This window comes from Emys orbicularis, chromosome 3, assembly GCF_028017835.1.
Source record: "Emys orbicularis isolate rEmyOrb1 chromosome 3, rEmyOrb1.hap1, whole genome shotgun sequence".
NCBI lineage: Eukaryota > Metazoa > Chordata > Testudines > Emydidae > Emys > Emys orbicularis.
Window position 1 is genome coordinate 160,527,752 of NC_088685.1, and position 144,179 is coordinate 160,671,930.

Consider the following 144,179-nt stretch of genomic DNA (forward strand, 5'->3'; position numbering starts at 1 on the left):
ATACAGAGTTCCAGCAGCCCTGTCTTGACTTTGGTGAGTGTGGCGGTGGTCCGAAAAGTGGCTGTGTGAAAATAGCACCTTCCTTGTGTATACTCAGACTCACAGCTGATTAGGGAGTTGGCTCATGCATCAAGAGAACTGTCCAGTAGACCCCGCTTATAACATCTCTGATCCTGAGAAGGACTCATTTACTGGTGATGGTGCAGGAGGCAGAAATAACCCAGTTTGACTCTCAGATTCCAGCAGGAGTTTACAGAGATTACAGTGTGTGTGTGTGTGGGGGGGGGGGGAGACAATCTCTTTACTCTTACACTAAGAACATTGGATCTGAAGATGAACAGAATGCCACAATGCCATTTTAACAGCATGACTTTGAGAGCAGACCAGCACCTTATGTAGAACTATGGTGCCACTCAGTCCTATCTACCATTTGGACCAATTTGGTAGAGAGAGAGGCAGAGCTCTGGACAAAGAGTCGCTCATTTAAAAAACAGCCTCCTTTTGCCCCCCTTTAATGCACATGGTAACCACACTGAAATGTAACTGCAGGAAGAGGATAACTGTGGTTATATTTTGTCCATTCACCCAGGAATGAGCTTTGCAATAGCCCAGCCCTGATCTCATGACATTTCCAGCAGGGATAACAAACAGTTCTGAAAAAAGTAAATGATTGTGCTGGAGAGGTGGTGATGAGGGGCTGACATTTTAAAAATTATTTCTAAAATATGAGAGGAAGGATGGTCTTGTGTTTAAAGCACTGAACTGGGACACAGGAGACCTAGGTTCAATTCTGGCTCTACCATAGGCTTCCTATGTGACCTTGTGTAAAATTACCTGATCACTCTGTGCCTCAATTTCCCCATCCATTCTTGTGTTAGGTACTCACACACTCTGGCTACAGGTAAGTAAGCACAATAGAAATGCCTACAAGTAAAATAAATACTATTCTAAAGACTTAGGGGGCCAAATTCAGCTTTCAGCTACCCCAGCTATCTCAAGATAATTATACTGTCATAGTTCCACTGATGTAGCGGAGAGCAGAATCTGACTATAGACCACTACTACAGGGGCAGTTATACCTCATCCACACCAATGGCACCACTGTGTTGTAAGAGACAACTTAATAAGCACAACCTGTTTAGGACAACCCAAGATGTATGGACTAGAACTAGATGACCTCCTGAGGTCCCTTCCAACCCTGATATTCTATGTAGTTTAGACAGGATCACAGCGTGTCCGGTCACATTCTAAGTCTCCTTGTTTAGCATATAATAATTTCTCTCTTTGCCTAACTGCCCCGTCACCTCTGGCTGCTTTAGTATTTGTCACCTGACCATTTCCTCTCAAATCCTGTGAGCATTCCACCACTTCAAACCATGTCAAAGGACTTTACATGCTGCTTAGACATTGGCAGCACCATTTTCCAGCCATGCTCCAAAGGCCCTATCTACACCACAAAAAAACAAAACCAACCTGGACACAACACCATTGTGCTTCGACACGGCTCTGTCTTGCAGGTTGTCCATGGCTTTAGCATGGTTCGGTCTGTTCTCATTCTGCACTGCAAGGTGAGAGAGCGAGTGCTTTATCTAATTCACACTGGTGCTTAGATAGCAAGTTGATTGGGGCCTTAGGAATGCTTAATATAGACAAACACATGCCTGATTGGAGATGGACTCCTTCTTTTCAACTGCTACAGCATGTTTCTTTGAATCTTGCTTATGGCTGGGGGAGATGGTGTAAGACTATAGCAGGCTGGGTTGCAGCTCCATCCCCCAAAGGCAAACTAGCTCTGAAGTAGGTCAATCATCTGGCAATGATCTGGCCAAGTTTGCTGTGCTTCCTAGTAAAATGTGGAGCACAGCATCAGTCACTCCCCTCCCCCAGGATATTCTCCTGTAAATTACCTGATCTTTTTAAGATTCCATACCCTCCCTCCCATAGAGCCATAACACACATAGTAGAGCATGGGAGTGTGTGCACTGGGCATTGGATGGGTTTGCATTTCATGTTACAAATGAAACTTGTGGGTTTATCAATATGAACTCATGGGTTTCTCGATCATCTTATTCCTTGCTAATGAGTCACAGTTTGGAGCCTTTAATCTGGCCAGTAAGCAACTGATAGAAGGCATTTCCCAATGGGCTAATTGGAAGCATTTCATCTTAGTTCTCATGCTATTTCTATTGAAAACACTTTCCTGCATCCTCCAAAGAAGCAATAGCTTTACAAAAATATTTGCACATTGTTTGGGCCCCACCATTTGATTATGAACTAATAAAATTCCATCATCAAGCAGTTACAGGACACCAGGCAGTGATGTCCAGTGGCTAGAACAAGAGGCTAGGAGTCAGGGCACACACGGCTTCTAGTCCTAGCTCTGCCATTGACTTTTTTGTGCAACTTTGGGCAAGTCACTTAAACCCTCTGTGCTTCAATTTCCCTATATGCAAAATGAGGATAATAATACACAGCCAGCTTTGGAAAATGCTTTGAGATCCTCAACTGAAAGCTGCCAAATAAGTGAAAGAATTGTTAAGGGACCATCTTAAATCCTGGGGACTAACACCTACCCTAGCCAAATGTTTGTTCAGATTTATAAAAGAATGAGCTTTACCACAGCATAGAGAGAACTGGGTCTTCTCCAGCTTCATTAGTTAAAGATCAGCCACCTACTCCAGACAAGAATTTGTTTCTGTGTGTAGTATTCACAGCTAGCAGAATTCCAAATGCATGGAACTAGTATGCTAACTGTAAATCAGTAAATTCTATTTCAGAAATGAACAAGTTCTTCTAAGATCCTGCTACTAGGGGAAGCCTAGGGTTAACCATGATCAGCTAACGTTTTTAAACACAACTGTTCTTGTCTACTTTATGGGCAAAATCCTGTTGAACGTGTTTGTTAACATGTTTTCTAACATAATGGATTTTCTCCAGTGTAAACAAGGCCTAAATGAGTTTATACTTGTCCAGTATTAACAGTTAGCAAAGCTACAGAAATTATACATTTGCCGGCCTCTCCGTTACTACACAGGGATTGCTTACACCATGCACCCAGATCACAGGTAAAATCGGAGGATTTATACAAATCTAGAAGAAATTACTTTTGATACAACCTTGGATTCCTGCTTGTCAAAGAGGCGTCTGTGTTCTGAATTCCTTGAGTTATACAATAAGATGATTGCTATAACATTTTCTGTAGGTTGTGTTCACATGAAGTAGGCCTGACTGATAATGCTCCAGAGTGTGTGTGGAGCAGCAGCTGTTATGCTTTCAAAGAGCATTACTGATCTTTTTCAAGCCTGGCTGCAGATTGACATCACTGATAAATAGATTCAAGTCCTCAAATAAATTCTATCCACTACATACAACTTTCATGCATTGCTAGCAGGAAGGAGGTTCATAGAAAGCCTCTGTATGGTGACATAGACTAGTAAAACTTGTGTATTTGTTCCTTTCTCTTCCCTGCACTCAGGGTCTGCTGCATCTATTATGATTAGCACTGTGAAAGACTTATCCAGGGAGACTGGTTGCCTCAGGGAATTAGCAATAGGAGTAAAGTCTTTCATCTCTAGAGCTGTGGTTCAAAGGCAGCCTCTGTCAGCAGTGACCAAAAGCTGTTACCATTTGGTAAGCTAATGACTAGGAGGTTTTGTTAGTTCCCAGTATATGGCTGGTCCAGATGATAATAGGCTGGAAACACATTAGACCCTTTACACTGTCAACACTGATGTCTGTGCCCTGAATTCCTGGCTATGCTGGAAGGCTCGTAAAAAAAATGGTGTACAGCAGTCAAAGCCATTGACAGGGAAGCTTGAACTGCTGCTGCCCAGGCTGTACCTGCCTTGTGGATATGCTCAGTCCATCAGTTTCCAGGATGATTGGGCTGGTATTGTTTACTAACAGGATATTCACAGTTTAAAAAATAATGACGCTGGGTTTGGGGAAATGCATGTGGGGCCCAGAGGCAGTTGGGGTAACGGAATAATTTTCATAGATGGTGAATTCACCACTTTGCAGAGCTTCTGCACAAGGCCTGTGCACTACTTAAGCCCATAGGGCTTGATTTAGTATTGCCTTGGGGCCCCTTTACACTAGCTTGGCTGGCACAAAGGGGCCACAGACAAGCGCGATACCCCTAATGCCATTCAGATGCAGAATGGCCTCTGCCAGCTCTTCACCACCCCTTCTAAGCACATTGGGGAAGGAGGAGTTGGGGCCAGGGCAGCAGACCTGTCCTCCTACAAAGCCCAATAGAGCTCATTGAAGCAGGAGTGTAAGTTAGGGCAGCCTCCTGGATAGAGGAGGCACAAGCTGCTTCCTCCTTGTTCCCGCATCAGGGTGGGGATCAGCAACAGCTCTAGGCTTGGCAGTTCATAGCCCTGGCACCTCTGGGCTTGCCGTGTCAATTATGAAAGTAAAAAAAATTGCTTGAGCCTCAGCACCTCTTTCATTAACAATTAAGCACTGGTGGGAATGTGGTCCACAGGGTTGAAATGGTGCACAGTAATCAAATAGGGTGTGTGTGTGTGGGGGGGGGGGGGGTTGGGGCAATTATAAAAAAGAAACTGTTGCTAACATTTCTTCAAAATCTCATTATAAGAATATAAGAATAGCCATACTGGGTCAGACCGTAGGTCCATCTAGCCCAGTGCCTGTCTTCCAACAGTGGCCAATGCCAGGTGCCCCAGCGGGAATGAACAGAACAGGCAATCACCACTTGATCCATCCCCTGTTGCCCATTTCAGTTTCTATCATTTCATTTGTTCACTGAGAACAGAGACTTCAGAACAAACTTCCCCCTTTTTAAAGTGATTCTCTTCTGAGAGAAAATTCAAGACACTCTCTATTTAGTTCATTTTATCCCGTTTGTGTTATTTTCTGAACAGCACATGTAATAACTGGAGCAACAATGCAATTGCATCAAAATATCATAGACTGAAATGTTGCTGAATAAGACATAGAGCAATGATTTGGACATGCTGGCATTATGTGATTTAGCCTTAACAATATCCAGGCAGAGTGGGGACACCCACACATTCCACAACAGAGGCGAGCTGGTGGGAGGTGGGGGTGAATGTGTCAAACCTTAGGGGGGCTATAAACATCTGATTAGCTGGCCACTTCATCAAAAAAATAAAAAAAAATGGTGGCCAAGGTGTATACATGCCAGACGGTGATGAGCTGGGAAAGTGAGAATATTGCAAAGACCTAACAATACATTGTTGCATAAATCTTGTATAAATGTCCTGGGCTTGCTGAGGTACTTCCCAAGGTGGAAACACGTATCACTCTTCCCCTTTTGAGTTTCTAATCAAAGACTGATCTGTTTTCAGCTACAGTCTACTTTGAAGTTCTAACAGACATCACAGCAGGGAAAATGCTCAGGTGACACCAGGCTCCAGACCTGCTCTATTTCACACTCCAGTTTTAAGGCAATGAGGGAGAGCTCTATAACAGTTACCGTATATACTGAAGGACTATGAAGTGTACCCACGCACTGGTGCAGCAGCACCACTGAAAAGTAGCTTTCTGTGTGAACTTGTGCTGCAGTATGGGGAGGAGGAGTTTTGTTTTGGCCCCAACCACTTCTACAAAACGTGCTGCCAATGTCCAAAGACCCTTGAGTTTTAAGATACCATTTCACCGACCTAACCGGTAAACTGCGTTGAACACAGGGCTTGTCTATGTTGACAAATGCTTCGTGTTCAAAAAGCTAAACCAACACACAAGTAGCATTATGATAAACACGATTTTGCCCTTAGTTTTGGCAGAGAGCACTGTTTAAAAACATGTTAGATGGTTCTGGTTAACACTGCATGAAACAGGGCAGGCTCAACTGGTTAGTCATTGACTGCTGGAATTGGGGAAAATTCTCACTGTAGACAAGGCCTTTATTCCTGACTAACCATCAGCTTGTTGTGGTTTCCTCTCACTTAATTAGTCAGTTTTTTAAAAGTGAATTTCTTGCAGGTGGGACTGATAGGTCTGGAGAGAGAAGTCCTCTTTGCAAGAGCCACAGTAGTGCCGGCATCAGCCAACCCTGCCAATGAATGTCATTGGTGGTGGTGGTGGGGTATGATATGCAGACACTTCTCCACTGGGAACTGGACTGAGACCAATCCACTTTCTATACAGACCACTGAACCCCCAGAAAACACTGACAAGGTTTGGTCACTGACTCTCTTGTGTGGGTTTCGCCCAGTGAAAAACTCTGCATCTCATTTCTAAACCCCTAAGCTATTCTTTCTAGTTGATTTTTCCATTGGAAAATGTATGTGACTCTTTCGATAAGAACAATTTTTCAGCTTGTGTGTTTAAGTGAGTGATATTTGAACATCTTCCTGCACTTTTTCCAGGCTCTAAATGAAGAAATCTGGACCTTTATATTACTAGATCAGAGTGGGCTAATAGACCACTATAGTTAAGGGTGAAACTAGTTCACTACTTAACAGCTGTTTTTCCTACATGCTCTAAAATCCACATAATTTATTGTCTTGAATATTGCTGTGCCTCATGGGAATCAGGGGGAGGTATATCGGAGGTTGTTTGAGCAGGGGTTCTTGCAATACATCCGTACCCTTCCTTAAAAATCATATGATGTCAACATTTTATAGTTATTATAACTTTTTTTTTTGTACATACCTGGGGCTGAGACTAAGACTCTGATCCTCCCAAACTTGATATCACCTGCTCAGGACTGATCTCAGCTAGTGTCCAGCATCCACTGCCCCTTTTGAAAGACAATATTTAAAAGGTTATTCAGAATAAAATTTGGATGTGCTCTGAGGCTTCAGTGAAGAGGCTGTGCTGGAGAAAGTCATCTGTGCACAGTGTAGCAGGACTGGGGCCCTATTACAAGCCAGAGTGTTTGCAGGTAACCTGAAGTCAGAATAAGTGGGTCACTCAAGGTGAAATGCTCTGGTCACTGAACACAAGCAGGTCCATGTACCATGATTCTGAGTCCTACCCTTGGCAGCTTTCTGAGTGTGTGTGTTGTGCACATTAATTGCATTCTGCAAGGGCCCCTTCTGTAATTTTTGCCATGAGACCAAAGTTTCAGGTTTAAGAGCTGGTATTTCAAGGTCCCTAAAGTCCACATACACACTTCGGGTATGCCTACACAGCAGCTAGACACCCACGGCTGGCCCATGCCAGCCGACTCGGCTGGCGCCCGAGCTCTGGGTCCTAGAGCCCAGGCTCCAGCTCGAGCGCAGATTTCAACTTTAGCAGTATTGTCAAAGAAAACAGCATTAATTACATGGAGGGAAGATGAAAGACTCAAGTAAGTATTGCATTTGGGTAATATAATGTAATCAAGACTGATCGTCTTCATTAAAGCATTTAGGAGGCACAGCTCCATCAATCCAGCTGCTCCAATGCAGTATTTAAAGTGTAGATCTGCCCTTAAGTTCCCCTCCACTCCCCCTTGCTGCTGGTAGATATGCACCACATAGCCATATGCACCATAGCTGGTAGATGCACACCTCATAGCCCAGCGATTACCCCATTCCTTCCTCCTTATGGCCCCTTCAGCCCTACTGGGGCAAGAAGGGGCCAGGAGGTGGGCAGACCTGGTAGTTGAGTGGCAGGGAGGTGTTCCCAGGAATCCTCCTGGTGCCACCTGAGATGTTCCTCTCACTACTGCTACTTCCTCAGAAAATAAGGGAAATTCACTGCCCATAAACCCAACACATGACATAAAATGACACCATTCCTTATGTCTGCTTATTGGAAGGCAGTCCTGGTTGACACTTACAGCTTATCCCGAGTGACTCTAGCCAGCTCCAGGGGGCAGAGCTAAGGTCAGAGTTAGCATGTACCTTAACTCTTTATTTCCTGCTTTTTCAGCAGTTTAAGTATAGGTACATCCAACGTTTTGGAACATTACTAGGCACTGTCAGTCAACCTTAACTCTGCATTAACAAAGCCCGTGGGCAACGTTCCTAAGACAACAGTCTCAGAAACAGATTGCCCCCTTGTAGAAAAATTAAACTTTCAGCAGACATACATTTTCCAGGAAAGTAGAAAAGAGTTTGTGGGGGACTTGGAGAAATTTTCAAATATGTTTGCATTTAAATCTATTTACCTTTCACAGTGACCCCTTTGCTTATTAAATAAATTTAATTATTAAATACATTGTTAAATAGATTTAATTTAAAAAGCTCATGCCTAAAATTCTAGGAATTTGGGCTACTTTTATGCTATTAAAGTCACATGCGAGTTACATTGCATCAGTTACACAAAAGATATACCAAAAATAAGTCTCCCTTTCAACACTCTCTGACTCCTCCCACCCCTCAGGGCCCATATGGTATATTTATGTTATAGCAATACCCACAGTGAGGGACAGGCATAGCTAGTAATAGAACTCCCAGTCCACTGTTCTCTTAGCCTTTGCTGTAGTGAGCCCTAAGAGACATCTACAGGCAGCTACATTCTGTATATCTTAGCTCCTCCCTTCACACTTTTAAGACCAATGACCAGGGCTGACGAGAGGGGGGGAAAGCCAGTACAAATTACTGGGGTCCGGTGGTCCGGAAGGGGGCCCAGGGCCCGGCTTCCCCCCCACTCTCGTCGTCCCTGTTTAGCTGGTCCGCCCTTGCTGGGGGGCCCGAAAGTTTTTTTTCACTGGGGCCCGAACCTGCTCTCGGCGGCCCTGCCAATGACAGTTATTTTGCAGGTGTTTTCAGGCAATTCTTAGGGCCTGGGAAATTTCCCAAATGCTTGAGTCTCAGACAAAATTATGAGGGTAGGTGAGTATGTTCCCTATGTGCTTTCTCTGAACACACTGGCAGCAGTACTGAAAAAATATTTTCCCTTGGACTTCTCTGTGTGATTTGGTTGCATTAGAGTGTGTAGATAGAACAACTAATTTTGCAGGACTTTTAATCGTGTGTGTGTGTGTGTATATATATATATATATATATATTATGAAAAAAAGTTTGCATAATGTGGAGAATTAAAATAAAGGCAATGCAGATCTACAGAAGTGAAAGAAAATCTATGCAAGAATCTCCGTTGTAGGGAGAAAAAATCATTTACTCATATATAGTTTGCTCAGAGGGTTCTGCATCTGCTGAATAACATTGACAACCGTTTAAGCATTAAATCTGTTAAATGTGGTATAGGTTAGAAAAAGCACCTCAGAACTACCACCACTGAGTTTCCATTAGCTATGTGTGTCTGCAGTTTTTGCATAGTCCTAAATCAAAGCCAGATCTGAAAATAGCTTTCCCAGCTTGTTTATTTAACCAAAGGGAAGCCCCATCACGTCAGTCATTTCTATCTAGACTGGATAAAGCACTAAAGAACAGGCTGAAGGGAACTATCTTGCATTGGAACAAACTAGACATGACCAAATGTGGATCTTCCAGGGTGCTATGAACTCCTTGTACAGTTGTAATACTAGCACATGAAGATTACTTTGGTAATTGATGCCTCTAGTTGGCCAGCAATGAAATGGTTATCATTATTAATACGGAAGCCCAGTTGTGGAAAGTTTAAGTGCGCCATTAAAATGAATATGGTTAGAGTTCACACCTACCTTGGGTCTATTGTTAATATGAGAAGTGAACAAGACCACAGTGCATTGAATTATATTGTATATGTCCTTCTTACAACCGGAGAGCTAGAAACTCTCTTCGAGCTTGAGCCTGCTCCATTGAAGTCAATGGGAGTTTCACCATTAACTTGAATGGGAGCATGATCAAGCCCTTAAACATGGAAGTTGAATTCTGCAAGTAAATCCTGGAATTACTCTCATTTCCCTGCTGCCTCCCCCTGAATTTCTGTTCTTTCATCCAATGGGGAAGGCCTAAATGTGAAGATATCTCAGCCAAGGAACAAACACCAGTGGGAAATTCCTCATCTTCTTACCTTCTCCCTTTGAAGAGCATGTGTTTTTCCATCCTTCTAATGCAGCAGGGAAGACAGCCTTCTGAAATGCTGTAAAATGAACACCTTGAATGACATTATTTTGGCCCTGAATAGGTCACGTGTTACAAAACAGCCAGGTAATATTGCAGCCAACTCATCTACTATTCAGTTCTGTAGATTCCTGCTACTTAACTAGTGACAAGCCCTCTCACATGGGCACTTTAGCCACTAATGGTGTAATCATGGGACAGCCCAGGTGCTAGCAATAGTGGATGTGTTAATGTAGACAGAGCAGTGAGGTTTTTATATCTAACTCTAGCAAACCCCCTGTACTCTGTTTTATCCCACAGCCCTCCCAAAACTCTGCATTTGGCAGTACTATCACAAAACTATGTTCAATAGGGAGAAAGAGCATTTCTAAGCTAGCTGTAGAAAACAGTTCTTGGGTCTGTATCGGCTCAAGATTTGGGATTGTTATTTTTCTGATTTAGAATAATAAATGCATTTGATGATAATTTGGGCATGTGTCAAGTGGCAGATGAAAACTTGGCAAAAGGAGGAGAAAACTCAGGATTCTTGGTTTCCCCATGAGGCACACAAAAGGTGGGTGGAAGATGGGTTAGCCTTGGTCACACACAGAAGCCACTGGAAAGAATCAGGGGGCTGGAGCACTAGAGGGGAATGAGATTATAAATAGTAAATAGAGGGAGAGGGAGATGGAAAACTTTAGACAACAAAGGAGTGGATTAGACTAAAGAGGTGATAATGGTGTTCCTTTGACAAGTCAGGGCTAAAACAGATGACAATAAGCACAACAGAAATAAAAAGAGAAGAGAATAGAATGAATAATGGGGAATCATTTCAAATGGGAGGGGGGAATAAAGAGAGGCACTTCAAAGGAATGATCAGAGTTGAAGCATTTTTGTTGTAATTAGCTCCTAATGCTTCCAGGTGGAGAAAACATGACATCTGGATGGGGCACCTGATTCAGTAGGTTGTGTACGGTGGGGAGGTAGGGGGTAGATGCTACAGACTGGGTGTTTGTGGAGGGGAAGGATATATTGCTTGTCTGGAGAGACGGAGGTAGGGTGGGAGGATGGGGCTGCTTTCCTATACAAATGTGCATGGAACAGATGGAGATATTGCCAGACTTGTACAAAAATCATGAGTCAGGCTGCAAAAATCATGACACTGGCTTAAAATTGTGTGATATTGAACAAAAAAACAAAAAAAAACATGGTGGGTTTTGTCTGATTTCTGAACCTTCAGGGTGCACTCACTCCACATGATCAAGCTTTCTCCACAACCAGGATGGCTGCTTTTTATTTATTTATTTTTTTTAAGTGATAGTTGAGCTGCTCATGCAATCCATTAATTCCAGCAGCTGTGGCTTTAAGATGGACACCAAATATTGTGAGGCTTGTGCTAAAACCACATTGTTTGTCAGATGATGGGAATAGCAGGAAAATGGAATGGAAGATCAGTATCAGATACAGCTGGTTGGGATGGGGGGAGAATGGTTCTCAACCTGTGGTCCCCAGACACCTGGGGGTTCATAGAGTATGTCTAAGGCAGGGGTCCCCAACGGAGTACGTCTAAGTGCGCCCGTGTACTGGCCGGCGGACGAGCATCCACCGGAATGCCGCTGAGAAGCAGCAGCATCCAGATGCGTCTCTGCCGAAATGCTGCCGATTTTCGGTGGCATTTCGGTGGCAACGCCTCTGGATGACACTGCTTGTCGGCGGCATTTCGGCGGCGATGCCTATTGACGTTGCCGCTTGTTGGCGGCATTTTGGCAGATGCTCGTCCGCCGCCACAGTCCTCCGTGGCTTGTCGTCTGGTGCCCGCCAGACGAAAAAGGTTGGGGACCACTGGTCTAAGGGGTTCGTGAAAGGTTAGAAAAGTGGTTTTCAACCTGTTATCTGCAGACCCCTGGGGGTCCTTGGACTATGTCTAAGATTTCCAACGGGGTCCACACCCCCATTTGAAATTTTTTAGGTGTTTGCAAATGAAAAAAGGTTGAGGACCACAGGTTAGGGTGCAGCTGGGAGGGATTATTAGATCGACTGCATATGTATGAGGGCTACATACACAGGGATATAATTATTTTCTATAGTAACTCAGAGTTTATCTAAAGTAGGGAAATTTGTACTGGTATAACCATAACAGTGCAAATTCCTACCCCCTAAAAAACAATATAAACCAAGACTCGGTGGAGCTCACTAAAAGGCTTTGACTAAGAACATAAGAATGGCCCATACTAGGTCAGACCAATGGTCTATCTAGTCCAGTATCCTGTGTTCCAACCATGGATGGTGCCAGCTACTTGAAAGAGAATGAACAGAACAGGACCATTATTGAGTGATTCATCCCGTCGTCCAGTGCCAGCATCTGGCAGTCAAAGGTTTATGGACACCCAGAGCATGGGCTTGCATCCCATACCATCTTAACTAATAGCCACTGATGGGCCTATCCTCCATGAATTTATCTAATTTTTTTTTTTAACCCAGTTTTACTCTTGGCCTTCACTACATGCCCTGGCAACGAGTTCCACAGGTAGACTCTGTTGTGTGAAGAAGTACTTCCTTATATTTGTTTTAAACATGCTGACTATTAATTTCTTAGGGTGACCCCTGGTTCTTGTGTTATGTGAAGGGGTAAATAACACTTCCCCATTCACTTTCTCCTCACCGTTCTTGATTCTAGGACAGACCGTGAATGAATCAGTAGGATTGTGACTTTTCATTCTGATATTTAATTAAAACTGTATTTGGTATCTACGCAAGTTTCAGCAGAAATACAGGGTCTGAGAACTGCCTTAGCCCCCTCAAACTTCCAGATGTGGTCTGAATATTTATTATCTAGTATTTATATTGTGGTGGCCTCTGCACAAAAACATAGGAAGACGAGATCCTTGTCCCTTTCCTTAGTTCTTCTGTTTTTACTTCCCTTGTAATTCATTTACTGGGACCCAGTTACTTCCCTACCTCACAGGGATATTTGGAGGCTAAACCCATTAAGGACTGTGAGGTGCTTAGGTACTATTGTCATGGGGGCCTTATACGTATCTTAGATTGATAGTTATTACAATAGCCCATTTTAAAGAAAACACCCATAAAATACATTATTGGCAAGATCCTGTATTCCATCTACAAACCATGGTAATGAGCTAAGCAATGTAGTTTATCCATTTTAAGTGGTGGGAGCTGGTTCTCTCAGTTTTGTGTCCTATAAAATTAGAGAGCTGGATACAGGACTAATAGTTAAAAATCACTGTCTCAGGATGGGCTGTGGGTAAACGCACTTTAAGTGCCCAAAGGCCCAAGCCTGCTCACACTGAAGTCAGTGGGATTCTGGCCATAGACTTCAGTAGGAATAAGATGGGCCCCAAGTGACTGTCAGTTATGTACATTCTGTCTTTCCCAAAGCATCTCAAACTTCAAAGCCAGAATAAGGTTTAATAGAGCCCAGATTCACCAAAAATCCCCTTCACTCTAGATAGACTCTTCCCCTTAACCTAACCTCAAGACAGCTTCCTACTAGTTCTCCCCCCACCATATGCTCTGATCTTCCTCCTACTCCTGAGTCATTCATCTTCCTCGCAAGTGAAGCAGGGAGCCAGCTGCCAGCAATCAGACGTGTACTTTGCTCCTGCCTTCTTGCTCTGTTTGGGTCCCCTCCAAACCTGGGATCTCAAATCTGTCCCTGTTGAGGTTTAGAAAATGCTGCTCCTTGATCTTTTCATATGCATCGCTTGGATTCTTATGCCTCCCCCACTGCTGTTTTTTTTTGGTTTTTTTTGAAGGTCTTCCTTATGTCTGAAGCTCTTATCAACTCTTTGGAACAGAATACACTATTGGGACCGTGGGAGACTGATGTCATGTCTCACACCTCCTGGGTCCCAAGTCACATCTGCTTTCTAAGCAGAAGGCTCAAGTCACAAGATTCTACTTGTTCCTTACTGCTAAGGCCAAAGAACAAAATTAATAAGATTTAGGCATTTATTTTTTTAAAGAGTTTTGAATTATGGATGGAAGCAAGATATAATCAAGCTCTAACCAATGGAGATCAAGTCTCCACCTTTTGGAAAAGGCATGAATACTTGATGTACCATATTTATTTTAATCTGCATATGCACAGCCCAGTCCTGGCAGCCCTGGACATCAGTGGCTGGCAGAATTGTGCCTGTGCTTTGTGAGCTGTAAAGGTGCTTGACACTGCAACAACTGTGCAAGGTTACAGGAGAAGACAGTCTCTTGTATTGGTATCTGTAGATTGTGGGATTGTTGTCATCGGGTGCTGATGGCATAGTTTTAGCTCCAAGAAACAACAATTCTTGGCTTTTCTGGAGTGCTCTTTGTCTGTAGCTCTCAAAGCACTTTATAAAGGGGGGGGGGTAAACATAATTATTTCCATTTTGCAGCTGGGGTATATGGAGAAGTGACTTGTCCAAGAACATAAAACAGGTCAGAGTCAGAGCTGTGCTTTTCATCCAAATAAAGCACCTTATTTATCACAGATGACCAAGTAGCAGCGTTGCCAACCTCAAATGCTCAAAAATCATGAGTCAGGATCACCAAAAGACATGAGGTTGGCTTTAAAATCATGCAATTATGTAAAAATAATAGACTTGGTGTTCTTTTTATTTGCCTTCCGCTTTTTGAGCCTTTAGGGTGCACTGGGGTCACATTCTAACCCACAAGGTTTAGAAACTTACTTACTTACTTTTTCTTTAAGAATGAAGGCTGGTGACCCACCCAGGGCCGGCTCCAGGGTTTTGGCCGCCCCAAGCAGCCAAACAAAAAAACAAAACAAAACAAAAAAGCTGCGATCGCGATCTGCGGCGGCAATTCGGTGGGAGGTCCTTTGCTCCGAGCAGGAGTGAGGGACCGTCCGCCGAATTGCCGCCGAACAGCTGGACGTGCCGCCCCTCTCCGAAGTGGCCACCCCAAGCACCTGCTTGGTAAGCTGGTGCCTGGAGCCGGCGCTGGACCCACCCCCAAGCAGTCAATTACAGTTAACAGTCCATCAAGATGGACAGAACTGTTCACACCTCTCAGAACTATCGTTTCAGGATGTTTGCAAATTCAGGCAAGTGTCACCCTCTCTGTTATATTTAAGTCACATTTTCAAGCTTTTCTTCTTCACAAGGATGAGGTTCAAAACATAAATATTTTTAAATGAAAGCTTACAGTTAGAAGCAGGACATCATGAGATTCCAGGAGCCAGGACCCTATCTATAAGCCTATTGTACCTATGCCTCAATTTATAGTCCTACCTATGCGTGTCTCTGTTAGGGGAATCTGATAACCAACTGCAAGTATTTGAAGGTAGTAAGAAGCATTGTTTAGGGTGTTATATAGTAACTAGGAGTCATGGGATAGAAATTAAGAGGAGGAAGTCCTTAGCGTCCAACTGAATCCTTAGGTAGAAGAAGAAAACTAAGGCCAGTTCTACACTAGAAACTTTTTCTGATATAACAATGTTGGTTAGGGGCGTGATTTTTTTATGCCATTTTTATGCTGGCGAAAGTCCTACTATAGGTGCAGTTATACTGGCAAAAGAGATTTTGCTGGTATTGCTTATTTCATTTGGGGAATTGGTATAAACTATACTGGCAAACGCTCTTTTGGCAGTATAAGCTGCAGCACCTGCGCTAGGAGGGTTTGCCAGTGTTGGGAAATGGCATTGTTGTATATATTACACAGAGTAATAAACACCCTCTAGTTCTCATGTAGCACTTTTTGTCATTAGATCTCAACATGCTTTATAAAGGAGGTATCATAATCCCCATTTTATAGAAGGAGAAACTGAGGCACAGAGAAGGGGAGTGACCCATCCAAGGTCCACATCAAATATGTGGTACCACTCAGTGCACATAAGGGCTGCTTAGAATTGTATCAGCTGATCACGGTTAAACTGCCTCAACTAGGCTGGAAAGCTCAATCATTTGTAAATGAATTCATCAATGGCTTTATGCTAACTGAAGCACAAATGATTAAGTCATCCACACTCGTCATGCTGTTATCATGATAAGGACACTTGCAGTTTTGCCCTGTGCTTGCACTAGAAGTCAGCTAGACCAATTCAGTTGCAATGATTTCTGGCAACTTGTACCACTGTTCCCAGCACAGTGCATTTTGAGAGATATTGACAGACATTGTGGGCTCTCTCTGTGGGCCCTGCGAGACTGTGAGGAGTCATACACTCACCATTCCCTTGGGTAGCACAGAACTCACCTGGTGCTGGCACTTGTTTATGGTACAGTCTTTAGTTACAGGTTCACATGCTATTGCCTTATCCCACAGTTGTTTCTACATCCAATAATGTGTGTAGCATTTTGTAGCAATGTACTGTACTCTGGATGCCAGACGGTCCATGAAAGTAATATCTATGAAAATTACACGGTAAACTTTACATGTTAGAATAATATAGGATAAGAGTGAAAAGCTTTCGGCATAAGCCAAAGTTCACTAGTTAGTTAACTTCATTGATATTTGCCTTACTCCTTGAATCACACCTAATTATATAGCACACAGGTGGCGGCAAAAAATAAATAAATTAAAATACATACCTTTAAGAGAAAAGCACTTACATAAAGAAGGCTGTCAATAAATTCACATTGGACTATTACCGGGGTAGGTAACCTATGGCACACGTGCCAAAGGTGGCATGCGAGCTGATTTTCAGTGACACTCACACTGCCTGGATCCTGGCCACCAATCCGGGGGGCTCTGCATTTTAATTTAATTTTAAATGAAGCTTCTTAAACATTTAAAAAACCTTATATACTTTACACACAACAATAGTTTAGTTATATATTATAGACTTATAGAAAGAGAACTCCTAAAACTGTTAAAATGTATTACCGGCATGCGAAACCTTAAATTAGAGTGAATAAATGAAGACTTGGCTCACCACTTCTGAAAGGTTGCCGACCCCTGGACTATTAGGACAATAAAATTAATGTAAGCATAAGAGAATGAAAAAATATTGCAAGATTACATTACAGATTTTACATGTGCATCTAGAGTTGTAGAAAACGGTGGTATTAAGAGAGCTCCCTCTCCTCAGATCTATTCAGGATTGCAAAGAAAGCTTCATCAGTTTTTGTTGATGTTCTGCTTGCTTATGGAACATCTTTGTAATAAATTGGATACTGCCCCCAAAACAGAAGGAAAAAAATACACTACACTCTTCCAGTGCAATAATGTTACCATAAAAGCTAACCCCCTTAGCATTTTCCTGCCCTTCCTGTTTTCTCCCTAGCAAGAGCTGCTGCATTGAGACCACAGTGAAGAATGATTTTACTGGAAAGCAGCACTGGCTGGAGCAGGGGAAGCTAGGTTTACAGAACTGGGATCTAGTAATTAGACAGCACTAGAGGGAAGCATCAGAAACCAGATTTAAATGTGCCTTTCTCCCCTTCCAACTAGATCAATTATGGGCACCACAGCAAAGAAGTGTCTCTGGTGGGAACAGGGTTCAAAATCATGAAAGATGAGCAGTGGTGGGTGGCAGGAGAGATGAGTTTTAATGGCCATATTTGTAGTCAGGAAGGAATTTCCCCCCAGCTCTGATTGGCAGAGACCCTGTAGACAAAGCTCATTACAGGATCAGGGCCCAAGTTACTGAGTTGTATGTTATAGGATGTTATTAAGATGTGAAAACTGCACTTTATAAAGGAAATCCCGAGTTATTCTTAACTACAGCAGAGATAGCAGCCAAGTAGAATCCAGACTACAAAATGTGCCACACCTAGAATATAATGTATTCTGTTCCATCTTTCTTCTATTTGCCTTCCCCTCTTTTTATAGTCTATATAAATATCATCTATCTATGTCTCCTAATTAAAGTTTTGAAGTCTGTGAAGGGTCCCTCATAATTTCATTTTTTAGGAAAAGTATATTAATCATTACAAGCTAGTTATTGGAGCTCCTCCCTCCCCCTTTCAATATCAAGATACAGGAAAGTGCAAGAGAACCCATGGAATCTCTGTTGCCCTAAGGATGTCACATAAGTGATAGTTTACAAGGGAAGTGCTGAAAGATCAAAGAACTGAGCCCATTTCCAAATCTACAGGTTGGGAATAGGTCCATTATCTCCCAATACTAGCTCTTTCCTGGGTTTGTTTTCAATATACATTGATATAATGTCTGTCTTCATGGGAAGTCTGACCTGGAAAATGAAGCATGTAGGTCCAAGGTCTGCCTTCAGTTACAGCAGGGCTGGATTGAGGCAAATGGGGATTTAGGCACACCCCCGTGTGGGTCCCCCACAGCTCTCCCCCCCCCACACCCGTGTGGCCCTGCCCCTGCTTGCACAATGGCACTCTGGTCCATGACTGGGATTAACAGTGACAAGGGTAAAACTCATAAATCTGCTGGCTGGTGGAGAAGCTGGGCCTCCCACATCTCGAAACTATCACTCCCAGTTACCAGGCAAATTAATGTCCATCCCAGAGGAAGACTCAGCCCCACCCCTTTACAAGAGCATGATGAGATGGTGGTAACAAGACTCTTTCCATTTCTCCCAGTCATCTCCCCTTGAGTAGCAGGGTTCGAAGTTAACAACCCATTTAGATGAATGGGGCAGTTAACACCTCTCTGAACAATTGTTTCATGTTCTTTGCAGGTTCAGGCAGAATGTCTTTTAATCAGTTAGGGTCTGTCTAAACAGGAAAATTATTCCAGAATAAGGTAGGATGTGAATTTAAAGTACTCTGGTTATTCCAGAACAACACATTGTGGGGGCACTCTTATTCTGGAATAAATGGGCCTGCATGAGTATATGGGGGAGGTACAATTTGTATATTAAAGATGTAAACAGAATTTAGTCCCTCCTTTATTTTGTATCATTGGTAAAAGGAATCTTTACATAACTGCATTGAGGAAACTGAAGTACTGTTTTTAAATTATGTCTTGGTGTCATCATAAATTCAGAGATGCTAAGGCCAAAAGGGACCATTGTGATCATCTAGTCTGACCTCCGGTATAGGAGAGCCCATAGAACATCTCCAAAATAATTCCTAGAGTATATCTTTTAGAAAAAATATCCAATCTTGATTTAAAAATTGTCAGTGATGGAGATTTCAAACTGGAACATATGCCGAGAAGGTCTACTAGGATGATCAGAGAAATGGAAAACCTACTTTACGAAAGGAGACTTAAGGATCTTGGCTTGTTCAGCCTAACAAAACAAAGGTTGAGGGGAGATATGATTGGTCTCTATAAATACATCAGAGGGATAAACAGCAGGAAGAGAGAGGAGTTATTTAAATTAAGACCCAATGTTAGCACAAGAACAAATGGATATAAACTGGCCATCATAAGTTTAGGCTTGAAATTAGACAAAGGTTACTAACAGTCAGAGGAATGAAGTGGTGGAACAGCTGTCTAAGGGGAGCAGTGGGGGGAAAAAACCTAACTTGTTTCAGGACTGAGCTTGATAAGTTTATGGAGGGGATGGTATGATGAGATTTCCTACAATGGCATATGGCCCACCTGTGACTGCTGTCCCTAACAGCCTGAGATGGGGCACTAGATGGGGAGGGCTCTGAGTTACCACAGATGATTCTTTCCCAGGTGTCTGGCTGGTGGATCTTGCCAACATGTTTGGTGGGTCTAACTGATCACCATATTTGGTAGTCAGGAAGGAATTTCCCCCCAGGTCCGACTGGCAGAGACCCAGGCTGTTGGGTTTTTTGCCTTCCGCTGCAGCATGAGGTATGGGTCAGGTGCTGGTTTGAACTACAGTAAATGGTGGATTCTCTGTAACATTAAGTCTTTAAATCAGTATTTAAGGACTTCAGTAACTCAGCCAGAGCTTACTACAGGAATGAGTGAATGAGATTCTGTGGCCTGTGATGTGCAGGGCAGACGAGATGATCATGATGGTACCTTCTGGCATGGGTGGAGATTGGGAGGAGCATGTAGGGGTGTCACCCTCCCAACTGTATACTATAGATTTTCACACTGTGGGACATATCCCCCTAAAGGATGTGCAGAGGAATGTTCAGAGGGGTGAGCCCTGTTGTGCATGGCTGGCCCATGCTGCCAGGCACTGCTGCTCACCCCCCTAAATGTTCCTCCAGGCCCCCATAGGGAAGCACACCCCACAGTGTGAAAACCTCTGGTATACGTTCAGGGGGGCAAGTGGCAAAGCCAGGCGGCTTGGGCCAGCCCCATAGGGGAAGAGGGAGGAGAGGCTTGGGCCAGCCCCACACAGAGGGGCGTGGGGAAGGAGCACCACCTTCACCCCCGACTCACTCATTAAGTACACTGTAATTTAAGTACCACTAACAATCAGTAAATCCGAAAGTTAGACTTATACCTATTATTAATAGTATTAAGCCCCCTGCCCCAAATATAGAAGTCAAACTATGCCTTGTGGCCTTTACAGTCTGTGAGTCCATGAGAATCCACCACAATGCTTGGTAAATTGTTTCAGTGGTTAATTTCCCTCACAATTAAAAATTCATGCCTTATCTCCAGTCTGAATTTGTCTAGCTTCAACTTCCAGCCATTGTTATATCTTTCTCTGCTAGACTGAAGAGCCCATTATTAAATATTTGTTCCCCATGTAGGTACTTACAGGCTGTAATCAAGTTGCCCCTTAACCTTCTCTTTATTAAGCTAAATAGATTGAGCTAGAGTCTATCACTATAAGGCATTTTTCTAATCCTTTAATCATTCTTGTGGTTCTTCTCTGAACCCTCTCCACTTTATCAACATCTGTCTTAAATTGTGGGCACCAGAACTAGACACAGTATTCCAGCAGCGGTCCCACTAGTGCAGATTACTGAGGTGAAATGACCTCTTTGAGATTCCCCTATTTATGCATCTCAGGATTGCATTCACTTTTCTGGACATAGCATCTCAGTGGGAGCTTACGTTCAACTGATTATCCACCACAACCCTCAAATAATTTCCAGAGTCACAGCTTCCCAGGATAAAGTCCCTCATCCTGTAAATATGGCCTACATTCTTTGTTCCCAGACAACTGAGTAAGCAGTATACACCTGAAGCAACTTTCAATATTTTTGGCATTAAGTCTACATAAATCCTCTTCATCTGGGAAGCATTTATCACAGACCTCCCTGCCCCTTGTACTCAACTGTGAGGAATTACACCCATTAGTTGTGAGTGGGTGGGAGAAGAGATGTAGTGACACAGGCCTCTGCTTAATATTTACCTACAGGAATTTCCAGATGTGTGTAACCTATATCTTAAAAACAGAGAACAAATCTTTGCTGCAGCAGGTATGTTATAAACCAACAAGCACAATTTACTGTGAGATACTCCCCAAACAAAACAGGAGAGAAGATCAATAGGAGATAAACTTTATTTACCATTTCTCAGTCTGTAAAGGTCCTTCCACGCCACTAAATCGTACCTTCAGTGTATATACTCAAGCGCTAAAGACTGGTAGGAAAAGAAAAGCTACATCCTTTAAGAATTCTAGGAGAATGTTTTGAGAGGGATAAGTGCTGAGGTGTCTGGCCTAACAAACTTGACAGGGACTCATTAAAGGCCCAGGCCTGCGAGAACACTGCATAAGATGCAACAGAGGGTCCTGTGGCACCTTTAAGACTAACAGAAGTATTGGGAGCATAAGCTTTCGTGGGTAAGAACCTCACTTCTTCAGATGCAAGAAGAAAATGTTTCGATTGGTTTAACAAGCAACTGTTTGGGGGGCTTTTTAGAGGAAACAAAACCCTTCAGCTGGTGACTGAACTGAAGAAGTGAGGTTCTTACCCACGAAAGCTTATGCTCCCAATACTTCTGTTAGTCTTAAAGGTGCCACAGGACCCTCTGTTGCTTTTTACAGATTCAGACTAACACGGCTACCCCTCTGATACTTGACTGCATAAGATGCTTGTTTGCATTTGCAGGACTGAGCCCATAATGCGTGCCCAAATTGTGGTCCATAGAGCTTTAAAATGAAGCCCCTGCTCTGCCCTCCTCTCTGTAATAACTGCAAAGCAAGAACAGAGCTGATCACCAGCAATGAAACTGAAGTTGAACACACACCTATTACAATGATGCATGGCTCTTTGGCAATTTATCAATGAGGACCTGGGGTTGGGGACACCTGTGCATTAAATCAAATGACTGAATAGATTAACTGATTGCAAAGAAATGCCTGTGATCAATAAGCAAGGAAAGGAAAGCTAGGTCAAAAGACACAGAATATAAACACACCATGCCTGTTGGGAATAGTGTTTACAATCATTTGAAACAAGGCACACAGTTTTGCTGGTAAATGTACATAGAGACAAACAATGCTATAAATGGTTATTGATGCCTATCTAGCTGGAGCTGTGGTTTAAATAGTTAAAAGCCCGGTACAGACATGCCAAAACTGCAAGATTCAAGGAGGAATGCACATCCAGAGCGGCCCACCAGCTTCACAATCAAGAAGGGTCACTGTGTACTTTAATGGGTAAAGTACATTGCTCAACAATAGTGCAGTAACAATCCCTTTACAAGCTTCCAAGACCTAAGAACTATTTTATTCAGGGAGTACCCTTCCAAAGGAAGGCAGAGGCATGTCATGTGAACCAAAGGGTCTAAGGAGAATCGTTAACTATTGCTAATTACAACAAACAACAACAAAACAAACAAAATACACCGCCACCACAACACAAGTCAAGTGTTCTGGTGGTTTTTGTGATGACTGCCTTCCCCCGCACTCCACCAAACAACCATCAGGTGACTACACTTTCGGGTTACCACTTTTATTTATGATGGATTAAAGCCAGTTCCTTTCAAATGCATGTCATTGTAGAAAGGAAAAATTCCAGCACATCATGATATGAAGGAAGGGACTCCATAAAATAATGATTTGCATCTTCCACCTGAGGACTGTCCAGATTTCTAATGTTTTGTATAGGGCCAGCCCACATGTACAATTCCTTACCCGGAAATCAGAGTTTCCCCTCTGAATTTCCGCCCCAGAGAGCTTGGTTTCCAATCGCTTCTTTTATTAAGAGTGACTCTGTTTTCGGCACGTATCAACGTACGGATCGTTCAGTCACCAGCTGAAGGGTTTTGTTTCCTCTAAAAAAAACCCCAAACAGTTGCTTGTTAAACCAATTGAAACATTTTCTTCTACAACCCTTCCCGAGCGTCCCATTTGGCCGGAGTGCAGAATACAGGACAGCCTGGTTACCCTATGTATCTCAACCTATTTCTCTTGGCTTATCCATGTCCAGGCGCCCCATCCCTCCTGCCCACACGCCAGTGTTAGTGTTCGCAGCTTGGATTGCTGAGAAGACCCCTAGGAATAAAGCTCGCTGGGGATGGGCGCACCATAGGTTCGCACTTTTGTCCTCTTGAGTCAATCTCCGTCCTAAGGAAACGACTATCATCTGTCTCTCTCTCCCGCCGCCGCCCTCCCCCCCCCGCATCCTAAAGAGACCGGCTGGCTCGGGAAGCCTTTGATCACCGGAGACCAACCTCCATCCACCCCCGGGGCGTCTGGCCTCTGCGCTCCCAGTATAAAGAGGAGCGTGGTGAGGCGGCCTCGTGGAAGGGGAACCCAAACACGCTGGTCTCTCCAGCCCTCTCAGCTACAGCAGCGCTGCGCACGTTGGGCGGAGCCCCATGGATCTCTATCCCACCCAAAACGCAGCCCACAGGGGGGGCCTTGCCCCGCCGGAGGGCCGCTTCCCCGGCGCCTTCTGCACAGGTAGGTCCCAGCTCTGTACGCATCGGATCCCCGCTGCGCCCCAACTCTAGCTCGGCATAGGCACGCGTGGCTAACTTGCATTGTGTCTCTGCAGACAGGAGTGAAGTGGCCGGAGGTGGCTGCCCTTCCCTATCCCAGGATCTCAGCCCGCCCGCCTCGGCCACTGTGGCCGCTGCCTTGCCTGCCCCGTTCCCCCCGGACGCGGCTGAGCTGGTGCCTTCCATCTCCCAGCGCAGGAAAAGGACCAACTTCACCACGGCTCAGCTGGAGACGCTGGAGCTGGTCTTCAACGACACCATGTACCCCGATATCTACCTGCGGGAGAAGCTGGCCGACATGACCCAGATCCCGGAGTCCAGGATCCAGGTGAGTGGGAGACTAGGGCTCTCGTGTCATTTGTAAGGGTGAGGCCAGGATCCCCCAAACTGTCTGTCTCCAAACTCCCCAGCCACTTCGTGTGCGCACTTCCTTGCCTAGCCTTACCACACAGGACGCGCTCTTGGCCTCGGTCCTCCGCCTTGAGCCCTGGGACGCTGCTCCCTTTTAAGAATGGAACAAAATCGCTCGATCATTGGACATCAGGCCAAACCCTGGTGGTTTAACTTCTCTGCCTAACCCCTCCGATAACCAGCTCTTTGCAGCGGCGAACAGGTTTATTTTATGGGCCTGATCCTGCCAGCTCTCAATCACAGCTCACTAGGGTTCATAACACAGCATGGTGACGCGTGTCCACATCGCTACGGCTAATATCTGATCTCTTCCCAGGTCTGGTTCCAGAACAGACGTGCCAAATCCCGGCGGCAGCGAGGGAAACCTTACAGCAGTCCAGCAGCTGCAGAGCCTTTCCCTAGCCACAAGGCTCCTGCCAAAAATGCATATCCACCGGTGGGCATTCAGCAGCACACATCAAACACGGAGCAGCACAACTACTTCCAGGCCCCCGTGGGTCCTTCAGGGGTTGCCTACGCTACCCAGCCTCATTTTCCCAGCAACCATTCAAGCACTAGCGTAAAGGCTCCGGAGGATCATCAACCTCATTACGCGCTGTCGGGAGTAGCCCAGATCATTCAAATAAAAGAGGAAAACGCGGGACCGTACGAGTGGCCCTCCAAAATGCCCTTCCAGCCTGGGCTTGGGGTGGATTTTGAGAGTGTCCCTCCGAATAGGGCTATCGGACCTGAAATGAATTTTCTAGTGCCCTCCCTCCCCCTTTCAGCCGGTGCGAGTAGACATGGAGGTATGGGGAAGCTGTGTGGTCCTCACGCCCAAACGCCCCAGACCATGTGTGGACAATATTCGCCCGTCTCTGATGCAGAAGACACCAGCGGCTATTCCGAGTCCGGTTCCGAGTGGGAGGAGAGCACCTTAAGTGCCTTCAGAGGAATCTGAAGAAACCATTCAAGCTCCGCGCGGGGGGTGGGGGAAGGCAAAAGGAAATACGGGTAAAAGTTAATTTTTAAGCAACTTTTTGTCATCATGGAGTTTTACAAATTCGCCGTTTTTATCTTTTAGAGTGAAAAAATAAGTCTTGTAAGTCACAGGTCCCTTATGAAAAGGGTATTTATTTGTGAGCTCAGGTGTCTGGCAAACAAAACTGCTAACCAATCATCTACCTGGTGTAATTTTAATCAGCCAGACAACCTCCACCAAATCAAAACTATTTTACCCAGGAAAGGGAGACATGGCAAGAATTAAGTCCGTGCTAGTGACTGTGAAACAAGTAGAAAGCAATTTCTTAGTTTCCTTATTTTTAAATAACTTACAGATAAACAACACTCGTTTGGTTTTTTGACTTGTAGCCTAATAGGCAAAGGGGAGTAACTCGCACAACTCCGTATCTTGTTTACACAAAGCCACTGAGAACGCCCCTGGTGAAACTAGCCAAGAGGGAAGCTGGAGGTTACCGTAATCCTAGAACTGGTACAATTCCCTCTCACCTCTTTTCCTAAAAGTTTCCTAGCAGCACCCGTTGAATAACATGTTGCAGAATGCCTGTCTTTCACTGAACCCTAAGAGGTTCCTAAAACTCCTTGCTCCCAGACGGGAGGGAGGGAGCCACACCCAGGATCACTGGTTTGTGTAATAGATACATGGATGTACTGAGCCACTGAAAGCTTCTAAGCGTCTTCGTAGATCGCTGCACTGTAATTTAATCACAAGGTTTTAGAATTGCACTATTGAGAGCCATATAAGAATATGACTGCCTCGTTTTGTGTAAATATGACTACAGGCAGCTGTGTGTGGGGTAGGGTTAGAAAGGCATAAACAGTGTTGGAGAGAGAGTACCCTCAGTGTAATTAAATGAAGCTTAGTCTTCTTAAATGTGTAAGATTTTAGATTTCATAGTTAATATTACATCCAATATAAAATAATTAAGGAGTGTATAGAAGACCCAATGTTTCTGGGCGGTTCCCCCCTCTTCCCCCCCTTAAGATACATACAAGTGTCATTTGACTACAGTGAAAGTGTGTAACAGAAATTACCATGATGAATACAAAACTGTTCTCTCGCTTGAGGATGAAATTAAGTGCAATAGTAAAACTTTATTTTACCTATTTATTTTAAGTAAGGTACATGGGGCTTGTAAAACTACCATTGGATGAAAATACAGCTCGGCTTTTAAAATAAGAACAGACTGATACTCAGTTGACCTAGCAATGAAGATTAAAACAAACAAACACAAAAAAACCCACCCCACACTAGCCAGTTTAACTCCTAGTTTATTTATTTTTGCATCTTTATTTAACCTTCTGTAGAAGGATTAGGAAACGCCTGGAACTATGTTTTGGAAAAGCTGTGACATTTTTTGAGAAGAAAAATAAATAATTTGTTATACTTGCTTTGCCTTATGTGCCATTTTCTAAATTCCTGAAGGCAGGGATCAACTCCTTCACTATGTTGCATTTCTAGTGTAGAGCAGACTCAGACAAAGGGGAGAGGTACTGGAGTATCCAATCTGCTGCTTCTGTTGCTAAATCAGGTCAAGAAACCTGTTTTGATAAATTGCAGCTCAAGATTGAATTAGAGAGCAGGTTTGAACAATAGTCAACAAAATGTGTTAATTTACCTCTGAGTCATAATTTGATTAGCACAGATGTTGCTGGGGGTCAGGGGTGGGGAGGGAGAATGTAAATCCTAACTGCCCTTCTAGCAGTGCGCAAAAAAAAAAAAGTTTGAAACTTTGACTGAGCCAGCAAACTATGTAAATCTAACGTGCCATACCACCCCATGAATTAGGTTAGATGTTAACCAAAACCACATAAAAATACATCAATCTTTCTTCAGTTAGTGTCCTCTTAACGGGGTGGATCGTAAACTTTCTTTGAAAGGCTCTATAAAATTCTTCAGAAGGCTCCAACCTCTTGCGAATACTTAAACACAGATTTAGCTAAATTTTAAGCATCTGAATAGTCCCATTTACTCCAATAGTGCTATTCGCCTGCTTTCATGTGACTATATAATTTTCAGATTTAGTGTCTTGGAACCTAAACTGGGGGTTCAACTAATATTGGGAAAATTCCCACAGGTGAAAAGCCAGTGTAAACTGAACCTATGCTTAAAGCAAATTCTAAATTTAAAATGTTAAACATTAGAATATCTCCAATAATTAATGAAGATTTCCCGCAACAGATCTGTAATAGCAACTAGCTAGGTCAACCAACTGTTCCTGTTACCTCAGATGAGGTGACTGGGAATTTTGTCACCTGTCTTTCCTCCAAACTGGCCTGGGGAAGCTTTTCAAAAGTGAAAGAAAACTCCAGGATCACATAACATTACTTCTGCTACATTCCCCACCCAAATCATTTCTTGGTCTACGGCAGGGGTGGCCAAACTTACTGGCCCTCTGAGCTGCATACACCAATCTTCAGAAGTTTGAGAGCCGGGGCTTGGGACTTCAGCCCTGCAGGAGATGCCTGATGGGGCTTGGGGTTTCAGCCCTGCTGCTGTTGAAGCCCCACACCCTGGCAGGTGCACCCTGTTGGGCTGAAGCCCTGAAACAACGCGTGCCCCCCCCCCCCACCACTGGGCAGAAGCCCCTACCCCACCACCCTGCTGCAAGGCAGAGGTACCAAGCTCCCCCTTCAGTCTAATAGGTGGAGAATTGCAGGGGGGGGGGGCCTCCGCTAGCTGCATTCTAATGATAAAAGAGCTGCATGTGGCTCATGAGCCACAGTTTGGCCACCCCTGGCCTAGGGTGACTGTGCACAAGGTTCATTTTCGGCTGGAGTGAGGAATAAAGGAAGGGCTAGATTCTCTCTTGCACTCTGTCCCCTTTGCTTTGCCACCACTCTTTTGGCACAAAGAGGCCTTGATGACCCTCTTGTGGAGGAACCCCTAATGACTCTGTTGCCAGTGTAGATAGCTCCTATGGCAATCCCATTCTTGGACCAAGGGGAGGCAGTATTTCTGTAGCATGCTACATTAAAAAAAACCCTGGAGGGCTGATAACCCTTTGGGAACTATTGCTAGGTGGCATAGTTTAGAGGCCCCTGGGTTGCTCTAAACTACACTGAGGTTGGGGCTAGCATAGAACTAGATAGGGAATTGAAGTCACAACTGTCTCTGATGACTCCCTTGCTCCTCTGCTGTGACATGTGGTAGTCTTGCTAAACAGAGAACCTGGGTCTACATTTTTAAGTGACTTGCCAAAGGCTACACATGCAGGTGGTGGCAGAGTTAGTAACACCTCCTGAGAAATCAGTTCTAAGATCCATAATTATCAACTAGACCATGGTGCTGCTTGTGCAACAACTTCAAATCTCTGTACCTAGTTAGGCCAAATTAAATTATTAATGCTTACCTTTCTAATGTACTCTGAAATCTACAGCCGGAAAAGCCGTGTGTAAATACAGAGCATTATTAGAGATATTTGTTGAGGGGGTTACTAAGGAATTGTTTACATAGGTAATTTGTCCTGGCTGTAGCCATTGATGGCCAGCCGCCAGTGTAGCTGTGCTATGTAAATGTTTACAGATTCCTTGGCCAAAGGGACATCTGCGATCATCTGCTCTTTCTGTATAACAGCCCATAGAACTTCCCTGGAATATACTCTGGTTCAAACAGGAATTAGCTTTTAGAAAAACATTCAATCTTGATTTAAAAAAAAATTGCCAGTTGAGGCTACACAGGTAAAGCTACTATAAACAGCAATTTAAATGGTACAACTTACCCCAGTTTCAAACAGGGGTAAACCACCTGGGTAAAAATTGTGGCTTATAGCATCTACACTAACAGAGATTTTTACTGGCTGTTCATGGCTGGAAACCAGTATGGACCAAGGCCTGAGTTCCATAGTAACATGCTTGTACAGTGTACACTGAATGAGGCAGGTCTCTTTAGGAGCCATTAGTAGTTTGGGCAACAGAGCTAATTCAAGTTAGTAACCTTATAACATATGCATTCCATCTATTTGAAATGGTCTTCATTTACTTACCTAGCAGGAGAAAATGAAGGATGTCAAAAAAATCTGCGGAAATTCCAAAATCAATGAACTTTGTTTAAAATACCAGTAACAATTGCTTAGTGACAATATAATAGTAATATATCACATCATTTAGAAACTCCAGGCACTTAAAAGTAATTAAATGAGTAGGTAAGGACATCATTAAACTTATACTTCCCACATGATAAGACTGGTGTGTGTTGTATTAAGTACACCTCTACCTTGATATAACGCTGTCCTCGGGAGCCAAAAAAATCTTGCCGCATTATAGGTGAAACTGTGTTATATTGAACTTGCTTTGATCCACCAGAGTGAGCAGCCCCGCCTCTCCGGAGCACTGCTTTACTGTGTTATATCCAAATTCGTGTTATATCGGGTCGCGTTATATTGGGGTAGAGGTGTATAAAGAAATGGAAGATTTCTTACCCAATCATTTCTTTCTAGTAGTAGTATCCCCTAGAATCCGTAATGAATGGACTAAGCCTTTTTCCTGCAGAATTCTGAGCTTTTGTTGTCAGAGGCTCCAGGAATAAAATCTGTCCCTCCCTTCCTGCCACCAGAAGAGTTCTTCCAAAGCTGCAGAGATACTCAAGATAGTTAAGCACAATATGAACATCATCACGAATGCACTTACCTTTACACAATTTCATCACAGCCTGGAAACCTAAAACATATTCTGGCAATCAATACAACTGCTAGGATAGATCAGATTGAGATGGAATTACTAGAAAGGAAATTGCTCGGTTAGAAATTTTCCATTCTACTATATAGCACATCCCATAGCAAGTGGAATATAACAGTGTATCATGTAAGTGAGGAGGGAAGGAGTAAAGCAGAATTATTAATTTTGTTTACATTAAGGTAGAATAAAAGATATAAATTCCTTCATAAAACACTTTTTAAAGTTAAGCAATTATTTGTTAACCAAATGGATGCCCCCGCAAAAGAAGAGAAACCTCCTTTGTAGAGTTCAATACATGTATGAATGAATACCATGATCCATGCCCTCCACATTTCCTGTTCATTGTCCCCTAGGAGCCTTGTAGAGTGAGTCTTGATTCCCCTCAGGGAATGACTTCCCAGAAGCACAGTCATATAGTTTAAGGTCAGAAGGGACCACCAGATCATCCAGAGTATTCCAAGTGAAGCAGGATTTAATTGTCTTGGGAAGGGCCATTTTGAGGCTATGAGGCCCTGGTGTTTTGGATGGAATGAGAAAAACATGACCAATACGTATACGAAGAGGAGTTGTCAAGCATTTGAACCTGGAACCTCTTGTACATAAAGTGAGAATCAGACTTGTAGACCAAGCAAGCTACTTGGAAGCAACCAAGCTATTTGGTTTCCACCAAGCAGATCATCTTTACCAATAACTGGTCTAATTCTTGGTCTTTAGATTGTCACTCCATGGTATAGTTCTTCTTGAAAGATATGAGGCTTTTAATCAGGCCTTGAATTAGGGGCTTGCAGAGGCTTGGTGACCCAGTAAATTTTTGATGTGGCTATTTTGTGCTCCCGAATCTAGGCTTTCTTGAAAAAGACTCTAGCCCTCATAATTGAAGAGATATTTTTCCAAATGTGAACTAAATGTAAACTGAAGCAGTAACGCCTACCTGAGTAGGTCAGAAAGCCTGAAACAATAGTTCTAAGAGCTCTTTCACTTCATTTAATTTTAATTTCATTTAGGTGTTAACTCAGATGTCCAAAGATGACAGTTTAAATGGGAACACTGCTATTTCCTTGCTGGTCAAAGCTTGCAAGAAAAAGAGAGAAGTGGTCATATGAAGATCTGGGAAAGACAACTTTTTTGGCATCAGGAGTGGGCTGCACTTGGTAGAGTACCACCACTTAGGGCTGGTCTGAATGCACTTTTTGTACTGATGTAACTATATTGGACTGCAACAATTAAATCAGTACAAAAACTGTGCATAGACTCTTTGATATACTTAAATCAGTTGAACCCCCTATTGTAGATGTAGTTATACCAGTTATACCAATATAAAATATTGAAATTTCAGTACATTTACTGAAATAAGCTATATCAATAAGCACTTTTCTATTGCTATTGCTGTTTCCACATTAAAGGTTGCAACTATTTCAATTTCTAACCAATACAGTTAAATTCTGTAGATAAGCCTTACATTTACCCCACAGTCTGACCTGTGGTTCCAACAAGTCAGAAGGCAAAAGCAGGGGCCCAGGAAATAATCTGAGCATTACCAATGGATAGCCAATCCTGCAGAGCCCAGCAGGGCATCCAAGTCCCACCAAGGAGAAGTCAAGCAAGGGGATCCAGTAAAGCCCTGCAAGGTACTTGGTAAGGGTGAGCTAAGCCCAAAGAGATCAGCAGGTAATCTGAGTCTCTCCGAGAGGAAGATGAGTCCAGCAGTGGCCACCTAATATTTTGAACATCTGCATGATCTAAGTGGTATTTCACTTTGGAGTCTTAAATGGGCAGAACTCAGAAGAATACCACTCCACCTTGGTCAAGTTGATCTCTGTTGCTAATGATGCCTGATTAGCTGCTTACAAAGCTTGGAAAACTGTACAGACTACCCTTAGTCTCGTGGACTATGGGATCTTTTGGGCATAAGTCCCCTTCTAAAAGGGTGACTATGTCTTTCATCTTTGGGGCAACTGCTGTACCACCCTTTGGTACCAGCGATGGTTCCTGTAATTTATGAGATTTCCCTGTAGTTTAACTTAACATTTGAGTGTTATTTGCCGTTCCAATACACATCGCATGAGGTCCACTAAGTAAGAGAGTAGGAGAAGCCCAGCTTTTAATTCTGTTTGGAGGACAGATATTTTCCCTTAGTTTTGGGACCTTCTTCCTCTGTTTTGCCTCATCAGCCTTGCAGCTATAGTATAAAAACATGCAAAAGGAAGGAAAGTATGTGTCTCTGTTGGCCTTGACTGAGCCTGGGTGCTTCTCTGCTGCTGTGTACTCTCCTCTTTAGTGGAGGGCAGAGAGAGCCTAGCAGAGGTACTGAACTGGAGGACCTAGCGGGTTGAAGCCTCAATGCACAGGCAACCCCACAATGGAGAAGAGGGAAAGAGGAAGACGAAGTTGAAACGGGATCATTACTGCCTGAAAATTGAATGGTTGATTTCTTCCAAACTACTAACTTGTTCCACTGCTGCAGGGAGAACAAAGTGGTGGAAAGTGTGGTGGGTCTTAGGGCCAGAGCTCCCAACAACACATGACCACCTCAAAACTCTACAGGGAAAAGGCATTATCATTTCTTAATGATTGTGCGGGAATTCTAGGATGCATATTTCATCACAACACAACAATCCGATCCTACATAAATATTATTCTTACATTAGTGATCTCAAGATTTAAACATGACATCCTTTTGGAAGAGCAATGTACAAAATTCATTTAAGTTCACATTAAATACACATATTGTTCAACCCCCAAATACAAGTGCACATGCATAGTTTTACTATAAAAATTGATATTATACAGTTTTTCCTATTACAATAAATATATTATGCCATCCCACAGCAATTATAGGTAATTCAACAAAAAACCTCAACAACTTTCAATTGGTATTTTCTGTTTAAGAGTATTCTTTGAAAGAACATATTTAGACATCAAAATCAAGATAATATATAAAAACACTGCTGTCACCACTCACAGATAAGATTGTGGTATTGTGATGAAAATATGTCTCTCTTTATATTTGATAAGAGCATCTATATTATGTAGACATTGGCCTATTTGGCAGCCTGATATTTAGTACACTAAAGTCCTGATCCAAGCAGTCCCACTGACATCAGTCAGTACCTAAGTACCTTGATGAAATGGGAAAGACTGAGCACATTGTGGTTAACCCTACTGTCAATTCAAAGAATATGGCTGATTGGTTCTGGCAGAGGACACTTTACCAGATGGAAGTAAAGTAATGGGGAAGTAGGGTGGAAAGGGGAAGCATATAAAAATATTCTAGGGTAAATCCTCACAAAATGTGAAATTTAGTTTTAGATTTGTAGATTTCCATGTGCAACTCATCAGGATTACCACTTAGTAATATTCTGTAATTTCCCTTGTATTTTTTAAAATCTCTCCTAAAACACTCACCTTGCCAAGCAAGCAAAATGCTGCATTTTTATAAATTAATTATGCACATTTTTTCTGTTCAAATGAAATTGGACATACCTTTATGTGCAAGAAGTTTGCATTTTTGTAAAATATATCAACTCTCATAGGTCAATTTATTTAGAATTAGAAATGTCATTGAGAATAAAAGATTTATGGATTTCTTAATTAACAGAACAACTTTAGCTAAATATAAACTCTGCACTAAAGTTTTGCAGTGGCACAATACCATCACAATACAGAAGCATTTTTTTAAACTATACAAAATTCCAAAATTGAAAATAATGTTTACATTTTCTTTATACATTAACATATAAAAGACCTCATTTCATGAGGCATCCAAAAGAATCAAAACATCTCTACAGCTATCTCTGAAAATTCAAATCTGGAAACAATTTATTACACTGAAGCTTTACAAGACTATTAAACAAACAATCCAATAACCACTTTTTACAAGATTAACATTCCAGAATACACTTGGAGGCATTTTTTAAAAACAGTTCACAACACTGGTTATCTCATTTGTTATCAAAATCTTTTTATTTATATATATTGGATATTGTTGAATAACCAGTTATCTAAGTTGAAATTTGTGCAAACAATAAAAAATGGAAAACCAATATGTTATCAGTCATTTTTATAAAATATCAATTACAGGACCTTTTGCCCTGTATGGAGGGAAAAAGCCATAGCACATATGTTCCTGGGAATTTAGCAGTTATGTTTTTCTATTCCTTCATTAGACTCCTTATATAAGTTATGATAAATTAAACATTCCAAAAAGGTATTAACTGATTTATAGAGCAGCCAGTATCCAAGTGTACAATATCTATCTATTCACTCTCATCTATTTTCTGTCCATATTCTGCTGCTGTTTCGTAAGGTCAGGAATACACATACTGCTTCACCACACTGTAGACTAAAGTCTGAGATGGTGACTCACAGGTACTAGAACTGTAGCTTTCAAGAACAAAGGACTGCCATACAGCCACTGATTTGTACCATTTCCTCTTCATTGTCTTCAACACATCAGTAAAGTCATCTGCATGAGTTGGGTAGAATTTACCCAAACTTTAAAAAATAAAGTTGATATATTCTTAGTTGAAATTGTATGAAAGCATATTCGTATACTTTCAGTTTAAAATAAAAAATGTAGTTACTAATAGAAGTTAGCTCTTAGCAAAACTACTGTATGTATATAACAAATGGCAAAATCTAATGTACGCAGGCCAGTAATGCTGGTTTCTTAAGAAGCAGTACAGTTTACCTAAAATGGCCTTTTTAGAGGTTCTCTTTTCCCTTATCTCCCCGAAGTTAGGATATTTGGTGAAGCCTATGTAAAGGAAGAGGATTTCACAGAATTACATGCTGTACACTTGAAATAGACATCCTTTTCAGTCTCTGTTGGTGTTATTGGCTGCAAAGGCATGTAAATTTCCCATCTGGCTCAGGCCACTCTGAATATGTGCAACATGGATCTCAACATTATTCTGAAAACAACTAAAGAAAAGAAAGAATGGTTAAATCTCACATTTTAAGACTCAATTTATTAACTTATCACACCTGAACATGACTATAATGAACACCAACTGTCTTCAAGCCAAGGTATGAAATAGGAAGTAGTAAAAGTTTAGAAGGGCCAACATGCCAGAGAGCAATATATCTTTATCAAATTCTGTTACTGGAAGGGGGGAAGGATAGTTCAGTGGTTTGAGCATTGGCCTGATACAACCCTGGGTTTAAGTTCAATCCTTGAGGGGGCCATTTAGGGATCTGGGGCAAAAATCTGTCTGGGGATTGGTCCTGCTTTGAGCAGGGGGTTGGACTAGATGACCTCTTGAGGTCCCTTCCAACCCTGATAGTCTCTGATTCTATAAAAAGAGCAAAAAACATTATCTGGGCTACAGCCCTATGAAGCCAGTAGGAAGGTTCCTATACCTACATGCCAGTGTATAGGTTTTGCATGATTGAAGTTCATGGAAATATATGACTATAGTGGTCTCCGATGAAGTATAAAAAAGGAAAGCTTCGAATTATTTAAATCCACTGCAATGTGTGATTTGTAATTCTGCTTATAGTGAAGTTTAGTTAAGAGTGGAGTTTTTCCAAAGGAGAAAAAACTACTATAATAAAAAGATGCCACCACTGTACTGTGTTCTATGCTTTAGAGAATTTAGAATACATTTAGTGGGAAAAAAAATGATGATTTTTCTTTTAATATTTAAATTAGGGCTGTCAATTAATTGCAGCTAACTCATGCGATTAAATCAAAAAAATTAACTGCAATTAAAAAAATTAATCGCATTGTTAAACAATAGAATACCAATTTAAATTTATTATTTTTTTTGGATGTTTTTCTACATTTTCAAATATATTGATTTCTATTACAACACAGAATACAAAGTGTATAGTACTCACTTTATATTATCATTTTGATTACAAATATTTGCACTGTAAAAATGATAAAAAGAAGTATTTTTCAATTCACCTCAGACAAGTACTGTAGTGCAATCTCTTTGTCGTGAAAGTGTTACTTACAAATGTAGATTTTTTTTTTGTTACATAACTGCATTCAAAAACAAAACAATGTAAAAAACTTTAGAGCCTACAAGTCCATTCAGTCCTACTTCTTGTTCAGTCAATTGCCAAGACAAACAAGTTTGTTTACATTTATGGGAGATATTGTAAATAAGAAGCAGTCAGCAGTATCACCTGAAAGTGAGAACAGGCGTTCGCATGGCACTTTTGTAGCCGGCGTTGCAAGGTATTTACGTGCCATATATGCTCAACATTCACATGCCCCTTCATGCTTCAGCCACCATTCCAGAGGACATGCTTCCACGCTGATGATGCTCGTTAAAAAAATAGTGTCTTAATTAAATTTATGACTGAACTCCTTGGGGAAAAATTGTATGTCTTCTGTTCAGTTTTAATCTGCATTCTACCATATATTTCATGTTATAGCAGTCTCGGATGATGACCCAGGAGATTTGACAAAATGCAAAGAAGGTACCAATGTGAGATTTCTAAGGATAGATACAGCACTCGACCCAAGGTTTAAGAATCTGAAGTGCCTTCCAAAATCTAAGACGGACGAGGTGTGGAGAATCCTTTCCGATGCGGAAACTACAGAACCCGAACCACCAAAAAAAGAAAATCAACCTTCTGCTGGTGGCATCTGACTCAGATGATGACAATGAACATGCATCAGTCAGCTCTGCTTGGATCGTTATCAAGCAGAACCCATCAGTATGGACGCATATATTCTAGAATGATGGATGAAGCATGAAGGGACATATGAATCTTTAGCGCATCTGGCACGTAAATATCTTGCGATGCTGACTACAACAGTGCCATGTGAACGCCTGTTCTCACTTTCAGGTGACATTGTAAACATGAAGTGGGCAGCATTATCTCCTGCAAATTGTAACCAAACTTGTTTGTCTGAGTGATTGGCTGAAGTAGGACTGAGTGGACTTGTAGATTCTAAAGTTTTACATTGTTTTATTTTTGAATGCAGTTATTTTTTGTACATAATTCGACATTTGTAAGTTGAACTTTCATGATAAAGAGATTGCACTACAGTACTTGTATTAGGTGAATTGAAATATACTATTTCTTTTGTTTTTTACATTGCAAATATTTGTAATCAAAAATAAATGTAAAGTGAGTACTGTACACTTTGTATTCTGTGTTGTAATTGAAATCAATATATCTGAAAATGTAGAAAACATCCAAAATATTTAAATGGTATTCTATTATTAACAGTGTGATTAATCATGTGATTAATCACACGATTAATTTTTTAATCGCTTGACAGCCCTAATTTAAATCTTCTTTAAAAACAATTACATACATCAATAATTACTTGTTCAAATTAAAGATACATTTTGAAAGATTGAATGGCAAAGGAGATTCTAGTTTATATTGGATTAATTTAAATACATTTTTAATATTCTTTTTATATATAGTGAAGTTAGGTAGCCTTTTTCAATAGGACTATTCTTATAAGAACTGCAGAATTACAAATACAGAAACATTTCACCTCTGAAGTGTGTTAAGAATAGCTAATCATGAAAGATGCATGTAGGGGGAAAAAATGTATGTATCATTATTAAAAGTTAATACCTGATATTGGAAGAATCTATTGAATTCTTGATGTCATTTAATGAATCTGTTAGTGATTTAAATTCAAAGGAATTCAGGTCACCTCCTTCTGCTAGACACTAGAAGAAATTAAGAAACAAATTTAGAATTTAATCTACAATTCTACTACATAATTGTAATTTCTATTCAAATACAATTCATGTTTTGACTTAGTTCAAGAGAGAATTTTGACTGATGCCTATGGGTTGCCAAGGCTTTAAATTTTTGTGTATTATGTGAGAGGAAACATTAGAAATTTGTAGTAAACAATTTACCTTAATCTGCAGTAATATTGCTGTAAGTCTAGAGATCAGATCCGTCAGGTTTTCATTTTCCACACAAAGATGTCCTGTTGTTGATGCATTTGCTTGTCTAACTATCTCCTGAGCTTCTTCTTCACAACGGCGCCTCAGATCTGTTGGCTGGTCTGCAGGCTGGAGGCCTTGGTCTGGAGCAAGCTACACAGATATAATTAAAAGTAAAGTTTAAGAGTCTGATTCTACAGCTGTTGTGTGTGAGACCTGGTAATCAACTTTAAAGGGAGTTTTGTAAATGAAGAGCCTGCAAAAATAACCAGGCCCTCATACTTTTAACCAAAACTGTCCATTGAAATCAATGAGAGTTACTGATATTCGGGAAGAGAGAGGTGAAAGCATATATGACCCCAGTTACTTAAAGTTTGGCATTTGTCTCTAAATGGTCTTTTTCTATATATGAAATTTCAGTTGACTTATTAATATGTTAAACACAACACCAAATAAACTAAGAGGTTAGCAACATATTACCTCATAACAGTACTGTTGAACCTTATGCAAAACTTTGTTTAGGTCCTTATTCAGTTGTTCTAGATCTAGAACAATAGTTGCATATCTTCTCTGAAACTCAATACTGATTGGCATAGAATAGGATTTCTGTGGAGAAGACGATAAAGCATATGAAGTTTATAAATCACAAACACTATACATCTGTATTTACTAAAGATGCACTTTACTGTGTAGATGCTTCCCTTAAATGAATAGCATCACCTTTATCTTGTCCTTCTTGTGAAATTTTAAGTAGAAGAATTTATACACCAATCCTTTTCACCCAGATTTGTTCTACTATTTCTCCAAAATACAAATAACTTAGCTCAGTGGTTTTCAACCTTCTTTCATTTGTGGACCCCTAAAAAAGTTTCAAATGGAGGTATGGACCCCTTTGGAGATGTCAGGCACAGCCTGAAGACCCCCAAGGGTCTACAGACAACAGGTTGAAAATTACTGTTCTGTGGTAACAGTAACCTTTCGCGGACCTCTTAGACATAGTCTGCGGACCCCCAGTGGTCCGCGGACCAGAGGATGAAAACCATTACTTAGCTAAATGAATTTAATTGGCTTATGTATTGTTTAGATAACTGTGGCAAATAACTTTTTTTTTTTTTTTTATTACAGTCCTCAAATAGGAATAATATACTGAAGACAAAACCTCTAAAGAACACTAACTGTTCCCTTCAAAAAAATGAAACTAAAAATGTACAATTGTGTGTATTAGTAACCCGTTAAGGAACCCTCTGCATTGTGTTATTTAGAAACTAGTATTATTGCCAGACACTAATGTACTAATTTAGGACCTGCTTTGAGTTTGGTTAAGCAGTTCCACTTACTATATATTAAAACTGGTCACTAACTTATAACATGGTCACAAAAGGATTCCCCTTTAACCAAAACCAACCATGTCATTCTGTTTCACTTTAACCAAAAATTATTATATCAAAATTAGCTAATTGATAAAGTCTTTAAAGAATTCACAAAAGTATTTAAATCTGTATATTATTTTGGTCATGTTCAAGAGTGGCAAGTGTCTGAGAAAAGATTTTTGATTAAATGAAATACATTTTAAAGGCAGAAACTGACTGAAGACAGGCTAAGAACGTAACCCACTGGAAAGGTATCACCTCCTGTAGTTTTATCAGAATAGCCATGAACTTTCACAAAAGTTACTGTATGAGAGGCTTATTTGCAAAGTAATGAATAACAGAGGAGATTCAAAATATCTCGTATCCCTATCTAGGCTAAACAGACCTAAATATACCAAATTGAATATATATCCTTGTTCCCCTTCCCTCCTGCTGCTTCTTTGTTTGTCCCAATATTCTTTATTTTCCTTCCGATGCCTCATTTTTTCTTTCCTCATTAAGTTTAATTTGTGATTTAGTATTTAAGTTATGTTCATATTTTAAGGCAGTCACCTTCTTGTAATGAGAGAAGGCTTTTATAGTTTATTTTTGTATGAGGCCTGGTCTACACTACCCGCCTGAATCGGCGGGTAGAAATCGACCTCTCGGAGATCGATTTATCGCGTCCCGTCAGGACGCAACAATCGATCCCCGAATCGACGCTCTTACTCCACCAGCGAAGGTGGGAGTAAGAGCCGTCGACGGGAAGCCGCGGAGGTCGATTTTGCCGCCGTCCTCACAGCGGGGTAAGTCGGCTGCGATACGTCTAATTCAGCTACGCTATTCGCGTAGCTGAATTTGCGTATCTTAAATCGACCCCCCCCCCGTAGTGTAGATGTAGCCTAAGTGTCATACTTAGACTTTTAGTTAAATTTTTAAAACAAACTTTAAAAAGCGGTATATTTTTCAGCATTAGATTTAAAAATTGTGACAAACTTTATATGCAAAGTATTTTAATCCTTTTTTGCTATAGCTGCATAGATTTTAATGATTAAACTGTACAGCAGAAACAATTTTCTTAATTTTTTTTAAAGAGAAAACACAGTTAATGCACAGGAGAGTGAAATAATGCTGCCAGCATTGAAGGATGGGATGTAGGTATGGGATAGGAGAAGGGGATGGTGGACACGGGAATGGGAAAGCGGAGAATGGAGAGAGAGTGAGCATACTTGTGCCCACAGGTGGCCATGGGCAGGAGGGGGCGCAGAGAGAAGAAATCTTTTATCCATATTAAAAACCTTAAATGCTTTGTGCAAAATTTTAAGCACTTAGGTCTGGGTCCCCAAAGGGACTTAGGCGTTACAATGCTGAGCACTGCAATGCCTAACTTTTAGGCACCTAGCTAATCATAGGTGTCTAGGTTCCCTACACAATGCAACTGGAGTGATAGGTGGCCTAGAATGTGGTTTACAAAAGCCAGCATGCTAGGTGGGGAGCTGCCTAAGCTAGCAAATGAGAGATGCTGATGAGAATGGTGTAACCTCAGCCCCTCTGCGTACCTCATATGCTGGGCCTGATCTGGAAGGCGTGCTCAGAGGCTGCTTAGATTTACACAAAACAGCTGAAGGACGCCCTCCTACAGGGCAACATATAGGGTATTCACCTAGAACGTAAGAGAGCACTAGTTCAAATCCACACACTGCCTCATGAAGAGAAGGGATCTGAACAGGGATCTGCCACTGTTCGGGCAAGGGCCCTAACCACTGGACTATAGAGCCATTCTCACTTGCTCTCTGTCCCAGTCAATATCTAATTATTCAGCTAGAATGAAACAACTTCAACAGGCAAGATTGAGATAGCCCCACATCAGGCTATCCCACAGTCCAGTGGTTAGAACACTCCCCTGAGAGGTTGTAGATAGTTGTTCAAATCTCTTCTCCATCAGGCAATGGGGTGACCTAAGCCAGTGGTCTCTCACATCACATGTGAGTACCCTGACCACTAGGTTAAAGCTTATATGGGAGCTGCTGCTCCTCTTCCAGATCACCATTGTGTGTGGAGTTAGGCAGCCTCTGTAAGCTCAGGAAGTTGTATTTAAAGATAAACACATTTTGAAAATTTGGACTGTAGTGATTTGCATAAAGTCATACCCCAGACCTGTGCTTTAACCACAAGATAATCCATTCCTCACTGATTATTAGTACTACTGTCTGTTTGTATGAAGATTTTTCATTGTAGCAGATACCTATAAAACAGGATATCAAAACCCATTCAAGAACTGAAAAAATAACATGTTTTTACCAGCTTTTCTGCTTCTGTGTTCATCTCCCTTAACTGCTTGATGTGCTCCTTCTTAATCATAAGGATTTTTGATAACCTGGTCTATAGACAAAGAGAGGAAATTTTTTTTTTTTTTAGGACAAATCTTTAAACAGTTTTAAAATGAATGATAAAATGATTGAAAAATATCAGACACCTTTTGCTAAAAGTGTAAAGATATTTCTCAGACTGACTACAAATTAAGATATATAAATTAAATTCCCCCCCCCCCCACGGAAATTATAAACAATACTTTCAGGGAGCCTTACCTGAATGAAGCCAAAGCACAATGGTTGAAATTCCCTACACAAAGACTGAGTAAATAGGATCTGTGGACATATTTTGAGGATGAAGGGAACAGAATCCTCCCCTCCCTACAGCCTGAAGATATAACATAGGACTTTTGCACAGCAAGGCTGTGGATGTAATTATCATGGGCTACAGTAGAGATCAGCTGTTTTGCCATTGCCTTCCCCATAAGGTTTTCACCCTGTTGATGGACTCACTTGTCATGTCCCAGACTGGTCACAAACCCATTGTGTGCACTCCTGCAACAAGAGCTGAAACACAACATGGGTTTGCAGCAAACAAGAGGGCAATTCCTTTAAAACAGAAATGCTCTGTATCTGCTGCATTTGGGGTGTAATGTGCCCACAGAAGGGGCTGCTAGATTTTGTCCAACATGCATCTAACTACTAGAAGTGTGGATGTCAGCTAGGACCCATGGGTGTAATCCTAGTGCCACTGCAGTCAACAGGAATTACGCCATTGATTTCAATAGGGACAGAATTTCCTCCTGTATGATGAAGGTACCTATACTGGAATTCCGTGCAGTTGGGAACAAGGTACACCAGAATTTTCTCAGTGATATATTATAATTGAGGACTAAATGAAAGTTAGTACTAAACAGTTTATTATAGAAACTAGCTACTTTCAGTTCCTAATCTTGTAGTCCTCTTATGCAGGCAGAACTACCACTGAAATTAAGGAAAGGAACACAGGAACAGGCTGAATTAGTGTATGTTTCTTTGAGTTAGCAATTTATACTTGAATTTGAGTTACTACAGAACATTTATAGGGACACCGAAGTACTTTTAGTGTTTAAATATTTTACTCTATATTGTTTGCAATATCTTCTGAGAAGTTTGAAAAACATCCATTTTTTTCCTACCAATTTTGTATTTTCCTATTTGTTTTACACATCCCTCCCCTGACCCCTCCCCCCCCCACATTTAAACTAGAATTTAGATTTGTTTCCTTGTATTTAATTTACACCAGTGAGGAAAACATGCACAGTTCTGAGAAAATACGTTAGTTAACATGCTCCCTCTACTGGACATGCAGGAGCACAGTAAAAAATAAATAAATAAAAGAGAAAAAGAAAAGAAAAGAAAAGTCATTTCTGTCTACATTCTGTTTTTATTAGATCTTAATTTTTAACTCTTCCTCAAAAAAAGAAGTATACTGCTAATCATTTGGAAAACTAGGTTCTAACACTGCTGACAAACTGGGACCCATTGCAAAGGGAATCCCATCTATCAGTTTTGAACTGAAATGTAATATATTTTAAATTGAATCCAGTATCCCCAGAAACATTTAATCTTGTATGCGAGGATAAAATATTTTCATGATTTCTGTCAGTATTCCATTTAGATTGGATGTAAATATTAATGTACAAGAGATGGCCAACTGATATTATAGCAAATTCCTTTTGGAGCTCTCATTTCTCTAATATACATAACTTTGTCCATAATAAAAGAAAAGGTTACTCACCCTGTGCAGTAACTGAGGTTCTTCGAGATGGTTGTCCCTGTGGCTGCTCCACTTTAGGTGTCTTGGCGCCCTGTGCTTATAATCGGAGATTTGTAGCAGCAGTGCCCCAGTTGGCTGCGCATGCGAGGCAGCCATCTCCTGCCAATCTGAGCGGCTACCTCGCATGCGCAGCCAACCGACCCCCAGTTCCTTCTCTAGCCCAGAGGATCAGCGTGAAACTCCAAAGTAGAGGGGAGAAGGGGAGGTAGTGGAGCACCCACAGGGACAACCATCTTGAAGAACCTCAGTTACTGCACAGGGTGAGTAACCTTCTCTTCTTCTTCTTTGAGGAGTGTCCTTGTGGGTGCTCCACTGTAGGCGACTATGGAGCAGTACCCCTTGGTGGAAAGAGGGGCTTCGGAGTATCTTTGTTGACGGTAGATAGCACCGAGAGTCCGAACTGAGTGTCGGCAGAGGAATGTTGTTCCAGGGCATAGTGTTTGGTAAACGTGTGGGCTGAGGCCCAGGTAGCTGCCCTGCAAATGTCTACAATGGGTACATTATTGAGAAACGCTACTGACGTGGATAGCCCTCTGGTGGAGTGCGTATGAATCCCAGCTCGTCTTGGGATGTTACTCTGATGATAGCTGTCATAAACATACAGCTAACGATAGCATAAAATCCCTCCTTTACTTGTAAAGGGTTAAGAAGCTCAAATAACCTGGTTGGCACTTGACCAAAAGGACCAATGAGGGGAGAAGATACTTTCAAATCTGTGGGGGAAGGTTTTTGTTTTGTTCTCTCTGGGTCAGCGAGTAATCAGGGCAGGGAAAATACATCTCCCAAAGCCATATCTGAACTAAGCATCTAAGATTACAAATTGTAAGTAATAGGAAGGAAATGCGTTAGATTATCTTTTGTTGTAGCTTGTGAATTTTCCCTATGCTAAGAGGGAGGTTTATTCCTGTTTTTTTGTAACTTTAAAGTTTTGCCTAGATGGGAATCCTCTGTGTTATAAATCTTATTACCCTGTAAAATTACCTTCCATCCTGATTTTACAGAGGTGCTTCTTTTAGTTTTCTCTTTATAATAAAGTTCTGCTTTTAAGAACCTGATTGGTTTTTAGTGTCCTAAAAACCCAAGGGCTGCTCTGTGCCCACTTTGTTAACCTATTTGGTTGGTATATTATTCTCAAGCCTCCCCAGGAAAGGGGGTGAAGGGGCTTGGGGGGGATTTTGGGGGAACAGGAACTCCAAGTGGGTTCTTTTCCTTGAATCTTTGTCTAACACACTTGGTGGTGGCAGCAGTACTCCTCCAAGGACAAGGAAGGATTTGTGCCTTGGGGAAGGTTTTAACCTAAGCTGGTAGAAATAAGCTTAGGGGGGTCTTTCATGCGGGTCCCCACATCTGTACCCCAGAGTTCAGAGTGGGGAGGGAACCCTGACAATAGCAGAGGTGGATACAGCCAGAAATCCACTTCGATAGTCTTTGTTTGTAGATGACCTCACCCTTCGATCACTCTGTGACTGATAGAAAGAGACATGACGATTTTCTAAATGTCTTTGTTCTTTCTAGGTAGAAGGCCAGAGCTCTATGGACGTTGAGAGTATGAAGGGATGCCTCCCTGGCGTTGGTGTGGGGTTTCGGAAAAAAACACAAGTAAATGGGTTGGTTTAAATGAAATGAGGAGGCTACTTTAGGTATAAATTTAGGGTGGGCTCTTAGGATCACTTTATCTTTACGGAATGTGGTATACAGAGGGTGTGCCATTAGGGCCCCTAGCTCCCCTACTCTTCTTGCTGAAGTGATCGCGATAAGGAAGGAGACCTTCATAGATAAATGTAGCAATGAGCAAGTCGCAAGGGGTTGCCCATGAGGGTGCATAGCACGAGGTTATGGTCCCATATAAGAGTAGGGTGTTTTAGGGGAGGGTAGATGTTGGTCATGCCCTTTAAGAATCGTTTAGTTGTTGGATGAGCAAAGATCGTGGTTCCATCTACCTTATCATGTAGTGAGGTGATCACTGCTAAGTGTACCTTTATGGAGTTATTGGAGAGGCCCGCCTTTTTAAGGCATAATATATAGTCCAGGACTCTGGGTAGAGGGGCAGAATGAGGAAACATATGGTGAGCCTTGCACCAGGTGCAGAAACGTACCCACTTATGAGCATATGTTTTGCGTGTGCTCGGTTTGCGACTTTTCAAGAGAATGTCTTTAACCTCTTCAGAGTAATCCTGATCCAGCCCCGTTAGCCATGGAGTAACCAGGCCTTGAGGCGGAGAACTACTAGGTTGGGGTGAATGACACGGCCGGCATCCTGTGTCAGGAGGTGAGGAAGTTGAGAAGGGTTCGAGAAGGTTTCACTGCCATCTGTATTAGGTATGGGAACCACGTCTGTCTGGGCCATGTGGGTGCAATGGAGTATGACCCTGGCCTTGTCCTGTCTGATTTTGTGTAAAACCCAGCTCAGTAGAGGAATTGGGGGGTTGGAGGGGAGGGACACGTACATTAGAGGTCCTTCCCATTTTGTGAGGAGGGCATCGACCAGTGAGTGGTGCCCGAGCCCTGCTCGGGAGCAATATTGTATTTTGTATTGAGAGTTGTTGCGAATAAATCTACAGTAGGGAACCCCCACTGGTTGAATACGGGGGTTCGGTTGACTACTCAAAGGTCGGGTAGTCCATCTCCCACCCGTGGGTTTGTGAAAAAAGTGTCTGCTCAGATGGTCTGCTGTGGTGTTCTGAAGTCCTGGCAGGTAAGCTGCAGAAATGTCTATCTTGTTGGATATGCACCATTGCCATAGGAGTAGTGCCTCAATGCAGAGAGGGTATGATCGAGCTCCGCCCTGTCCGTTTATATAAAACATGCAAGTTGTGTTGTCCATGAGGACTTTGATGGTATTGTTGTGGATAAGGGGAAGGAAGTGTTTGCATGCTTTTCTAACTGCTCAGAGCTCTAGAATGTTTGAGTGTAGGTTGATTTCTGCTGGGGTCCAGCGTCCTGGATGGTGGTGTTGTCCAGATGGGCTCCCCATCCCACGAGGGAGGCATCTGTGGTGATTGTTATAGTGGGAGCTTTTTGTTGAAATGGGACCCCGAGCAGATGTTTTGCAGTTGCATCCAACACTTGAGGGAATCCTTCACTCTGCGGGGCATAGTGAGCCGTTTGTAGAGGGAATGCTTGTGTGGTATATAGCAGGTGTGGAGCCAGACCTGTAGGCATCTCATATGCAGTCTGGCATGTATGACTGCACAAGTTGTAGCAGCCATATGCCTAAGGAATTATAGGCAGGTCCTGGAGGATGTTTGGGGGCTGTCTGACATTGTTATCATCAGCCTGGTTAGGTTGAGGAATTGCTGTTGGGGTAATCTCGCTTGTGCTGAGAGGCAGTCGAGATAAGCCCCTATAAACTCTAGTTGCTGGACAGGGACCAAGGTGGACTTTTGGATGTTTATTTGAAACCCAAGGTTAGTGAAGAGGGTTATAGTGGTTTGTGTAGCTTGTACTGCCATCTGCTGAGTTGGTGATCTTATGAGGCAGTTGTCCAAGTATGGGAAGATCATTACCCCAACCTGCGGAGGTGAGCTGCGGCGACGGCTAGGACTTTGGAGAATACCCTTGGGGCTGTCGACAAGCTGAAGGGTAGTACCTTGTATTGGTAATATTGATTGCCTAGTGTGAAGCGCAGAAACCGTCTGTGTGCTGGATAAATGGTGACATGAAAGTAGGCGTCTTGTAGGTCGAAGGACAAGAGCCAAACTCCTTTCTCCAATGCCAGAATTATGGTTGCCAGGGTAACCATTTTGAAGTGCTGTGTCCTTATGAACTTGTTGAGTTTGTGTAAATCCAGTCACCGTTTTTTTTCTGTGTGAGAAAATAACAGGAATAAAACTCTCTTCCCCAGTGTTGGAATGGTACTATTTCCACGGCACCTAGTTGCAGGAGATGGTTTATTTCTGGTTCAACAGGGTTTCGTGAGAGGGGTCCCTGAAGAGGGATGGGGAAGGTGGGTGGGTAGGGGGAACAGAAATAAATGGGATAGAGTAAACCTTCTGGACAATTTCCAGCACTCATTTGTCTGTAGTGCTTTGGGTATAAAATCTGCCCTGTTTTTTCTTATGGTGGTTCTCGAGTCCTTTAAGGTATGTAGAGATGCATCTGTGTGTTCCACAAATAGTTTTCGTCCCTCAAAGGGCAGGTCCTCAACTGTGGCTTGTACTTCCCTAGGAAATCCAGATTGTGGAACCATGATGCTCGATGCATGACCACGGATGTGGCGATAGAATGAACTGCCGTGTCAGCGGAATCAAGGGAGGCCTACAGGGCTGTTTTGGCAATTAAGGAGCCCTCCACAATGTTAGCTTTGTATTGCTCCTTTGATTCTTCCGGCATTTGTTCAATAAAAGATGTCATTTCATTAAACGAGTTGTAAGTGCATTTCGCCAACAGAGCAGAGTAGTTTGCTATGCGAAATTGCAGTGAGGCCGAGGAACAGGCTTTGCATCCAAAGAGGTCAAGCTTTTTCCAGTCTTTGTCATAAAGGGTGTTTTTTGACTAGTGCTGTTTTCCCCCTTTGGTTTGCTGCCTCTATGACCAGTGAATTTGGAGCCCGGTGAGTAAATAAGAACTCAGCCCCTTTCGCTGGTACATAATATTTTCTGTCTGAGTGTTTACAGGAGGATGGGACAGTGGCAGGTGTCTGCCATATTGTCTTTGCAGGATCCATTGTGGCAGCATTGATGGGCAGAGCTATCTTTGCTGATGGCGATGCCTGCAAGATGTCAGTAAGTTTGTGCTGGGTCTCTGGCAGCTCTGCTGAAGAGATGTCCAGGGATTCTGCAACTCTTTTGAATAAGTCCTGGAAGGACTTGAAGTCATCTCCTGTGGTGGGAGGCAGTGGCATAATTGTTTTGTCCAGGGACGAGGATGAAATATGGGTGAGTGGCAGTGTGTTGCCTTCAGGAGCCTCTTCTGGCTCTTCTTCCTCTTCATCCTGGACCTCTGATGGTGGTGGGTTCGTGGGTGAAGGAGACCAGGTGGCCCTTGATGCTGGTGGGTTGGGGGGGTTTAAGATTTTGGGCTCTGTAGATTGCCCAGTGTGTCCCAGTATGGCTAATTGGGTAGCATAACAACAGGCAGTGGCATCCATGGCTGTGCCTGCCAGCTTTGCCCTTGCATAGGTGGCTGTTGGTGAGAGGGTCCTGGTTTTGGGGAGGAATGACAAGGGGTATAAAGATTCTCTTCATCCTCATCACTAGATAATGGAAGTGCAGATCCACTAGGAGTGCCTATTCGGCTCGGTCCTGGTCTGACTGGGGTACCGTCATTGCCAAAGAGAGGGGGTTCCTGGTGTGGAGGAGATTGCCAGGTCCGCCTGTCTGGTAAAGGGTTGCGGTACTGGGAAGCTCGGTGCCGTGGATGGCAGCGTAGTATGCTCTGACTGTGCAGCAGTCTTGTTAGGCTGTGTATATGCAGCAGGTGGCGCCATTACACTAGCCGATGCAGAGGCGTTCTTCTGTACTGTCGGTGCTGAGCTAGGGAGCTTAGCTTAGCTTTAGTTCATGCACCTGAGTGAGAGCCTGGCCATGTTGGTGCCTTGGGTCCTCGGGAAGTCTCGGTACTGGACATTCCCAGTGCCTCTCGGTCCAAGGTTCTTGGTGCCGTCGGTACCAGGGCAGATTTCTGGCCAGGAGATGGCTTCTTTTTAGGGGGATCTCTCTGTGGTGATGACTGCGATAGATGTTTGGTCGCCTTCTTAGGTGCAGGGTCCTTAGACACGGTTTGTGTGGAGCCCTTGTCTGGAGGCTGCTGGAGACCATTGGCCAGGAGGAGTCCTGGACTCTGGGTTGGAGGCTGACTTCAGGGATTTCTCCATCATTAATAATTTTAGTTGGAGGTCCCTGGCTTTCAGTGTCCTGGCAGATAATTTCTTGCAGTGTGGACACTTCTGTGGTACATGGGTTTCCCCGAGACTGCGGATGCACTGAGCATGACCATCAGATACAGGAATTGATAGTCTGCAGGTCAGGCACCGTTTAAAGCTGGGGGAACCTGGCATGCCTGAGGAGGTCCAGGTCTATAGAAAATGGTCGTAGTTCAGTCACTGTTGGCAGAGACCCGCCAGTGGCGGGAGTGTGTGTGTTGGGGGAAGCAAAGTAAATATATATTTTTTTTAAGTGGGTAAATGACCGGAAAATGGAAGAAAACCGACAAAAAAGGATAAAGATGGGAATATAAACTATTTACGAAATAGACAGGGGTACTGCTGTTAATCCGACTCAAGCCAAAGGCGGTAGAGAAGGAACTGGGGATTGGTTGGCTGCACATGTGAGGTAGCCGCTCAGAGAGGCGGGAGACGGCTGACATGCACAGTCAACTGGTACACTGCTACTACAAATCTCCGATTAGAAGTGCAGGGCGCCAAGACACCTAAAGTGGAGCACCCACAGGGCAGTCCGTAAAGAAGAACTAGAAAGATCATTGACCGTTCTTCTTTTGGTATTAAAATGAACATATTGATTTTATAAAGTGGGACCTGTCAGTCTTCATTGATAAATTATAGTAAAAATCAGTCTTACAAGGCCTTATTTTGGGCCAAATTTCTTTTACTGAACACTGACTAAATTTTCGCTTGCGATCAATTGAGGGTGCAAAATTACTGGTGCAGGTCACGATGTCCTCACATCTAATCAGCTAGTTGTGACCACAAATCAACTGTTAGACGTCTAAACATTATAATTAGTTCCCACAATTAATTGCAGGCAAAAAATTAGAGGCTGGCTGGAAACCCCTTTGAAGATATATAACCTATTATACTTATTTTTTTTCAAACTGAAATCTTTCAATGAATTTAATAAATTTTACCAAATAACTTGTCTTGAATACTTATATAACTACTATGTAATAAATGCATAACATTAACAGTGATACTTCATTTTTGTAAACACATTCGAATTTCTGATGCGTTAGATTTTGAATCAGTATTTAATCAAAATGATTGATATAACCACTATCAATGTGAAGCATAATTCCATCAAGTTCCATATAGATTTATTGAGGAATCTGGTCTACAAGCCACTTTAAAATATGCTGACCTTCTTTATGTACCCACCCATTGCCCTTTGGATGGAACTTGACAAAATCTGGTGTGTCAGGATCTAGTATGTCTGCATTCTTCCAGACCAGTGCCACAGACTGTATACCTGATTTTCTCTACTAGTTGTGGTTTGCATGAAGGTAAAAGTTTTGGGTCACAGCATAAGATTCTCTAAGGGGGATCTCTAATTATCTGGTACTTTCTTTTGTGTTATCAAATCATGTATTAATCATGACTCTCATCTGACTTTCCATATAAAGTGCAAATTAAACTTTTGATTGTTGTCACGTCTGAGGAAATTTCAGCAGTTTATAAGCCCTAAGCATGTTCTTAAAGCTTCTTTGGGCTTTTCTATGAAGCTAAGAGGACATATTTTTCCTTTGCACATGACTAAAGCATTGTAATTATAGCCTGAAAAAAAAGCAATAAATGCAGGGAGAAGAGCAAAGGGCAAGCTCCATTTTTGCAGCAAGGCTGTAGTAACTTCTCAGTCCAAGATCCAGCCATATAATGGTAATCAACCTTTAACATAACAATATTACAGTACCTAGACTATATGTTTCTGTTACTCTCACAACAGTGCTGGCATCATGTGAAAGAGATGATTCACTTACAATACAACCAGTGTTAGCTTTTTCATAGCAACACCTAAGCTCAGCAACACTGCTTAAAAAATCTTCAAATAAAAATCATTCATACTCTAGGCTTAAATATAATGTGTAGCCTTTAAGCAGAGCTTTTTTTTGCATCCTTTTCTCATTCCTTTATTAGAAACATGAATTGGGTAGTCCTGAAATGATCAGACAAGAGTTCACACTGGAAGTTTTTGCTCTGATTTTGTTCATCTCAGCATTAATGGCACTATTTTTGCTTGTTCAGTGTCCTTGAAAAAATGCACTCAGAAGCATCACAGACAAGGAGCCCATGCTTTCTAAGCTCAGATTACTTAATGTGAGTAGGTGAATATAACCAAATATAAGTTGAAATTTGAAAGTTTTCTGATTTAAAATACAGCATCAACACCACACAAATCAACCATGATTGGGTAACTGAGTTTTATTGGCTCTTCAGTTTCTTGGTCAGTTTGGTCTTATCACAGTTTTGCAGATCATTCTCCCTAGCACACGTTGACGAATCAGACTGAGAGGATAACTCTCAGATCAAGTGTAGCAGTAGAAACAAATCTCATGCCTTGCAATTAATGAATCTTCATATATCAGTGCCTTATTTTTACTGTAATTGTATTTAATGTAACGTTCTTGACCTTACTAAACACTATCTTACCCTACTTCTTACTATTTTTGGCCATTATGTTTCCCTTAATCCAGTGGTTTTTAACTGGGGGTCTGTGGCCCCATGGGGGTCCACGATCTCTTTCAAGGGGGCCGCGGGGCTCCGTGGCTGAAACCTAGAGCCTGAGCCCAGCACACCCACCAAGGCTGAAGTCCGAAGTTGAAGCCCCGATCCCTGGGGCCCCCCACAGGGCTGAAGCCAGGAGGCACGAGGCTAAAGCCCCGATCCCTGGCACCCCCCATAGGGCTGAAGCCGGGAGGCAGGGGGCTGAATCCCGGAGCCCCGAGCCCTGGTGCTCTCTGTGGGGCAGAAGCCCTGAGCCCATGGGCAGAGTTGGGGACATGAAGGGCGTTGCCCCCTCCCCCCACCAAACTGCAGCACAAGAGCAGGATAGTCCCGGGGGCAGCGCCACACCTCCCCACCACATCTCCTTCTTTCCCTGCCCCCTGGCCTTCTTTCAGAGTCAGGAAGCTGGAGCTGGGCAGTGAGTGTGGGGCAGCTGCTGCTCTGGCTGGTGCCATGGAGCAGGGCAGGCAGCTGCAGCATTCCCTTGTCTCCTGTTGGTGCCCCGGGTTCAAGCTGCTCCTCAGCTCCCAACCCCCTTTTCTCACAAAGCTGGTAAGTGCCTCCTGGGCTGGGGGATCCGGCTCCGTGGCTGGCAGAGCCCTCGGGGAACAGGAACTGCAGGGGAGCCCTCCTGGCACACAGCCTCTAGCTACTCCCCTCCCTAAGTTGTTTTCAAACTTTTTGAGCTAAGCCCCCCACCTTTGAGTTATAATTTTTGGTCCCCCTCCTCCCCCCCCTACCCCTCCGACAGGCTGAGGTGAGTTAGGGGGTGGAGGTGGCATTCCCTCCCTGGACCCCGCTGTGCGGAGCTGGCTTGAGCCCCGCTGGCCCCTGCTCTCCCAAAATAGATGTCAAACTACGCCTATGCCCAAGGCCCCATCCCTGCTGGGCCCTGGAGCTTTTAATAGCAGGTGGGGTTGTCTCAGAAAGAAAAAGGTTTAGAACCCCTGCCTTAATTAATCAGTTTTATTAAGCTCTCTGACAAGCAATATTTACTGCAAGTAATATGCACCATAAGTTGAATGGCCAAAACAGAAATATATCTTATATGAATTGAAGATAAAATTCAGTTCTTTAATCAGTTATGTAATCTTTAAGAACGTTGTCAGAACATCCTGCAGTTCTTATTCGAAAATAGCCTGTTTTGATTCTGCTTTATGCTAGTTTTTGCAAAAATTATAATGGAATTTAACTTCTTTCATTATAAAGTTGACCTTACTAATGATATTGTTTTGTTATCTAGAAAAACAACTTGCTTAGATTAGTTTCTGTGCTTCCTGGATCTCCACTTCCCAGTATTACATTTTCACACTTCGCTGAACACATTCTCAGAATAAGCTAAACTATTATCTTCAAACACATAAGAGGAGGATAAAGATAGATTTGGAACACTAGAATTTATATCTTGAGGGATAGGAAGTGTTTGGTTTAGACGTATCTTTTTCAACTCCCTTTGATTTTGGGACTGCAGAGCTGCCTCTCTTGTTCTCAAAGTGAGCAGGACATCCTACTAGTTGCCCTGGCTTAGTGGACGGGATGTGTCGAATACTTTTTTTAAAAAAAGGATATATCAATACTATGCAATGTGAAAATTAAAATCTTAAAAAGCAGTAACTGACAAAACAGTACTTACAAAGAAGTTCTACATATAGGAAAAAAACCCATCAACATGTCAAAACAAAGATTTTGACTAATAATTCATGTCAAGTTCCTTTTTGATATTAGCAAGCCTCTTATGAATTAGTATCTAGTGTGAGTTAACCACATAAGAGTTCAACACAATAGATGTAAAAAGGTCAATGCACATACAATTAAAAGAAGAGCAGTTAACACTCACCACTTGGATAAGAAATTCTACTGGAAAACCACCTAGTGTTTCGCTATCTGAGCCTGAAATTTTGTTTTTCCAAGAGGATTGTCCTAATAAAGGATCACTGTCCTATACAAGAAAGAAAGTTGCATTTAACAACTTATTTCTAGAAAGATTTAAAAAAACAAAAAACAAAAAATGTTTATCTTGTTAAATATCCTCAGGTAATTCATTTCAATAATATACTGAATTACTATATTAATGTTTCATAACATTGAATTATTAAGCAATGACATTTTCTGGTACATATTACTTACTGTAATTGGAGACTGGAGAGAAGGTGTGTAGTGTAATCGAGGAGGGGTCATGAAGAATCTAGAAGGCCGTTGTTTTTGTCCAAAAGCAGTAATTGGCATAGTTTCATGAGGCTCATTGCTCTGTTAAGATAGAAAAAGGAAGAAACAACTATTCCAGGGTGACTTTAAAGAGACTAAAAGTTTTACACACCTCTTGAACATCACGAACCCATAGATTTATATTTCAGACTAAAACATGTTAAGAGGGTTGGTAGGCTAGCATTAATGTAATACACTGCTTTAGAAAGATCAAGCTTAAGATACTCCCTTCCCTCAATCCTTTGCTTCCAGGCTACAATGGATGGAGAACATCACATAGATAACCTTTCCTTACCAATAAAAGGGGATATGTGGCACTGCATCAGGGAATGCAATAATACTTTGAAAGGATGCTCCACTTTCCTCATTGGAGCAGTCATAGATCAACACTGGAAACAAGTAGGAAGATGCTCAAGACTGCCAGAACAGAACCTGATCTGTTAAACACCTACAGTTGTGTTTGACACTTTAGAAGATACAAAGGAAAACATGGTCCCTGCTCTAAAGATCTTACAATCCAGTCTAGATCAACTCATAAGGCAGGAAAATTCCTTTAATTGCAGGTACACCAGTCAGCAGGGCCGGCTCCAGGCACCAGCTTAACAAGCAGGTGCTTGGGGCGGCCAAGGGAGAGGGGCGGCACCTGCGGCAATTCAGGGGCGGCAGGTCCCTCACTCCCTCTAGGAGCGAAGGACCTGCCGCTGAACTGCCGCCGATTGTGGCTTTTTTTTTTTTTTGCTTGGGGCGGCAGAAATGCTGGAGCCGGCCCTGCCAGTCAGGTAAGGTAAGATAACCCCCGAATTACATTTCAGTCCAAGGCACTTTTATTGTGATAAAAGGATCTGAAACAAGAGCGAAACAACTTTATAACACTTGGTCCCAGTCATCAGAGGCATTTCCAGTTTTCAGCAAGTTGGGAGAGGACAGGACAGGACAGAGCCTTCCCACTGTGTAGCCTCTCTCCTAGGATATCTGCCAGAATCCCATGGAAGAACTCCCTTTGAGGTTTTATTGTAACCATGGGCGATGGGTGAAACCCCCCTTCAGGGAGGCTAGCCCCGGCTCCACCCCTTCCACCCCAGGCCCGAGCTCAGAGGCCCACCCCCTCCCTGTGGCTGGAGGTGCCCCAGCTGAACTGCCGCGGCCCAACCCCCGGGCCTGCCCAAGCACTGGCCCGAGCACCAAGCTCCAGGAAGATGGGGGTGAGGAGGGATGCAGTGGGCAGCCTCATGGGGGAGGGAAGTGGAGGGATGGGGTGGGCGGCGGGGGGGGGGGGTCTTGCAGGGGTGTGGGGTGGAGAAGGGATGCGGTGAGTGAGTCGGGGGGGGGATCTCACAGGGGAGGAGGGTGGAGGAAAGGAGTGACTCACAAGGCAGTGGCGGGCAGTGGGGGCTTCAAGGAAGAGGCGGAGCAGCTAGGGGAAGAGGGGGAGTGCAGGCAGGGCCACCATGGCCCAGGTGTCCGGCAGCGGGGTCCACGGTGGCTGCATCAGGAGCCTCCCCATGCCTATTATACCCGCCGCTCATGATTGTAACCCTTATTTTGTTTCCTACTGAGCTTAGGATAACCCATAGTTCCCAAATGTGATCACCTGATTCATGGTCATATGACTACGGTATGTTCAGACCGGAATGCCTGGTTTTAAAGGACCTAAGGACTGTAACAGGTATACTGGGATGCAAGCATCTGCCCCAAGGCCCAGTGCCCTATTACAATAGGGTATGAGGAAGTTTAAAGGAAAAACTGTTGACCTTCAATGCAGGTCAAGGTTAAAGCCTTTACACACAACTGTCTCAACCTGAAGGTTTGTGCACATCTCCCTGGGCAAGGACAGCCATAAGACGGACAGCAGGGAAACAGGGAACCTGAAATTATATTAAAGATCAAATTCTCCCCTCAAATATATCTGTGCAACTCTCAATAAAGATATTAAAATAGCAAGAATTTATTTACAAAAAGATACTTTAATGGTCATTTTCTATGCGTTTGGTGTGTCTTTTTCTTGATTTATGGCTAATAGCATCTGGATTTTATTCCTGTACCATCTTTGGCTTAATTTAAATATACACATTGGCATATTTTGGAAAAAATCATTTTACATTCCAGCTAGTTTCACAAATGGGTAAATAATACTTACAAGAACTTCATAATCTGGGACTGTATGTGTTCCAAGCCCTGCCCTGTCAAAAGTTACTCTGTAAGTAGCATTAAGTGTGTCTACAGCATCTATCTGTCCAGTGAACAGTCCATCATGGACACCACGCAACCGTGCTAAGAAAGGAAACACAAATATCAAAAATATTTGAGGAAGATCGATGTTAAGAAGTCTTTTGCAAGTAAGCACTGGCAATATACAGAATACCTCGGATGGCATATTCAGTACAACACATACACATTAACGAAAAACACTGTCAACACTGTAAACTCATAATCACTGTCAAGCTTTAATCATAATTTATCTTTACAGGTCAAATGTAATATTTAAAAAACACAATCATCACCACAGGAATCAATTTGAAAAGAATTTTTGCTTCATAACCAGTACCATCTACTACTCTGATTTTATGGAAAAAATGGAGTTCTAAAACTTTTAGAACACTAATTCTGCCCCTTTGCTCACTGCCACGGATAACAATGTATTAAGTGAAAATTAAGAATTGTGTTAGTTAGTATGTAAGCACTAGGGAGCAAACAGCTCCAGTATGGAGTTACAGGAGACTATGGAAATGGCTACTGTGATGTTATTTTTGTTTTTATTTATTATTTGTATTGCTATAGCGCCTACGAGACCTACTCCTGGACCAGGACCCCATTGTGCTAGGTGCTGTACAAACAAAGAACAAAAAGATGTTCCCTGCCCCAAGGAGCTTACAATTTAAGTGTAAGACAAGAGACAACAGATGGATACAAACAGACTGACCATGGAGTACAAGGAAACAATGAGACAATACTGGTCAGCATGATAGACAGTCTCTGCACACCAGCAGCCTAACCATTGTCAAATTTTTGTAGGTATCATGGCAAAGGAGAGTTTTGAAGAGGGATCTGAAGGTAGACAATGAAGTAGCTTTGTAGAGGTTTATGCGAATGCCTCCCAAGGGCGTTATATTGGTGCTTGTGTGCCTGCTCTTCAACAACAGTCAATGTTTGGACAATGACACCTAGTAATGGATTGTTTAAGTTTTAATGTTTAAAGGTCCAGATTAGGGACTGCAGAGCTATAAGTATTTAAACTGTTGTCTTTTCAGGATTTGATGAACTGTCTGGATTTTTAATAAATTAGATCACTTACAACTGACATAGTAGTAGTAATAAAATTATTAGTTATATGATGTTTACATCTTCAAACCATGCTACTTCTTTAGAAACATTAACTAATTCTCAAAACTTCCCACAATGAATTAAGAAAGGTAAAAACATAAAATCTTCATTCAAAAAATGAAATTAACTTATCTGAGCTATGTGTTAGTGGGCAGTATTTACTGATATATTTGCAAAAATAGTTGTTTTTAAAATTACCTGTAACTTTTGTTCCTATAACAAGTGGTAATGGAATTTCATCTGGAAGATCCTTAAATTGTGAAATATCTGCAACTTTCCGCTGTTGTAAAAGTCGGATTTTCTGCCGTTTCTGTTTTAATGCTGACCTCTCCTCCTCAAAGAATGCAGAAGAACATCTATAATACAAATAAAGTAAAACTATATATTTATAGACTCCAAGGTCAGATGGGACCATTGTGATCATCTAGTCTGACCTCCTGTATAATATAGGCCCATAGAATTCTCTAATTAATTCTTAGAACATATTTAGAGAAACATCCAATATTCATTTTAAAATTGCCAGTAATGGAAAATACACCCCGAACTTTGCTAAAAACTGTTCCAGTGGTTAAATACCCTCACAGTTAAATATTTACTCCTTATTTCCAGTGTGAACTTGTCTAGCTTTAGCTTCCAGCCTTTGGAGTGTGTGCTAGACTGAAGAGACCATTATCAAATTTTTGTTCCCCATGTAGGTATTTATAGACTATAATCAATCACCCCATAACTTTATCTTTGTTAAGCTAAACAGATTGAGCTCCTTGAGTCTATCACTATAGGGCAGATTTCTAATCTTTTACTCATTCTTGTGGCTCTTTTCTGAACCCTCTCCAACTTATCAACATCCTTCTTGCATTGTGGACACCAGAACTGGACACAGTATTCCAGCAGCAGTTGCATCAGTACCAAATACAGCAGTAAAATAAAAAACGGTTACTCACCTTCTTGTAACTGTTGTTCTTCGAGATGTGTTGTTCATGTCCATTCCAACCAGGTGTGTGCGCGCGCACACGTGCACGGCAGCTGGAAAGTTTCCCCCCTAGCAGTATCTGTTGGGTCGGTCTGGGCGCTCTCTGGAATGGCACCTTCCTGGTGCTCAAAATAGGGCCCTACCAAACCGCCACCCCCAGTTGTCGGACATGTGGTATAGCCTGTCGAGACCTTTCAGGAAATGGCTGACCATACGGTTGGCAAAGACCGGCTGGCCCTCTGCACCTGGATGGAAGGCACAGATGGCAGCCAAGTGAACCCTTACTGATGACATGGACAATCCTTGCTGGTTGAAGTGAAGACGGTAGTCCAGTATGAGTGGCATAGAGGCGAGCGTCGGGGACAAAAGATGCTGTGTCAACCAGATTGATAATCTCTTCCACTTGGCAAGGTAAGTAGCCCTGGTGGAGGGTTTCCTGCTGCCAAGGAGGACTTGTCTAACCGTGTCCAAGCAGGAATGCTCCATGGGGTTCAGCTACAGAGCTTCCATGCTGTGAGGTGCAATGATTCGAGGTTTGGGTGCTGGAGACAGCCGTGATCCTGAGTTATTAAGTCCGGGAGGAGTGGCAAGGTGATTGGGGCTTCCACAGACATTTCCAGGAAACATGTGTACCAGTGTTGGCGGGGCCAGGCTGGAGCTATCAATATCACTGAAGCCTCTTCCCTCCGTATCTGGAGGAGCACCTTGTGAATGAGAGGGATGGGCGTGGATGCGTACAGGAGACAGCCTCCCCATGGGAGGAGGAATGCGTCTGTGATGGAGCCTGGGCTGCGATTCAGGAAGGAGCAAAACTGCTGGCACTTCCTGTTGCATCGTGTGGCGAACAGATCTATCTGGGGAAAGCCCCACCGTTGGAAGATTAAGTTCGAGATGTCTGGGCATAAGGAGCACTCATGGCCATGGAACGACCTGCTGAGATAGTTCTGTACCCTGGGGAGGTACGATGCTTCAAGGTGTATTGAATGCTCTACGCAGAAATCCCACAACACAAGGGCTTCCTGGCACGGGGAGAGCAGTGTACACCCCCGTTTGTTGATATAGAACATCGCTGTGGTGTCATCTGTTATGACTGATACACATCTCCCTGTCAAGTGGGCTCGGAAAGTCTGGCATGCCAGGCGCACTGCTCTCAGCTTTCTGACATTGATGTGGAGAGTGAGTTCTGCCTGAGACCAGAAGCCGTGTGTCCCGAGGTCTCCCAGATGTGCCCCTCAGCCCAAGGCTGATGCGTCCGTCACTAGCGAGAGGGATGGCTGAGGACTGGTGAAGAGGACCCCTGCACACACTACCTGCGGGTCGAGCCACCACTGGAGGGAGTCGAGGACTAGGCGAGGCAGAGTCATGACCCTGTCCAAACTGTCCTGAGCTGGCCGATACACCGAGGCTAGCCATGATTGGAGAGGCCGAGGTGGGAGTCTGGTGTGTTGCAACACATAGGTACAAGTGACCATGTGCCCTAGAAGTTTCAGGAAATTCCTTGCTGTGGTGGTGGGAAACTGCCCTGAGACTTAGAATGATATCACCCAGGGCCCGAAACTTCACTTCCGGGAGGTATACCCTGGCCTGTGTCGAGTCCAACACTGCCCCTATGAACTCTATCCACTGAACCAGGGACAGAGTCGATTTCCTCAAGTTGAGGAGAAGGCCCAGTTCGTCAAACGACATTCTCATGAAGTCGACTAGTGCCTCCATTTGAGCCCTGGAGCGGCCCTTGATCAGACAGTCGTCGAGGTACAGGAACACCTGCACCTGGTTCCTGCGTAGAAATGTGGCCATGACTGCCATGCACTTGGTAAACACACGAGGTGCCGCTGACAGGCCAAAAGGGAAGACTGAACTGCTAGTGGTTGTTGCTCACCACAAACTTGAGGTACCTTCTGTGGGATGGTGTAATTGCTATATGAAAGTATGCATCCTTTCAGTCGAGGACGGCATACCGATCCCCTGGATTCAAGGACGGGATGATGGAGGTCAAGGAGACCATGTGGAAATTCAGTTTCTTCATGAACCTGTTGAGCTCTCACAGGTCTACGATGGGCCTTTGGCTTTCGGTATTGGGAAATACCAGGAATAGAAGCCCTTACCCTTCAGCTTCTGAGGAACCTCTTCCACTGCCTGCAGTGATAGGAACGAGTACACCTCCTGTTTAAGGAGTTGCTCGTGAGAAGGGTCCCTGAAGAGGGATGGGGAAGGGGGGTGGAAGGATGGTAGGGCAGAGAATTGGAGGGAGTATCCCCTTTCTACCATGCGGAGCACCCAGCGGTCCAATGTGATACGGGCCTAAGCAGGGTAGAAAGGGGATAGTTGGGATGAGAAGGTAAGGCGGGTTGGATCCAGTCCAAGTGCTGGTGCGCCATCCTAGTTTGCACCTTCAAAAGGCCTGCTTCTGGCCGGATGAAGTTTTGGAGGGGCCAGAGCCCTGGCCTGAGGACGGGTGTGGTCTTTTCCTGCCACTCCTGTTTCTCCTCCATGAGCCATCCTGCCGGTTCTGCAGTTGGTAGAACCGTCGAGGAGGTTGCGGCCTAAAATGCCTCCACTATGTAGCGGGGGTGTGGAGGCCCAGCGATATGAGGGTGGCTCTCGAGTCTTTTAGGCTATGTAGCCTTTTATCCATTTTTTCAGAGAACAGTCTCAAACCCTCAAAAGGGGAGATCTTGAATGGTCTGCTGGACCTCATGTGGCAGACCTGGAGCCAGGAACCCCGTCTCATGACAACCCCGGTAGCCATCACCCGAATAGCTGCATCAGCCCCATCCAGAGCGGCCTGCAGTGAAGCTCGGGAGATGAACTTGCCCTCCTCAACCAGAGCCGAGAATTCAGCGTGGGAGTCCTGTGGCAGCAGCTCTGCGAACTTAGCCATTGCCCCACATGTATTGTAGCAGTACCTGCTGACAATGGCCTGCTGATTAGAAATGCGGAGCTGCAAGCCGCTAGTGGAGTAGACATTTCTCCCTAAAAGGTAGAGTTGTTTCGCCTCCCGATTCTTTGGGGAGGGGCCTTGGTAGCCTAGCGCTCGCGTTGGTTAGCAGAATCCACAACCAGGGAATCTGGTGGAGGATAGGTACACAAGTGCTTATAGCCCCTGGACGGCACAAAATAGCATCTTTTATTGTGCTTAGCCGTAGGGAGCAACAGAGCTGGGGTCTGCCACAAGGTTTTTGTGGTGTCGGCAATGGTCTTTATGAGGGGTAGCACAATACGTGCAGGTCCAGAGGGGGCGAGAATATCCACCTTTGGATCTGCATCCTCCACTACTTCCTCCGCCTAAATGCCAAGGCTCTGGGCAGCCCTCCTCAGCAATTGCTGTAGGACCCTGTTGTCCTCCAGGGTCGGGGCTACTGAAGTGCCCGTCAACGCCTCATCCGGAGAAGAAGAGGAAGAGACCTCCGCATGGAGTGGCTGCTCTCTTCCCTCCACGCCCAAGGGGTCCCGTGGCACTTGGGGATCCTGGGCTGGAGCGGACGCGAACGGTGCCGTGCCCTCGGTGCCAAGGTTGCTGAAGCTGGAACCGATGATGTCAAGGCTGTTGTTGGTGCCAAGTCGTTGGCGCTGATGCTGCAGGGGTTGGGATGGTGGCGTCAGGGAACGATGGATCTACCCCCAATCCTGCCGATGCCAACGGTGCCGGAGGCGGTACGAAAGTGGCTCAGGCCACCGATGCCGCCCTGGAATGCGACCCTTGGCTCCGCCCTTGGGCTTGGTGAAAAGTCCAGGGAGTCCAAAAGGGCACTGTGCTGGGGGCTGTCGCTATGTGGGCCACAGTGCCAAGTAAGGTTGCAGGTCTCAAGATGACCTGGACCACCTGCTTCTGCTCCTACGAGATCGGTAGGAGTCCGACTCCGACGTCTCCGAAAAGGAGAACCATGGAGGAGTGGTACTTCAAGGTGCCGAGAGTCTGCGCCGAGGGCTCGGGGACTGACGAGGCTGCTGACGCTGTTCTGGCGCCGGGGAGCAGTGCCCCAGGGATGAGATGCCAGGATATCATTGAGGGTTTTCCCCTTGATAGTGCTGGGGGAGTGACCGGTGCCGGTGACCTATCCCATCTAGGCAGGGAGAACGGTGCCACAAGCTGGAGCAGGTACCGGTCTGCCTCGAATGCCACCAGGGTTGACGGGAGGTGTAGTTGTTGGCTTGGCCTCGGTGAGCGAGAAGGGTCTGGACTCAACCGCCCTTCCATGGAGGCAGGAGTCAACACGACTGTCTCTGGCAGTGGGGCCGAAGTAGCATGGCCCAACTCGGATCTCACATGGCCAGTTCCTTGGGTCTAGCTGGGGGGGTGAAGGGGGGAGGAGAGAAGACGACCCCTCTCCAGCCTCCTGTTTTGCAGCACTGGCGATTGAGACTGGTGCCTGCCTGTGGCATGTAAGGTGTGAGTGGAGCCATGGTGGTGCCGAGAGTCTGTGTCTTTACTTGGTACCGATCCCTGTGCTGATGGTGCCGGGGCACTGTGTACTGAGGAGGAGGCGGCAAGTGGTGCCAGGTTTGCCAATCCAGGGTCAGACTGGGGCCAGAGTGCTGCTTCCATTAGTAGACTCTTCAGGCGCTGATCTCTATCTTTCAGTGTCCTGGGGCGAAACACCCTGTAGATCCTACAGCGATCCTTTTAATGGCTCTCCCAAAAACACTTCAAACATGAAGTGTGAGGATCGCTTCTGGGCATACACTTGCCACAGACTTTACAGGCTTTGAAGCCAGGAGACTGCAGCATACCCTAGCACCGGGATAGTGATGGAGGAGAAACCCCCCGCCGCGCCCAAAGGAAACGTAAGAACTAAGTAAAGTACCTACTAACTACTTAATCCTAACTACAAAAACTGATTAACTATATACAGACTGCTAAATGCGCTTGTCAGGACAAGAGCAAGGGGAAGTTCCAGCTAACCGTCACTGGCGGTAAGTAGGAACTGGGGGTGGTGGGTCGGTAGGGCCCTATATTGAGTGCCAGGAAGGCGCCATTCCAGGGGGCGTGTGGACTGACCCGACGGATGCTGCAGGGGAAAATTCTTGTGGCTGCTGTGCACACGTGGGCGCACACACCTGATTGGAATTGACATGAACAAGCACTCGAAGAAGAACCTCTGTTTTCCTATTCAAGATTCCCATGTTTATGCATCCAAGGATCACATTAGCCCTTGTGGTCACAGCATCACACTGAGGAGTCATGTTTACCCGATTACCCCCTGCAACGCCCAAATCTTTTACAGAGTTACTGCTTTCCAGGATAGAGTCCCCAATGTGTAAGTATGACCTGCATTCTTTGTTCCTAGATGTATACATTTTACAGTTAGCCATAACGTTATCTGCTTGCGTTTAGCTTACCAAGTGATCCAGATTGCACAGTATCAGTTATTTATCACTCTCCCAATTTTTTTGTCATCTGCAAACTTCATCAGTGATGACTTTATGTTTTCTTTCAGGTCATTGATAAAAATGGTAAATAGCATAGGGCCAAGCACCGATACTTGTGGGATCACACTAGAAACACACCTGCTCAAGGATGATTTTCCATTTTTCCATGTTTGAGATCTAACAGTTAGCCAGCATTTAACTGTCATTATAGTTTTTTAATCAAATGTTATGCAGTACCAAATCAAATACCTTACAGAAATCTAAGAATATTACGTCAATACTATTACCTTTAGCGACCAAACTTGTAATCTACCCAAAAAAAGATATCAAGTTAGTTTGACAAGATCTATTTTCCATAAACCCATGTTGATTGGCATTTATTATATTACTCTCCTTTAATTTTTTATTAATCAAATCCCATATGAGCTACTCTATTATTTTGCCCAGGAGCTAAGTCAGACTGATAGGCTGATAATTACCCAGATCATCCTGTTTACCCTTTTTAAATATTGGTACAACATAAGATTTCTTCCAGTCTTCTGGAACTTCCCCAGTATTCCAAGACTTATTGAAAATCATTATTAATGGTCCAATGAGTTCCACAGCCAGCTCTTTTAAAACTCTTGGATGCAAGTTATTCGGACCTTCTGATTTAAAAATGTCTAACTTCATTGGCTGCTGTTTAACATCATAGTTAAACTCAAAACTGAAAATACACATATATGGAGAGATTTAAGAAGTTGTGCTGTAGAAAACAGCTTGGGCTCCATTACCAGATAACACTGGAACATGAGAGATAATTATTCCACTATTTTTTCATCCTGCTTTGGAAGGGCCCAATGATCTGTAGGTTTGGCAGCATTGTATGGGCTGGCCATACTCAAATAACTTACTTGGAATTTAAAAAAAATACAATTCCTATATCCATTTCATGCATACACAGGTAAAGGCATGTTGCTTTATTCTCAATGATACCTATATTCAAAAGAAATGCAACCATATTTTAGTAAGATGATCCAGAAACGATTAAGAAAAAAATATTAATCCTCTGAAAAATGAATTAAAAGTAAAATAAAATTATATATTTATTTTTACCTTCGTGGTTTTCCCATTAATCGTCTGATTTTTCCCCATTCCACTCTTGTTAATTTTCGGGTTTTCAGGTTTGGAAAAGACTCTTTCAGGCATACACAGAAATCATTATCTCCCTCAAACAATGGTCTGTTAAAACACAAGTGACACTCCGTTAATTACAAACCTGTTAACTACATCCAGAAAATGTCTGTCATGAGGAACTAAGAAATCTCCATCCTCACAAGAAATGTGTGGAACAAAGTTACTGAAAATGTTTCTGTTCCCTGCAGAGGAATTTATACTTTATCAACTTGAAATTAAGTCAATTAAAAAAAAAAAAAAGTGTACAAAATAGTTTTAGGAGCTACATTTGCACTTGAATCCTCCTACCAATATATATGGGTTACAATGAAATCACATTTTCTCTCTTTTTAAAATGTTTCTCTCCCTTGTTGCTGTGTGGAAAACCCCACAGAAACGGAGGCCATGAACGTGCATTGTGACCCATGCACATGGATTGTTAAATCTGGGTGGATCCCCACTGAAGTCAGTGAGACAAGTGCAGCAGTCCACCTGCACAAATCACAGTAAAGGAGTGAGATTTTAAAGGAAAATGAGTGACTTACACAAAAGAGGTGTGAAAATGTCTATGCACAAGGTGCTGTCATATGCACTAAGTAAATAAATTGAGAAAGAAAAATATATTTTTTATTCTAATCTCTTTTAAATATAGCACGGATTCTCAACTTGGGTCACAAATAGGTCCAAAAGGGCTGAGACTACCCTGCTTTTTTCTATGGTTAGAAGGAAAGGATTATCTATTGTAATGTGGGGTCATGGATGGTATGAAAAAACTGAGAACCACTGAGTTACTGTAATCTTAAGTGTTTCTTGTATCAATAAAAAGTAAAAATTTTCAAACAGAAATATGATTTTTAAATTGATGTAGCCCATTTAAATTGGATTAAAATATTTTACAATGGTTAGATTAAAATAACTAACAATGGTTGCATACTGAGTAACGTATTGGTACTTGACGAAGACATCTGTGCAATTTCTAATTCTTGCTTCATATAAAATATTTATATTAGTATTTATTATGTAAAAGAAAGGTCTAGATGATATCATTCATAACAAAATAGCTCATTCTAGAAAGTTTGTTAAAAGATAATTGTAGTTTTAGAAACAACTTGAGGCACTAATAAATTTACAGGATGGTCATATATCTTAGTAGTATTTATTTCAAATGGTGACAAATTTACTTTGATAATCACCATTTTCAGAGCTAGGAGACTTTGGGAATTATCTACTACATACCTCACATTTCAGTTAACTAATGGACTGAACAATGATATACATTATTATTACTAGTATAAGCTAAAAGTTCTTAAAGGGTCATTGTCAAGGATGGTGGAATACAAATGTTACTTATGCAAAAATATAACAGTAATTTGTTCCCAGTATCCCAGTAATACATTTAACAAGACCATTTGTTGGGAAAAAACCCAACAACAACCCTGTATGCTGTGAATTTAAAGCAAATTAAATAAGCGTAATTTTTATACCTATGACAGGCATATACATAATTCTTTTCCTCTGCTATGCCTGACTGCTGAGTTCAGAGAATATTGTCTCAACAATCCTGACAGAAGCTATTCTGATTGAACACTGGAATACATTTATGTATCCTGAACAAATGCTAAGGAAAAATATTGGTTAACAACGATATGATCTTTTAAAATAAAAAGTGGCAAAGTATTGTTCTGGCTTGTTTTCCTATGGTGGGTTGCTAGTTTCACTGCCGGGTCACACCAGTTTTTGAACAACACCTAAGCTGCTACTGACTAATTTTCCAATGGTCTCGCATTTAGATTTGAACTGTTACAAATCTGTGATGGGATATACAAACTACACAGTAGGCAAGAAGGGGTTAAAGAGCAGCTTTGGGCTCACGCAGCTCTGCCCCACTGCCCCTGCCGAGGTATGCCAATCTTGGAGGAGAAGACCTGAATTTCTCCCTTTTCATTCGGAAGGCCCAGTCTGGGGCGGTGGACAGACCTGTAATCCTCAGTTCCCATGACAGAGAACCAAGCTATATTGACTGTGAACACAGAAAAGCAGGACAAACAGCTGGAAGATCCAGGTGGGGCACAGAAGCTGGAAGAGCTCTTTATTTCTGTTAATTTATTTTCTCTTCCATTGTTACCTTGAGGACTGAGACTAGGGGGTTGTGAATATGAGCCCTCTGAGGAGAAGATGGCCGCATTGTAGGAAGCAGCTCAGGGAAGAAACAAGAGGTCTGATGAGACAGACCTTAACTGCTTGCAACCACTTGCTGCAAGGGTCCCTCAGCTGGAACCTAGGGTAGAGGGAGGAACTGAATTCCCCTACAGCCTCACCATAAGGACTAGCCAGAAGACCCCAGGCACAAGGGCCCAGAAGGACTATTGGACCTGGGCCAGGACTGTCAACCTGGTGTGAAGGCCTGGGACTACTGGGTGAAAACCCTGATTTATGCCAAAAAGAGTGAGACCAAAGGGGGCCACATCGCAAGGCAAGAGGGGACCCATATCAGACTTCGGCAGCAGGACTACAAAGAACAAAACCCAGCAATGCTGCTCCTAGCCACAAAGTGGCCCCCAGCTGGTAAGTCACCTTGCCACAAGTGATGGAGAACGTAGGCATCTCTTCAGCCCCGCTAAAGGGTGTGACATTATGTGACATTAAAAAAAAAAAAAATCCCTTACCCCCCTTAACAAGGTTGAGGCGGAGTCTAGAAGCCAGCCAGATCTGAACCCATTTCCAAGAGGGACAACTGCAGTTGTTGCAGCAGATAGCACAGCCGCACTGGCAGATGCAAGTGGTCCTTATCTGGCAGAGACTGATGCAGAAGGCGCAGATGAAACAACCACCCCCCAACATGACAGGGGCTCTATGGACTGTGCATATGGAGAGGTGTGGACTGTGGGCCTGCAAGCAAAGCCAGGCTCCATTCACCTGCAATTTAATGGAAGTGGTGGAGATGTTGGACATGAGGTGTAACCAGGATCAGGAATTAGGCCCTGCAGCAGAGCCAGACTCTGGGTTCCTAATGGAGTTCCTTTTACTGTAGTAGACTAACTGATTGGCTACACTGCCTGATTGGCTGAAAGGGTGAGCAGACCCGCTCCTGAGCAGAGGTAGAGCAGTTCAGCATCTATTCAAAGGATTTACCCACAGCTGCGATAGCTCCTGCCTGAACCCACCCCTGCTCCTGTGTTGCCTTACTCCAGGTAACCCGATTCTAACTCTGGGCTCCAAGTCCTGCCTCTGGCCCTGACCTGAGGCTCTGATATCTGGCTTCTGACTCCAGCTCTGACCCTGCACTCTGATTTCTGGTTATCAACTCCTTCTCCAACTATTATACTTGACTCCTGCTCTGACCACTAGGCATAACTGCCCACATCCCGGTCACTGACAGCCAGACTTTGGTCTGCGACCAGCTGATTGGCTCAGAGAAGGTCCCCAGAGAACTATTTTTTTTTTCTCCACATTGTGTCCATGGGTATGTGAAGTTTACTCCATCCAGCAGGTTGAGCTGACAGTAGATCTCTACTGGTAGGACTGCCCCCAAGACTTGCTTATCCAGTCATCCTATGCCAGGATGGGGAATCCTTCGTAGAAGTGTTGGGCTGATCACTTGTTGGAAGGAACCTTGGAGACCCAGGGTAGAGCTGACTTGGAACCGATAAAACTGGTAGGGATTGGGGAAAAAGAGGATCCCAGTGAAGCGAACTCCAGCCACTCAGCATCCCCTTCACATTCTTGGGCAATCAGGAACCCAAAGGCTGCCCCACTGTGAGAAAGTGTCAATTCCAGGGAGTAACTTTAGTTTCTACAGTAATAAATAAAAATAATATATAAAGAAATAGTACGTACTTATCTATATTTGAGTAGAACCATTCATATATGCACCATTTGTGTGCTTTGGGAAGTTTGAGTAGATTACGTAACCGTAATCCAATCTTCTGTGATGCTTTCTTGTCTGGCGTTGGCATTGTTGCAGTAAACTTCTAAGCAATAAAATAAAGGAGAGGTTACTAGCAGCTGAACTTCCAAAGTGAAAATGAAAGCATTTGCAGTATTAAATGTGCTAAACAGTACAATGAATCAAACAAACAGGAGCCTTCTCAAATTCTTCAATTGTTTATTAAATATTCAGAATTCTTTAACTAGATAAGCAAAGTTCATTTTCTTGATAAAAATGAATACATTAGCAACTGCAATGTTTTAATTCAAATGTATTGTTCCATGGTTTCTTTAATTTTTATTACAAAGATAATACTAATATAAAATGGCAAAGATTATAACTATACAATAAAACACACAACTGATGCCAAGAGCTAGCAGAGATCATGCCCCAAACTATTAGCTGGTCAGAGTCTCTACACTAGGCTTTTTTGTGAACATTTCCCACCAGCAGTTCAGCTCCAGTGGTGGTGGCACTCATATAGACAGGACTCAAGGTAACCTCTGATGTTTTAAGGTTAATCTAACTTTGCTCCATGCACGGCTACATGAACATGCTGGCTAAAGTGCTACCATCACTCAAACAACCAGAAATTTGAATGAAATAAGCATAATATAGACAAGGCCTCCTTGAGCACAGTTTCTGAATAAGTTTTTAATAACTGATAACCATGCTTGGTGTGGACACAAACCATGTTAGGTTGTGTTTGAAAACTGTTTTACAAGCTATAGTAAGGACAAGATGTTAGGTCCTATCTACACGACAAGAACTATGTTTCAACAGGCAGTTACAGTGGCAACATAAGGTGCCTGCAGCTCCTGGTGGTATTTTTTTTTAACTTCATGGCAGCTCCTACATTGCTAGGTCCATTTAGTCAGTGTTCCCCACTCTGCCTGATACAGTAGAGAGTGCTAATAGGATGAGTGTTCCAATAGTTCTGCCTGTGCTTAGGTATGGTGGAGCACCAGTCAGCATTTTCCCCGATAGACTCAATGGTACAGGATCAGCATGAACAGAGCTGTGTCAGTGAGGGACCCACTTGTGGGGAGGAAAAAGGATGTATTAATCTATTTTGAGCCACAGCCTTTACCTAGGAATAGGTCCCCCCACCCAAAATTCATAAACTTATGACGTAAATTGAGAAGAAAACACAATTTATTTTAAAGGCTTGCTTTCCTTTCTGGTAATGGTCTCTGCATAACACATACATACCTGTGGAACCATTGCAATCTTCTGATTTCTTTTGGGAGACCTTGTATTTAACTGTCTGTCTTCGTCTTCACAAAAGAGACGACTCCGTTTTGAATTTCTGAAGGGCTATATATATATATATATATATATCAAAATTAGGAAGCAACTAAATGAAAAAGCTCATTTCTTCTTTTGATATACAGAACCCATGATAACACAAATATAATCTATTTTCCTTTGCTATCTAGATACCTTGGACACTTGAAGTGCCTCCTAACACAGTTATGGTCAAAGATCCATTCATTTCATTATTTCTTTGTTTATAAAACGTCTTTAAACAGCTTGCCCTTGACTTAAAAATAAAAAGGAAGGGCCTTCAAACAATCTATTTATTGATTTTGATAAATTCTCATTAAAAAGCCAAGCTGGATAGAACAGTTACTTACAGAAATAAATTAATCTACTAGTATTTTTAACATGTGCTGCTGCCCAGCACTGTAATGGATGTGTCTGTGTGTATGGATGTAATGTCATCCATAATGGTGTCACACTTTAGATTATTACAAAAAACACTTCATGATGTTGTTTCAAGGATCACTTATGTATCAAAATATTTTGATAATTTTTAAAACTCCTACCATAAAAACTTCCCCCACACCTTAAAATGCTAAGAAACTGAGGAAATTGAACCATCATAAACAATGTTCAAATTATGTAAAGATCTAACATAAGAGAGGAAGGAATTTCAAATTTAAGGCTGTTCAATGCTAATTGTAACCCTTTACTGTGCTATGATACTACAGTTGCAATAAAATTAGTGGAGGTTGCTGAAAAAAAAGTAGAAAATCATAGATTGCAAATTTGTGGCATAAAGTTTTCAAACACTTAAATTTTAGTTATTTCTTAACAAAATTTCTTCATATGTCAAAGAAAATTGTCCTAATTGAAGACTGAATGACAAATTGCAGCTCACTCTTGCATGGGAGTGATGAGTGCAAAGAGCTTCCTTCTCATACACCTTGTGACCCAATACAGGAGCCAGTCCCTGCACTCTGCCTAGCATAGGGACTTAATCCGGCTAGCTTCTCCTAGGATGCAAACTACTTACAGAGGAAGAGATTGAGCTGGATTCAGATGTCACTGATTTCCTTGGTTTTCTGACACCCTGTGCCAGATAAAGAGAGAGGCAGAAACTCGAGGGCCAATGGCAGAAAACAAAGGTTGATACAGACCAGATGAAACAACAAATTCCTCCAAGTTTTATAGGGTTGTCAACCCTCAAGGATTGTCCTGGAGTCTCCGGGAATTAAAGATGAATCTTTAATTAAAGACTATGTCATGTGATGAAACCTCCAGGAATACATCCAATCCAAACTGGCAACACTACTATGCTGAGGCTGTATTCCAGGCCAAGAGAACCTTTCTATCACCACCTTCCACTAATGCTGACAAATCTTGCCCCAAGGAGCTGTCCAGGGCGATAAACTGTTTCCTCAATTCTGAGTGTCTAGAAGCCTGCATCAGAACAGGGCGCTGAATGCTGCGAACTATCATCATGCTTTGCTGAAAATATTGTGCATATTTGAGAAGGATTCTCAAACAGCTTGGATCTGCTTTGCCTACACTCACCAACTAATAATCCTCCCACGTGGAGTTCAGTACACTCACTCATCAAGAAATTCTGGACACCCTAAAGGGGTCTCGACTCAAGACCCGTGAATCTGACTCATCTTTCCTGGCTTGTGAAAGAGAGGCACAAGCAACAGAGGTCTCTCATGACTGAAAGAGCCAATGACTCATTCAGGGAAGGAACTTTTCTTTCCTCCTTCAAATATGCAATAGTCTGACCAACACTGAAGAACCCCGCTCTGGATATACTGGCTTTAGCCATCCACTACCCATTGTCAAACTTCCTGTTCCTGAGCAAATTCAGAGAGAAGCTAGCCACTGGCCAACTTCAAGCTTGCCTAATTGAAGCCAATATTCTAGACCTGGCAGAATCTGGATTCTGGCCAGGATATGGAACCTAAACTACTTTAGTGGCAGTGATAGATGATCTCCTGCTATCAATAGATAAGAGGGCAGACATCCATTCTCATCTTTTATGATCTCTCTGCAGCATATGACACTGCTGACCATCAGATACTGCTGTCTTGCTGAAGAGAGCTGGCAGGAGTCCAACATAATACAGTGGTTTGTGTCTTTCCTAAAGGGTCACACCCAATGAATAAAGCGACAAAGAGTCCTGTGGCACCTTATAGACTAACAGAAGTACTGGAGTATTGTGTCCAGTTCTGGGCACCGCATTTCAAGAAAGATGTGGAGAAATTGGAAAGGGTCCAGAGAAGAGCAACAAGAATGATTAAAGGTCTTGAGAACATGACCTATGAAGGAAGGCTGAAAGAATTGGGTTTGTTTAGTTTGGAAAAGAGAAGACTGAGAGGGGACATGATAGCAGTTTTCAGGTATCTAAAAGGGTGTCATAAGGAGGAGGGAGAAAACTTGTTCACCTTAGCCTCTAAGGATAGAACAAGAAGCAATGGGCTTAAACTGCAGCAAGGGAGGTCTAGGTTGGACATTAGGAAAAAGTTCCTAACTGTCAGGGTGGTTAAACACTGGAATAAATTGCCTAGGGAGGTTGTGGAATCTCCATCTCTGGAGATATTTAAGAGTAGGTTAGATAAATGTCTATCAGGGATGGTCTAGACAGTATTTGGTCCTGCCATGCGGGCAGGGGACTGGACTCGATGACCTCTCGAGGTCCCTTCCAGTCCTAGAATCTATGAATCTATGAATAAGTATTGGAGCATAAGCTTTCGTGGGTGAATACCCACTTCGTCAGATGCATGTGGTGGAAATTTCCAGAGGCAGGTATGAATATGCAGGCAAGAATCAGTCTAGAGATAATGAGGTTAGTTCAATCAGGGAGGATGAGGCCCTCTTCTAGCAGTTGAGGTGTGAACACCTAGGGAGGAGAAACTGCTTTTGTAGTTGGCTAGCCATTCACAGTCTTTGTTTAATCCTGAGCTGATGGTGTCAAATTTGCAAATGAACTGAAGTTCAGCAGTTTCTCTTTGGAGTCTAGTCCTGAAGTTTTTTTGCTGCAGGATGGCTACCTTTAAATCTGCTATTGTGTGTCCAGGGAGACTGAAGTGTTCTCCTACAGGTTTTTGTATATTGCCATTCCTAATATCTGATTTGTGTCCATTTATCCTTTTACGTAGGGATTAAACAACTCAACTGCTAGAAGAGGGCCTCATCCTCCCTGACTGAACTAACCTCGTTATCTCTAGACTGATTTTTGCCTGCATATTTATACCTGCCTCTGGAAATTTTCACCACATGCGTCTGACGAAGTGGGTATTCACCCACGAAAGCTTATGCTCCAATACTTCTGTTAGTCTATAAGGTGCCACAGGACTCTTTGTCGCTTTTTTACAGATCCAGACTAACACGGCTACCCCTCTGATACTTGACCCAATGAATGGTAATGGGAAGTTGTACTTCCCCCACTAGACCTTTCACTTGTGGAGTCCACAAGGATCAATTTTTTCTCCAATCCTATTCAACAAGTACATGCAGCCATCAGGTAAACTGGTCAGATGATACTGTTATGAGTTGGGTGGAACCTTTTATGGGTCAATTTAAAACTTCAAAATTAAAATCAATCTGAGATTGAGGAGTGTGAACTCACCCTTCAGTTAACATAACTGTAAGGATAAATGAATCACAAGTCCTTACCTAAGATAAAAGGGTTTTGTGAACACACCCAGGAGTTGTGTGAGTGGAGGGCCTTAGCTGGGTAAGTCAGTCTGTGAGTGAGTGAGTGAGTGAGTTAGTAGGCAGAACACTGAGGACCAGAGAGCTAGCCTGTAGGAGCAGCTGAAAACAGTGTGTGACCCTGAATGAAACCTGGAGAGTGGTTCTTTGGCTCAGAGGTGTTGGCTGACAAGAATGTCCTTGGTGCTGAGAGCCAAAAAAGCTGTTTCCTGCTATTCGATTCCTTCTGTGTTCAGGGACAAAGTACATTCTTTGTAAATAAACAAAAACTACATCTGAGTCTTTGTCTACACAGTTGCGGTGTAGTTGCAGCTCCAGCACTGGGAGAGAGCTCTCCCAGCGCTGTAAAAAAAAAAAAAAAAAAAAACCCACTCCCACAAGGGAAGTGGCTCCCAGCGCTGTAGCACTATCTACACTGCCACTTTACAGTTTTCACACCCCTGATCGAGGAAAGTTTCAGCACTAAGTGGCAGCATAGACAAGGCCTAAGAAACACCTATCACCAATTTTTCTTCTTAACTGGAACAACCTAGTATACCCCAAATTTTGGGCTAGCCCTCAGGTCAAAAGGGGTACTAATATTAACTCAAGTGCCAGCAATATGCAGATGACACACAGTTCTATTTATCACCAAGTATGACCATACCACTATCACTAGGGCCCTACCAAATTCATGGTCCATTTTGGTCAATTTCATGGTCATAGGATTTTAAAAATTGTTAATTTCATGATTTCAGCTATATGTATCTGAAATTTCATGGTGTTGTAATTGTAAGGAACCTGACCCAAAAAGGAGTTGTGGGGTGGTCGAAGGGGTTATTGTGGGGGGGAGGGGTGGTGTTTGCGGCACTGCTACCCTTACTTCTGCGCTGAGGCGGACGGCAGCACTGCTTTCAGAGCTGGGCAGCTGGAGAGTGGTGGCCGCTGGCCGGGAGCCCGCTCTGAAGGCAGAGTCACCGCCAGCAGCAGCACAGAAGTAAGGATGGCACGGTACGGTATTGCCACCCTTATTCTGTGCTTCTGCCTGCAGAGCTGGGCCCTCAGTCAGCAGCTGCCATTCTCTGGCCACACAGCTCTGAAGGCAGCAGTGCAGAAGTAAGGGTGGCATGGTATGGTGTTGCCACCCTTACTTTTGTACTGCTGCTGGCGGGGTGCTGTCTTCAGAGCTGGGCACCTGGCCAACAGCCGCCACTCTCCGGCCGCCCAGCTCTGAAGGCAGTTCAGAAGTAAGGGTGGCTATACTGTGACCCCCCCCTAAAATAATCTTGTGACCCCCCTCGCAACTCCCTTTTGGGTCAGGACCCCCAGTTTGAGAAATGCTGGTCTCCCCTATGAAATCTGTATAGTATAGGGTAAAAGCACACAAAAGACCAGATTTCACAGGGGGAGACTGGATTTCACGGTCTGTGACGCATTTTTCATGACCGTGAATTTGGTAGGGCCCTAACTATCACCAAGATATCCCAGTGCTTGGATGAGATTAGCTAATGGATGAAGAACAGCTGGTTGATGGTGAACCTGACCAAGACAGAAGTTATGCTGATGAACAGAGGAAAGCATTTAAGAGTTTGCAGTCATAGTGCAGTTTCCTTTGGTTGATGGCACACACCCACCATTGGTTAATTCAGTTAATAGTTTAGGAGTCATCTTTGATTCCACACTGCTGCTAAGCTCTTGCGTAACAGCATTTGTGAGTAATGCTTTCTACCATCTTTGGTCGGCAAGGAAACTCCATCTCATCCTGGAGGAAGACAACATGACCTCAATTATTATGGATACCTTCATCACCTCTCAACTGAACTATGTTGTTGGCATGAACCCTACAGTACTTAGGAAACTGTAACTAGTACAGAATGCTGCAGCATATCTCCTCTGCAACACAGGCTACTGTGAGCACATCAAACTTGTTCTCTGCTTTCTACACTGACCTTCCATAGAATACTGAGTCAAGTTCAAGGTCTCAGTCCTTTTCTTCTTAGGTGTTCAAGGGCCTGGATCCTGGATATCTAAAAGTTCACCTGAAGCCCCAGGATGACAATCAGGGTCAACAACTTTGCTCATCTGGTACAATGGTACTTTCCACAATAAGTGCAAAGTTCATCTGTGCAGGAGAGACAGCTTCTTCAGGGACCAGCCTGAGACTGTGGATTGAACTTCCCCTGGAACTAAGGACTATCACAAACCTCATCACTTTCCATTCCAAGAATAAGGTGCATTTTTTGACCTACTATGATGGGGAGAGTGGTATAAGTATCCACATAGAATTGAACAGAATTCCTCTTAACAATACATCACTTCCCTCAAGATAAATGAGCAGTTCACTCATAAAATAAAACAAACAAACAAATAAATAAATAATTTAGCTAGTTTCTTGTGGTAGTTGTGAAAGAAGTGGTCTTCAGGAGAGAGTTCAGAGAGAAGAGGCTGTTCTGTGTATATGGGAGAGGGTGCCATGGAAAAAGCACAGACACAAACGGTAAAGCGGACAAACAGGGAATCAAGATTGATAACACTGGCAGAATGAACTTTGCCAACTCAGAGGGACTAGGAGACAATGCTGTACACAACAAAATAAGTAGGTTATGTAGGAAGTTGATGGTGATCACAAGACGCTTCAACTTGATGCAATGGAGAAGATTTAAAGAGCGCAAGATGTGGTCAGATCAAAAGAAAGGGAAATCACCTTATAGGCTGCAAAACATTTCATAAAAGCAGTTTTGCTTTTTTGTTTTAAATAGCAGTTCTTTTTTAACTTAACTTCTCCCAATATTCCCCCCACCCAGAATGTTGCAGGAAACTCTACTTCTATGCATTCATTTTTATTAGGACATCCCCCATAGAATGGCACAATAATGTAAGTGCATTATAGGATTTTCCCACCTTTTCCTAAAGCACCAATAACCCTCCACTGCCAGAGGCAGAATATTAGACTAGGCAGATCAGATGGTCTGATCAGGAGTGGCAATTCTTATGCTCTTTATAGTACAGACACAATAAACACATTCCATATAAACACTTGTAAAAAAGTAGCAAATCATTAAAAATGGTTCATTAAAACTTGAAACTGGTTACCAATTTAATTTTCATATTTATTTATTTATAAAACATGCTTTCATTTCACATTAGAGTTGTGTACACTGCTTTACTCAAAGGATATTCACGAATTGTGAAATAAATACATTTTTAAGCAGATCACTTGATCTGTGACTATGAATGATTTTATGCCGTTACTACATGAACCCTAAACTTAATTGACTTTTTTTAATCACAAGCATATAAATATTTACTGCTTACCATTTCTACAGCAGAACCAGCGTTCTTGCTTTTCCAAATAGGTGTTTTCTGTAGAGAACTGTACTTTTCATTCCATGTGCTGGATAAACTTCCCTCTGTCATGAACAGTGACATATTATTAATGCATTTTTTAATCTAACTATTGTCGAAATGGCAGCAGTATACTCTCAAACACTACTTTAATGTTTTTTTCCCCTTCACTGTTTGTAATGCCTTCCTAAATGGCAATGCAAATGGGTTTAAAATTCCATCATCTTCAGCCAATTATGGTGAATGCCTCCACTAACCAGGCTATAAGAGACATTCAGACCATTTCTTCCCACCACAACGTTTGTCTCTCATGAAGTCCATCTAGCTTCAACTCCCTTGTGACACCCATCTGGATAGCTATGTTGCAGCTACCACAGAACCACATTGGAATTTACCTCTACCCCGATATAACGCGACCCGATATAACACAAATTCGGATATAACGCGGTAAAGCAGCACTCCGGGGGGGCTGGGCTGCGCACTCCGGTGGATCAAAGCAAGTTCGATACAACGCGGTTTCACCTATAACGCGGTAAGATTTTTTGGCTCCCGAGGACAGCATTATATCGAGGTAGGGGTATAAAGCCAGTTTATACAGATAAGTCTTTTTTTCAAAAGACCTTTTAAAAATAGGTCTTACCAAGCTCTGAAAATTTTGACTCAACAAGGGCACCAGTAACAGGAAGGAGAATGAGCCAGGCCCTCTGTCTCCCCACACAAATTGCTGATCATGCATCACTAGTAAAGGAGGAGTAGGATTCTGATTCATGCTTCTATCTTCTACCACGCTCCTTAGGGGGCCAAAAAATAATCTTCTAAATGTCGGAAATTCTACCTATCCGACACTAGAAAACTGAGATCCAGAAGTAATACTCCTGCACAGATGGTATCTTTAGTCACATACAAAGGAGTGGCATCTTTCTGTATATTTCCACTATTACCTTGTTTATGCTCATCAATTAGGACAGCATAATAGCTCTTGGAATATAGTTTGTTAACTTTTGAAGCACCATTTAATATACTGTGGGCCTTATATAATGAATGGTGAGGGCATTGTTTTATTACTTACATTTCTATAGGACAGAAAGGTGCATTTATTTTTAAAGAAATAACAAAGGCTGGTAAATCACTGATCCCGGGGGGGTGGGCTGTTATCCCCCAGCACACGCCGGCCCCTGGGCCAGCTAGGCTGGGGCAGGAAGAGCCAGGAGCCAGGCACAGCACCCCTGGGGCAGGATTGGGGTTTCCTGCTCTGTTGTGTGAGGGCAGAGTATTGACAAAGGGTCAGATCCTCAGCTGGTGTGAATCAGCCTCCCGCGGTGTTTGCTGTGTTGCCTTACATCCAGTGGGATCTGGCCCTATATGCCCCTCCGTAGGGCTGGCTATGTGGGATTCAGCTAGCCCACTGACGGGGCTGGGCAGGAACCAAGACTGATAGGAGAGAAAGCCAGCGGATCTGGGGGATTAGCTGCCATGGCAGGGCTCCTTCCACGGGAGCTGGCAGCTTCCCTCTGCAGCGGAGGGGTTAATGAGCTGCCGGTCAGGTGCTGATGGCCCCGCTGGTGCTGTGCCATGGGGGGTCTGTGGTGGCTCAGCGTGGGGCACAGGTGTGCCTGAGGCCGGGCGGGTCCGTGTCCCGTTCGAAGGGCCCGTTAGCGAGAGGCTGCTGGGGCACTGGGCTCGGCAGCCGGATTACAGCCCCCCTCGCCGGTGAACTTTCCCAGGCTGCACGCTGAGTGCTCGCTAATTAGCTCCAGCAGCGGGACTGGAGCTGAGATGGCGCTTGGCTGGTGGGGGTGAGGAGACAGCATGGCCGAGGGGGAGCACCAGCCCCTGCCACGTGCAGTGTGCTGGGCCTGGCTTTGAACAAGGGCCCTGCAGGGGCTGCCTTTGCCCGGGGCTGTGCTCTCTGCTCCTCCCCTCTGGGGGCTGTGGTGCCAGGGAAACACTGCTCATCACTGCCCCGCCCTGGGCTGGTGCCTGCCCTGCCGGGGTCTGGAGCAGGTGTGTGCAGTGCCGGGGGGTGAAAATCGCATCAGGCTCTGAAAACCATGAGAGTGGCTGAAAACTGCCAGCTTGGAAATGCTAACACAGAGCTCGTCCCTCTGGGGCTGTGAGCTCGCCTGGCTCCAACTTCACGTCCCAGCCCCCAGGGCTAAAACATATTAAAGTTTGAAATGGAAGCCAGGGTTCTCCAGGATCTCCTGACTCCGGATGGATGGATCTAGACTGTTCTCAGTGGTGGCAGATGACAGAACAAGGAGCAATGGTCTCAAGTTGCAGTAGGGGAGGTTTAGGTTGGATATTAGGAAAAAAGCTTTTTCACTAGGAGGGTGGTGAAGCACTGGAATGGGTTACCTGGGGAGGTGGTGGAATCTCCTTCCTTAGAGGTTTTTAAGGTCAGGGTTGACAAAGCCCTGGCTGGGAATGATTTAGTTGGGGATTGGTCCTGCTTTGAGCAGGGGGTTGGACTAGACCTCCTGAGGTCCCTTCCAACCTTGATATTCTATGATTCAGAGAACATTTCACATCTAAATTATAATAATTTTAAGACAGATAAATATTTGGCCTGTAACTAACTGACATTTTCCCTTTAAAGTTAAGCTCTTCCAGAAGATATTTGACTATAGAATTTATTTCTTCCACAGACAGTATTCCAGCAAACATCTGGAATCCATTTTGAACATGTCAGTGTGAAATTAGTATGCTTAGGCATTCCATTTGCCATAAAATAGCTTTTAAATCTATGCTGGGAATAACATGGTATTAGCAAAATTGTTTTTAAACAGTTCAGAACTTTTTAGGCTATAAACACAATTTGCCTAGCATGACTGCTTAGGAAACGTGCTCTAGAAAATGATTTTTGAATGGACATGTGCTGCACAATAAAACCGAGTGATCTAAATTGCCTGCACCAAAATTTAGACCGTTTAAAACTGGTTCAGTAAACAGGTTTTCTCCCCAGTGTAAATGGGGACTTTATAATACATAACATTTCTGGCACTAGGAAGAGTGGAAGGATGCTAAATGTTGATGCAATATGCATGAATAGAATTTTTCTCCAGTGTTAAAATAATATAAGCAATAGCTCTGTTGCGTTGGCCCACTAGTTATTGGTAGAAGACAGTGAGATTACAAATTTCCTTTACAATATAAATTCCATCATAAGTAAAGGTCCCACTGATAATAATCCTTCTATCTCACCCCCAAGAAAGGAAAAATTACCTCAAATTTCATGTCAGACCTGATGCCTAGGCAGTACTTAAAGTGGAAGCACCTATTTCAGAAATGGCACTCCAAAGGGTCTCATTCTCAAAAGCAGCATCCAAAGAAGCTGCAATATAAGTAGAGTTTGACTAGTGAGTACCAAACTACTCAGTCTACAGATATCTAAAATAAAACAATCAGCATATATTTTATAAAAACTATCTTCATAATTTTCCTTTGGAGAGGCTTTCTGAAACCAAAAACTCCAGTTATGATCTGAAGTCAATTTACATCTCTCATTTATACCACACCTAAAGAATACATTGTATTTATTTCTTACCTTTCAAGCTCACAAGTGCTTTTGCTGAAGAACCTGCAATTTATTAAAAAAAAAAAAAAAAAAAAAAGTCCATATACATCATATTTTTCAAAGTTGGTTCACAACCGGTGCAATAGCTACATATCAATTATATATTTTTCTTCAGAAGCAGGGAACTATTCTGAAATTAACCCCTTAACTACTGAGTGGGTGAATCTAGTATGCTCTTCACACCACAATGTGCAGTATTGTGTGAGGTATGGCCCAGTAAGCATTGAAGACATATTTAAATTTTAATTATTCCCTTTAGTTTTACATCCACAATGCTCCTTGAACCGAGAGCTATATAAATGAATGTAGCCAACTCTAGACAAACTTTACTTCTGAAACACACATTTCCATGTGGATACACATATTTGATACTGTTTTATTTAGGGCATGTAAACATTATTAGACTCACCATTTTGTGGTAGAATTAGTCTACCAAGGTTCCACGATGAAATAAAAAAAAAAAGGGGGGGGGATTTATTTTGCTTTTTCAATCTTGGGGTACAAGTGGGGGATGATGGGATGGAAAGTTGTCTCTGTGGTGCAATGCTCCCCTCCCAGAGATCCAATAGATTCACAGATTTCAAGGCCCAGAAGGGACTTGATGAGCACTTCTACAAATCAGGTCACATGTCTCAAGTTAGGAACTCAAAAAAAAAAAAAAAAAAAAAAAAACGAACACTCAATTTGCCGTCAACTGTAAAAATTTGTTTTAAGGGACTTGCCCAAAATCACATAGGAATTCTGTGGCAGAGGCAGGGATAGAATTAAATTCTCCAGGGTGGCTTCAACTGCCTTAACCACAAACTATCCTTTCTTAAATCCCATGGCTCATTAGCTACACACCTTCCAACTTCTTCAACAATTTTTTTTTTTTTTTTTTTTAAATAAATGGAGATATCCTATCTCCTAGAACTGGAAGGGACCTTGAAAGGTCATTGAGTCTAGCCCCCTGCCTTCACTAGCAGGACAAAGTACTGATTTTGCCCCAGATCTCTAAGTGGCCCCCTCAAGGATTGAACTCTCAACCCTGGGTTTAGCAGGCCAATGCTCAAATCACCGAGCTATCCCTCCCCCCTGAGGCAGGGGTTCTAAAGAAAACACAGTCTCATTCACTACACAAAATCCTGAAACACTGTTCATCCCATAAACTGAAAGAAGATGGGGTTGATGGAAAAAAAATAGTGTGATGTGTTCTTGTAATTAAAGATGGTATCTGCAACATTGGCAAGCCAGGTGTCAGCTCAGGTCTGAACTCCGACCAATTCACTTGAGTGTTCGTATAGATCAAAGGGTTAAATGTATAAGTGTGTATTCAGATGTTTAAACTTCATGAAAACTAGTGGAATGTTACTTGTATTGTGTTCACTTATCTATATCTTGTTATAATGGAATGGTAAACTTTTACATTGGTGTATACCCCTGTAACTAAGGGTATGTCTACACTATGAAATTAGGTCGATTTTATAGAAGTTGATTTTTTAGAAATCGATTTTATACAGTTGATTGTGTGTGTCCACACTAAGTGCATTAAGTCCGCGGAGTGCGTCCACAGTACCGAGGCTAGCGTCAACTTTCGGAGCGTTGCACTGTGGGTAGCTATCCCACAGTTCCTGCAGTCTCCGCCGCCCATTGGAATTCTGGGTTGAGCTCCCAATGCCTGACGGGGCAAAAACATTGTCGCGGGTGGTTTTGGGTACATGTCGTCAGGCCCCCCCCCTCCCTCCGTGAAAGCAACGGCAAATAATCATTTCTCGCCTTTTTTCCTAGCTTACCCGTGCAGACGACATACCACGGCAAGCATGGAGCCCACTCAGCCCACCGTCACCGTACGTATACTGAGTGCTGTTGGCAGATGTGGTACTGCATTGCTACACAGCAGCAGCTCCTTGCCTTTGTGGCAGCGGACAGTGCAGTACGACTGCTAGCCGTCGTCGTCGTCTCCTGGGTGCTCCTGGCAGACCTCGGTGAGGTCGGTCAGAGGCACCTGGACATAAATGGGAGTGACTCCAGGTCATTCTCTTCTTTAAGTTTCGTCGCACCTACCCCAGCCTACCCCTTGCTCCCATGGCTCGTGAAGCCTGGACAGTAGTAAGGAGCAGTTCAACTATAGGCTGAGCAAGTGCAGAATGGTGGTAGAATGGTGGACATTTAAAAGCTCGCTGGCGCCGTTTGCTGACTAGGCTGTTTGCGATTAGAAGAGCACAGCAAGACGTGCTGTGCATTTGAAAACCAGTTTCATGACTGGCCAGGCTTCAGTGTGACAGTTGTGTGTGTTTCTCCTTGATGCAAACCCACCCCCTTTGTTGATTTTAATTCCCTGTAAGCTGGAACCATGCCTCTGCCCCCTAATAAAAACTTTTCACTCTTCATTTGAATGTGGGTGTTCTCTTCTCTTCTATGGTGCCAGAATACCATCAGGGGGGGCATGGCCAGCACAGGAGAGTCTCTCCCTACTCTCAATTCTGGTACATGGTGCCACAGTGGCCTACAGCTGCCAGGAGCAGCAACTGTAGAAGTCCTGCTCAGCCCCAGGATGGAGCATGCTCAGTATAACTGGCAAAAAGAATGGTGAAGCAGCAGTCTCCAAACATTATACTATACTGTGTAAGCATTTTGCTCTCAGACTCAGATGCCTATACTGATCACGTGCGATTTTCAGAGGAAAGAATTCTGCCAAATTTGGGTAGATTTTCATGAGGAAAGAAAAGTCATTTCTCATTCACCAGTGTCATCTCCTTTCCAAATTTCTAGTCACTGCTCCAAAATTTGGAAGTACTAGAGTTTCTCAGTGAAACGGTAATAAGTATTTTTTTTAAAAAATACTGGCAAAATAACATTTTCCCCAACCTTGTTCTTGGAAATGGCTGAACCGTTTTTGCTGAAACTTTCCCTCTAAAAATGAGCTTGAACCAACACTGGTATTGGAAATTTTATCCAAATGGTTAAAGTCTAGCAAAGTTATAAGTAACTGAAGACAGGTTTTTATAATGAAAACGGTTAGGCAATCTTAACTACAGGCAGCACTGCCAGCTCTGCCTATTATAGGAAGGTGAACTAAAAGCTCAGAGAAATGTAAGGTTGAAAAGCTGTCACAATACTAGACCATTACTTTTCATTGTAGATTCTTCCCCCCCCCCACCTTGAACATAGATAGGAGATGCAACATGCAGAATGTGTCTAAGAGCAATCTATAATAGAAAAGGTGTGAATCTCCATACTTTTTCAGTTCTTTATTTTGAAGTATATTCATAGTTTCATTCATATAAGTTACAGAGATGGATTCCAACAGGGAATGGGCAGCTCCAATGGAGGATTCCCCCCCCCCCCTTCAAGGTGGGCAAGAAGAGGAAGAGAAAACAGGATTCATTTGTGGTCCCACAGGGGATTATTTAAAACAAAAACAAACAACCCACCCTTGTCCAAACTGGCCCTCCGTTAAATTAAAGAGCAACAAGTCACTAGAGTGGAAGGTCCAAGACATTAGCTACCATACTGCAGCAGTCACGGAGAAAAGGTAGACGGGGCACTCCCATTTATCCTCTCTAATAACATGAGAGCAAGGTAACAAACATTCAAAAAACTGAAAGAACAAATTTAAACCAGGTGAAATATTTGAATTAAAAAAACATCAAGATGGATAATTCACCTCTGGAACTCACTAACACAAGAAATCACTGAGGCCAAGAGCTTGCAAGATTTCAAAAGGGATTAGGCATTAATGTGGATGATGAGAAGATACATCATATATATATTTTTTCAGTAGTGGATATGAATGCTCATACTTCAGGCCCTAAGCCAATCAGGTGGATTGATTTAAATTACTTTGAATCATGATTTAAATCAGCAAGCAAGAAACCTTGATCCAATTCAAAATCATCAATTTTAATATTGTTTTGCATTTGTACTTTTTAGTTATTTTCCTAAAGATTTAGATTTTTCTTCATCTAAATATAACCGCTTCCTTTTTTTTTTTTTTTTTGGTTATCCAAGTGGTTACAATATATCTACACATTTAAGTAATTATAGATCTTAACATTTATTCAGAGTTTTAATTTACATTTTTTTATTATGTACTTATTTACTAGGTCAGGGGTCGGCAACTTCTGGCACGCGGCTCTCCAGGGTAAGCACCCTGGCGGGCCGGGCCAGTTTATTTACCTGCTGATGCGGCAGGTTCGGCCGATCGCAGCCCCCACTGGCCGCGGTTCGCCATCCCAGGCCAATACGGGTGGCGGGAAGCGGCGCGGGATGTGTTGGCCGCGGCTTCCCGCCGCCCCATTGGCCTGGGACGGCGAACCGCGGCCAGTGGGGGCCGCGATCGGCCGAACCTGCCACGTCAGCAGGTAAATAAACTGGCCTGGCCCGCCAGGGTGCTTATCCTGGAGAGCCGCGTGCCAGAGGTTGCCAACCCCTGTACTAGGTGATAAATCACAAATAAAAAATTAATGTCAAAGTCTTGGATGAAAATTGCAAGTCAAGTAATGCACAAAAAAGGATTTTAAATTTGTTTTTTATTAGTTAAATAAAACTATCTTAAATATGCTGGATACATAAGAAAAAAAGGAAGTTTATCAAAACATGTTTTGCATTTAAAACTAACTGATGTATTAAACAATAGTGAATTGAAGTGATTGTGAAGAACATGGTGACCAGAAACAATTTTAAAACTTGTAGATCTCAATCTTTTCAACATTTAGGGCTTGGCTACACTTGCGAGTTACAGTGCAATAAAGGAGCCCCGGGCGCACTAGCTCACTACCCGTCCACACTGGCAAGGCACGTAGAGCGCTCTGACTCCGCGGCTACAGCGCTGCTGGTACTTCACCTCAGTGAGTGGAATAACGTTTGCTGCGCCCCCGCTGGAGCATCGCGGCGCCAGTGTGAACGAGGTGTTGCATTACTGCGCTCTGATTGGTCTCCGGAAACGTCCCATAATCCCCTTAAATCAAGTGGCCACTCTTGTCTTTGTTTTGAATCACAGCAGGAATGCGGATATGCCCTTTGAAAGCTCTGTTTCTGACAGCCGGCTGCTTATCTGCCCCGAGACAAAGCAACCATTAGTGTGGAATGCTGTGAGAGAGAGGGGCGGGAGGGGGATGGAAGGGGGAGTTTGCCGCTGTCTGAACTTACAAGACAGCATGCTGACATGCTCTCAGCCCCCCAAAAACCCACTCCCCCCCCCCCACATACACACAACATACTCCCTGTAACACTCCCCCCCCCCCCATTTGAAAAGCACGTTGCAGTCACTTGCATGCTGGGGTAGCTGCCCATAATGCGCCGTTCCCAATGCTGCTGCAAGTGCCGCAAATGTGGCCAGTGCACTTGAACCTGTCAGTGTGGCCAGACTGCAGCGCTTTCCCTACTGCGCTCTACGAAGGCTGGTTTAACTCAAAAGCACTCTACATCTGCAAGTGTAGCCATGCCCTTAGCTTTTATTTGTAGATTGGAAGAGGAAAACAAGTTTTCCTGCTTTTTCAACTCCCAAATGGTATCTTCACGTTGAACAACAAATCATAGAACAGAACTAGATGAATAAAATGAAAGAAAGAAAATATTCTCTCTTCATCTGCAGAAGACGCTACTGCTGTCAAAAGCTGGTTGCAATTCAACAAACTCTGGTTACAGATACTTAGCCAGCGATTTCCATCAGTACAGCAGTTTGACTTTTTTGGCCTTAACATAGATTGTCATAATTTCAAATTTAATTTTAAATAATTTTAAATACATTTTTCTTTTTAAAAAAAATCCAATTTTTAGTTTTTAAATCATCAGTTTTTATTCACCCTACCAACTACTAACAGGGAAGTTAGGAAAAAATTTCCTTATAGTGGCCATTAGGGAATAGTCCTCAGAGGTTTTTTGAACTTCCTCTGAAACATTTGGTACTGGCCACTATCAGAGACCGAATACTAGATTAGATGGACTGATCCAGCATGGCAGTTCCTACATTCAGGATGGGGCTCATAGGCAGGTCCATTAGTACTGAAGTTAGCGATCTCAGATACCACATGCAGCACCAAGGTTCAGTTTCTAGGTCCAGTCTTTTGCTCTCAGCCCAGGAGATCACTTAAGAAGGCTTACAATGAAGATGATCTGTGAGCAACATTAATGGGCTCAGAAGGAAACTGCACCATCTTCTATGAAAGAAAGACAGATCTAATGTGGGGTAGGGTCTTTGAGATTCCAAGACGCACACAAAGGACTTACTTAAAACTACTTTTCCCCCATTCAAAAAGTACAGTTTTGATAGGTCAAAAGGAGGAGGAGGAGAAGGATAATCACAAACTGAACTAAGCAGGTTCATAAAGTGTAGCAAATGTGATTGAATACCAGTGATTGTGGAGGCTTTGACACAATTTTCTGCCTATACCCATGTGAAACAAACTAGTGTATTTGAAGTTTAAATTAAGCCATTTTCACAGCTGGTCCTACATGTTTATTTAAAATAAAAGTACTGATGAGTGCTTGTTTAAAAACAGTTTTGGGGGAACCCCCCTAGTGTTTTAAACTCTCTATCATTTGTAATATCCAATTGAGACTTTGATAATAAACTTTTTAATATCTACAGCTTTTGTTCTTCCTTGTTAGCAAACCTAGATAACATGCATGCACAATCCAAAAGGGGGACTACAGGATTCAGATGAGGGACAGCAGGATGCAAAGCCTTTCCCCTCTAGGTTGCTATCCTGTTTGAATCCAGCCATGACCAGCAGTGACATTACAACTTTCAAATAAGTTTGTAATCAATGTCATGGTTGACTTTAGATTTTTTTTGTCAACATACAAAATGGTAATACTCTAGGAGTAACCAGGATAACTCAGAGTTTCATTCCTGCAAGTGGCCTTAGACGGACCTCTTCCTGTAATTAAGCGGGCATGCTTTTTTCCCCGCATCAGAGATGGGATCCCCTAATCACATCAGTGCAACTAGTTTGGCTTGTCCTTTCTCCCTGTTCTCTGTGCTGGAGGATAAACCAAAGTGCATTGTTCTGTGTACTGTTGGTGTCGCTCTGTTAGTATGTCCTCCAAGTCCTATGCCCTAGTGATGCAAGGTGGGATAGCTGCCCAGATTTTCCCAGAATGCATGGATACAAACACAGACAGCGTGGCAGCTATGCACATGCAAACAGGGTTGATACAGTTGTCTTGTTCATGTACACTGCTTTTCACAAAACTCAACCGTGCGTGTTATAAGCAGGTCAAAGAAAGAGTTAGAAAAACATGGTTGTGCTTGTACCGTAGACAGAGGCAAAAGTTATTACAATTTGATGGCTGGAAAGTAATCTGTAGCTAGGTGGTGTCAGTTCAGTTATTTCTGGTATATACTACTGATGGCCATTTCTTCAAACAACCATCACTGTCAATACTAATTATAACCACTTTTGGCTAGCCTCAGTAGAGATACCAAGCCTGAATAGACCTGGAAACTGAACTATGATCTCACCCAGAAGTGGCTGAGGAACATGGATTCTGTAATGCTGCTATCGGTGGTGTACCTATATGGAGGATGAATAAGACTGTCACACCACCATACTTAAAAAGCAATACATTCATTGTGAAAAAAACAGAAGCTGACAGTACACAGGGATCAGCAAGGAAACCTACCTTATTGAGGTCAGAGCATGTAGAGATGCAGTGAGAAAGGCCAAAAGCCGTGTAGAGTTGGACCTTGCGAGGGGAATTAAAACCAATAGTAAGAGGTTTCATAGCCATATAAATAGAAAAAAAACAAAGAAAGAGGAAGTGGGACCGCTGAAGAATGTAGATGGAGTGGAGATTAAGGATAATCTAGGCATGGCACAATATCTAAATGAATATTTTGCATCGGTCTTTAATAAGGCTAATGAAGGGCTTAGGAATAGAGGGAGCAGGACAGAGGGGAATAAAGGAGGGGGGGTTGACTTTACTGTATCGGAGGTGGAAGCCAAACTTGAACAGCTAAACGGGACTAAATCGGGCGGACCGGATGATCTTCATCCGAGAATATTGAAGGAACTGGCGCCAGACATTGCAAGCCCCTTACCGATAATTTTTAATGAATCTGTAAACTCGGGGGTGGTACCGTTGGACTGGAGGATAGCTAATGTGGTTCCTATTTTCAAGAAAGGGAAAAAAAGTGACCCGGGTAACTACAGGCCTGTCAATTTAACATCTGTAGTATGCAAGGTCTTGGAAAAAATGTTGAAGGAGAAAGTAGTTAAGGACCTTGAGGTGAATGGCAATTGGGACAAATTACAACATGGGTTTACGAAAGGGAGATCGTGCCAAACCAACCTGATCTCCTTCTTTGAGAAAGTAACAGACTTTCTAGATAAAGGAAATGCGGTGGATCTAATATACCTCGATTTCAGTAAAGCGTTTGATACGGTACCGCATGAGGAATTATTGGTTAAATTGGAAAAGATGGGGATCGATATGAAAATCCAGAGGTGGATAAAGAACTGGTTAAAGGGTAGACTGCAGCGGGTAGTACTGAAAGGTGAACTGTCAGGTTGGAGGGAGGTCACCAGTGGGGTTCCTCAAGGTTCGGTTTTGGGTCCGATTTTATTTAATCTATTTATTACTGACCTCGGAACCGAATGTAGGAGTGGGCTGATAAAGTTTGCGGATGACACAAAGTTGGGAGGTATTGCCAATTCGGAGAAGGATCGGGATATCCTGCAGGGAGACTTGGATGACCTTGTAAATTGGAGTAATAGTAATAGGATGAAATTTAATAGTGAGAAGTGTAAGGTGATGCATTTAGGGATGACTAACAAGAATTTTAGTTATAAGCTGGGGACGCATCGGTTGGAAGTAACGGAGGAGGAGAAGGACCTCGGAGTCCTGGTTGACCGCAGGATGACTATGAGTCGGCAATGTAACGTGGCTGTGAAAAAAGCTAATGCGCTCTTGGGATGCATTAGGCGAGGTATTTCTAGTAGGGACAAGGAGGTGCTGCTTCCGTTATACAAGGCGCTGGTGAGACCTCATTTGGAGTACTGTGTGCAGTTCTGGTCTCCTATGTTTAAAAAGGATGAACTCAAACTGGAACGGGTACAGAGAAGGGCCACTAGGATGATCCGAGGAATGGAAAACCTTTCCTATGAAAGGAGACTCGAGGAGCTCGGTTTGTTTAGCCTAACCAAAAGAAGGCTGAGGGGAGATATGATTGCTCTCTTTAAATATATCAGAGGGATAAATACCAGGGAGGGAGAGGAATTATTTCAGCTCAGTACAAATGTGGACACGAGAACAAATGGATATAAACTGGCCATGGGGAAGTTTAGGCTTGAAATCAGACGAAGGTTTCTAACCGTCAGAGGGGTGAAATTTTGGAACAGCCTTCCGAGGGAAACGGTGGGGGCAAAAGACCTCTCTGGCTTCAAGATTAGGCTAGATAAGTTTATGGAGGGAATGGTTTGATGGGATAACATGATTTTAGTCAATTAGGCAATAACACGTCATCGCTGGTAAAATGAGGGTCCGGCTGTAGAATCTTGCCTGTATGCTCGGGGTTCTACTGATCGCCATATTTGGGGTCAGGAAGGAATTTTCCTCCAGGGTAGATTGGCAGAGGCCCTGGAGGTTTTTCGCCTTCCTCCGCAGCATGGGGCAGGGGTCGCAAGCTGGAGGATTCTCTGCGACTTGAAGTCTTTAAATCACGATCTGGAGACTTCAACAGCTGAGTTAAGGGAAAGTGGGTGGGTCAGCTTTTGTGGCCTGCATCATGCGGGAGGTCAGACTAGATGACCATAATGGTCCCTTCTGACCTTAAAGTCTATGAGTACACAACTTCCTTGCTTATGCATCACACTATAGAAATGCCATCAGAACTATTCACAGCTCTGGGAACAGCCTGTTACGTTGCGGCTGCTACTCAAAGTCAGAAGAGCAAGCAACAAGTACATTAAAAGAAGTTTTACGTAGGCTTTTCAAATATAGTATTTTTTAAAATTATTTGACAGAGGTGTGGTGGATCAAACAAAAATATTTATGTAGAGTCTGAACATTCCCAATCATATTAAACAATGTTTACATAGATCAAATTTTAATCAAATATTAATACTAGCATTTAAGGGATTGTAAGTGTCTTCCTAAAAACTGTTTACTAAATATATTTACATGGACTGAAAGAAAACTACTTGGAACCACACCCCAACATTGTCTTAAATTTTCCTAAATATACTACACAATTTTAGAAGCTGAATATTGTAAAATTTTATTTATTTTTGTAGTACTTGTCCTCTTGGTAGCAATGCCTCATACTTTCTGGTAGCATAAAATTGTTTTTTCCCCCCCCCATGAACTCCCACAGTTTCCAGCCAAGAGACTGCAACATTGGCTCAAGGACCCCAGTAATAAAAGAACACCTGATTCACTCAGCCTCAAGTATATGTATACAGTATTCTACAAATTAGACTGACTGGCACTAGCAGCATAAGACAAGAGGTGTAGCAATCATACTAAAGAGTACAGCTATTTTTAATCTTACTTCTCAAAAGGGTAGAAATTGATGCCACGTTCAGAACTTCAAAATCCATCAACCATTTATCTCAGAGTTCCAAAATTACCAGGATATAAAATGAAAACAAATGCATTCATTGTGACGTTATTGATATAATCGGGGACCATATAGATCATTGTTGCAACTAAGGTCCTGTAGCGGCACCCAAATCTTGTATAAAGGGGGTCAAATGAGGTGTCTAAGACAAGGTTATGGTTTGCTGGTTATAATTATGCTGTCTATATGTGTGTATCAATTTTGTAGTTGAAGTTATGAATATTGGCTCTATACTGTCTGTATTTCAAACTTATGCTATGCTCCTGGGTGACATCCCAGACAAGCTGGTGTTAGCTCTGCCTAGCCTGCTTGATGGCCCATTAAGGGCCATCAGCTATACAATGAACCCATTGAGAGAAGGCAGATACGCCTTGTAACTCAGCAAAGTATGCAGGAACTGGCCCATGTGACTCCAGACTCCATTTTGCTGTAATTTTCCACAGTGAGAACAAAAAGGTGTTCTTACACCTGGAAAAGACTATATAAGGCTGATGCCTCATCTCCATTTTGTCTTCAATCCTGCTTCTTACCTCTGGAGGGACTTCGCTACAAACAGAAGCTCTACACCAAGGACTGATGACCCATCCCAGCTGGGGATGTATTCCAGAGACTTGATTTGAACCTGCAGTTTATTCTATCTCTGCTGCAAGCCTGAACCAAGAACTTTGCCATTACTGTATGTAATTGATCCCATTTAACCAATTCTAACTCTCATCTATATCTTTTTCCTTTTATGAATAAACCTTTAGATTTTAGATTCTAAAGGATTGGCAACAGCGTGATTTATGGGTAACATCTGATTTGTATATTGACCTGGGTCTGAGGCTTGGTCCTATGGGATCAGGAGAACCTTTTTTCTTTTATTGGGGTATTGGTTTTCATAACCATTTGTTCCCATAACGAGTGGCACTGGTGGTGATACTGGGAAACTGGAGCGTCTAAGGGAATTGCTTGTGTGACTTGTGGTTAGCCAGTGGGGTGAGACCAAAGTCCTCTTAGTCTGGCTGGTTTGGTTTGCCTTAGAGGCGGAAAAACCCCAGCCTTGGGCTGTAACTCCTGTTTTTAGCAATTTGTCCTGAATTGGCACTCTCAGTTGGGTCCCGCCAGAGCCACATCGTCACATTCATTTAGAAAAATTAGCACAATCATTCCCTCGGTAGCAGCCATACTATGCGCACAATGCAGTCTTAAATATACAAATCCAATGACTACTATGCCTGAAATACTTTTACTGCTACAGATCAGAATCTTTAGGGAAATATAATCAAGGCCTTTGTATTCTGTGATTCTTCAGCTATAGGATCTGCCATTGACTCTACCTCTTGTCACAGAAATGTGCGCCACATTCTCAGTTTTCATTTAAAAAATGATTCTAGCTCTCCCAGCGGTGAAGCCTTGAAAATATTAAATGAGTATAAACTGCTGCATTGTTGTCTTCCTGAGTCTGCAGACAGTCTGAACCAATGAATCAGAGGTGTGAATTTCCCTATGTTAATTTCAATGAAATATTAAATCTGAAACCTGAAGATAATAGTTTAACTACTTTGCCGATGATAATTCTAGCAGAAGCATACACCTAGTGTGTTCATCCTACAATTTCAAACTGCCCCCACCCACGTATCTCCAGCTGTTAGGAGTCCCAAATGTTTCCTGCCCAATAGGTACCCCAGCCTCCTGACAAATTCTAGAATGCAATTAGGCATTGTCAAGATAAAAATCTTTGGCATATTAAAAACTGAAAAATGTCAGGATAGTGTATAATAAACTGAACGTATCAAATAAATAACAGGGTTACCAGCTGTATTCAATGCCACATTTAAATTGATTTAAAAAACTTCCATAAAAAAAAAAATGAAGCTGCTGCACAATTTCTCATCTAGTGCAAAAACCAGTAATCATGAAGTAGAATATAGGTCCATCTTGCCATAGAGAACAAGGGGTTTAACTACAACCTATTTTATATGAAAATTCACAACTGTAAATTCTGAAAAAAGCTAACAAAATGTAACGTTCCTGAAAATCTACTTGGGTTAGTGGGCTGTGCAGAAGACGGAAAGCATGGGGGTCTTATATTCTACTCCCATCTGACATTGACTGGTGTAATCCTTTGCACTGTTATAGCAATTTACAACAATATTTTGTAGATACTGTTACTTCCATTTTACAGATTGAGAATCTGAAGCTCAGAAAGGTTAAGTGACATATCCAAAGTTACAGAAAATCAGTGCATCAGAACCAGGACTCTTAACATTAGTCTCTTCACCTCCAGTCTCATACTTAATTCACAAACAAAAACTATGTTTAGTAACACTTAAAGTGACATCCCAGCCAACAAAATCCAAAGAACACAGAAAGTGGTAGTTAAGAAAAAAGCCTCCTGAATTTCTTGCTATCTTCATATTGTCTACAACTCTGTCAGTAACACATTTTAACACTCCATAAAGCTTTCACTTCTATCTTCAACAGATACTGAAAAGCAATACATATCCCAGCTTCAAACTTCCACTCTAACCCAAAATCTTAATTGTGACCTCAGCACTATTAATAATACCAAGCTCTTACATAAAGCATATTAACTTGCCAAATATGTGGATTGTGCAACAGTCAGATGTGCCAATCTAGTCACATAAAATATACACCAATATGCCACATTGCCAATAAGTTTTGTGCAAGTTTGATGAAGTTGAGGTACATATTGTTTTTCAGTTTATGTTGGAGATGGAAGTGAAAATATTATGAAGTGTTAAAATGTGTTACTGACAGTGTTGTAGGCAATATAAAGGTGGCAAGGAATACAGGAATCCCTTAATTTATTTTCAAACTTTTAAGGTTTTGGATGAATGGTGTGTGTACGGATGCAACCTTAACTGTCTACTAAAAGCAGTTTTTATTTGTGTTAGTTTCCTAGGTGGTTTTTTTGTTTTTTATTAAAACACATCAGTGGATAGCTCCCAAGGGTCAGGGAGAAGGGGAGCTATACCTGCCTGGGAATCAGAAGGAGAAACTGCACTGCACAACCCTTCATAACTGCGATGACCCTTCTGAAGGGTGTGGGAGACTGTAACGAGCCTTAGAAAGTTCTGTATCTCTTATAATCATTTTATGCCTGTTAAAAAAGTGAAGTATGCCAAGAGCAAACCACCATATTTAGTAGTGGCTACAAAACCAAACAGCTGGAGGGAACCTCTATGAAGGAGTTTGTACCACTACCTACTCCTTGAAACATACTTCAGCCTCTCATGGACTTCTGGAAATTAGATACGTCTGGGAGCTGCAGCAGCAGCAGGTCTGCCTATTGTGCTTCCCCCTCCCCTCAGTCCTCCAACCTTAAAACTATAAAGCATAATTCTCCGTCTTCAAACCTGCCAATATGTGACAGCCACCACCTTGGCTGACACCAGAGATTAACCAAAGATTTCCAGAGCTAAAGGCATGAGTTTTTACAGCTTGTGCTAAATAGCCATGTTTTCAAGTTGGGATCTGTCACAGGCTCTAACCCTATGAGAATCAGATACAAATGGCAGGTGTCTGTCTGTCTTTCTCTCTCTCTCACACACACACACAAACACACACACTCCAGAGAAAATAATAAAAAAAAAAAAACCCCAACAATAAGTACATAAAAAGATTTCTGGGTCATTCAGAAGTGTCTGGCGGTTTGGATTTGGCCCACAGTCTGCCTATTGACTACCCCTGGGTTAAATAAACAAAATGTGTGACACATGACTGAAATGTGAAACATGCATTTTGGCAATTTACACTCTAATTTACAGTGCAAAATCAGTTTTAAAGAGGTCTTCTTAATGTGTGAATTATACACAACCACGCCATCCTCTCACACAGTTGAGCAGCAGGATTTGAATGCCGTGACCTTCAGATCCTCAGCTCAGAACTTTAATATTCCAGTTACTGGAGTAATTACCAGCTGGCAGAGGAGTGTGGTTTATATTGGTTAGAAATAGGATAAGCAAAGTTGGAACAGTCAGTCAGAAAGGCAATGTGGTATAGTAGATATGACTGAGGTTTGCCATGTTGGAGATGTGGGTTCCATTCCTGACTGTCTGTAGTATCCTTGCATAAGCTGTATCTTTTCAGATAGGGGAACTAGAATTTAGGGGAACAATGTATTGAAGGTGAGGCCATAGATTTCTACGGTTGCATTATAATATTTTTATATTGTTTTCTGTCCCATGGGTTCTCAATCTGGAGGTCATGAACACCCTCCTTTTCTTCTGGCTAACTGGGATGAGGGTCCCAAACTTTTTCTGATGTAACAAAGGGTTCCCACAGGGAAAAGGTTGAAAACCATTGCTCTGTCCTTGTTTTAATCCAATCTAAATTTTTGCTTATTTGGTTGAGCATCACTGTGCATCAGTTTTCATCAGTCTGTTCTAAATGAAACCATTTAGGATTGTCCCTTGCATTCTTACAGTTTATTTAGAACCCACTAGTGTGTACAAGTAGTTCAAATGGTTATTTCCGATTTACATTCCTTGTACTTCTCTACACTGACTTAATCTGCCAGCCTGTTGTCCAAATGCTTCTTTGCAATCTCTATCCTCCCACTGCCTTTCTGCTTCTGAGATACTTAAAGAATTTCTTGTTTATATCTTTGATTTGTGCTTCAAATTCTCAAATAGCCCTCCTAGTTTCAATTGTATGCTTTATGTGCTGTATCATATGCTCCTTTTTAATGGATACACTTTGCAGAGACTTACATGTTTTATAGAATAAACTCTTGTGCCTTTTCAATTAGCCCTACCATTTTTCTGTGCCTTCCTGCTTCCTTTCTTCAGTGTCTATTTGTATATCTATGCATTGTATGCATGTCTGTATGTATATAGTTTGCACAACTCCCACGAATGAGCATACATCTCTATTTGTCTGTACCTGTAGTTTTGTTTGTCCACAATCTGTATATGCAGTGGGTTTGTCTCTCTATATCCTGGGACCAATGTGGTTACAATATGGGGGGAGGTAATATCGCTTACCTTTGTTGATGAGAGAGACAAGCTTTCCAGCTAACAAAGCACTCTTCTTCAGAGTAACAGAGCTCTTCTTACCAACACAAGTTGGTACAATAAAAGATATTACCTCACACACCTTATGTGGTATTACCTCACATGCAGCAAGTCTGAGACGGTGTACAGCATGTATATGAACCTCTCTGTATGTTCATTTGTATCCGCATATACAGTGCATGTCTGTGTCTTTGTATATAGTGTAAGCATGCGTGCCTTCATATCCCCATCTACTATGTTTAGTTTGCATCTGTCCCCACATGCAGTGTGTATCACTGTGCAGCATGTGTGTATCCCTGTTCTTGGCATGGCCCTGATGAAGTTTACATGTCTCCATGACCCCCATTTCCCTGGTGCCTCTGTCAGACAGCGTTTAGTGTATGGGTGTGTGTGCGCCTTTGCCGCCCGCCCCCCATCTCCCTGGGTCATTTTAGTGCTCCCCCCGTACAATATACATGTCATTAAGTCCCACCTACAAGCCTCCCTAGAGGCAGTGCACTTCCTTGTGTCACCCTCTCCCCAAGTGCACTATTAGTGCCGCCCAAGATACAGGGCACAGCAATGGTCCGTTCAATGCAGTGCACTAATTGTGCCCCCCATGCAAAGTGCGCCCCCTTCTGCCTGGGCCGAGTCCCATCCCCTCAGTGCAGCGCTCCTGCCCCAGGCGCTGAGCACCCCCGTCCGGGAGCAGCTTCCCGTGCCCAGGGGCAGTATCGGTGCTCGCAGCTCTACGGCGCGTCCCTATCTGTTGACAGGCAGCGCCCTGGCCCGGGTGCGGCCCGTCCCTGGCCCGGGTGCGGCCGTGGCCCCGGCCTGTCAGGCTGCGCCCGAACTCGGGGTGCAGGTCCCCTCCCGCCAGAGGGGAGGGGCGGGAACCCGGGGGTCGCCCTGCCTCGCTCCCTGGGCGGCCCCTCCCGCCTGCACGGGGCAGGGGGTGGCGGGACCGGGGGGGGGGGGGACACCGGGCCGGTTCCAGAGGAAGAGGAGGAGACTCGGGCTCCGGCCCCGCGCAGCAGCCGGGCCCGGCCCGGGGGAGGCGGCCAGGCGGGGGCGGGCTAAGCCCCGGAACGGCTGTGCCCCGCGGGGCGGGGAAGGGGGACGCCGGGGCGGGCGGGGAGCGGGCGCGGGTCGCTACTCACTCTCGTCGGGCAGCTGATCCAGCTCCGCCATCTTGAAGGAGCCGCGCCGCTTTTTCAAAGGCTGCCTCTCGCGGTGCATTGTGGGGAGGGGTCTGGGCAGTGCGCGAGGCGGCGCTGCCGGCCCGGGCTGCTCGAACGCTGCGAGAAGCGCTCGTGCCGCCGGCCGGCCGGCCGGGCTGCTGCAGCGGCGGAGGCGGCGAGCGGGCGAGACAAGAGGGCTGGGCTGGGCTCGGGGAGCAGCGGAGCCGGCTACGGCAGCCCCGGGGTCTCCTGCTTCCAGGCAGCGTGCACCGCTCTCAGCCTGAGCGCGTCACTGCAGCTGCAGAGCTCTGCTACATGTCTCCTCTGCGCCCTTATTATTGGTAAGCATCTTCCCTTAACAATTTGCTGGGGTCTGTCCTCCCCCAACCACGCTGTTTTATTGTAGAGGGAGGCTGCCTTGGGGCTGGGCACCCTGAATTTAGCGGGACGGGAGCCGCTTTTCATACTGTTATTGCTAAAGAACCACGTGGGGGGGGAGGGGGCAATTTGCCCCGGGCCCCGCAGGGGCTCCCACGAGAATATAGTATTCCAACTTTTTTTTTTATGAAAGGGGGCCCCGAAATTGCTTTGCCCGAGGCCCCCTGAATCCTCTGGGCAGCCCTGGAACTACGGTCCTGTTCTGAGCATCCCTAGTTTTGCAAATAAGGCTCCTCCCTCCTCTCCAAACTGTCCCCCCCCAGCTTATTTGCCCCCTCCCCCTAGCGAGCCCTTGACATGAAGTTATCAAGTGATGCTGTCCCCCTCTACTACCTGGCACTGCAGGGGCAATCGAATCAATTTAGTTTTTAGATGAGTGGCCCTACAGTGCTAGCCTAATGGTCCATCTAGGACAGCAGTTTTCAAACTTCATTGCACCATGACCCCCGTCTAACAACAAAATTACTACATGACCCAGGGGAGCAGAGCCAGATCCCGAGCCCCACGACCCTGAGTGAGGGTGGAGCTCGGGCTGCAGCTTCAGTCTTGGCTCCCAGCAAGTCTAATGGTGGCCCTGGGGGCCCTATTGAAATGGGGGTTTGACCCATTTTGGGGTCCCAACTCATAGTTTGAGAACTCCTGCTCTGGGTCCTACTCTCAACCTCATTTAGATGACTCTGCTTGCCCTTATCCCTGGATGCAGAATGTCTAGTAAGTAGTGCTGACGATCCTGCACTTTTAGTGGGATCTCAAGAGCATTGGTTATCCTGCCTAGTAGCTCTTGAAACTGACGATAGGCATCAGGTGAGGAGGAGGATGTTGATGGCACAGCCACGTCTAGGGCCAATAAAGGGAATCTCCCCAGGTCCGTTGGTACCATCTATCCCCGATTCCAAGTGTCTACTCAACGAAGGATTGGGTGGCGAAATAGAAGAGTCCTCCTGTGCCGAAATAGTGAGGCCATGAGCTCCAGTATGGCCATCTTGGTTGATCCCGTTGTGTCAGTGTCCAAGGAACTGGATACCAGTAGCTCCGTGGCTGAGATAAAGGAGGGAACTGCCACAGTGCCGCCGGAACCCTCTGGTAGTCATGTCTCCAGAACGGAAGCGGCAGACCACGTCAAACAGCCGAATCTTCAGACTCAGAAAAACTGGAATCTGCATGAACTGTGGTGCCGATGGAGCCGTCAGAAGAGGATGCATTAAAGGGCTATGGCCAACAGGTAGTAGATCTAATGCGGGAGAGGAGGCCCTCTAAGCAGGTGGGCGCACCGGAACACACTGAGACCTCACTCTTTCCGGGACAAACAGTTTTGTGAGGTCCGGGAGCACTGCTGAGTCTTCCCAGAGTTAATGATACCCGATCTCTGGCTGGGACCAGGACTGGTAAAGGGATGTGTCTCTGGACCAACAATTCACAGGATGCCAGTGGAGCTGAAGCAAGAGGGGTACATGGTTCCAGAACCAGGACTGGTGGATCCAGTGAACAGATAAGCAGCCTCTTACTGCTCTTGTGAGCCTTGGAATGCATTGCTCCTCCATGGCCAGAACTCATGGATGATGCAGCATTCTTCTTGGATTTGGAGGAAGACTTACTGTGGGGTCCATAGCACTGGTACCAACGGAGCTGGACAGAGGCTCCATGGTAGGGGGAGTGCTCTTAGATTGTTCAGGCTGATGTGCAGGGTGGGTGTTCCCCTGCCAGGATCCGATTGTGGCCCCATGGTAACCTCCATGAGGTGCGTTTTGAGGCGAAGAGCTCGGCCTTCCCATGTACGAGCAGGGAAGAAGAGGCAGATACTGCACCTGGATGCAGTGTGGGCTTCCCCTAAACAGTACAGTGTTGGAGCTTGTTGCTGATGGGAAACATGCAAGGGCAGGAAGCAGAGACTTTGAATCCCGACGTCTTTGGCATAACCCAGATCTTGGTGCTGCAAGGGGGGGTAGGTGGGAGGGAATTGTTTGGCCCGAAAACTGCCAGATAGGATAAGATAGGAGGTTTTTTCCCCAACAAACTGTGTGCTTAAAAGCAGTTTAGTTGAGCAGAATAAACAGCAATAGCAGGACAGACATGATAGTCTGAAACTTAGCATCCAGTCTAACAATTCAGAAACAATATTGCTTATCTAAAAAGGGAACTATTTAACAGCCATTCTTCCCTTTATCTTCCAGAATGACTGAGATGTATCAACACAAGCATTCCACATTGCACAGTATGAAACGAAGTGATTGCAGCCGGGAGATGCAACTGGGGATGGTTAGCTTAACTGCATTGTTTTATAAAGTGTTTTCATCAAATATATCATCAGTAGAGAACATCTGATCATTATAGTTACACTGGATATTACTGCAGAGACAATACTTTCCATCAAACGATTCACCTTGAGCAGAATATAGAAATAAGTGCACAAATAGCAATATTTTGATTCAAAATACTGTTCAGTTTCTTTTGATTTGTTGTAAGAATATTTTCACTATTAGATGTTGAGTTTAGGTTCACAAAGCTCTGCAGGCCTAAAAGTTATAGGACAAGTACTGCATGGATGTTTGCTTGTTTAGGATACCAAGAGTCTTTGATTTTAGACTATGGGTTAGTCTATGCAGTGAGGGACAGCCAGTGGTGGTGAATCACAGACTCTGGGTCTACAGTCTCAGGCTCACACAACAGTGTTAAAAATAGCGGTGTAAACATTCAGGCTCAGACTCTGAAGCCTAGCGGTGTGCTTCTAGCTGTGTAGACGTACCTTCTGTTGTCCTAGAACCAAAGAAATTCAGAATTAAGGCTGAAACTGTCCATACCTTACCATTTCCCCTCCTTATTATAGTAAGTGTGGAATATGAGATTGTTCCCTGTTTGGTAAAACATGTAATTTTTAAGCAAAATGGATTCTATAAAGGGTATACTTTAAATGCAGGATTTCCTAGGTTGTGTGGGCTAAGTTATGCTCTTAGCTACTTTTCTTCAATTTCCTTTTCTTTTCTTTCTTTGGTACTGTTAATTTTCTTTGAAAGATGCTATGGGGGCTTGGATTTTGTACCAAAAGGGTGACAGCTGAAATTGTGGCAGAGTGCCTGACTGCTTCACACAGATAAGATGTTTGATTAATGACAATGAAATATCTTGAAAAAACTTCAGTTGAAACATAATTCTAAGTTGCAACTGGTAGCCATTAAGTGAAGAAGTCATCCAGTTGGCATTTTCCAATATAAAAATTTAGCTTGACTTCTGGCAAAAATTTTCATGGAAGTAGGAATTTGTATTCCTCGGAGTGGAAAAAAAGCCACTAGTAATTTGTTTGACAGGGACATTGGTGCTAGCACTTCATCTCCTGTACATGTTAAAAGGGCTCAGTATTCTCTTCTACTTCACTTAATCCAAGTGTAAAGGTACACACAGATTGGCCACCTATGCATGATATTCCCTGCTACTGCAGGTAGGGGAAATAAAAGACGGTTACTTACCTTCTGTAACTGTTGTTCTTCGAGATGTGTTGTTCACGTCCATTACACATTAGGTGTGCGCGCGCCGCGTGCACGAACGTCGGAAACTTTCCCCTCAGCAGCTCCCGTCGGGCCCGCAGGGTCTCCCTTCCCGCCAGAGCGGCGCCCCGCCCTAGCGTATATATATCCCTGCCGGCCCGACCCTCCCTCAGTTCCTTCTTGCCGGTGACTCCGACAGAGGGGAAGGAGGGTGGGAAGTGTAATGGACGTGAACAACACATCTCGAAGAACAACAGTTACAGAAGGTAAGTAACCGTCTTTTCTTCTTCGAGTGCTTGTTCACGTCCATTCCACATTAGGTGACTCACAAGCTTACCATTGGAGGAGGGTAGGAGTCAAGGAATAACTGATTGAAGCACCGCTCTGCCGACCATCGCGTCATCTCTGGACTGATGGTGGATCGCGTAGTGGGCTGTGAAGGTATGCACCGACGACCAGGTGGCTGCCTTGCAGATCTCCTGGAGCGGGACCTGCGCCAAGAAGGCCGTCGAGGACGCTTGGGCCCTAGTAGAGTGAGCCCGGATCGGAGGTGCAGGCATGTTGGCGAGCTCGTAGCACGTATGTATGCAAAGCACGATCCATGCCGACAGGCGTTGCGTCGAAATAGGCTGGCCCCTCATTCGTTCCGCAACGGCCACAAACAGCTGAGACGATTTGTGGAAAGGCCTGGTACGGTCCAGATAAAAAGCCAAGGCCCGCCGAACATCCAGGGTATGCAGGCTACGATGGCTTGGGTCCGTATGGGGCTTGGGGAAGAACACCGGTAAACAGATGTCCTGCCCCATGTGAAAACTCGTGACCACTTTAGGGAGGAATTTAGGATGAGGTCTAAGCTGCACCTTATCCTTATGAAAGACGGTATAAGGAGGCTCCGAGGTGAGGGCCCTCAACTCCGATACCCTCCTAGCCGAGGTGACAGCCACGAGAAACGCGACCTTCCAGGAAAGGTGCATGAGGGAGCAAGAGGCCAGGGGTTCAAAAGGCGGCCCCATGAGCTTAGTGAGGACCAGATTGAGGTCCCACGGGGGTATAGGTGGGCGCGAGTAGGGGAACATCCTCTCCAGCCCCTTGAGGAATCGGACTACAGTGGGATTGGAGAACACGGATATCCCCGATTCCCCAGGGTGGAACGCCAATATGGCGGCTAGATGCACCTTAATAGAAGCGGGGGCGAGGCCTTGACGCTTGAGGTGCAGCAAGTAGTCCAGAATCAGTGGTATCGAGGCCTGCAAGGGCTGGATGTGCTGAGGCCCACACCAGAGGGAGAAGCGTTTCCACTTGGCAAGGTAGGTCGCCCTTGTGGAGGGTTTCCTACTACCAAGGAGGATTTGCTGGACCTCCTGAGAGCACCTGTGCTCCACCTCACTTAGCCAGAGAGAAGCCATGCCGTGAGATGTAGCGATGGCAGGTTCGGGTGGAGTAGGCGACCCCGGTCTTGGGTGATGAGGTCGTGATGGAGGGGGAGGGTTATCGGAGTGGTCACGGACAGTTCCAACAGAGTTGTGAACCAGTGTTGTCGTGGCCAAGCCGGGGCGATGAGAATGACTGTCGCCCTGTCCCTGCGGGTTTCGAGGATGAGAGGGAATGGGGGGAAGGCATACCTCAGGCTCCCGCCCCACGGGATAGCAAAGGCGTCCGCCAGAGAGCCCGGACTGCGTTTCTGGAACGAGCAAAACTGCGGGCACTGGCTGTTGTCCATGGTGGCAAACAGATCCACCTGGGGAAACCCCCACCTCAGGAAGATTGAACGGAGGATGTCCCGTCTCAGCCTCCACTCGTGCATGAGATAGGACCGGCTGAGACGGTCCGCCAGCCCGTTCTGGATCCCGGGGAGATATGCAGCCTGGAGGTGCACTGAATGGGCTATGCAGAAGTCCCAGAGGAGGAGTGCCTCGCGACAGAGGGGAGAGGACCGGGACCCGCCCTGCTTGTTTATGTAAAACATAGCGGTAGTGTTGTCCGTCCGAACCGACACGCTGTGTCCTCTTATGGTTGCGTGAAAGGTCTGGCAGGCGAGGCGAACCGCCCTCAGCTCCTTCAGGTTGATGTGAAGCAACTGTTCCTCCCTGGACCACAAGCCCTGAGTGCGCAGGTCCCCTAGGTGCGCCCCCCAACCCAGGTCCGACGCGTCTGTCACTAGCGTCAGAATTGGTTGTGGGGCGGCGAACGGGACCCCCGCACAAACCTGCTGTTGATCGAGCCACCAACAGAGGGCGCTCGATACCCGAGCTGGGACCGTGACGACCATGTCTAATGGGTCTCTGTTGGGGCGATATACCTGGGCCAACCACAGCTGCAGAGGCCGGAGTCTGAGACGGGCGAGCCCGACTACGTGTGTGCATGCCGCCATGTGCCCCAAGAGTTGTAAGCAACATCTGGCCGTGGGGAATCGCTGAACGGAGGTCACGGCCTCCTGGATAGCCAGGAATCACGATACGGGAAGACTCGCCCGTGCCGCCACCGAGTCCAGGACCGCCCCTATGAAGTCCAGTCTCTGGGTGGGGACTAGTGAAGACTTGGGCACATTGACTAACAGACCGAGTTCTCGGAATACTTGTAGCGCCAGTGTCACGTGGGCGCGAACCTCTGTCTCCGACCGGCCCGCCAGGAGCCAATCGTCCAGGTACGGGTAGACGCGCATCCGTCTTTTTTGAAGGAAGGCTGCTACCACGGACATGCATTTCGTGAAGACACGTGGGGCCGTTGCCAGACCGAAGGGCAAGACCATAAACCGAAAATGACGCTGTTGGATAGTGAAGCGCAGGAACCGCCGGTGGGCCGGGCGGATGGCGATGTGAAAGTAGGCGTCTTTCATATCGAGGGCAGCGTACCAATCCCCCGGATCCAGGGAAGGAATGATGGTACCAAGGGAGACCATACGGAAACGTGGTTTTTGCAAGTACTTGTTTAGCTTGCGAAGGTCCAGGATAGGACGGAGGCCCCCTTTCGCTTTGGGAATGAGGAAGTATCTGGAATAGAACCCTTTTCCTCTGAGGTCCAGAGGAACCTCTTCCACCGCCCCCACAGCGAGGAGGGTCTGTACCTCTTGCATGAGGAGTTGCTCGTGAGAGGGGTCCCTGAAGAGGGACGGGGGTGGTGGGTGGGAGGGAGGGGGCGAGGAGAACTAGAGGGTGTAGCCTGACTCTACCGTGCGCAGGACCCAGTGGTCTGATGTTATATGAGACCAGGCACGGAAAAAATGGGACAGGCGGTCCCTGAAACACAGGGGGGGACCCTCCGGGCTGAGAATGTCCACCATGGGGTCCTCCTGCTCAACAGTCTCCTCTGCCTGCAACCCCAAATTGAGGGCCACCCGGCGGAGCAGGTCCTGGTGTGCCCGATGGTCAATCGGGGGAGGGCCGGACACTGTTGTGCCCGCCACGGCTTCATCCGGTGAGGAGGAGGACGTCATGGCCTTCTGTGCGTCCTCGTCCTCCTGCAACTCCTCCTCGGCGGGACGGTCCTCTGGGGTGTGCCCCCTGCCCTGGGTCAGGGACGGTGCCGGGCTCGGTACCGAGTCCGTCCTATCCCTGTCTGGCGGCCTGGAGACCGTGGCCTCCGCACGGGAGGCAGGGCGGTACCGTGGGGAGCGGGACCGGTGTCCTGAGGGGCCCGATCTCGAGGTTCTGGACGGAGGGCCTTGTTGATGATAGGCCCACGGGGTCCAGAATGGCCATTGTCCAGGATGGCTCCAATGTGGTTGCCAAGAGGCCTCGTGCTCCCTAGCGGCGTGCACTCTGCGGCCATATCTGCTGGAAAGGCCCGAGCCCTCCTCCGACGCTAGGGACGGCGATCTAGAGGGCCACGGCGGCGCTGTTGGGCGGTGCCGTTCCGGAGTCGGGGAGCGGTGCCTCCTGGAACGGGACCGTGAGAGGCGCCGTGCAGACCTGGACCTGGACCGGTGCCGTCGATCCCGGGACCGGGAACGGCTGCGGGAGCGCGGTCTCGGGAACCTTGTGGCCGACGCGTCCCGGTGCCTGCTCGAGCCGGGCTGCTGGGACGGTGCCTCGCTCGCGTCGGGGCCTGGCTGTTTGGCGGCCCGTTGCGCGGCGGGAAGCCAGGAGTCCACCGAGGCGGAGCTCGACCGGGACCGGCGCCGTGTTCGGTGCCGAGATGGCGACCGCGATGGGCGCATCATCGCCGGCTTGCCTTTGGATGGCAGTCGCGGCGGAATGTCTTTAGCGCGGAGGGTGCTTTCGGTGGACAATTCAATGAGGTCCTTTGCTGCCTCAAATGTGTCCGGGGTGGAGGGCTGTTCCAACAGTTCCTCCAGCCCTTCCTCCTCACTCGATGCGCTTGTCCCGGGGCTCGACGGGCCCTTGGGCGCCGGAGCCACTGGTACTGGGATCTGTACCGGGGCCGTAACGGCCTTGGCAGCACTCGCGGTCTTCGCCGGTGCCGGCTTCTTGTGTGGGGAACGTCCCCTGGCTTTAGGCTGGCTCTTTGGCCTGGCCGGCGAAGAAGAACGGTGCCGGGTGTGTTCCCGTCGAGGCGGCACCGTGGGCTTAGGCTGTCCTGCCGGCGTCGGGTCGCGGACCGATGCCGGGGCACTCCGCACCGAGGTCGACGGTGCCGCGGAAGAGGCGGGCTGCAACGCCGCCTCCATGAGGAGCTGTTTCAGGCGAAAGTCTCTCTCTTTCTTAGTCCTGGGCTTGAAAGGTTTACAAATCTTACAGCGCTCCTTTTGGTGGGCTTCCCCCAGGCAACGAAGACACGAGTCGTGCGGGTCGCTCAACGGCATAGGCCTGCGGCACGTGGCACAAGCCTTGAAGCCTTGGGCGTGCGGCATACCCCGCCGCCCAGGGCCGGTGCCGGGGTCGCCAAACCCCTATCACAAAGAGATTTAGGTCTTTGTGAGGGACTAATAAACTACTATTTACACTAAACTTTAAACACTTAACTATTAACGAACTGATAACTATCACTAATCACTTATGCTAAGGGACACTCTCAGACGAGAGATAGAGTTGTTCCAACGTCGCCACGGGCGGTAAGAAGGAACTGAGGGAGGGTCGGGCCGGCAGGGATATATATACGCTAGGGCGGGGCGCCGCTCTGGCGGGAAGGGAGACCCTGCGGGCCCGACGGGAGCCGCTGAGGGAAAAGTTTCCGACGTTCGTGCACGCGGCGCGCGCACACCTAATGTGGAATGGACGTGAACAAGCACTCGAAGAAGAATGTTTGTTTATGAACAACATCCAGCCCCCTTAGGAGACAATTACAAGGCAACTAAAAGTGTCATATCTCCTTTTAAAATGAAGGCACGGACTTGCACATTCCAACTGACATTTTAAAAGGTAACCTGAATTTGTTTTTGCTCCTCTCTTTTATAAAGAAGGGGTCCCCCCCCACTTGTTTTGCCATCTTAGAAATATCAACATGCCAACTCTGGTTTTGATGGAGGACTTGCTGGGGTGGCCTGTATTAAGTCTGTCACATTGAACTTTCTTCAAATGCTAAGTAAGCAAAATCCTAAAATTTTAAAACTATTAAAAATTCTTTCCCCTTAATTCACTAATCTTCATAGACCTCTAACAACAGATTTTGCCTAAATTTTCCCTCCATTGCAGCTGTAATGGTGAGAGCTCTAGTGTAGGAGAGGTACTGGTAGCCACCGGTATTTATATCACTGTGTCATCTAGACCCACAGCATTAGAAAACATGGTGGCAGACACCATTTAGACCTCATCCTAAATTCCTCCCTAAAGTGGTCACGAGTTTTCACATGGGGCAGGACATTTGGCATTTCAAGAAAGCTACTATACCCGTGCATTCAAGCATTTTATGCCTTTTCATTTCTTGTGTACATGGTATTTTCTACAAAATGCTACATACACCGAAAAATACTATCAATCAGGTCAGGTGCAGTTTCTGCTGGCATTTGATGATAGCATTTCTTAGGGCACGTCCAGACTACCCGCCAGATTGGCGGGTAGCGATCGATCTATCGGGGATCGATCTATTGCGTCTCGTCTAGACGCAATAGATCGATCCCCAAACACGCTCCCGTCGACTCCGGAACTCCACCAGTGCGAGCGGCAGTAGCGGAGTCGACGGGGGAGCCGCGGCCATTGATCCCGCGCCGTGAGGACGGGAGGTAAGTCGAAATAAGATATGTCGACTTCAGCTACGCTATTCCTGTAGCTGAAGTTGCGTATCTTACATCGACACCCCCCCCCCCCCCCAGTGTAGACCAGGCCTTAGGCCCCACACCTGAGCTATTCATTTTATTTGATTGTTCATGTCCTTTTATAGCATTTAAAAAATGCCAATAGCTTACATTCAAATGGTACCAGTGTGATCATGGAGAGAAAAGGGGAAAACCTGAATGAAGATCTCAGATTCAAGCTTTATGGCATGGCAATGGCTCCATTTGTACTGACACACACATTCTAGTGAAAAACAGATGTCCACAGTACTAGCAGCCTACCAGTCTATCATTAGATGTTGCTGACCACCTTATACAGATGGAGATTCTCTAAATTGGCTTTGCTCATTCCTTTAAGAGGCTCTAAAGGGTCATAACAGGCTATTGAACTTAATGGCCTGAGCATCATCCTGAAGTCCCCCAGAGCCCACTCATCACCCCTATTTTTCAACTATGCAAGACACTGAGATCATGTAAATCACTGTATTTCACTATTACCAGTGTTCTGTATCTCTTTTGTATATAGTGCAGATGATGCTATTTCCCAGGGGCTGAAGAAAATTAGCTTAACACTTACCCTAGGGAAGATGGTGATGATAGGAAGAAGAACACACTTCGTGTCAGGAACTGAATGCTCTCTGGTCACTAACAGCATTCTTGATGGACATTCTAGTGCAAGCTCTTTATCCTGCTGTATTCACCACTGTTCTGGGCCATTCAACAGAGGCTAGAAATACCTTGTTTCACTTGCGACTAGCCAGTAGACCATGCTCTTTTCCTGGAGAGGCTTGCCACCTCTAGGACTACTGCACCACATTCTCAGTGGAAATGAATGCAACGGCCACACAGTAACTGAAGCCAGTTCATCATTCAGCATCCTGCCTCAAAATTGGGACCGATAAGACCAGTGCTCCACACTTTTTAGTGGCACCTGATCCAATTCCAGATGTACTTCAAGATGTTGGACCCTGATCTTTAAAGCTCTGAATGAACTAGGGACAAGTATCTCTGATTGCCTCTCCCTCAAGTACCTGCAGTTAACACGAACATTGCAGCTAGTGGTCTGTAAGCACTGAATTCTTGGTAGAAGGCCCTAAGCTGTAGAATTCCCCCCTCCTAAATTATCCGGATGAACCACTGTCTCTGTACTTTAGCTTCTTCTTGTTTTCAAAGGGTCTCTTTTTCCTCCCCAATTGAGATACAAAGTGGCTTGGCATTGTTCTATCTAACCATAGTTCTGCTACTCAGAATAGCAACTAAAAGAAGCACAGGGTATGAAATCTAGCTCTTAGTTGGTGTTATGCTTATGCCACCTAGAAACTATGGTAACAGGTGCTTTATAAAGCCAAGAAAAAAATAGCCTGACAGTAAATTTTAGACTACACTGCATGAAGGTAGACAAAAAACAAAACAAAAAACTTCAGGACAAAAACAGCAAATCATGTCTTTATAGTTAGAGCTTAATTTTATTTATATTTTAATCTTGTTATTTTAGGAGTGGTGAAGACAGCTGAGCAGACCTAACTTTCCCTTTTCTTACTCCCAAAACAGTGGAGATATTGAACTTAGTGCCTAAAACTTCTAATGCAAAAAAAAAATTTGTTTCAGGGGCCAATCCTGCAAAAAGCAGAGTACCCTCTGTGTTTCATAGATTTCAGTGATATTGGCACATTGCAGGGTCAGGCTTTGGGTGAAATGGGTTTTCCATGCTTTTAGATTAGAGCAGCCTGCAGGAAAACTGCCATAGCAATGTTATTTTAGCCTCACTATGTGACCAGTCTTCTAGATGCCAGTGTATGAATGAAATGGAAATACTTTTTGGGAAGTAGCCCGGTACTTGTTCAAAGGTAGAAACCCAAGCTAGCTGCTGGCCAGATGTATGTAGTCCAGGGGTTCTCAAACTATGGGTTGGGACCCCAAAGAGGGTCATGACCCCCTTTTAATTGGGTTGCCAGGGGTGGTGGGGCTTGGGTGGGCTCAGGCTTCAGTCACCCCCCTCCTGGGGTCATGTAGTAATTTTTGTTGTCAGGAGGGGGGTCGCAGTGCAATGAAGTTTGAGAACCCCGATGTAGTTCATCACAGTGGAAACATCATTCTTTATAGTCAAAGACATAGCAGAAGGGATGCAAGATGTAGAAAAGAAATATAACAACCCAGAGTTGGAGGCCGCCTTGTCTCACAAGTATTTTTCGTTTCATTTATGTGAACAGTGTTTTTTTTGTTTTGTTTTAAAGAAACTCTTTGTCCACAGGCTTTAGTACTAAAGTGGTTTAAAGTGGAAGGATGGATGTGTGGTTAAGGTACTAGCCTAGCACTCAAGAGAACTGGGTTCTATTCCTAGCTCAGCTGGAGACTTCACATGGGAATGTGGGCAAGTCACTTACCCTCTGTAGTCTAGTTTCCATTTGTAAAAGGGACATAACATTTCCCTTTCTGCCATGTCCATTTAGATTTTAAACTCTTAAAGGCAGAGACTCTCTCTTATCTCTTACCATGTGTTTAAGCGAGGCACTGTACAATGACCAATCTCAGCTGGGCCCCCTAGCAATACCATAATACAAATAAATACCAGATTTATTCTTAAATTGCTTGTGCTGTAGTTCTCCTAATTCAGAAAATTCTTCATTTGGTAACACTTACATAATTTCTTCCCAGCACATTTAAATTGGAATCATTCCTATTTTGATCTAAACTCCTTAACCCTCCAAAAAACAACCTTATTTAACTCTACGATTCCTTCTTTGAAAGTATTACGATCAAGTGCTGCCCTATACTTACTCAACAAGTCTGTTCCCTGCATATATTCCAAATCTTAGCTGGTATTTTAGTGACAAAATAGGTCTACTATGTTTTTCCTCTCATATTAGTCCTGCAGAGCCAATACAGTTACAGGAAAGTGATTCACTCTGGTTCACACCATCAAAGAGGGGCTGATTATCATTTACACTAAGGCACTGTTATGCCATGCTGGCAATATAATTACATGTATACCCACATTAAGGCCCTTCACATTGCTCTGGGAGTAAAAGGAACTTTTGAGAGAATCAGGCACAGAGCTTTTATCACTGATGGTGATATGAGCCCAAAAATCATGACAATTTTCTGATTCCAGGTTGGGTATGCAAGGCTGACGTTTAGGATTTTTTTATTTTTATTTTTAAACTTGTGAACTGAGCAACTTTAGCATGGAGTCAAGACAGTCAACGTGAAACCCCACAAAGCCAATTATTCAGAGCAGAAACATACCAGTGGTTCAGGGGTTCGGTTCATTTGATTTGACCTATAGGAAGTTGCAAGGTAAAATACACTGTCTTCAAGCTTATGATAGTTGGGATACACTGTAAGTCTTCAATTATTAAACAGAAAATGCACTGGAGAAGTATTTTTAAACTCAAATTCCATTCTGTAATAGCAGGTTGCAGTCCAATGAAATTTCCAACAAAGACTTACACTAAAGGACACTCCTGTGTTGTGTCATAATCTCCCTTTTTCCCACCCCCAATGAATCAGTTTCCCCCCTATTCCCTTAACTCTTTGCATTTCTCCTCTTACCCCGGGAGGGGGAAGAGGCTGCTGCTGCACCGAGAGGAAGCCCTTGGCTTCCCAGTTCCTCATGTACCTGTGCTCTGTTCCTCCCCTCTCCTTTTCTGAAAGGAGCAACCAATCAGGGGCCACTCTCCTCACTTTCTCTCTCAAAAAAATCTTACAGTACCAGCTACTCTGCTCCTCCAGTACCAGTGGCTCTTATGTCACATCACTTACCTGCTCCTTCGGCGTTTCCTTCCCATAGAGCAACAGCAGCTCTCAATTTTCCCTCTATTGGCTCTTCATTCCCCTTATTCATTCAGTCCCAGCTGCAGCAGAAGTAGCCAAGTAGGCAGCCTTCAGCCTTGAAACTCCTCTTTCAAAGACCCCACGCTTTAGAAAGTACAAGTATCTAATAACTGGAATGCAACAAACCCAATGGGACACTTCAGAAAAAAAATCTCCCAGCAGCAAGCAGTTGAAAATCCCAGTGGACAATCCAATTTTAAATTCTACTCAGAACCATTGTGCACTGAAACCCAATAATTCAGAGGCAGCAAATGATAGTTTGCCTTGCTTGTTGCATTAGCAACTGCCACTGTTCTTAGAACACTAACTGCAATCTCACCAACTTCATTATGTAAAAATCTGATTCATACTCTAAAAATCAAGCATTTTCGCATTACTGTGGCTGCAGGCATTATGATATACATATTAGAACGATGCCCTGAATTTGGACTTTCCTCTGTTGAGATTCAGCACATTTAAAATGTATGTATTTTAGCCCTCAACATGTGTAGTTTGTGAATGAGTCACAGAAGCAGGGTTATTAGTTATTTACTCCATGTTTTACACTGCATATATCAAAACAATGTAGAAATGGATAGCTCAGGACATTAGGTAAGGAACATTTAAACACGAAGTCACCATGGTCAAAAATCATCCCAGGTTGTTTTGTGGTCTATGGGAAGTGAGTTGGTCTCTCTCTGGATTTAAGAGAAATACCCACATCACAAAAACTACCATATTTAGAACTAATGGCACCTTCCATTGACAGTCTATCAAGAGTGGTCAAGGACAAAATTGGCCATGGAGACTGAACTTGCATTTCAGCCTAGGTCAGGGCAAGTGAAGCCTGCTATACCCATGCAACACATTTGTTCTGTGGATCAGAAGAACATCAGTCTACAGGAACGACCTTCACCCCCCCTAAATCACATGAAAAAATGGTATTTAAGGAGGTTTGTTGAGGCTAACACTGAACAAAACATAGCAACATGTGTTGGTGCTTTCCATGGACAGTTGCCACATTAGGCCTTGGTTTAATCAGAAACTGCTTACTACTACCACCACCGACTGTTCATGGGGAAAAAAAATCTCAATGGGAAGTCCAAGTTTTCATTCCAACATGGATTGTGAGATGTGTCCACAGGTTTTAATGTTCAGTGTTTATATTTAGAGACACATGGCGTGTTTAAAAGCATTACAAAAGAATACATTGGAACAATTTAACAAAGCAATTCAATCATTTTGCAACATAAAAATAAAAGTTGTTAGTATGAAATTAGCTTTTATTTTTAACTCAAAATAAATGCACGTTTAACATTTATTCAAAATCAAAACTGGAAGAGGATATTTTAAACAAGTGGGCAACTTATTTTTAAATAGCGCATCTATTTGTAAACATTCATAAATTCCTTTTTCTCCCCAACTCTATTTGGCTAAAATCCCCTTCCTTTTTTTTGGTCTACCGTCAATTCAAAGACACACTTGATAGCCCAAAAATTAGAAGTGGCTTAAAACAAAACCAGGTATTCATTCTCATCAGAATTCAGTTCCATGTGCTGCCACATATTTATATAAAAACCTCTTACTAAAGTGATTTACTAAATCTGGATTTAGTAACCTCTTCTGCATCTTAGCTCTTTGATACCTTGATAAGGGAAGTCAATGCTTAAGCATGTCAGAAGTCAGCACTAGAATGTAACTACATTATAACTCATTAACAGGGCTTCTAAATAGGGTTCACCAGAGTGATGTCTTATAGTTGAACTTCAGTTTCAGCAGGTACTTCAAATTTACCTGAGCAACATCATAGACAATATATCTGGGAAGGAAACAGTGAGTTAAGGAACAGCTACTATAAAATAACAATATAAACATCACTTGGACTTCAACAATGTTTACTTTGAATCAGAGTCTATTGTGTAAACTGCTTAAAGGAATAGGCAGAGTTACCAGACAGGAGCTGCACTGAAGGAAGTGTGATGGGAATCTCAAGAGACAAACTGACTGACTTGGACCAGGGACCACGTTTGCTGAAGATTATGTTTATGCAATGCCATTCTTGTCTGCCAGGACCTCATGGCGCCAAGTCACACGCTCAGTCCAAATATCAGGGACAAAGAAAAAGGTGTGGTCTGAACATGAGACTAAGGATCAGGAATTCCTGAATACTAATCCTATCTCTCTTACTATTTTCCAGTGTGAAGCCATTCAATCTGTCTCAGTTCCCCCATCTATAAAAATAGAGAATACTTGCTAGCCTCACAGGGGGATTGAAAATGAAAAACAGTGCAATTGTTGGCATTGCTGAAATGGACTGAGACTGCCTGCATCATAGTTATTATGCTACTAAATTTCATTAGAAAAATAAGGCAGTTCACCTTGTCTGTTCATTTTCTCAACTCTTAATGCTACAAACCTACTTCTAAGATGATGACTCCTAAGGGCAAGTCTACACCACAGCGCTACACGTCTGGTGAAGACATGCTATGCCGATGGGAGAGCGCTCTCCTGTTGGCATAATTACTTCACCCTTGTCGAGAAGTGGAAGCTACATTGGCAGGAGAGCATCTCCCACTGGTATGGACAGTGCAAAACTGGTGTCGCTGGGGGGAGGGGGGATGCACTTTTTCACACCCCTGAGCAACGTAAGTTATATCGACTTAGGCTGTAGAGTAGACCTGCCCTAAAACTAGATTAAACAAATTCTCACTAAGTCTGATGTAGATTAAAACTAATAGTGACAAGCTGAATGAGTAGCACATTAGTTGACTCCATTTCATGTTGTCAACTGAACTAAGATAGGAGCGATATTAAAAGCCAAACCTGCCATATGCTCCCTGCTGCCAGCTCTTAAGATAGACAGCTTTATGGTGAAACAATTCACCCAAGAGCAGTCAGCTGAGTTTCTGACAGGTCTAGAGATTGTTAATTTAAAAAGTTATTTGATTAGTAGGATGGGAGGAAGTGTATCTAGTGGTTAGATCATCTATTTGGGAATCAAGACACACAGGTGCTATCCCTGGTTCTGTCACTGACATACCATGAGTGCGGACAAATGAATTCTAGGTCTCTTTATCCATCCATCTAGAAATAGTAAAAGGCTAATTCCCCCCCTCAAGTGCTGTGAAGTTTAAATTTAAATGGTTTACAAAGAGCTTTGAAAGTGCTACAGAAGTGCAAAGTACTGTAGGTAACATAACTACTTACCATGTGTACTATTTCTTTTTATGCAGGGTTGATAATGACAGTTTCTTTAAATATTATTCTAAAATTGTTAGAGGGACTCTGCAAATTGTAGCTTATTAACCACTCCATAAAAGATCTAAAAGAAAAGGCTTCTGTATGTAAACTTCCTCTACTGTAATGGTGCTTGCTAATAATTCTGCATGTTATAATACAGAGAAATGCTTTCCAGTTAAAGTGGAATGATAATAAAGGATACTCATTATATAGAAGACAGGTATCGCTAACTCCAGATGGAATCCCATTCCCTAAAGGAATATCTACACCATCTAGAGTGATAGTGGCTGAAGGATCAGGTGCAGTTTTGCCCAAACCTATGAAAAAGAAAGACAGTGTTAATTGTAAGTTTGGAATGTAGGCAAAATCTTGTTCGCATAGTATTAGAAAAATTCTCACTAATGACAGTGTTACAGTCATTTATACAGTGCAATAGATATGTATGATACTTTACAGACCATTACAAGCACCATACCCCTACTCTCAATGGCTTGCCATAAAAGACATTTGGGGAATCCTATGGTATGTCCAGTCCCTCTGGCATGAAGTTTAAATTTTCTTATTTCTTCAAACGAAACTGTGTACAATTGCCAGATTACCTATGCACATTAAGAGCCCATTTCTGCTTGCACTGAAGTCAGAGGATTCTTATCCAGTTCCCACTTATGTCCACTGGAAATCAAGCACTTCAGCTTCAGCACAGCCTCACTTGTACTGTAAAAGCCAGGGGTTCTCAACCTTTTTCTTTCTGAGCAAACCTCCCCCCAGCTATAAAAACTCCATGGCCCAGCTGTGCCACAATAATTGTTTTTCTGCATATAAAAGCTAGGGCCGGCGTTAGGGGGTAGCAAGCAGGGAAACTGCCTGAGGCCCCACACCACAGGGCACTACGAAGCTAACTTGCTCAGGCTTTGGCTTCAGCCCTGGGTGATGGGCTTCAGTGCCCCGGGCTGCAATCCCGCGTGGCAGGACTTTGGCTTTCTGCCCTGGGCCCTAGTGAGTCTAATGCTGGCCATACTTGGTGGTCCCCCTGAAACCTGCTCACGGCCCTCCAGGGGGCCCCAGAGCCCTGGTTGAGAACCACTGCTGTAAGCTACAGATTTATATCCCAAGAGATCTTAAAAGTGACACGGACAGTGTACAGACAATATTCACTTTCCAGTTCTCACACACCATTCCCAATACAGAGTACATTTAAACTGTAAAATTTAAATGAAATTAAAATAATGAACTAATTCCTGTTCTCCTGTATAAGCCCCTCCTTGACATACAGTTAATTTGGGGCCTAATGTACTGTATACTTAAATGGACACTTAAGTCAGATCTTTACTAGAGTTTATATCTTAAAAATCAAAGATGCCTTTCAGATCTGCACTTTGTTTAATCAGGGGCATTTGTCAAATGTTACTATTCCCCCAATTCTGTGCGGATAATTCTCAAAATTCATTAATTCCCTCTACAAATCCCCCAGAAAACAGGAACTTAAGTAGCATTGTAAGAACAGCAATCGTTCCAATTCCAGCTTTTATCAGCAACAGACAAAAACAGCTATTTATTCCCTGAATATTAAAGACATTTTGAAAGTGTTATTCAAAATCCTTTACACTATTGGTTTATCCAGTAACATCCTACCTCCAGCAATGCCCAATACCAGATACTTCAGAGACAAACACACCTACTTTATTGTTCAGTGCTACACTTGGGGGGAAATTCCTGCCTGAACCTTAAGACAGCCAGCTAACACACTATGAAGCATGAAACAAGAGTCCCTCCCCCTCCCCATATGAAAATACATAAATACATTATTGAAGGCAACGTTATCCAATCCGTTTTAAAGATACAGCCATAGCACAAGACTAGACTATTTTTTTCACCAAGCAAAAGCTGTCATGGGATGAAGCAGCAACGATTGTTACAGTTATCGTCACCCTGATAATTTCTCAACTAAGCTTTACCTTTGACACTGTGTTTTCCCTTGGGCAACTTAGTTATGTGGGAAGCATTCTTTAGCTCATGCCTAGAAAGTAGAAAGAAGAACATTTCTGGAGGAGTTTAAGAGAACTTTCTTAGTGAAAAATAAAGACATTTAGTTACATTACTATGAAGTTATTTTACATACTACGCCTTTAGAAGACAGCTGTGGTTTCTCCTTCCTTATTATAGTTATTACTATGAATGCTGTTTCTTTTTAAGGCAATATTCTCTATCTGCAGCACAAATTTTACTCAAATTATTCACTTATTTCAGGAGTTTCCAAAATTGTCCTGATTTAAGAAAGCTTTTAATGATTTCCAAGCAAACTGCAACAGCTTCTCATTGTCACTTGGATGAAGAGGTTTGCAGCTTAGGTGCTACCTTCTACAACTCTGAGCCAGTTAATAACATACAAGTTACTTACATGTTTCCAAGGGCAACCTCTCCCAGTAAGATTAAGCCTATTGGGTCAGTCTGAGACGTGTGACAGTAGTTGGCACTCTTGGACACCATGTCCGCAAAATAGATACCTTTACCGAACATGTAACCAGTCTGGGAGTGGGAAAGGAAAAAGGTTATCAAAATAAAATCCCAGCTTCAAAGACCAAGTTGATGTTGAAACCATCTGCCTGGAATTCTCTCTGTATTAACTGGAAGAGTAATGCTACAAAACAACCCCCAAGCTCTGTCTGAGGTATAACTTATTGGCAAACTTATAGACATGTTGCTCAGCAACCATTCTTTCTGGACAGCTTGAATAGCATTACATGTTCACAGAGGTCATCTGGCCCCTCCTTATCTAGACATTCTCTTCTTTAGGCTCTTACAGATAGCGGCCACAGGAGACCAGATGGATGGAGGGGGAAAAATGTGTCAAGAGGAACAGGATGAGTGGCACAACAATTATTGTTATGCACTCGTTTAACAAGTAGCATTTTACATACCACAGGAGCTTCAGGTGGAGCTATTCGGAGACCCTGTGAGAAGATGCCAGCAAAGTTGGTAGCGCGGGAGCCATGCCAGAGCAGCTGGCGATTATGAAGCTGTCTGAACGGTTTGTAACGCTGATTTTCTCCTTCACGTTCAATCTTGAAGATCTTTATCATTTTAAAGAGGGAGAAAGGAAAACAAAAATCTCATAGTTAACTGGTGCATGGCAAGATGGTCTGATCTTGAAAATGGGTTAATCTGTGCTAGGAAAGTTAACATACTAAGAGAAGCAAACTTCATACTGTCATAATCTAACTCCAGCTGCCAGTTATCTATATCAAAGGTTACACCAGGACATTTCATTACAAGTTATTTCCCCTAAGTGCTGGCGCTGGGCATAAGCAGACTCAAGGGGGCCCCCATTTGCTTTTTTAGTATGTGTTGGGGGAAAAGGGGCACCAAAATATTCCTTCATAGGGCTCTGAGTGGGCTAGCACCACTTCTGTTCCCCCCCCCCCCCTCCTCTAATTTTTACTTGCTCGCAAATTTCTGAATAATTCTCCTTTGGGGTTGAAATTTTCCAGGTTTCTCTTAGGCCAAAGGTGATTTTTCCCCTGGATTTATTAAGAGACAAATGAAAATAAAAATATCTTGACAGCAAGAAATGTCTAAAAACTTAGATTTGCAAATTCCTCCCCAGCTCCTTGCCTTGAGATTTTGTTGTATTCACTCATGTAACAAGTACTTTCTATAACAGAAGCTCAGTAGTTATTCAACACACAAAAGAGACACTGAAGAAAGCAAAGCTGTATAAACCAATTTTACACACCTAACTCCCCACCCCTTCAAAACTTACATCCACAACTTTTAGATCATATGCATTGTGGGTAGAAGCATGTGTATTCTTCACATACTGCTTTATGATCTTGGCTTCTTCTGAATCTTTATCAATAACCTGGGAGGAAAGAGCAGAACACAAAAGGTTTCCTTTAAAAATGCAGATTAATGTGATCCTGTTAGGTCATTTTGGGGAATGAAAAATTCATCCTGCAGTTGGTAGCTCCCCCCACTAAATCTCTTATTTATCACTAGGACTGACATGCCTCGGGCATCATAAGTTGCTTTTTGGCCAAAATCAAAGAATCATCTCTGTGTGAGTTGAAGGGTGACACAAACTGTTATTGGAGGCTTTGGAGAGACCGGGATATATGGGCTTTCCCCCATTCCACCCTTCAGGAACACAAACAGGGCATTAGAATTAAGAGATTATTTTTGTACAGATGGTGGAGTGAATACAGGCATTTATAATAGTATACTGGGAGCTCAACATGGGGCATGATTTGTTTCCTGCTAGAGTGGAAAGCTGTATTTTTAGTTTACCAGCAGTGCCTTATACTCCATATGAATGGATGCCAAGTTCATATTCATAGCCACTGACCACAGTCTACTATTCTATTTCATTTACCTTAATGTTAGTTTTGAGCTTTTCGTAGTTGATGTCAATTGGGTCTTTATCCCCATCTTCATTTCCACCTCTGAGAAGGCTGTAAGCGACCTCAATATCAAGCAGGTTGTCTAACATCTCCACTTTGGCCTGGATAATTTGAAGAGGTTATTTTTCTTACCATAGGAAAGTCTTTACAGCCTTAAGACCTTGTCCTGCAGTTGCTATGAGCATGTTAATGACGAGATATTTATAAATGTCTGTGCACCACTGCCACAACACTTGGGTGGCTCACATCAATAAAGCTATTTATAGAACATTTCTGTTAACAAAAACCCACCTATCCCTATTATAAAATCAATACAGCACCTGGGCAAACGGATCTGACACTTCTCTTTAAGTGAACCATCCCAGGCTCCAAAGGAGGGTGCAGATTTCAGAAGCCCTCCCCTGTTCTGCGGCCAGCTATGGAGAGTTTAAGCTCCAGAATAGAGAGCTCAAGCAAACTGGCAGACTTCATCTTCTGCGGAGGGTCATGGGGATATAAGCAATTTCTCAGACAAGTGGATCCCAGGGTGTGATGTCAAAAGCAGCTCAGTATCCATGAGGATTGTGTAGAACCTACATTAAGACCTGCAATTCCTACGTTAAGGTCAAGCTCTACATCTTTCTCTGCTTTCACAAAGCTAAAAACAAATCCCCTCGGTTTTCCCCTTTCCATTCAGTTTTGCTACTTTAAAACTTTACATCAGTTGATCCTTTGGCAAAGATATGCAACAGAATATGGGAGGGAGTCAGGCTAGCATTTTCAAGCCTGAAAACCTAAAGTTATCCCACTTATACTGAGGAGGAATTTGGCCCAGAATCTCTTTAGCTGTATATAAGCCACAAAGCCTGTGAAGTGATGGTTAAGAGCTAGTTAGCCTTTGCTATGCTAAGCACAGGGGACAATTCTTCAGACATTTCTGGATAACAGCTAAGCCAACTTAAACAGCATAGAAAGAAGCCTACATACTTAAACACAAAGCTACACTATAATAGTCAAAGCCTTGCAGTGTCAAATAGGATTGCGAACAGTTCTGTCCCAAACAATGAAGCAATGGTCACTTTTAAGTTGACCTAGTTAAATTCCTAGAAGAATGTGTTTCCTCATTCACACTTAACAAAACACAAACCTTCTACATTTGAATATCAAGTGCCAGAGCTGCTTTCCACAATAAATATCACAAGTTTCATTAATACCTGGATATGATCTAGGTTATTTAAGAGAGGTGGTTTCTTCATCCCAAAGTCATGAGGTATCAGGGTATAGAAGCGATTGGAGAGATCCAGTATCTGAGAATCACTGCCACCATCAGAAACTGCCTAAATGAGAAGAGGAGAAACGAATTCTGGGAAAGTTCTATGTAACAATAGATGCACTCAAGGTAAAAAGAAACGTTACCAATACAAGGACAGAGAAGCACAACCAAAGTGATTTTAATGCTGAAACCCACTTAAATGAATAAAGGGACAGTCCTGTTAAATCACTTTCCATGTTCCAAATCAAAATACCTACAGAAATACAATCATTTTCCCGTAAAGGAACAACTGATAAAGGAATAAGCTTGTTCGAAAGAAACCTGAGGTTCTGGTACACCAAAACGAACGGCAATAAAACCGTAAGCGCAGACATGCTCACAGATTGAACTAGAGAACAGTGGAATGAATCATTTTGTTGCAGCATGCAGCTGATGTGCATTTACAGTAAGTCTGGAAGTGCCCCTCTGCATGCCTCTTTTGGGTACCATACAGAGGACTTTTGTGAGCTCTCTGAACGATATTGACTAGCGATCCTTGGAATGCTCCAAATCATGAGCTACAGTGCCTTATAGTATCCAGAACAGATGAGCAGTACAGCATGTCTAAATATATCATTAAGCAAACACACTCCCCTTCCAGCTTAGAACCTCATCTTGGAATGCAGTGAACAGAAGTAACTGCCACTCCACAGGAGTGTTAGGTCAAGCTCACTGCTAGCGCAACTCCACAGACTTCAGTGGATTAATCCCCCATTTACACCAGCAGCAGTGGATTTGGTCCTGTCTCAGGCCATATCTACACCAGTGGTGCTAGAGCGGCATAGCTACGGCATCATAGCTATGCCTCTTGTAACCCTGTAGTGTAGACAGAGACTATGCTGATGGAAGGGGTTTTTCTATTGCTGTAGGAACTCCACTTCCCTGAGACACTGCAGTTAGGTTGAGAGAGGCATTCTTCTGTCAACCTCGCTGCATCTACACCAGGGATTAGGTCAGCATAGATATGGTGCTTAGGAGAGTGGATTTTTTACACCCCAAGGGCTGTAGCTATGGTGACCTAAGTTTTAAGTGTAGACAAGGCTTAACTTTACATACTCCTCTACCACATGCTTAAAATGCTGTTCTTCCTAAAGAACAACTTAGGTCTTTTTTACACTACAACACTGAAGTTGTCCCCTCTTAGGGCTGGTCTGCACTGGAAACTTACATTGGCAGAGCTGTGTCTCGTGTGTGTGAAAAATGCACACCTGAGATGTAGCTATTCCGACCTAATCCTAATAGGCAGCAAAAGGTAGACAAAAATTTTCTTCTGTTGACCTAGCTACTGCCTCTTGGGGAGGTGGATTACCTACAGTGATGGAAGAACCCCTCCCGCTGCAGTAGTGAGTGTCTACACTGAAGCACTGCAGCTGTGTCACCATAGCATTTTAAGTGTAGACAGCCTCAGTTACAGGTGGTGTGATTAATAGTAATAGTGTCCTCAGCAACTGGTTAATTCAAAAAGAATGAAGTAGCCCCTTTACTGCAGCCTAAAGTATGTACCCTTCGTCCACTAACTTTTAGTTGATCAAAACAAGTGTAACCTCTATAAAGTACAAATGCAGCAAGGAATCCAGCTGCGTTCTGAGCCCAGAATGACTTCTGAATTCCCTTGCTGGTTGTAAAGTCTGTTTCTTGCTCACCTGATCTGGAGAAAGGAGTAAAAAGTGAGGTGGCAAAGTTTACAGATGATACTAAACTGCTCAAGATAGTTAAGACCAAAGCAGACTGTGAAGAACTTCAAAAAGATCTCACAAAACTAGTGATTGAGCAACAAAATAGCAAATGAAATTTAATGTGGATAAATGTAAAGTAACGCACATTGGAAAAAATAACCCCAACTATACATACAATATGATGGGAGCTAATTTAGCTACAACTAATCAGGAAAAAGATCTTGGAGTCATTGTGGATAGTTCTCTGAAGACGTCCACGCAGTGTGCAGCGGCAGTCAAAAAAGCAAACAGGATGTTAGGAATCATTAAAAAGGGGATAGAGAATAAGATGGAGAATATCTGATTGCCCGTATATAAATCCATGGTACACCCACATCTTGAATACTGCATACAGATGTGGTCTCCTCATCTCAAAAAAGATATACTGGCACTAGAAAAGGTTCAGAGAAGGGCAACTAAAATGATTAGGGGTTTGGAATGGGTCCCATATGAGGAGAGATTAAAGAGGCTAGGACTTTTCAGATTGAAAAAGAGGAGACTAAAGGGGGATATAATAGAGGTATATAAAATCATGAGTGATGTGGAGAAAGTGAATAAGGAAAAGTTATTTACTTGTTCCCATAATATAAGAACTAGGGGCCACCAAATGAAATTAATGGACAGCAGGTTTAAAACAAATATAAGGAAGTTCTTCTTCACACAAGCGCAGTCAACCTGTGGAACTCCTTGCTTGAGGAGGTTGTGGAGGCTAGGACTATAACAGGGTTTAAAAGAGAACTGGATAAATTCATGGAGGTTAAGTCCATTAATGGCTATTAGCCAGGATGGGTAAGGAATGGTGTCTCTAGCCTCTGTTTGTCAGAGGGGGGTGATGGATGGCAGGAGAGAGATCAGTTGATCATTACCTGTTAGGTTCACTCCCTCTGGGGCACCTGGCATTGGCCACTGTCGGTAGTCAGGATACTGGGCTGGATGGACCTTTGGTCTGACCCAGTACCGCCATTCTTATGTTCTTACCTGCTGAACTTCATTAAGGATGGAGTATGCACTCTGGATCTGCCTCTTGCTCAGCTTTCCCAGTGGCATCTTCTGGAGGTCAATCTAACAAGGAGATTTGTTGAAGCAATTAAAACAGGATTCCATTACAATGAAACCTCCATAGTTCCTCTCATCTGGCCACCAGAAAGATCTGAGTCTCCAGACAGAATACATTATATAAAAATTAAAACAGTTCAGAGCTGGCATTTATCTGCACGGATTGAAGAATGAATAGAGCAGTGCAGCCAGAATATGGACAAGTTATCTCCCAATGAGACAAAGTTATGTCTGTAACTTAAGATCATGTGCAGTACGTGGGCTGAACAAAATAAGTGTTTCAGTATAAGGTTTAATATTTACCTAATGCCATAAGCATTCATGACCTTTTACAATTAGGTCTACTGCTGGAGAAACTAATATAAAGGGCAGTTTGAACAGAATAAAATATCCTTCAGGAGATCACATAACGTGCCCAGTATTTTGACTGCAGTAACAGTCCAAGCGTACTCCATTTTCAGCACTTGCACTTGGCACCTGTAAACTGCAGAGTAAGGCATGAGGAAGTTGTATTCTGTATTTTGCATACAGAGTGCCCCATCAAGGCACATGTTAACTAAAAGTGTAATCTCACAGTACAAGTTATGCTTCTGTTTTCCACATTTTATTTACTAATTTATTTTAGAAATAGATGTTGCCTGGCACCCCCACCTATCTCATCCTCCCCACATTTTGGCCAACTAATTAAACCCCCCAGACCTTAATTCTTCTAGTGGTTCACCTCTCAAGACCTTCCCAGATCTCTCTCTGGCCTGGTAGCAGTTTTGAACAGCTGGAGCTTGGGGGTTATAGATTAAATCTAGACCTTTTCATGCACCAGCTTTGTAATGAAGAAGTATGCAGCAGCATTTAACAAAGCTCCATTTTAATTGAATGTTTTACAAGAGGTTATGGATATGCTCTATGGACATTAGCAGTCCTCACAGAGCACCCCTCAGCTTGTCAGGTCAGTACTATTTGTGTAGTTAGAGCACTGACAGGCACCAAGTCCAAAACCCTCATCCCAGAGAGGAAAACTGTAGAGCGGCTAGTTCCAAACAGGATTCAATGGCAGAACCCTCTAGGAAACTCCACAAATCATTTACTGTTGGATAAATTCTATTTTATTCATTAAATTTAAGTTAAAATTCCCATCTACACATGCACACCCCTTCTGCAAAGGAACCTGAGATTCTCTTCTGAACCAGTGAGCCTTGCCACCCAAGTGCTGAAGTAATTTGCATGATAATTTGCACCTTGTATCATGGTACAGAGATTTGCTTCCCCCTCCTGCTGCATCTATAACGTGATGAAATCCAGCTATAAAGAAAAACCAAGCTGGACTGAGAGATAGAAGTCACAGCCTCAGCTATGACAGAGTGCAACTTACGATATCTTGAGGACATTCATGTAGAGGGACACATGCACTTTCAGGAGAAATAAGACAAAGATGGTCGTAATCAGACAAAACATTCTCAGTGATGACAATTTAGGCTAGCCACTGCCTAGACCAATACACATTCCCTAACAGCAAGATCTATTAGACTGTTATGTAGCCTCCCAAGAGACCAGGTCTGGGTTGAAGTGCTGGAAGCCCCTTCTTCAAGTCACTTAAAATTAGCATTACCAGGGTGGAGTGGACTTCCATCTCCAACGGCTATATAGGAAGTAAAGTAGCAAACAAGATGTAAAACTATGATTTTAAGCTGCAAAGCAACATGGATCTGATTTGTTTAACTTTGGACAAAACAGCACAGAGATCATGAAGGATCAGGTTTAGATCAATAATATAGCCACTTTGCTGCTGCCAAATGCATCAGGTATATTGTCAGAATCACCTCCAGTGCAGTCACATGCAGCAGGTGGAACATGAGGACAAAGCAACACAGAAGCTGAAGACACATGGACTACCAGCAGCAAAACAGTTAATACACCAATGCTTCGCGAAGGGGTAATGTAGTACTTCGCCCCAGTGCTCGATGTCAGGGTCTCCATCCAGGAATGAGAATGGACAGTACTAGGGTAGTTCAGGTCCTAGTCCATTTAAGCAGGTGTTTACTACAAGCAATGGTGTGAAGAATTGTAACAGGACTAGTACAGGGTTAAGTGAGGGGAAGTCTTTACAGAATTAGAAAACTGAAGAGAGTCTTCAGGTCACCCCCATCATGGAAATAATCCTTTATATCACAGCAAGTCTACCGGCAAAAAGCCTGAAGCTGCCAAAGCTATCTACACACATTGGGAGTGCCTGGATATGGTGCAGTAGATAAAAGCACATTAAATCAGGCGGATGAAAGGACCTAATAAACCCCTTGGGGAGACTGCACACAGTTTTTGGCTCCCTAGCAGAGGCAAATATTCTTCCCTCATTGGAAAGAGCTGCTGCTCCCATGCATGGGATAATAATGAAGCCATAATCTAATGGGAAGAGCAAGTCTCCATTCAAGCTCCAGGGGCCATACAGATCCTCAAATGGCACAAATTAGCATGGGTCCAATGGAGCTAATTTTCTCCAGATGATCTAAACAGTACTGGAAATGGAGAATCATTAGCACTTATTTTAGAGGCTTTAATCCAAAATCTGCTTTCAAAAGCCACAGAATATACAGGAAAATCTCTTATCATAGATGCTTCAGAATGTGCTTGCAGATTAAAAGGACTTCAGGTATACAGCGTTTCACTGCACATGACAAACTGAAGTGTAGCTGTAGAAAAGGTGGTGTGCAAATTAATCTGTATGTCACAAAGAGCAAGCAACACCTCTTTCAATATGCAATTTTATGCTAGGTGAATTAAACTACCTTTATAGGCTGACCAAAGAAAGCAAGAGAGAAATGTTGTTGAACATTACAGATGCCCTGACATGCAGCAGTTCACCCACAGCATTAAAAATAGATTTGGAGACTGCAGATGAAAGTTAGTACACACGTTTATATGCACGGGGTGAGACAGGCATATGGCCCTACTTGAACTGTGGGATGATTATCAAAAAATAGTGGCTGAGTTGTGGACGAGCCATGGAAAATTGCGGAAAAGTAATAATGGACCTTATTATTTGCGGTAATAAAGCCCATTATTATTTTTCCGCGATTTTCCGCTGTGGGCTGCCCGGGGCCCCCACTGTCAGCCTTGCGCAGAACGGGGCTCCCGCTCTCAAATTGCAGTGGAAGCCTAATATTGTGGAATCCGCAATTTCCGCAATATTGGAAGTTAAGTAGGGCCTTAGGCAGGCACTACCAGACCATTCTTAGCCCCACCTGTTTGGATTCATAGCTATATGTTATACTAAAGACATGGGAAGAAGGGTGGATCACAGCACTTTTTTCCTCAACTGAAAGAGTGGTGAGCCACTGACCACAGGTCTACGCTACAATCTTAAGTCGACCTATGTTAGGTCCACTTACAGCCACCACAGTAATTACTACCCTCCTTCTGTTTGTGGTGCGCATCTTGGGGGGGGAGAGGAGGAGAAAGCTGAGAGCCAAGGCTTTCAGGTCTGCGCAGCTCTCAGTTGGGAGCAGGGGGCTAGCCGCTTGGGGCTTCTTGCCTCCCATCAGCCGGAGAGAGAGAGAGAGAGAGGGGAAGAGAGTCGGGACCGCAGGGGCAGCAGGAAGTGGGGAGCCTGGATTGCAGCAGCCCGGCTGGGGAGCCAGGAGCCAGCTTTCTTTTCAATTTCACAGCCAATGTAAGGAACGCAGAGTGTACACAGACACTGCGTCGCCCTAACTACACTGACATAAGGCCTACCCCTCTTGTGGAGGTGGAGTTATTATGTCGGTGTAGTAGGGTAACTTTACACTACAGCCTTGCTCGCGCCGATGTGACACTGATATAGTTAGGTCGATATAAGCTGCCTTATGTCAACCTAATTCCGAGGTGTAGAGCAACCCTTAGAAACATTACACAAGAATCCGGCATTTAACATGGCTAAGAGTAGGAAATAGGCTTTATCAAAACATCACCTTAATGCACATATCAGCTTTCTGTGCACCTCCAGAGTCTCAGTTATTTAAATTTACTAATAATAGTTTTACTAGTGTCAGGGCTGCAGACCCAGAAGGGTGTTTCTTGCCTCATGTATCAGTGGCCATCTGAGTTAAGATTCCAAAACCTCTACCAATGGTGATGATGTGCATAACACAGAGGAACGCAGAATGATTTTCCTGATCCTAGGTTGAGCTTACAGGACGAGCAGACAGAAAAGTCTCCTTTAGATTTACAAGCTGAGAACATTCGATACAGACATCACTAATGAAAGAGATGCGCCAAGATGACATTTGTATAGTTATGAATGAAGTGTCATTTACAGGGATTTTTTAAATTAAACTAGTGATAAAGGTTGGTTAGACCACACACACACACGCACACCCTTTTCGTAGGGCCTGATTCAATGTCCTCCAAAGTCAATGAATGATTCCCATTGACAGTGCTGGATCAGATCCACAGTGCGAACGGCCTGCTACTGCCAGCATAACTATGGTGTCTAGTGAGAAGGCGTGACTAGAAACAAGGAACATTAAATAAAAGTGCAAGTACCTCAAATTCCACCATGGCTTTCTTCATGCTCTCCACATCAAAGATCATCTTAATAAGGTCCTGGACTGGCTTAGGAAGCTTTGACTTGGTCCCAGCACTCACTGTCAGTTTCCTCACAGCTTCTTCATCCTAGAAAGAGTAAATACAAACATACCAAGGGATAAGGGAAATGTATTGATTGTCATGGTAACAACTCAAAGCCAAGTTAGAGAGGGCACACTATTGCACAAATGACTGAATTTGGTGGGAAATGTGAGGTATTGCTCTGAGAATACAAAGCAATGGGTCATTAAGTCTGTATTAAAAAAAACTGAATAATCGTTAACTTGACAAATGTAATTTCAAGAGGTGCTCCATATAAATGCAAGTTAAATTTAGAAGAACATATTTTTCATCTTCACACTTGTATTTTGCTGCTTCACCCAGGCAATATTAAATAGATTTTCTTTTTCAACAATACTTAACATGTATGTAGATCTTGATCTGAACTAGGGGACTGTGCTTTGTTTGAACTTCACAGCCTGTACTAATCATTTTCAATACATTTCTATTGTAAATTTTTCTATTCATGGTACAGTCTTCTGTTGACCACAATACCATCTGTGTGCTCTCCTGGATACAGATCAAAGAAGCTGTAGCCTGATCAATAAAGCATCTGCCTTGTACTTCAAAACAGAGTTCAGTGTGCATTGAGGTTGTAATTTTATTAACAGCTCATCAGTGTAACATTCTGAATTAATGCGGACTATTTGCTAAAGCTACGTATTTTTATATTCAAACATTTCAGTTGACATCCAACAATTTGTCCATATGAATATGTGATAGCTAGAAAATATTTTCTAATTTTTTTGTCACTGTTATCTTAGGGGCTATGTTCAACAACTGTAGGTTTAAAAAACGCTCAGAAGTATGATTCAAGTTGAGGATATCCCTTTAAGTAAACTCACAGAAGTTCTCAGGGGTCAGAAGAGGGAGAATTCTTGTTTTACTATTTAAACAGCTGACTCTTTTCTGCAATGGCTGATTTCTCGTTTTTGGTCTGTTCAGTATATGCATTTGACAGAACTCTGGGGAAGAGCCAGTTTTAGTGTTTCCTCTGTTTGGATGGGTCACTCACACAGCGGTAGGGGAGAGAAGTACTTTCTTAAAACTAGGAAAATGAGATTGTGATATACAACTGGCTTGGGACTCGGGGATCCGGGCAGTACATGAAACTACTTTTGACTTATTGGTGTCCTTTTAACTTCCCCAATTGAGAGGTCCCAAAAGTGGGCCCACAGTGTCAACTCAAAGGCATCTGAGCTAACTTTAGTTTTAACACTTTTCTAACATGACTAGTTATCTATTTAAATGCACTGTTGTTTGCACCTGATCTACATGGTAAGCCACTTGGGGTAGGCACAGTATCATCTTACACTTGCAAAGCACCGAGCACTTTAGCACTCTGCCTAACGCAAAATATCCGGATTCCTGCACCTTACCCTTTTGTTGAACAAATGCATTCAAAAAGCAAATAAGATAGTGCAGGATAAGCATTTTCCTTTGTGTAAGAAAGAATTATCTTCCCAGCACAGGAATATTAGGGAGTTACCTGTCCATAGTCTATTTCCAGGGGGTAGAATTTTTTGGGATATTTAGTGAAGTTCTTGGAATGCCAGGAGTTGCCCGTTTTCTCTTCATACAAATTCAAGAAGTGCTCAATGGCATCATCTTTAGATGGCATCTGCTCCAGTTTGTTACTCCCAATCGCAGTGCCAACACGACCCCAAGATCTGAAAACCCAATACCTAGAAGCAAACAAAACAGGAAAAGGGGACAAGTAAGATCTCTGGATCTCAGTTCTAAATGAATCTGATCCTGCAATAAAGACTATGTGGACATAAGCATAGTATCAGAATCATCCATCTGCGTTATCATTAAATGGAAGGCTCTCTAGTTTTGGAATGACTACACACACATAACGGGGCAAGTTTTTATACATCAATGCCTAGAGCTACCAAAAAGTGGCTGCCACAGAAAGACGTGCACACTATTTAGGCAACAATATTGAATTTGATGTGTGAATGTAGTACTGAAGGCCACTAGATTAACAGCTCTGGAGGCAAAAGTGAGGGTAGCAGCGAAAGCTTTCTTTTACTGTCCTATCATCATGCTTCAACTCTGACCTGACGGGACCTTCCCCAAGGCCTGGTCTAACACAGTTTTTTGTACTAATTTCACTATTTCAGTTGGGGGTGATTTTTTACTGAAATAATCAAAGGAGTACACGGTTATATTACAAAGGAGCCTTTATACTGGTATAACGGTGTCCACACTAGGAGGGTTGTACTGCTTTAGCAATATTGGTATAGTTAATATAGGGCCACTTCTGTGTATAGACAAGCCCTATGGCAGAGAGCCAGGCAACCCTTTGCAATCTCAGGAGATGCCAACTAAGTTGCCACCTGGTGTCCATTGTGGCTGGGATGCTGGCACTTGATCTATGGGTAGGGTCCTACCAAATTCACGGTCCATTTTGGTCAATTTCAGGGTCGTGGGATTTCAGGGTGTTGTAACTGTGGGGGTCCTGACCCAAAAGGGGGTCGTAGAGCTGTTGTAGGGGGTTCGAGGGATTGCCACCCTGACTTCTGCGCTGCCTTCAGATCTGGGCACTAAAGGCAGCACAGCCGCGGAGCTTCCTGAAGCTGAGGGAGGTACCTGGAGGTAGGTCTGATCTCTCCTGGAGTGCGGCCGTACTGGGGAAGAAATCCCGTCCTGCCCCAGCCCCGCCAGGACTAGCAGCTAGAGCCTGGTGCACAGTAGGAGACCCCAGCTGGGGCGCCCCCAGCCCTGCCCCTCCCCTACAATAACTAGATTTAATGGGGGAGATCTGATTTCACAGTCTGTGACATGTTTTTCATGGCGGTGAATTTGGTAGGGCCCTACCTATGGGACCTGGATTGAAACTAACCTTGCTTCATCATTGACACCCAACAGCAGCAACCAAACGGTAGAACACCTCTTGCTCACTACCAACGTGAACCTCATCTCTAGTCTGCCAGTTCAGCTCTATGGTCCATCACTAGTCACCTGCGCCATCCAGTCCTCCCACCTACACACCAGAAAACCTTTAATATTGATACATTAGTCTGATTGCTTTGCTTGTGTGCTGTATCCCTTTCTCCCCACCCTTTATTCATCTGTCGTTTTACATTACATGTCTTTGGGAAAGGGACCAGCCTCTATCTTGCAAGCAACTAACATGTTTGGGCTCTACTGCGGGCTAAAGAAGACAATACTGCAGAGTAAGATTAATTAGGATTTCAATGCTTTTTTGTTATCAATGCCCAACTTTATATCACACATAAAAACATAGGGGCATGGCTACAAATGTCAGATTTCACCACTACTCATTAAGCGTTTGCCATAAGCAGCAGCACTGTAAGTGGGTTCAACTTCCATTTGAGAGAGTCAGAGTTGTGCCTGCTTACATCAAGGCTGAACTGGCTTATAGTGGAGCCAGAGGAGATGGTTATTCAGAGAAATTCTGGTGGCTCTTGGGAGTCGGGGGGGGGAGAGAAAAGGCAGAGACAGCCTCAACTCTTGTGACTGCACAGACAAAGGATCCAAAGTGTCTGACCATAAAAGGAGAGAAACAAGGCAATTTAATAGTCAAAGTAGCAATCCAGAATGAAGCGAGCAAGCGGAAAGCCCACAATTCCCATTTGTGTGGTTGCCCAATGTCATCTTCTATGGCGCTACAACTCCACTGTCTATATCCAGTCACTGCTGTGGCTAATTTTTGCTCTGTGAAATGTGGAAACTGAACAGAATAATGCAAATGTCAACTTATTATGGTCATACATTTTGAAAACAGACACTATGAAATCCTTGTTAAGCATGCACAACTTTAAACTAAACTATTCACTAATTAGGCAAGACTCCAAATCCTAGTCTAAATTTAAAAAAGAGAGACAAACTACAATCATTTACAAGTCCGGCTGTGGTACTGGCACCATCTTAAAGAGTTTTTGCATGACTTGTAGAGATACGATTAATCATTTTTTTGATTTGTCAGCACTGAATACCAGTCCTGAAATTTCATCACATACTAATCACAAATCCAGATATGGGAACTGGTAACAAGAGTCCAATTTGAAGTACAAGTCATCCACAGCTGAAATAGGCAGCTTATCTGCAGCCCTTAGCTTACCTTGGTTATTGTGCAGTCTCTCTGCTCCAAGAGAATCAATTTTCCCCAAGGCCCTCTTGACTGCACCTTCCTCAATAGTATAGCATGTGCACAATTCTGAGGTATGCTTGGCTGAGACTGGGCATGATGCTTCCTGGCCCTTTTCAATGCACCTTGCCAAGCCTCAGGGTACTGGTTTCTACATGCTTCACAGAAACTGAGCTAGCCTCCAGAGGCTTCGCAGTCAGCTCATACCAAACAGGAGTTAGAGAAAAAAATGCAACCTGCACGTCTCTTCATAAACCATGTCCCAAAATTAAAATGGGCACACTCGTGCCAAATCCTGCCTTGCTGCTCTTGAATGCTGAGACACCGGTCCCAGGACATTATAGTTTGGGTGGTTCATCATTTAATTAACCCTAATTCTATATCTAAAAAACCCCAACTGCTCAATCTGAGATGTTTTCACTATCAGTGGAATTGAGCACAAACCAGACTTGCTCAGGTGCTTATCAATTCCTAATTTCCATTTCATCCTGTAGGTTTACTTTTTTCACCTCACTCTATTCAGCAAAAATGAAACTAGATTGGTCAGTTTCACTTCCATGTTCTCATGCACTTACGGGATGTTGCTCTGTTTGGGTTTCCAGAACTACAAAGGAACATTTCCATACAGAACAAAACAACATCACAGAAATTTTTAAAAGAAGTCATGAAGACATTTCTATTTATACTTGGCATTTGTAAAAAAAAACGTACTGTAAAAAACCCCACATTTCCATGGGAAATTAAACCCACCTGATTTCTCTGTCATCCTCCAGTAGCTGCAGTTTGTAATAGGAATTGGTTCCTCTGACGATATCTACCAGGCCGAGCGTGGCACTGAAGATTTTACCACTCTTTTCAAAGACATGAGCAGAGTCCTCCAAACCTATGAAGAAAGGTAGTGAATTAGAGCCAGGGTGAGGTAGTCATTCTGTATCTCCTTTCCTTATTCAGACTAATTTTGTGTATGCAGACTTAACCAAGAGATGTTAAGACCCACACGGGCACAAAACTGGATGACTGGGCAACAAAATGGCAGATGAAATTCAGTGGTGATAAGTGCAAAGTAATGCACATTGGAAAACATAATCCCAATTATACATATAAAATGATGGGATCTAAATTAACTGTTACCACTCAAGACAGAGATCTTGGAGTCACTGTGGATAGTTCTCTGAAAACATCCACTCAATGTGCAGTGGCAGTCAAAAAAGCAAACAGAATGTTGGGAATCATTAAGAAAAGGATAGATAATAAGACAGAAAATATCATACTGCCTCTATATAAATCCGTGGTACACCCTGTGGTGGGGCAGCTGCCCCACGCCCTGAGAAAAAGGGCTGGAACAGGCCAGAGAGGTTGTGCAGGTCAGCAGCCAATCAGCAAAGGCCTGTGGAGAGCCAATCAGGGCCAGGCTGGGCCCTATATAAAGGCTGCCTAGCAAAGGAGAAGGCAGTCTCTCACTGACTAGCAAGGGAGGAGGACTGGCTCCTGAGGTAAGGAGGTAGCACCTTGGACAGAGCAGTGCTGGGCAGGCTTGGGGGAGCAGAGGAGAGCTCTGGCCCAGTTACCTGCCAGGCTGCGGTCCCTGCTAAAAAGGGTCGAGAAGGTGCACGGGGCCAAAGGGGAAGCAGCCCAGAGAAGATAGGCGGACAAGAGGAGAGTGAAGGAGGGCAGAGAGAGGCTGCCGCTACAGGGTCCCTGGGTCGGGACCCAAAGTAGCGGGTGGGCCTGGGTCCCCCATTCTCCCCTTGCACTGCACCTGGCCACAGAGGAGTGGGGCCGAGACAGACTGCTCCTGAAATGAGGGGATAGACTTTGAGGGTGAGAGTGGAATAGTGGGCACTGCCGGAGGGCAGTGTCCTGAAGAGGACGCCGCCGAGCAGGGAGCAATGCTGGTCCCAAATCAGCAGAGCAGATGACAGGCGAGACACCACATGCAGAGGGCGTTCCGCAGCTGACAAGAGCTAATTCCTGAAGCAACCAGCGGGAGGCGCCAGCAGTGGTGAGTCGACACCCCATCACACACCCACATCTTGAATACTGCGTGCAGATGTGGTCACCCCATCTCAAAAAATATATATTGGAATTGGAAAAGGTTCAGAAAAAGGCAACAAAAATTATGAGGGGTATGGAATGGCTTCCATATGAGGAGAGATTAATAAGACTGGGTCTTTTCAGCTTGGAAAAGAGACAACTAAGGGGGAATATGATAGAGGTCTATAAAATCATGACTGTCGTGGAGAAAGTAAATAAGGGAGTGTTATTTACTCCTTCTCATAACACAAAACTAGGGGTCACCAAATGAAATTAATGGGCAGCAGGTTTAAAACAAACAAAAGGAAGCATTTTTTCACACAACGCACAGTCAACCTGTGGCATTCCTTGCCAGAGGATGTTGTGAAGGCGAAGACTATAACAGGGTTCAAAAAAGAACCCTGTTCTGTTCATTCCCTCTGGGGCACCTGGCATTGGTCACTGTAAAAAGACAGGATACTGGGCTAGATGGACCTTTGGTCTGACCCATTATGGCCATTCTTACGTTCTTATGCATGGAGACAATGGAAAAGCCATTGTTATCTCTATGCATATGCAAGATGACCACCAGCATTTAAAATTTCACCAAGCAAACATTTCTTCTATGAGGCAGGGCGAAAGGTGCTGAGAATCCACAACTCCTAGGTACCTCAATGGGAACCAAAGAGAACTCACGTCTTAGGTTTGGGCTATCATGGTTCATTTGCAGAGGAGAATTTGGTCCACTGGTTGGATCATTAGCTTCCCCGGTTAGGGCTGGGTACTGACAGGGAGTGCTATGAGAACGCATGGATTCAAACTGATCAGACTCTGGCTAGGATGGTTGGAGGCACAGCTGGTTTTCTGCACTCACCTGAATCAGGATCCACTGCTGCTCCTCCTTTAACTGTTAACTTCATTTTCTTTTCAGACTTGCTGGTTCCTGAAGAAAGAGATGGGAAGACCTTAAATTTTTAATCTGATAAAACAGGATTGTCTGAAGAACTCTCCTTGAGTCAATGCTCAAGTTCTTTAAAAGCACGAGAGCAGTTTTCATTCTGTCTGGATTCACACTAACAGGTTCCACCTGTATAAAACACACTGCTCTTCTAAAGCAATGTTAGAAGTCACTGCACTTTGTCTTCCAGCTACACTGCACCTTACGTGATCTAACCTGGGGACTGACAGTCTACTGAGGTGACACCCATCTTCTCCCCTCCCCACACCAAACAGGTGGAATGTTTTAGTTATCCTGCTAGAATTTTGGTGAGTTGCTTTCATAAATTAAAACCTGGACAATTGTTTATGAACGATACATTCAGATTCTATTGCTGTGGGCCAGGCTGTTAATGCAACATACAACATGTGGTGGAAATTTTAAGTTTGGGGGTCACAAACTCTGTTCCTCACCTCTGAGCAATCAAAGGTTGGAAGGATCCATGGAGACAGCACATTCACACACCAGAGAAATGGATGGAAGAGGAAGGTATTGTGTAGCACTGGCTGTCTCTAGACAGACATTATACAAGCCTCCTTAACAGTCTCAAATGTGCCCCATTATCATGGGCTCTCAACAATGTGTGTGTACAACTTTCACACATTAGCTAGAATGATAATTCACAAGGCTGAACTCAGTGCAATTGTTTCTGAAGTTTAATTTATGTATACTGAACTTACCTACTTATCTTGGACCCTGTACCAAAGCCTATGGTTTGTACCTGACCTTGCCTATTGCTCAGATGGGGACTGTCACCAGTATTAACAGATTTATTTTGTTGAAAGAGTCACTATATTTTGGGTGTCTAGTAGAGCATGGGACTGAGAACGCAGGAATCTTGGGTTCTGCCACTCACAATATGACCCTGAGTAAGTCACCGAACATTCTGACAGAGAGCCAAATTCTCTGCTGGTGTAAGATGGGGCAGCTCTATGAAGCCAATAGGGCTGTGTGGATTTATACCAGCAGAGTGTCTCAGTGTATAAGCCTAGAGGAGAAGCAGAGTTTTTTCATTGGCTCACCCAGCATTATTTCAAACTAAGGAATACAACAGGCCGTCTCTCTCTCTCCCAGGCAAGAGTGAGCTAGAAGAGGGACAGGCAGTACGGCAGAGAGAAACTCTACGAACAGCCCGTTCGGGAGGGAGTTTGGACATTGAGGCTGGTCTGGCCTTGGGGCTTTGTTACTTGAAGAAAGAATAAGGGCCCAATTTGGGGAAAGGGGTGAGTTTGGACTATAGCCAGGGCACCTGTGCTGTGTGAGGAGCCCACCCATTCGCCCTCAGACCCTCACACAAGAGGCATGCTATGGAAGGGTAAAGCAATGCTTAAGCACATGGTAACGAACACTCCTGTGGAGACAAGAGCCATTGTGTTTTTTACCTTGTTCTTCCTTGACCTTCCCAGCACTCTTCATATTTGGGAGCCCGCTGGACTTTCCTCCCAGGGACGTCTCCGTGTGCTCCTGCTTCACCTCTGCACCCCAAGGCGAGAGCGCATGCAGCGACAGGAGCTCCTGGAAGCCCTTGCGGGAGGATTTCACGTCCTGCAGAAACTCCTCTGAGACCACCCGGACTTTGGCCTCCTTCACTTCTTCCATCTTCTTGGTCATTTTCTCAACTTCCTCTGCAAGGAGGGGGATAAGAGTCAGGGAAGCTGTAATCCAAGTTTACTGGAGCAAACGTTACAGTGACAAAGATAGTGCAGAGCTCTTCCGAAAGGCTCTGATTCTAGCCCTGCTGTGCTGGTGCAGGCTTTGTAATGTTTTAAGGAGGCGTTTTGCATGTGCTACATCCTGCCCAAAACAAAATCCCCAACAGCCTGGTCTAGGCTAAAACAAAGTTACCTGTTGCATAGTGACTTTCTAGATTTCAAACCTTGCCTCACCTCCCAACTGAGCCAGGGGCTTGGTGGGAGCTGCTCTGATGAGGCCCGTGGCAGCACCCTCCAGGCCAACTGTCTATCAGGGACATTTCTCCCCTACACCATAAGGGCCTGATACTGCACCTTTGAAGTCAACAGGAGTTTTGCTGTTACTTCAGTGGGAGCAGGACCTTACATTGAAATAGTCACAACGAGGCCATGAATGAATGCTATTAAATAGTTACGCCTCACCCCGCATTTGACACGTAGATACCTACATCAACCTCAGCTACCCGTTACATAAAAGAAGCCACCTCACAATTAAAACACAGTCTAGTCCTTTAAAATCCACAACAGGAAATATACCTATTCCTGACATCAGCTCTACTGCAGTCAGGAAAACACCAGGAGATCACTCAGAACTAACAGCACTGTAGAAAGTCTTGCTTACAAAATATATTTTTATTCACTTTTCCAAGAATATGAAAAAAACCCACTATCCAAACATGGCTCAACAGAATGTCACTTCCAGCCTTTACATAGGAATTTAACTATGGCCTTTATAATCTCCTAACTCCCAAGTCCCAAGGTTGCTGTTGATATAGCATTGTTCCTCACTTTGTGTGCTGATGCACAGGGTAGCCTTGTTCGCTGTCCCTGTCACCTTTCCGCCCAGGTCCTCAATCATAGCCTTCACTTCTTCCTTGTTCCTGGATAATTTTCCAAGGGTCAAAATCTTCATGCTGGATAATGGCTTATCTAGTTGTTCAGAAATAAAAACATCACGTAAATAAAGAGCATTGAGCACTAAACCCACAGATCCTGAATCTGATACTGCTCTGAGCGATTGTCACAACTGTTCATCCTCCCCTAGTACAGAGAACATACAAGCCAGCATAACCCAATGTACAGTAAGTTTCCTGGGAAGAGGGGTGGAGAAATGAAAAGGGTTTTAGACTGAGGACATGACTATACTGGAAGCAGACACTGCTTGCACACTGTTGGCTATGAAGTGCTAACACAGTTTCCCTTTTCCATGTACAGCAAAGGGAGGACCCAAGAGAAACCTAAAGGTAACATTTAAGCCACAAAGGGCACCTCCTTCATTGAAAAGCTGCTTTGGGGGAATTGGAGAGGCAGGATGTCGAGATGGGACCAGACTGTGAAGCAGATATGGTACTGAGCTGCCTTAGCCCTGTAACCACTCAGGATCAAAGTGGTAACACAGCTCTAGCACAATCATGTTACAGATCAAACACACCTGTAATAGGTTTTGCAGTCTAGACAGCCACAAATGCTGAAACACATCACAGTAATACTGAAGACTGTTACAAGTGCTGAGGGCTGAATAAATCAAAGTAGCTCCTACTGATAGGTAGATGGGGAATGTTGGAGGAGTCTGGGATCAAGAGGATAGAGGAAATAACCATTAAGTGAGAGAAGCCAATGACTGGTAAGCCAAGTGCAAATAAATTATTTCAAACAAGCTACCGCCCTAACAGTTTAATGTTGGATGTGGAACATGTGATTCTAAGGTCTATGGATGTTCCTCACAAAACCAAGCAAGAAGCCTCCTCATTAAATGTTTCATTTGAACCCTAGTCACACTGCCCAAGGAGTTGGATAAGCTCTGCACAAACACCGTTATAAACGTGGTAGGGAAAGGGGATCCCCAGGGGCAGTCCAACGTTTAAAACTCCTAAGTGACTTGTCAAAGCACAACCTGGATCTCAAATGTGTTTGTCCACAGACTGAAGCTGGGATCTATCCACATCAGGGTGAGGAACAGAAGAGGCTGCCTCTGCTTCTCACCATGGCGATTCAGCCTGAAGTTGGAGCAGAAGGAGGGTACAGTATATTGCACAGCACTTCAGGGACACCATGTGATTGGCCATCCACGTTCCCGCTCCTGAAGTGCAGTCCAGCAGACAAGTGACTGAGCAGAGCAACAGGAAGGAGCTTTGCAGAGTGAGCAGGTCACACACTGAAGCCATGGCTTCTCAAAAGACCAATCAAAGCCTCCTTGCCAGTGGCATGCCAGGAGAAATCCCGTAGGCAGCACTGACACCTGCCATTCCCCTCCCCACTGCCACACTAGAGAAAGCATAAAGTGAATGTTGTTTGGCTCCAACAACTGGGTAGACACATATTCCCATTCAAACCAGTCTCTCCTGGCTCTGAACACTGCCTAGCGAGTCATTTACCTGCTGGCACAGACGCCTTCTCTGTCAAAGGAGCAGAAGCTGCTGCTGGAAGCACTGCGTTCACAGCCACAGCCTCTGGAGGGAATGCTCTGTCTTGCTTTTTACACTTAAATTTCTTCAGGTAGGAGATTTCCCGGAACTCCTGGGGGGCAGCATCATAAGAAGACTTTAAAACCTACTAATACTGTCACGAAGTTAAAAGACTAAATTCAGTATTGGTCAGATCTTGGCATTTACTACTGAAAGATTCTTACATGGATCTCAACGTGGTTCACAATCAATTAATTACATAAGCCACACAACCTCCCATGCGAGGTAGGTAATTATCCCATTTTACTGATTGGGAAACTCAGGCACAGAAAGGTTAAGTGACTTGCTCAAGGTCAAAACAGCAATTTAGTGACAGTCAGGAATAGAATAAGGAGTCCTAGCACTTCCCCAACCCCTTCCCTAACTATTAGAGAACACTGCTTCCCATTATACAAGAACCTAATTCCCCAGCCACATTTGCTCTTTCTCCTCAGTGTAGTGTTTAAAACAAAAGTGGAGGAAAAACCTTGATTTTTTTCAGTTGATATTTCACCAACATTTCTGCTGCAGGATTTGTAGTTTTTTTTTTTTTTTTTTTTTTAAAGCACTCATCATTAAAAGTCATGAACACGGTCTCTGAAAATGCTTTTCCCAATTCAGAGGGAAAGCAGACGAAACTGCATAGCCGTTTGTTTTAAGACGATAATTGCTTACAGTGTTCTGGAATTCAGACATTAGCATCTGAAATTCTGAGAGCGCAGAATTAGAATCGCTTGCCTCAGTTAGAAAGGAAAAATTGAAACAGCAAAATGAGCCAGTCATTAGGAATTACACTAAAAATCACAGACACAAACCACAAGTCACTCTTGCAGCAGCAGGACAAATTGGAGAGGCCCAAAGTTCTGGAATGGAAGAAATAACATCTCTCCATCCCACTGCTACTGTAAAACAATCTCCCCTGTGCATTAGCTATGAGCAGCTCTTCCCATTCTCAGAGGCTCACAGAAGCTGCAGTATGTCCTGCCCTCTAATACCAAGCTGTGGGCATTAATATTTATTCTTCCCTTCCACGAGCAATAGAGTAATTTAAGAATTAAAAGTCCAAGTTTTAGATAGTCAAGTTTGCTGCATCTACCTTTGGGATTATCCATTCCTTCCTGTTGGGGGTCTGTGTTTTGGCAACACATTTAGTCCAGGCAGTGATGTCCCCTGAGCAGTAGTATGCATCACTCTTGAACACAAACTGCCCCTTGCACTCCTCACAGGGAAGCAGAGCTCCGAATGCCATCCCATCTGCTACTCGGTCCAAGATCTAAAGCAACACAGAAGCAAACAAATCATGCCAGGATAACAGTGGAAGCACACACAGCATACTGTGTCAGAGAATCCAGCAAACTCGCACACATCTGAATACCTTGGCCTGAAGACAAACAGTGTTACTTGTTGAATCTATAACTAGCTTATAAATAAAAGCACATTCCTCAAAACTACTTGTGGCACAAAGCCTTGACCACATGTCACTAAGTTTGCCTGCCCACACACAGGCACCCATTTGTGCCTTTGGACGGTCATCTCCTCAGGACAAGGCTTCTGCCCTGTGTCTGAGACAGCTTGTTTATTGTAAAGTGCTAAGCATGCTTCCACTGGAATAAACTAAAAATGTTGCTGGAAGATGGGTGTTACATTTGGTTACACAGTATTTGGCTGTCAATGCATAATCCATAATAATCCAGTTTTCCTCCTTGGAAAATGGTCCTTGACCATTTTAATCCTAGAGACCTACTGTAGCCATCCCACCCCATCCCATCCCTGATCCCCCTGTCCTCCGCAGCACCCTTGAGGCTTTAGCACTGTTTTAGGAAATGTAAATATTCCAAGTTAGAGATGGCTCACACCTTCCAGCGCAGATTGCAAATGCCACTTCCTATCCCATTCACAACATTGTGTGGCAACTACAGTAATTACTTATCTGAATAAGTAACATTAGGAAAGTCTTAAATGTAGTTTTAGCTTCTTTTAGTGTAATTAAACTGCTGGGAAGAAAGAGTAGATCTGATGCCACATGCCCAGCCTGCTCCCCACAGACCACCAGCAGGGCATGGAGCAGTTTACAAACCTCTGCCATGTGTTCAATCCAACTGATTTTTCTGTTCTTGAGATTTTACAATAGGCTTTCGCTTCAGACCTTTGGCTGTCATTAGCAAAATGGCTCTGAATGAACCTCACGGATTCAGACAGACAGTCACATTCATAAAGAAAATAAAACCCCAACTCACAGCAGATTCCCCAGAAGGCACTTCCTGTTTGTTGGCTATCAGCAGCTCTTTCAGGTCATTAGTGGAACAGACTTTCCTCAGCTCGTCTTTGATGCTCCAAATCAACTCTGTCTGCTCCTGTTGAGGAAAACCTGGCAGCTTGGATATTTGCAATCACTGTCCAAGAAGAGCAATCCTGAAGAAGCAGGCTACTGTCAGGCTTTCAACAAACCAGAAAGAGGCAACTAAAAGGAACACCCGCAAACAGCCCGATGCGGTTACAAGTTGTCAGGTTTCGGTGTGACTGATGAGATTGTGCGCTGTGCCTGTGTTTTTCCAGCTGTGAGGCTGCAAGTGAAAGTCAGCACCAGAGAGACAAGATGCATTTTCTCCCTCTGCTGTGCTTTTCTCTCCCCTGGTGTGTGTGTGTGTGTGTCTTGTTTTGTTTCTAGGAAATGGGATCAGACTTTAACAACAACTGCTCCAGCCCATCTCAACTAACTTCTCTTTTCCTCAGAAGGACAGTTACCACCAACTTTAATACCATCTAAGAGATTGTCAAATTGGGAGTTTAGGGGAGTCCTTTTAAAAATCCAGCTGGAGGGAAAGGGAACAATAAATGTTCACATGAAAATCTTACTTAATACTTCACATTTCAAATGCTTTAATTGTTTTTCCTTCTTTTCTGTATCTTTAATAAAAAGTCAAAAAGATGTTTATGATGTTTGCAGCAGTACTGAGCAGGCGGAGGTCTCTGCAAACCAAATCCTGAACCTTGTTTAACTCTGTTTAATGTTGGACAGTGACGGGGTCATGTTAAACACCACTGACTCTTTAGGCCCACATATTCCATCTAAATGAATACAACAGGTCACATGATAGAAGTAGAGCCCACAAATCCTGACTTGTACTGCCCGTTTTAAGCTACGAGACCACATACACACACTCCCCTATAAAAAGGGACTATAAAGATCAGTCATCCAGGCAATAAGGGAAAAATCTAGAAACTCTTCTTTTGGGACTTTCCATTGAGAGGGAGAAAAGGGATGGATAATGACAGAATGTTGGACACTAAAATATCACTTGAGACATTTCTAATAATGCACATGTATTTGTCGTCTGTGTGTTTAGGTGTGGTTTTCTCTGTGCCATGGTGATAATGGGTAGGAGATACGTACGTTAAATAATTTCTAGTTTCAGTAAAAAAGACAAATGAGTTCATCATACTAAGAAAAAAAAACATGATGAAATTAAGAGTTTAACCCAAAACCAACCCTGATTCTCAGAATGCTGAATTGTAGCAGTTAAAACCTTCCTGGTCTGTAGATTGCAAAACAGTGTGCTCTGCTAAGGATGTAATAAGTTATAATTGCAAAATAAAGCAGCAGAAAACTAAAAGGCCTTTTTGCTCTGTGTAAGCTGTGTTATGGCCATACTATTAAGACTTCAATTTCAGGAAAAGCTGCTGGTAATTTTTTCTTGAAAGATATCTATGCCAAACTTTTAATGTCTATAAAATTCTTGAAACTAAATCAGAAATTCTTTCCACTGTCTTTCGTAAACCAAATACACAAAGCTATGATTTATCAAAGTTTATACTGAAGCATTGAATAGATGAGTAACAAAAGTGTGCAACTGAGCAAGTGATATTATTTTTCATTGACCTAGTTCCAACACCTTGTCTCTGTTCAACTTCTCACATTTTATACGCTCCAAGATTTTAGGCAACAACATTCAGTTTTAATAGCATCCCTGGAGCCAGAAAGTGGCATAGAAAGGACTAAAACAAGTTCTCAACGATGAGACTTTCACCTCTAGGTCACCCGTTCAAATCCAGCCACCAACAGTGAGGACCTAAAGCGCTACCATCCAGTACCCTTTTGGTGACCCGTATGGAATGATGTGCTCTCTTATCAGGAGCAAAAAGGGCTCCACAGCACAAGTGTCTTTATATCTCTGAGGGGCCACGGTCTGAATGGGCTTGCATAGTGAACTAGCATCTCACCACTTCACAGATGAAGCATACTAACAGGACAGCATGAGGGACGCTTGCATTGCTGCGGTTCACACTCTACTTGTGTGAATAAATAAGACTCTAGATCCTGTAGCTGTGAATAAATAGGACTCTACATGCCATGGCTGTCACCATTCAACCCAACACCCTTCAACAGCATTACATTCCCTTTTGGAAAGAAAGTTTTAGAAGTTTGGGCTAGCTCAAACAACAAACCTTCAACAGCTTCTCCTGCTTGGATTCTCTGTCTTTTTCTTTTTTCTGTTTCTTTTTTGAGGTCACATTTCCATCCACCTCATCTCCTTTTCTCTTTCTAATGGAGAAACACACACAAAGGGAAGTCATTCATAAGTGTTTGGCAGCAACTACCAGAGCTCAGTCTGATCACAGTGAATTGAAACTGAACACTTCGTACAGACTAACTTTTTGATTGGTGCAACGCTAGTTCATTTTTCCTTCCTGCTAGATCTTAAATGCAATATAAATGTATTATCTGCTGAAAAATTCTAGACTCCACAATGGAAAATCATGACCAGACTATGCCTGCTTAAAACAGTTTTCCACTGGAGACCTGTACAGACTGGCAAAAGTACATATAAAAAAATTAAATTGCATCACCCAAGAGCCTCAGGAGATATTAATCTGGGGCTGTATTAACTATTTGAAACATCTTCACTTAAAAAATAAAAAGTCAGTAGGAATCAATACATTTTCTCAGATCAATGTAATAGCTGGCACAGATACAACTCCTTACAGTAGGGACATTAGTGGATAATTTATCACCAATACCTGGCTTTTCATTTTAGACTCTGTATGAATTTAAAGTGTCATGGGTGGCAAACACAATGACCTTGGTAGGCCAGTTTTCTTTCAAAGGCCTCAATTAAAACCCATGTAGTATCAGACAGGAAAAAAGTTTATATCGGCCCCCTGGTTTTAAGCTGACACTATTCTCACAGTGTTATGACAATTCTGCACAAACAGTTTAACTGAAGTTGGCTGGAGCTGCAGTGGCTGTTGGGAATTCTAGTATAAAATGTTAGCTCAGAAAGCCAATAAAGGACTTGGGGGACTTCAAAAAGGACAAGGGGCCCCACAGAAGACAATTTACAAATTTCCAGATCCAGGCATGTCATTTTCTTGGCCACAGTGGACTTGACATATGTTCCAAAATTCAGAGTGTTTTCGCTCTTTTGGGGAGAAAGGGGGAATTTCACACAGCTCAAGGGAGATGGACCCACAATAACCCAGAGCTCAAGATAGGATGCATATACCAGTACTTTTGACCTCTGGTTTAATTCTTCCAGGTCCCCTATCATTCAAGGCCATGTTTGTTGTATTTTTAAGAACAAAGTGACTGTACCTGGGTTTGTACCACCACCTTAGATTGTAAAAATAACATTCTCTATGAAACTACTTATCACCATTTTACATGGTTTACTCTTTTTGCACTTCTGTCAGCTTTGACAATGGAAATAA

The 144,179-nt window shown here is 43.6% G+C and overlaps 3 protein-coding genes across 6 annotated transcripts in view; 1 reads left to right on the forward strand and 2 right to left on the reverse strand.

Annotated features, from left to right (window-relative positions):
• The first annotated feature begins 23,486 nt into the window (after nt 1-23,486).
• MIXL1 (Mix paired-like homeobox) lies at nt 23,487-24,960 on the forward strand. Its single transcript, XM_065401479.1, has 3 exons — nt 23,487-23,571; nt 23,666-23,937; nt 24,337-24,960. The coding sequence occupies exons 1-3, from the start codon at nt 23,487-23,489 to the stop codon at nt 24,958-24,960; spliced, it is 981 nt and encodes a 326-aa protein (XP_065257551.1).
• A 9,025-nt stretch (nt 24,961-33,985) lies between these two features.
• On the reverse strand, nt 33,986-97,051 carry LIN9 (lin-9 DREAM MuvB core complex component). Of its 4 annotated transcripts, XM_065400943.1 has the most exons (15): nt 96,973-97,051; nt 80,237-80,269; nt 76,660-76,754; nt 69,607-69,711; nt 68,304-68,437; nt 64,407-64,532; nt 57,170-57,327; nt 55,788-55,921; nt 53,573-53,692; nt 53,283-53,384; nt 41,221-41,301; nt 38,051-38,176; nt 37,541-37,723; nt 37,248-37,345; nt 33,986-34,619 (listed from the first exon to the last, which is right to left on the reverse strand). In XM_065400943.1, exons 1-15 carry the CDS (start codon nt 97,049-97,051, stop codon nt 34,514-34,516), a joined length of 1,680 nt encoding a protein of 559 aa, XP_065257015.1. In that variant the 3' UTR covers nt 33,986-34,513. The 4 variants fall into 4 exon arrangements, with proteins under 4 accessions (XP_065257015.1, XP_065257019.1, XP_065257017.1 ...); XM_065400947.1 differs by lacking the exon at nt 69,607-69,711; XM_065400945.1 differs by lacking the exon at nt 53,283-53,384.
• Nucleotides 97,052-112,019: 14,968 nt separating this feature from the next.
• Nucleotides 112,020-144,179, reverse strand: part of PARP1 (poly(ADP-ribose) polymerase 1) — a 53,169-nt gene continuing 21,009 nt past the window's right edge. Inside the window, exons 5-23 of the mRNA XM_065400754.1 lie at nt 142,917-143,013; nt 140,708-140,824; nt 139,567-139,743; nt 138,402-138,543; nt 136,816-136,956; nt 135,718-135,960; nt 134,213-134,281; nt 132,076-132,208; nt 128,698-128,893; nt 127,107-127,235; nt 122,514-122,597; nt 119,723-119,845; nt 118,502-118,630; nt 117,893-117,991; nt 117,051-117,203; nt 116,531-116,658; nt 116,088-116,149; nt 114,335-114,449; nt 112,020-112,711 (exon numbers count right to left, since the gene is read on the reverse strand). Of these exons, the coding sequence (XP_065256826.1) occupies nt 112,630-112,711; nt 114,335-114,449; nt 116,088-116,149; nt 116,531-116,658; nt 117,051-117,203; nt 117,893-117,991; nt 118,502-118,630; nt 119,723-119,845; nt 122,514-122,597; nt 127,107-127,235; nt 128,698-128,893; nt 132,076-132,208; nt 134,213-134,281; nt 135,718-135,960; nt 136,816-136,956; nt 138,402-138,543; nt 139,567-139,743; nt 140,708-140,824; nt 142,917-143,013 (2,419 nt within the window). The 3' untranslated portion in view covers nt 112,020-112,629. The remainder of the gene's footprint in view (nt 112,712-114,334; nt 114,450-116,087; nt 116,150-116,530; nt 116,659-117,050; nt 117,204-117,892; nt 117,992-118,501; nt 118,631-119,722; nt 119,846-122,513; nt 122,598-127,106; nt 127,236-128,697; nt 128,894-132,075; nt 132,209-134,212; nt 134,282-135,717; nt 135,961-136,815; nt 136,957-138,401; nt 138,544-139,566; nt 139,744-140,707; nt 140,825-142,916; nt 143,014-144,179) is intronic.

What these genes read in the sequence shown, in the direction of transcription:
- LIN9 (XM_065400943.1), bottom strand. Translation starts at nt 97,051, where the DNA reads ATGCACCGCGAGAGGCAGCCTTTGAAAAAGCGGCGCGGCTCCTTCAAG. An exon ending in GGATCAGCTGCCCGACGAGA is followed by an intron (nt 80,270 to 96,972) that starts GTGAGTAGCGAC and finishes AATAAATTGCAG; the next exon opens with GTTCTTCAGCAAAAGCACTT. An exon ending in CTCTCCAGTCTCCAATTACA is followed by an intron (nt 53,385 to 53,572) that starts GTAAGTAATATG and finishes TTTCTTGTATAG; the next exon opens with GACAGTGATCCTTTATTAGG.
- MIXL1 (XM_065401479.1), top strand. Translation starts at nt 23,487, where the DNA reads ATGGATCTCTATCCCACCCAAAACGCAGCCCACAGGGGGGGCCTTGCC. An exon ending in CCCCGGCGCCTTCTGCACAG is followed by an intron (nt 23,572 to 23,665) that starts GTAGGTCCCAGC and finishes GTGTCTCTGCAG; the next exon opens with ACAGGAGTGAAGTGGCCGGA. An exon ending in TCCCGGAGTCCAGGATCCAG is followed by an intron (nt 23,938 to 24,336) that starts GTGAGTGGGAGA and finishes ATCTCTTCCCAG; the next exon opens with GTCTGGTTCCAGAACAGACG.